The 119,828-nt window shown below is 50.9% G+C and overlaps 2 protein-coding genes across 4 annotated transcripts; one reads left to right on the forward strand and one right to left on the reverse strand.

The window, feature by feature from the left end:
* Window positions 1-28,445: 28,445 nt before the first annotated feature.
* On the forward strand, window positions 28,446-48,664 carry LOC139230067 (interferon regulatory factor 3-like). Of its 2 annotated transcripts, none has more exons than XM_070861856.1 (9): window positions 28,446-28,743; window positions 30,057-30,222; window positions 30,468-30,639; window positions 34,179-34,279; window positions 35,934-35,988; window positions 37,405-37,650; window positions 40,904-41,272; window positions 43,058-43,179; window positions 46,474-48,664. In XM_070861856.1, the coding sequence occupies exons 2-9, from the start codon at window positions 30,058-30,060 to the stop codon at window positions 46,624-46,626; spliced, it is 1,383 nt and encodes a 460-aa protein (XP_070717957.1). In that variant the 5' UTR covers window positions 28,446-28,743; window position 30,057; the 3' UTR covers window positions 46,627-48,664. The 2 variants fall into 2 exon arrangements, with proteins under 2 accessions (XP_070717957.1, XP_070717958.1); XM_070861857.1 differs by having other exon boundaries at window positions 35,937-35,988.
* A 3,726-nt stretch (window positions 48,665-52,390) lies between these two features.
* On the reverse strand, window positions 52,391-108,526 carry scaf1 (SR-related CTD-associated factor 1). Of its 2 annotated transcripts, XM_070861858.1 has the most exons (12): window positions 108,408-108,526; window positions 97,972-98,089; window positions 89,161-89,282; window positions 86,679-86,754; window positions 86,029-86,156; window positions 84,642-84,778; window positions 81,995-82,131; window positions 74,566-78,597; window positions 69,116-69,189; window positions 67,058-67,297; window positions 55,828-55,956; window positions 52,391-53,082 (listed from the first exon to the last, which is right to left on the reverse strand). In XM_070861858.1, the coding sequence occupies exons 2-12, from the start codon at window positions 98,063-98,065 to the stop codon at window positions 52,909-52,911; spliced, it is 5,343 nt and encodes a 1,780-aa protein (XP_070717959.1). In that variant the 5' UTR covers window positions 98,066-98,089; window positions 108,408-108,526; the 3' UTR covers window positions 52,391-52,908. The 2 variants fall into 2 exon arrangements, with proteins under 2 accessions (XP_070717959.1, XP_070717960.1); XM_070861859.1 differs by lacking the exon at window positions 97,972-98,089.
* Between the last annotated feature and the right edge of the window lie 11,302 nt (window positions 108,527-119,828).

Consider the following 119,828-nt stretch of genomic DNA (forward strand, 5'->3'; position numbering starts at 1 on the left):
CCTGAGACTGTGTGACCCCTGGTTTTAGACTCCCCAGCCCGGGGGAAACACCCTCCCTGCATCTATCCTGTCACACCCTGTAAGAATTCTATATGCTTCAATGAGATCACCTCTCATTCTTCTAAACTCTAGAGAATATTGGCCTAGTCTGCTCAATCTCTCCTCATAGGACAATCCCCCCATCCCGGGAATCAGTCTGGTGAACCTTCGTTACACTCCCTCAATGGCAAGTATGTCCTTCCTTGGGTTCAGCTGCGATAACCACCCCCCCCTCCACACCCACCCCTCCCCACCCCCCGCCCCATGGCGGTTGAGCAGTCCACTGCCATTCGTTGGGCTTCTTCACCCAGAGGGTGGTGGGGGTCTGGAACTCACTGCCTGGAAGGGTGGTGGATGCACAAACCCTCACCACATTTAAAAGGTGCTTGGATGGGCACTTGAAGTGCCGCAACCCACAGGGCTATGGACCGAGAGCTGGTAAGTGGGATTAGACTGGATAGCCGCTTGTTGGCTGGCGCAGATACGATGGTAATACTTCAGGGAATAGAATACGGCCAGGGTGATCTCCTGAACTAGTTTCGATCGCCTGGATGGTTCGTAGGTTCGGAGAGGAATTTTCCCAGATATTTTTTTTCCCCAATTGGCCTGGGTTTTTATCTAGTTTTTGCCCCTCCCAGGAGATCACATGACTCCAGTTGGGGTGGAGTGTAGAATGTTTCGGTGCAAGGGGTGTCGCAGTAGTGTGGGGCGGACTGGTTGGGTGGGTGCTCTTTGCCTTTCCGCCATTGTTCATTGTTCGTAGGTTTATATGTAACCTTCAGGGCTGCTGACCGAGGGCCGTGCGGCTCTTTGTCGGCCGGCACGGACACGATGGGCCGGAATGGCCTCCTTCTGCGCTGTAAGTTTCTATGTCTCTATGTTTCTATTATCGGTGCTCGCACAGGCGAAGAGATCACAGCATCACAGCCATCTCTCCCCAGGAATTCAGGCGAGGGAACTAGCAAAATAAAAGCTTGAGCTTTGCAGGCTTATTGCTCACAATGAGGAATGAAAAGGCTTGTGTTTCTCAAGGTCAGCGTCAGGTAATCACAATGTCAGTAATGACCTTCCTGCGTGGAATGCAGCTAAACTATGTGGGAGGGTTGTATATTATGATTGAGGACACAGACGGATCGGACTTTCTCAGATCTGCCTGGCTCGGGTCCAATGGTCCCGATTATCCCTGGTATTCTCGGTAACTACTTATAGGATCAGCTTCAGCCGTTTATTCATCCATCATTGATGAGGGATGGGTTCAAACTCAGCCCGTGTATTCGAGCTTTTTCCGCCAATGAGACTCCAGGTTCAGTGCGCATGTTGTGAGGGGACACACTGAGTCAGAGGGGCGTGGGCTCAAGTCCCACCACTCCAGACACTTGAGCATAAAAATCTAGGCTGACACTCCCAGTGCAGTACTGAGGGAGCGCCGCACTGTTGGAGGGGCAGTACTGAGGGAGCGCCGCACTGTCGGAGGGGCAGTATTGAGGGAGTGCCGCACTGTCGGAGGAGCAGTACTGAGGGAGCGCCGCACTGTCGGAGGGGCAGTATTGAGGGAGTGCCGCACTGATGGAGGGGCAGTACTGAGGGAATGTCACACTGTCGGAGGGGCAGTACTGAGGGAGTGCCGCACTGTCGGAGGGGCAGTACTGAGGGAGCACCGTACTGTGCTGTTGGAGGGGCAGTACTGAGGGAGCACCGTACTGCGCTGTTGGAGGGGCAGTACTGAGGGAGCGCCGCACTGTCGGAGGGGCAGTGCTGAGGGAGCGCCGCACTGTCGGAGGGACAGTGCTGAGGGAGCACCGCACTGTCGGAGGGGCTGTGCTGAGGGAGCGCCACACTGTTGGAGGGGCAGTATTGAGGGAGCGCCGCACTGTCGGAGGGGTAGTATTGAGGGAGTGCTGCACTGGCGGAGGGGCAGTACTGAGGGAGCGCCGCACTGGCGGAGGGGCAGTACTGAGGGAGTGCCACACTGTCAGAGGGGCAGTATTGAGGGAGTGCGGCACTGTTGGAGAGGCAGTACTGAGGGAATGTCGCACTGTCGGAGGGGCAGTACTGAGGGAATACTGCACTGTCGGTGGGGCAGTACTGAGGAAGTGCCGCACTGTCGGAGGGGCACTACTGAGGGAGCGCCACACTGTCGGAGGGGCAGTACTGAGGGAATGCCGCACTGTCGGAGGGGCAGTACTGAGGGAGTGCCGCATTGTCGGAGGGGCAGTACTGAGGGAGCACCGTACTGCGCTGTTGGAGGGGCAGTACTGAGGGAGTGCCGCACTGTCGGAGGGACAGTACTGAGGGAGCGCCGCACTGTCGGAGGGGCAGTGCTGAGGGATCGTCGCACTGTCGGGGGGGCAGTACTGAGGGAGAGCCGCACTGTCAGATGGGAAATACTGAGAGAGTGCTGCACTGTCAGAGGGGCAGTGCTGATGGACCGCTGCATTGTTGGGGGGGGGCAGTTCTGAGGGAGAGCCGCACTGACGGAGGTGCCGTCTTTCATGACCATTGTGGAGAGACCATAGCTTAGCCCACTATTGCCCTGAATTGTGACCGCAACTTCAAGCCCCTCAACTGAATCGCCATGGGAGCGGGCGGGTTCCCAGGCCAGCCTTGCAAATTCGAACAGGAGGCTAGAGAGCAAGATTGAGAGCAGTTTGTTACCTCTGGCCTCCCCATTCTACCCTACATAAACTAGAGGTGATCCAAAACTTGGCTTCCCCATGTCCTAACTCGCACCAAGTCCCACTCACCCATCACCCACTGTGCTCACTGCCCCGTGTCCTAACTTGCACCAAGATCTGCTCACCCATCATCCCCTGTGCTCGCTGCCCCGTGTCCTAACTCGCACCAAGTCCCTCTCACCCATCACCCACTGTGCTCGCTGCCCCGTGTCCGAACTTGCACCGAGTCCCGCTCACCCATCACCCCCTGTGCTCACTGCCCCGTGTCCTAACTCACACCGAGTCCCGCTCACCCATCACCCCCTGTGCTCGCTGCCCTGTGTCCTAACTCGCACCGAGTCCCGCTCACCCATCACCCCCTGTGCTCGCTGATCTACATTGTCTTGCGGTTAAGCAACACCTCGATTTCAAAATTCTCATCCTTATTTTCAAATCCCTCCATGGCCCTCGCCCCTCCCTATCTCTGTAATCTCCTCCAGCCCCACAACCCCCCAAGATGTCTGCGCTCCTCTAATTCTGCCCTCTTGAGCATCCCTGATTATAATCGCTCCACCATCGGTGGCCATGCCTTCTGTTGCCGGGGCCCCAAGCTCTGGAACTCCCTCCCTAAACCTCTCCGCCTCTCTACCTCTCTTTTCTCCTTCAAGACGCTCCTTAAAACCAACCTCTGTGACCAAGCTTTCCTGCGCTAATTTCTACTTATGCAGCTCGGTGTCAAATTTTTATCGCATAACGCTCCTGTGATGCGCTTTGGGACGTTTCACTACGTTAAAGGCGCTATATAAATACAAGTTGTTGAACAAGGTTGTACGATAAGGAGTCTAGTGTGCTGTACCTCGAAGGAGGGGGGAGAACGGAGAGAGGATATCAACAAAATAGGTGAAAAAATGAAAATCAAATATATGTGCGGAAAATATTTGAAAAATGCACAAATGACAGAGCCTAATCTTCCAGTCTGTAGACAAACACAAGAGGACATTATTGTAATAAATGCCAGGACAATAAAGGCTTATGTGCTCAGTGATAAGTTCTGGTTATTGTTGTCTCTGGGCTGTTATTCTGCTTATACGGGTTATTGTGGGAATTCCGGAGCTCAGGGTCCGAGCAATTGGAGGCACGGCCACCAATGGTGGAACGATGGAAATCGGCGATACACAACTCAAAGGTTTGTAGGGCTGGAGGAGGTTACAGAGATAGAATCACAGAACGGTTACAGCACGGAAGGAGGCCATTCGGCCCGTCGAGCCCGTGCTGACTTTCAGCCAGTCCCACTCCCCCGCCCTTACCCCGTAGCCCTGTAAATTATTTTCCTGCAGACACTTACCCAACTCCCTTTTGAAAGTCACGATTGAGTCTGCCTCCACCACCCTCTCAGGCAGCGCATTCCAGATCCTAACCACTCGCTGCGTAAAAACGTTTTTCCTCATGTCGCCTTTGGTTCTTCTGCCAATCGCCTTAAATCTGTGTCCCTCTGGTTCTCGACCTTCCACCAGTGGGAACAGTTTCTCTCTCTATCTACTCTGTCCAGACCCCACATGATTTTGAACACCTCGATCAAATCTCCTCTCAACCTTCTCTGCTCCAAGGAGAACAACCCCAGCTTCTCCAGTCTATCCACGTCACTGAAGTCCCTCATCCCTGGATAGGGAGGGGCGATGAAATGGGGAGACATCTCTCAATGTCTCTCTGCCTCTGGCAGATGGTCGCATCAAAGTGATCATTTTGTCCCATAGAAACATAGAAAATAGAAGCAGTTGTAGGCCATTCGGCCCTTCGAGTCTGCACCGCCATTCAATATGATCATGGCTGATCCTCTATCTCAACACCATATTCCCGTTTTTTCCCCTTACCCCTTGGTGCCTTTTGTTTCTAGAAATCTATCTGTCTCCTCTTAAATATATTCAGTGACTTGGCCTCCACAGTCTTCTGTGGTAGAGAATTCCACAGGTTCGCCACCCTCTGAGTGAAAAAAATTCTCTTCATCTCGGTCCTAAATTTCCTACCCCTTATCCTGAGACTGTGTGACCCCTTGTTCTAGACTTCCCAGCCCCGGGGGAAACATCCTCCCCACATCCAGTCTGTCCAACCCCGTCAGAATTTTATACGTTTCAATGAGATACCCTCTCATTCTTCTAAACTCTAGTGAATACAGGCCTAGTCGACCCAATCTCTCCTCATACGACAGTCCTGCCATCCCAGGAATCAGTCTGGTGAACCTTCGCTGCACTCCCTCTATGGCAAGTATATCCTTTCTTAGGTAAGGAGACCAAAACTGCACACAATACTCCAGCTGTGGTCTCATCAAGGCCCTGTATAACTGTAGTAAGACATCCTTGCTCCTGTACTCAAATCCTCTTGCAATGAAGGCCAACATACCATTTGCCTTCCTATCTGCTTGCTGCACCGGCATGGTTTGCTTTCACTGACTGGTGTACAAGGACACCCAGGTCCCTCTGTACATTGACACTTCCCAAGCCATCACCATTTAAATAGTACTTTGTCCTTATGTTTTTCCTACCAAAGTGGATAACTTCACATTTATCCACATTGTACTGCATCTGCCATGTGTTTGCCCACTCACTCAACCGATCTAAATCGCCTTGCAGTGTCTTTGCATCCTCCTCACAACTCACGATCCTAGTTTTGTGTCATCAGCAAACTTAGAAATATTACGTTTGGTTCCCTCATCCAAATCATTTATATATATTGTGAATAGCTGGGGCCCCAGCACTGATCCCTGTGGTACCTCACCCCGCCCACCTCTCTCCTGACACCCGGGCAGATTGCATTCTCTCCCCGCTCTCTGTGCAGACTGGGATTCCCTGGACAAAGAATTGGAAGGCGATTCTGTTGAGGGTATCTTTAGTTTCCACGGTAACTCATGGTGTCAAAGCATCTTGAGCAAGAGGCAGCATTCAGCTGGAGAAACTCGTCATGTAAGCTGAAGTAAGAGTTTTAGGTGTCGCTTGGATTACACCATCTGCCAGAGGGAGAGGGACAGGCAGAGATGTCTCCCCATTTCTTCACCCCTCTCTGTGTCTGCAACCTCCTCCAGCCCTACAACCCTCTGCATGCCTCCAATTCTGGCCTTTTGTGCATCCCCCAATTTTAATCGCTCCACCATTGCCGGCTGTTCCTTCACCTGCCCCAAGCCCTGGAACTTACCCCCTAAACCTCTCTGCCTCTCTCTCCTCCTTTAGGACGCTCCTTAAAACCTACCTCTTTGACCGAGCTTTTGGTTACTTGTCCTAATATCTCTTATGTTTGTTTGATAACACTCCTGTGATGCGCCTTTCACTACATTGAAATAGCATTGGCGGCAGTCGGGAGCAGCGTCGAGGAGGTCCGTTGGTGAGGCCTATAAAAGGCACAGCAGGGAGTCCGGGGCCCAGCGTCGGCGAGAGGTACGTGGAGAGGCGTCGGGAGTTCGTTGGTGAGGCCTATAAAAGGCACAGCAGGGAGTCCGGGGCCCAGCATCGAGGAGGTCCGTTGGTGAGGCCTATAAAAGGTGTGACTTGTGCAGCTACAGGGAGAAGGCAAAAAAGAAGTAGAAAGAAACAGAAAGGGGACGTCACAGCCAAGGAGGTAAGTGATTGGCTGGTGATTGGTGAGTAGCTTTTCTTTTTTCTCTTCTATAACAGTGAGTAAACTTTAGCATTGTTGTTGCTTATCTAAGGGTTAAGTCATGGCAGGAGAGCTCGGTCACGTGTTATGCTCCTCCTGTACCATGTGGGAACTCAGGGACGACTCCAGTGTTCCTGACGACTACGTGTGCGGGAAGTGTATCCGCCTCCAGCTCCTGACGGACCGCGTTGCGGAGTTGGAGCTGAGGGTGGATTCACTCTGGAGCATCCACGATGCTGAGAATGACGTGAGTAGCACGTGCAGCGAGTTGGTCGTACCGCAGGGAAAGGGTCCACAGCCAGATAGGGAATGGAAGACCAACAGGAAGAGCAGTGCAAGGAAGGTAGTGCAGGAGTCCCCTGTGGTCATCCCCCTGCAAAACAGATACACTGCTTTGGGTACTGTTGGGGGGGATGACTCATCAGGGGAGGGCAGCAGCAGCCAAGTTCATGGCACCGTGGCTGGCTCTGTTGCACAGGAGGGCAGGAAAAAGAGTGGGAGAGCGATAGTGATAGGGGATTCAATGGTGAGGCGAATAGATAGGCGTTTCTGCAGCCGCAACCGAGACTCCAGGATGGTATGTTGCCTCCCTGGTGCAAGGGTCAAGGATGTCTCGGAGCGGGTGCAGGACATTCCAAAAAGGAAGGGAGAACAGCCAGTTGTCGTGGTGCACATTGGTACCAACGACATAGGTAAAAAAAAGGGATGAGGTCCTACGAAACGAATTTAAGGAGCTGGGAGCTAAATTAAAAAGTAGGACCTCAAAAGTAGTAATTTCGGGATTGCTACCAGTGCCACGTGCTAGTCAGAGTAGGAATCGCAGGATAGCACAGATGAATACGTGGCTTGAGCAATAGTGCAGCAGGGAGGGATTCAAATTCCTGGGGCATTGGAACCGGTTCTGGGGGAGGTGGGACCAGTACAAACCGGACGGTCTGCACCTGGGCAGGAACGGAACCAATGTCCTAGGGGGAGTGTTTGCTAGTGCTGTTGGGGAGGAGTTAAACTAATATGGCAGGGGGATGGGAACCAATGCAGGGAGACAGAGGGAAACAAAAAGGAGGCAAAAGCAAAAGACAGAAAGGAGATGAGGAAAAGTGGAGGGCAGAGAAACCCAAGGCAAAGAACAAAAAGGGCCACTGTACAGCAAAATTCTAAAAGGACAAAGGGTGTTAAAAAAACAAGCCTGAAGGCTTTGTGTCTTAATGCAAGGAGTATCCGTAATAAGGTGGATGAATCAACTGTGCAAATAGATGTTAACAAATATGATGTGATTGGGATTACAGAGATGTGGCTCCAGGATGATCAGGGCTGGGAACTCAACATCCAGGGGTATTCAACATTCAGGAAGGATAGAATAAAAGGAAAAGGAGGTGGGGTAGCATTGCTGGTTAAGGAGGAGATTAATGCAATAGTTAGGAAGGACATTAGCTTGGATGATGTGGAATCTATATGGGTAGAGCTGCAGAACACCAAAGGGCAAAAAACATTAGTGGGGGTTGTGTACAGACCTCCAAACAGTAGTAGTGATGTTGGGGAGGGCATCAAACAGGAAATTAGGGATGCATGCAATAAAGGTGCAGCAGTTATAATGGGTGACTTTAATATGCACATAGATTGGGCTAACCAAACTGGAAGCAATACGGTGGAGGAGGATTTCCTGGAGTGCATAAGGGATGGTTTTCTAGACCAATATGTCGAGGAACCAACTAGGGGGGAGGCCATCTTAGACTGGATGTTGTGTAATGAGAGAGGATTAATTAGCAATCTCGTTGTGCGAGGCCCCTTGGGGAAGAGTGACCATAATATGGTGGAATTCTGCATTAGGATGGAGAATGAAACAGTTAATTCAGAGACCATGGTCCAGAACTTAAAGAAGGCTAACTTTGAAGGTATGAGGCGTGAATTGGCTAGGATAGATTGGCGAATGATACTTAAGGGGTTGACTGTGGATGGGCAATGGCAGACATTTGGAGACCGCATGGATGAACTACAACAATTGTACATTCCTGTCTGGCGTAAGAATAAAAAAGAGAAGGTGGCTCAACCGTGGCTATCAAGGGAAATTAAAGCCAAGGAAGCGGCATACAAATTGGCCAGAAATAGCAGCGAACCCGGGGACTGGGAGAAATTTAGAACTCAGCAGAGGAGGACAAAGGGTTTGATTAGGGCAGGGAAAATGGAGTACGAGAAGAAGCTTGCAGGGAACATTACGACGGATTGCAAAAGTTTCTATAGATATGTAAAGAGAAAAAGGTTAGTAAAGACAAACGTAGGTCCCCTGCAGTCAGAATCAGGGGAAGTCATAACGGAGAACAAAGAAATGGTGGACCAATTGAACAAGTACTTTGGTTCAGTATTCACTAAGGAGGACACAAACAACCTTCCGGATATAAAAGTGGTCAGAGGGTCTAGTAAGGAGGAGGAACTGAGGGAAATCCTTATTAGTCGGGAAATTGTGTTGGGGAAATTGATGGGATTGAAGGCCGATAAATCCCCAGGGCCTGATGGACTGCATCCCAGAGTACTTAAGGAGGTGGCCTTGGAAATAGCGGATGCATTGACAGTCATTTTTCAACATTCCATTGACTCTGGATCAGTTCCTATCAAGTGGAGGGTAGTCAATGTAACCCCACTTTTTAAAAAAGGAATGAGAGAGAAAACAGGGAATTATAGACCGGTCAGCCTGACCTCAGTAGTGGGTAAAATGATGGAATCAATTATTAAGGATGTCATAGCAGTGCATTTGGAAAGAGGTGACATGATAGGTCTAAGTCAGCATGGATTTGTGAAAGGGAAATCATGCTTGACAAATCTTCTGGAATTTTTTGAGGATGTTTCCAGTAGAGTGGACAAGGGAGAACCAGTTGATGTGGTATATTTGAACTTTCAGAAGGCGTTCGACAAGGTCCCACACAAGAGATTAATGTGCAAAGTTAAAGCACATGGGATTGGGGGTAGTGTGCTGACGTGGATTGAGAACTGGTTGTCAGACAGGAAGCAAAGAGTAGGAGTAAATGAGGACTTTTCAGAATGGTAGGCAGTGACTAGTGGGGTACCGCAAGGTTCTGTGCTGGGGCCCCAGCTGTTTACACTGTACATTAATGATTTAGACGTGGGGATTAAATGTAGTATCTCCAAATTTGCGGATGACACTAAGTTGGGTGGCAGTGTGAGCTGTGAGGAGGATGCTATGAGGCTGCAGAGCGACTTGGACAGGTTAGGTGAGTGGACAAATGCATGGCAGATGAAGTATAATGTGGATAAATGTGAGGTTATCCACTTTGGTGGTAAAAACAGAGAGACAGACTATTATCTGAATGGTGACAGATTAGGAAAAGGGGAGGTGCAACGAGACCTGGATATCATGATACATCAGTCATTGAAGGTTAGCATGCAGGTACAGCAGGCGGTTAAGAAAGCAAATGGCATGTTGGCCTTCATAGCGAGGGGATTTGAGTACAGGGGCAGGGAGGTGTTGCTACAGTTGTACAGGGCCTTGGTGAGGCCACACCTGGAGTATTGTGTACAGTTTTGGTCTCCTAACCTGAGGAAGGACATTCTTGCTATTGAGGGAGTGCAGCGAAGGTTCACCAGACTGATTCCCGGGATGGTGGGACTGACCTATCAAGAAAGACTGGATCAACTGGGCTTGTATTCACTGGAGTTCAGAAGAATGAGAGGGGACCTCATAGAAACATTTAAAATTCTGACGGGATTGGACAGGTTAGATGCAGGAAGAATGTTCCCGATGTTGGGGAAGTCCAGAACCAGGGGACACAGTCTAAGGATAAGGGGTAAGCCATTTAGGACCGAGATGAGGAGAAACTTCTTCACCCAGGTGAACCTGTGGAATTCTCTACCACAGAAAGTTGTTGAGGCCAATTCACTAAATATATTCAAAAAGGAGTTAGATGAAGTCCTTACTACTAGGGGGATCAATGGTATGGCGAGAAAGCAGGAATGGGGTACTGAAGTTGCATGTTCAGCCATGAATTCATTGAATGGCGGTGCAGGCTCGAAGGGCCGAATGGCCTAGTCCTGCACCTATTTTCTATGTTTCTATGTTTCTATGAACTGAGAGACACCAGTCAGTGTACAGATATCTCCCTGAGGGAGAGAGGGACTGAAAGACACCAGTCAGTGTACAGATATCTCCCTGAGGGAGAGGGACTGAGAAACACCAATCAGTGTACAGATATCTCCCTGTGGGAGAGGGATCGAGAGACACCAGCCAGTGTACAGATATCTCCCTGAGGGAGAAGGGACTGAGAGACACCAGTCAGTGTACAGATATCGCCCTGAGGGAGAGGGACTGAGAGACACCAGTCATTGTACAGATATGTCCCTGAGAGAGAGGGGACTGAGAGACACCAGTCAGTGTACAGATATCTCCCTGAGGGAGAGGGACTGAGAGACACCAGTCAGTGTACAGATATCGCCCTGATAGAGAGAGAGGAACTGAGAGACACCAGTCAGTGTACAGATATCTCCCTGAGGGAGAGGGACTGAGAGACACCAGTCAGTGTACAGATATCTCCCTAAGGGAGAGAGGGACTGAGAGACACCAGTCAGTGTACAGATATCTGCCTGAGAGAGAGGGACTGAGAGACACCAGTCAGTGTACAGATATCTCCCTGAGGGAAAGAGGGACTGAGAGACACCAGTCAGTGTACAGATATCTTCCTGAGGGAGAGGGGACTGAGAGACACCACTCAGTGTACAGATATCTCCCTGAGGAAGAGGGATCGAGAGACACCAGTCAGTGTACAGATATCTCCCTGAGGGAGAGGGGACTGAGAGACACCAGTCAGTGTACAGATATCTCCCTAAGGGAGAGAGGGACTGAGAGACACCAGTCAGTGTACAGATATTTCCCTGAGAGAGAGGGGACTGAGAGACACCAGTCAGTGTACAGATATCTCCCTGAGGGAGAGAGAGACTGAGAGACACCAGTCAGTGTACAGATATCTCCCTCAGGGAGAGGGACTGAGAGATACCAGTTAGTGTACAGATATCTCCCTGAGGGAAAGAGGGACTGAGAGACACCAGTCAGTGTACAGATATCTCCCTGAGGGAGAGGGACTGAGAGACACCAATCAATGTACAGATATCTCCCTATGGGAGAGGGATCGAGAGACACCAGTCAGTGTACAGATATCTCCCTGAGGGAGAGGGGACTGAGAGACACCAGTCAGTGTACAGAAGCTCCCTGAGGGAGAGGGGACTGAGAGACACCAGTCAGTGTACAGTAATCTCCCTGAGGTAGAGGGGACTGAGAGACACCAGTCAGTGTACAGATATCTCCCTGAGGGAGAGGGATCGAGAGACTCCATTCAGTGTACAGATATCTCCCTGAGGGAGAGGGATCGAGAGACACCAGTCAGTGTACAGATATCTCCCTGAGGGAGAGGGACTGAGAGACACCAGTCAGTATACAGATATCTCCCTGAGGGAAAGAGGGACTGAGAGACAGCAGTCAGTGTACAGATATCTCCCTGAGGGAGAGAGGACTGAGAGACACCAGTCAGTGTACAGAAGCTCCCTGAGGGAGAGGGGACTGAGAGACACCAGTCAGTGTACAGATATCTCCCTGAGGGAGAGGGACTGAGAGACACCAGTCAGTGTACAGTAATCTCCCTGAGGTAGAGGGGACTGAGAGACACCAGTCAGTGTACAGATATCTCCCTGAGGGAGAGGGATCGAGAGACTCCATTCAGTGTACAGATATCTCCCTGAGGGAGAGGGATCGAGAGACACCAGTCAGTGTACAGATATCTCCCTCAGGGAGAGGGACTGAGAGACACCAGTCAGTATACAGATATCTCCCTGAGGGAAAGAGGGACTGAGAGACACCAGTCAGTGTACAGATATCTCCCTGAGGGAGAGGGGACTGAGAGACACCAGTCATTGTACAGATATGTCCCTGAGAGAGAGGGGACTGAGAGACACCAGTCAGTGTACAGATATCTCCCTGAGGGAGAGGGACTGAGAGACACCAGTCAGTGTACAGATATCGCCCTGAGAGAGAGAGAGGAACTGAGAGACACCAGTCAGTGTACAGATATCTCCCTGAGGGAGAGGGACTGAGAGACACCAGTCAGTGTACAGATATCTCCCTAAGGGAGAGAGGGACTGAGAGACACCAGTCAGTGTACAGAAGCTCCCTGAGGGAGAGGGGACTGAGAGACTCCAGTCAGTGTACAGATATCTCCCTGAGGGAGAGGGACTGAGAGACACCATTCAATGTACAGATATCTCCCTGAGGGAGAGGGGACTGAGAGACACCAGTCAGTGTACAGATATCTTCCTGAGGGAGAGGGATCGAGAGACACCAGTCAGTATACAGATATCTCCCTGAGGGAGAGCGGACTGAGACACACCAGTCAGTGTACAGATATCTCCCTGAGGGAGAGAGGGACTGAGAGACACCAGTCAGTGTACAGATATCTCCCTCAGGGAGAGGGACTGAGGGACACCATTCAATGTACAGATATCTCCCTGAGGGAGAGAGGGACTGAGAGACACCAGTCAGTGTACAGAAGCTCCCTGAGGGAGAGGGGACTGAGAGACTCCAGTCAGTGTACAGATATCTCCCTGAGGGAGAGGGACTGAGAGACACCATTCAATGTACAGATATCTCCCTGAGGGAGAGGGGACTGAGAGACACCAGTCAGTGTACAGATATCTTCCTGAGGGAGAGGGATCGAGAGACACCAGTCAGTATACAGATATCTCCCTGAGGGAGAGCGGACTGAGACACACCAGTCAGTGTACAGATATCTCCCTGAGGGAGAGAGGGACTGAGAGACACCAGTCAGTGTACAGATATCTCCCTCAGGGAGAGGGACTGAGGGACACCAGTCAGTGTACAGATATCTCCCTGAGGGAGAGGGACTGAGACACACCAGTCAGTGTACAGATATCTCCCTGAGGGAGAGCGGACTGAGACACACCAGTCAGTGTACAGATATCTCCCTGAGGGAGAGGGGACTGAGAGACACCAGTCAGTGTACAGATATCTCCCTGAGGGAGAGGGGACTGAGAGACACCAGTCAGTGTACAGATATCTCCCTGAGGGAGAAGGACTGAGAGACACCAGTCAGTGTACAGATATCTCCCTGAGGGAGAGGGGACTGAGAGACACCAGTCAGTGTACAGATATCTCCCTGAGGGAGAGGGACTGAGAGACACCGGTCAGTGCATTCAGCAAACTGGCAGTCCCGTATCGGGCACTTTGAGCACACTGCAATAGTCCTGTGCTCGGGTGAGCAGAGGGAGTTAGGGTTTGGGGGGGAGGGGTGGGAGCAGGAAAATCGTCCCGTTCATATCAAATGAAACGAGAAGGGAACAGACAGAGCGGCACCAGGACTTTGCTGAATGCAGGAAATATGTAGAGATACAAGGGTTTGCAAGATCTGTCCGCCGTGTCTGATCTCTGGAACACCAAGAACCCAAACAGGAGAACCAAGCTAATTTTTCATTTTTCAGAATTGATTCATGTAAACAATGATAAACGTGGTCAAACAGTCCAAACAGTTCCTGTCTGCGGGAATCAAGTTCGCCAAGCCGCACTGACTCGGCGAATGAGTGCAATAACAGATCAAGGCTCACGACTGGCGGGGTTGGGAGAGCCACGGAGCGTTTAGTGATTTGATAAGTTGAAGTACTGAATTTACACAGGTCTGTGGTAATCAAAGGTAATCAATGGAGGGAAATCGGGGGATGGTCACAAGGCATTTCTGTTGCCTGGGCCCCAAGCTCTGGAACTCCCTCCCTCAACTTCTCCGCCTCTCGCTCTACCTCCTTTAAAACACTCCTTAAAACTTACCTCTTTGACCAAGCTTTTGGTCACCTGTCCTAATATCTCTCTATGTGGCTCAGTGTGAAATTTTTGTCTGATCACACTCCCATGAAGCGCCTTGGGACGTTTTATTACGTTAAAGGCGCTATATAAATGTAGGTAGTAGGTGGAGCGCACACAGCGGGAGTATAAAAGCAGAGAAGTCCTGCTACAACTGTACAGGGTATTGGTGAGACCACACCTGGAGCACTGCGTACAGTTTTGGTCTCCGTATTTAAGCAGGGATATATTTGCATTGGAGGCTGTTCAGAGAAGGTTCACGAGATTGATTCCTGAGATGAAGGGGTTGTCTTATGAGCAAAGGTTGAGCAGGTTGGGCCTATACTTGTTGGAGTTTAGAAGAATGAGAGGTGATCTTATTGAAACATATGAGGGGGCCTGACAGGGTAGATGTAGAGAGGATGTTTTCCCTCGTGGGGAAATCTAGAACTAGGGGGTATAGTTTCAGAATGAGGGGCCGCCCATTTAAAACTGAGATGAGGAGGAATTTCTTCTCTCAGAGGGTTGTAAATCTGTGGAATTCTCTGCCCCAGAGAGCTGTGGAGGCTGGGACATTGAATATATTTAAGGTAGAGATAGAAAGATCTTTGAGCGATAAGGGAGTCAAGGGTTATGGGGAACGAGCAGGGAAGTGGAGCTGAGGCCAAGATCAGATCAGCCATGATCTTATTGAATGGCGGAGCAGGCTCGAGGGTCCAAATGGCCGACTCCTGCTCCTATTTCTTATGTTCTTATAAGGGATGGGTGAGTGGAGGAGTGATTGTGCATCCTGCCAGATTAGGCCCCTCCAGAAACCTGAACTAGCTAGGCCTCAACGAAATAATTTGGTCAAGTTTAGTCAAGCTAAAATATAGCTTGCCTCGGTGTTCCACTGGGTGTGTCCACCGTCAGGTGTTGTGCTGAGCCACACAGGAGAGGAAAGCCCGAGGTTTGATAGCTCCGTGTTGAGCCAGCTGATCTTAGTGGGTGCAGCAACAAAGGGGTGGGTGGGGGGGGGGGAACCCTACAATCTGTCACACCGCCTTACCTGAGATGAGGAAAAACCAGCCAGGGTTCCTGCTCCCGAACACCACAGTAACCAGAGCAAGGAGAAGGTGAGGTTTCTCTGTGATCCCTCTCACCCCATAATATCATCATCATCATAGGCAGTCCCTCGAAGCGAGGATGACTTGCTTCCACGCCAAAAAGGGATGAGTTCACAGGTGTTTCAATGAAGGACCTAATATTCCGGATCCCGAACTACATCCTGAAGGTTGGAAGATGCCTGTGGGTGGATTTTTTTAACGTGGGGTGGCCGTTGCACACCAGCCACCACACGGGGCTTGACAGAGCTAGGTCTTGGTCCAGTGGCAAGGGTTGACCAAGATGACTGGAGACCAGCTCTGCTGCACGGACCTAGTGCGCTCACATATCGCACAGTGTGGGCTGGGCCCGTGCTGCCCCTGGGCCCTCGCCTCTCCTGGGCCCCGATCACGCCCCTCTACATTCTCTCGTCGCTCCTTCGCCCCGACCTCCCCGCTCCTGCTGTACCTGCCCCACGCTCCAATCAGCGACCTGGACCTTGATGATGTCACTCTTCGCTGCCGTCGCCCTCCTGCACCAGCTCGCGCTGTACCTTGCCGTGGTCTCCCAGGGCCTCCACTCTGCTCCTTTTTATGGTCCCGACCTGCCGCTGGTGTTCTCACCCATAACAATTAGTCTGCAACTTGCATTGACTAGGCTCACGCACAGGAGGGACGGCCATTTAGATGAGGTACCTGTGGAACCTTGGAGTACCAGTGCCCCGGGCCACCATATTTTTCTGGCTGCCGACTCTCGGGTCGGGCTCGAAGATGGCGGCACTAGCGCGCTCCGGGGCTGCCATCGCACTCCGACTTGGGTGGTGGGCTGCAGGTACGGTCCCACGCTGCCCTGGGGTCCCAATGGAGGCCGTCAGAGGCCGTGCAGAGCGCGCAGCGGCCCCGCCCCTTTAAGCGAAGGGGGAGGGGCATTGAAGCGCGTCAGTGCCACGTGGAGTATCCGCGTGCTGCTCGACTCCCGTCCCAGGAGCATCCCGGTCACTGCCCCCGCCCCCCCCCAACGGAAGAACGCGGGAGATTGCACCCCGGTTCCTCTCAGGGGTGGTAAGGGCAATTTCGCGTCGGGGGCGGGGGGAGGGGGGTAGCGGGGGGGGGGCGGGACTCCCACGCCGGGCGCTAACAGACCAGCTCCCCCCCCCTCCCCCCCAAGAAGGGGCACGGGGCAATCCCGCCCGGTGTCTCTCCCACCCTGCTCAGGGAGTGAGCCCGTGCCTTCCTGGTGCTATTCCCCTATCGGAGTCAGAAGGTGCAGGCTGAGAATCCCACTGCCGCCCTGATAAAGTGCTACATCCCCACCGACACCTGGGAGTCCCTGGCTAAAGACCGCCCTAAGTGGAGGAAGGCCATCCGGGAGGGCGCTGAGCACCTCGAGTCTCGTCGCCGAGAGCGTGCAGAAACCAAGCGCAGGCAGCGAAAGGAGCGTGCGGCAAACCAGTCCCACCCACCCCTTCCCTCAACCACTGTCTGTCCCACCTGTGACAGAGACTGTAATTCCCGTATTGGACTGTTCAGCCACCTGAGAACTCACTTTTGGAGTGGAAGCAAGTCTTCCTCGATTCCGAGCGACTGCCCATGACGATGAGGCAATCCCAGCGAGTGGCGACTGGAATATGGTCTCCCAAGTCCTGGATTGAGATCCAGAGCAGGAATTCGCATCTGAATGGAGTGGCCACTGGCTCAGGGGTAGCATTGCTGCCTAGATGTCACAGGGCGAAGGGTTTGAGCCCCACCCTGGTGGTGTGCCATGCACCCTAAGAGGCGTGTGGCATGCTTCCATTCGCGCTCTTGGGGCGCTAAAACTGAATATCGCGGTTGGAGGCGGTAAGCATTGCCCGCCGCGAAACTTAGTCTTAAACCGGGCTGTAAGGAATTTCCAGGCCACGCTGTGGTACTGAGGCAACACCAGGAAGGCAATGGGCAAGGACCACAGCTCCTCTTCCCCCAGTACGTGTGAGGCTCGAGGTAGGGTCCGCCCCCGGGGCAGGACACCAGCGATTATTCCGACGACTTCTCTGAGTGAATGAGTTCTGTTTAAATTCACTGCTTCCACCCCACGAGCCCTGGTTCCAGCCTCACGTTTTAATTTGAAGTAATCTGCATCATTTAACATTTTAGTCACCTTGAGGAGATCCACCTAATCTGCTTTGTACGGCTTAAGCTTCTGTAACAGTTCTCCGTTGCTCCACCCATTCCCTTAGCAAGTGGGATGCCAAGGTTGTGTTTTGAAAGGCGATAGATTGTAACCGGAAAGACTAGAAGAGCTGAGCTCGTTTCTCCCAGAGAGGTGACCCAACACAGGTCTTCAAGATTATGAAAGGGTTATTTTCGTTAGACGTAGAGAAAGATGTTTTCGCTTGTGGGCGAGACCAAAACTACAACAACAACTTGTATTTATATAGTGCCTGTAACGTAGTGAAACATCCCAGGGCGCTTCACAGGAGTGCCATATGACAAAAAAAATTAATTTGACATCGAGCCAGGTAAGAAGAAATTAGGGCCGGTGACCAACAGTTTGGTCAAAGAGGTCGGTTTTAAGGAGCGTCTTGAAGGAGGAACGAGAGGTAGAGAGGTGAAGAGGTTTAGGGAGGGAGTTCCAGAGCTTAGGGCCCAGGCAACGGAAGGCACGGCCACCGATGGTGGAGCGATTATAATCAGGGACTGAGATGAGGAGAAATTTCTTCACTCAGAGGGTGATGAATCTTGGGAATTCTCTGCCCCAGAGGGCTGTGGAGGCTCAGTCATTGAGTATATTCAAGACAGAGAGCCATAGATTTTTGGACACTAAGGGAATCAAAGGTTTTGGGAATAGGGCGGGAAAGTGTTGAGGTCGAAGATCAGCCGTGATCTCACTGAATGGTGGAGCAGGCTCGAGGGGCCGAATGGCCGACTCCTGCTCCTAATTCTTATGTTCTTATGTTCTAAGAGCAGAATGTTTGTACGTTGAGAGGGAGAGAGCAGGTACACTTTAGCCCACCACCCAATGGAAGTAGACCCCACCTGATTGCCTCGATGGCTTGGACCCTTCAAGATCTTAAAACTTTCTTCAAAATCGATTTTTAAAATTCTTTCCTGGGATGTGGGCGTTGCTGGCAAGGCCGACATTTATTGCCCATCCCTAATTGCCCTTGAGAAGGTTATGGTGAGCCGTGTTGCAGCAAGAGTCAGTGACCTCTGTGGATAAGGGAGAAGATTGGAGGGAAGGGGAGGAAATAAACAAACTGAAAGAGATTTAAAAATCTAATGTACAGGAATGTGAGGTGATTCAATGAATTTACGTTCCTTCTTCCAGGTAAACACCTTACTGATAAGGGACATCTGGTGTTAACGAGACAAGGGTTGGGTCTGGTTCTCGACCCACATTGTTTTGTGATTAAATAGCTTGAGGGAGGGGCCTCCGGTCTCATTCACTGAATGTTGTCGACAATAGACAGATTCGAAGTGTGTGAGTCTTGGCTGTGGAACATACAACATATGGCGCTCCCTCAGTACTGTCCCTCCGACAGTGCGGCGCTCCCTCAGTACTGCCCCTCTGACAGTGCGGCGCTCCCTCAGTACTGCACCTCTGACAGTGCGGCGCTCCCTCAGTACTGTCCCTCCGACAGTGCAGCGCTCCCTCAGTACTGTCCCTCCGACAGTGCGGCGCTCCCTCAGTACTGTCCCTCCGACAGTGCAGCGCTCCCTCAGTACTGCCCCTCCGACAGTGCGGCGCTCCCTCAGTACTGTCCCTCCGACAGTGCAGCGCTCCCTCAGTACTGCCCCTCCGACAGTGCAGCGCTCCCTCAGTACTGCCCCTCCGACAGTGCGGCGCTCACTCAGTACGGTACCTCTGACAGTGCGGTGCTCCCTCAGCACTGCCCCTCCGACAGTGCGACGATCCCTCAGTACTGCCCCTCCGACAGTGCGGCGCTCCCTCAGTACTGTCCCTCCGACAGTGCAGCGCTCCCTCAGTACTGTCCCTCCGACAGTGCAGCGCTCCCTCAGTACTGTCCCTCCGACAGTGCAGCGCTCCCTCAGTACTGCCCCTCCGACAGTGCGGCGCTCACTCAGTACGGTACCTCTGACAGTGCGGCACTCCCTCAGTACTGTCCCTCCGACAGTGCAGCGCTCCCTCAGTACTGCCCCTCCGACAGTGCGGCGCTCACTCAGTACGGTACCTCTGACAGTGCGGCACTCCCTCAGTACTGCCCCTCCGACAGTGCGGCACTCCCTCAGCACTGCACCTCTGACAGTGCAGCGCTCCCTCAGTACTGCCCCTCCGACAGTGCAGCGCTCCCTCAGTACTGCCCCTCCGACAGTGCGGCGCTCCCTCAGTACTGCCCCTCCGACAGTGCGGCGCTCCCTCAGTACTGCCCCTCCGACAGTGCGGCGCTCCCTCAGTACTGCCCCTCTGACAGTGCGGTGCTCCCTTAGCACTGCCCTTCCAACAGTGCGGCACTCCCTCAGCACTGCCCCTCTGACAGTGCAGTGCCCCTCAGTACTGCCCCTCCGACAGTGCGACGATCCCTCAGTACTGTCCCTCTGACAGTGCGGCGCTCCCTCAGTACTCCCTCAGTACTTCCACGGCTGACACCTATGCTCTTGAGCGGCTGCCTGACCAGGTGAGAAGCCTGATGCTCCCCATGGTCGAATAACCGCTCACATATATAATGAGAGCCTGGGTAAAATCCTGGAAGGAACTGGTTCCTCTGGAACCTTATCCCCTGAGTGGAGACAACATCTTTGGGATGGGAAGGTCGAGGCTGGAAATTTGGACTCGGTTCAGTTAAAGACGAGTTTGGTGGTGGAACCCTGAGCCTGGCTCTGTGTGTGTGGATCCCCAGCATTCCTCACATTCCTCACAATGACACGAGCATGCAGAGAAACCGTGGTGTCTATTTGCGTCAGTGTGTATATAGACCCCTTGCTGTCTGCATCAGTCCTGTGCCAAGTGACAATGCAGCTCCCTCTCCTTTATCCCTTGTCACTGCCATTCTCTACCCCCCACCCTGCCATTTTACGCTGGGATGTGCTGTAGGGGCTCTGCAATTGATCTGACAGTCACCAGGCTAGGCAGGGGCTGAATCACAGACATTCACTGCACGGAACGAGGCCATTTCAGCCCATCGTATCCGTGCCGGCCAGGGCTGCTCCTCCTGATTATTATCCAGCAATCTCTACGTGTGCGTGTGCATGTGTTAACCAGCGTGCATGTGTGCACCTGCGTGTGTTTGCACATGAGTGTGAGCATGCATGCTTGTATATCTGTATGTGCGCTTGTGTGTGTGAGTGCGTGTGTGTGCGTGTGAGTGTGTGAGAGTGTGTGACTGTGAGTGTGGATGTGTGTGTGAGTGTGTGTGTGTCTGTGAGTGTGTATGTGTGTGTGAGTGTGTGTCTGTGAGTGTGTGTGTCTGTGAGTGTGTGTGTGTATGTGTGAGTACATGTGTGAGTGCATGTGTGTGAGTGTGTGTGTGTGAATGTGTGTGTGTGTCCGTGTATGAGTGTGAGTGTGTGTCTGAGTGTGTGGTGTGTGTGTGTGAGTGCATGTGTGAGTGTGTGTGAGTGTGTGTGCGTGTGTGTGTGTGTGTGTGAGTGCGTGTGTGAGTGCATGTGTGTTGTGTGAGTGTGTGTGTGTGAGTATGTGTGTGTGAGTGTGTGTGAGTGTGTGTGAGAGTGTGTGTGTGAGTGTGTGTGTGAGTGTGTGTGAGTGTGTGTGAGAGTGTGTGTGAGAGTGTGTGTGAGAGTGTGTGAGAGTGTGTGTGTGAGTGTGTGTGTGAGAGTGTGTGTGAGAGTGTGTGTGAGTGTGTGAGAGTGTGTGTGCGCAGATTAGCTGAGAACAGAGCCTGGGCTCACCTGGGTTGAGGCACCATCTCCTGTGGAATTGTATTTTCAGGAGAGGTGAAATAAGGGCAGAAAACCCTCAATGTTATCGGGTTCCTATTTCTTTGAGATTCTTGGCATACAGCTCAAGGATTAGCTCATACACAACAGCTCCCTAGATCTATTACTGGACGGAACCTAAAGCACAGAGGAGAAAGCCAGCACAAGTTGCCTCTCTAAATGTGTACTACAAGGGCTCCTGCTGGTCACTGGCTGACGGGCATGGCAAAATGAAGTGAGGATTTCATGCTCTGCTATAATGATAGGGTTAAGAAGGGGTCTTGGGGCTCAAATGAACTAACGGACTGTTTGCAGTGGTCAGTTTTTAGATCGCTTAAAAGGCAGTTGAGAATAACATGTTGACTTTGCAATAACTGTCATGTATTTAACTGTCATTGAACCCATGTATAAACTGACCTAAGTTGTACACCGTGAGAACACTGACCACTAGTTGGTGAACTTGTGGGAGACACTCCTAACCTGGTCTTTCAGGTATAAAAGGGGAAGCTCCACCCACTTCATCACTTCAGTGCTGGAATAAAGGTTACTGGTCACAGAGTGACCTTCTCTCAAGTATGGGCCTCGTGTGCATTTATACTGTATAGTGAGGACATATTATTGGCGACGTGAAACTGGGATTTAAACCACGTGAGCATGGCCACTAGCAGCACAGATGAGAGGTACTGTATTGGGGATGATTGGGACGATTTTATTGAGAGACTACAGCAAAGTTTTGTCACCAAGGAATGGCTGGGACAGGATTCGGCCGACAAACGCAGGGCTCATCTCCTGACGGTTTGTGGATCCAGGACGTACTCCCTGATGAAGGACCTTCTAGCGCCAGAGAAGCCGGCGGACAGGACTTTTGAAGAGCTCAGTAAGTTGATCGGGGAACACTTTAAACCGGCGAGCAGCATGCACATGGTGAGACACCGGTTTTACACGCACCGGCGGCGAGAAGGGCAAAGCGTTCCAGACTTCGTGGCAGACCTCCGGCGACTGGCTATGTAAGTTCCCAGATACATGCAGAGCGGAGATGCTGCGAGACTTTTTTATTGAGGGCATCGGGCACGCTGGGGTTTTCAGGAAACTGATTGAGACCAAAGACTTGACCCTGGAAACGGCGGCTTTGATGGCCCAGACATTTATCTCAGGGGAGAAAGAGACCAGAATGATGTTTGACAAAAATCTTGGTTTAAATGCAGCAAATGGACAGGGAGTCAACATTGTTAACGCGGCACACAGTTCTCCAGGCAGACAGGGACAATCGGACATGCCCCAGCATGTAGTCGAACCCAAAGGGGGAATTCAACAGAGACAATGGCTAGCTGAACAGCGATTCATGCCATCGCAAGGGACAATGCGGTCAGTAACAGGGCCATCAACACCTGTCAATGGTGCGTTTAAGGACAGTTACAGAGACAGTCAGAGACGATTGACTGGTAATGGGCCTTTTGTTTCCAACAACGGCTCATGTTGGAGGTGTAGAGGCAAACACACAGCCAGAGCTTGCAGGTATCAGCAATATACCTGCAGAAATTGCAACGTCAGTGGTCACTTGGCGCGTATGTGCAGGAAGCCTGCAGCCAGGTTGATGTACGAGGAGGACGGGCCCGATGTAAGCCCTATGAGGCCAAATGGACACTGGGGGAAATCGCTGGAAGCTGAAGTTCAGTGAGTTCATGTGGAGCACGTATACAGTTCATACACCAGGACGCCACCGATAATAATGAAAGTGCTCCTCAATGGCATCCCAGTATTAATGGAGCTAGACACAGGGGCCAGCCAGTCCCTGATGAGTAACAAACAGTTCGACAAGTTGTGGGCGTCCAAGGCCAGGAGGCCGAAATTATTGCCAATTGACGCACAGCTATGGACTTACACAAAGCAGATCATTCCGGTGCTAGGCAGCGCCATGGTAGTCGTGATCCACAAAGATTCGGAGAACAGGTTGCCACTCTGGATTGTCCCGGGGGACGGTCACGCACTGCCGGGGAGGAGTTGGCTTGCTGTCATGAACTGGAAATGGGGCAATTTCTTCTGTGGAGCGAATATCATGCTCACAGGTCCTGGACAAATTTGACTCACTATTTCAGCCCGGCATCGGCACTTTCATGGGGGCCAAGGTAGTGATTCACATAAACCCGGACGCCAGGCCAGTACACCACAAGGCCAGAGCGGTGCCGTACATGATGCGGGAAAAGATAGAAGGCGTATTGGACCGCCTGCTGAGGGAAGGCATCATCTCGCCAGTCGAATTCAGTGACTGGGCGAGCCCGATTGTGCCGGTGCTCAAGGCGGATGGGTCGGTCAGGATACGTGGTGATTACAAGGCCACCATCAATCGGGTGTCACTCCAAGACAGGTACCCGCTACCGAGAGCGGAGGACCTCTTTGCGACGCTATCCGGTGGCAAACTTTTTTCAAAATTGGACCTGACCTCAGCTTACATGATCCAGGAGCTGGCGAGTGAGTCGAAGAAGCTGATCACCATCACGACACACAAGGGGTTGTTTGAGTACAACAGATGTCCATTCGGGATTCGCTCGGCCGCCGCGATCTTCCAACGAAATATGGAAAGCCTCCTCAAGTCGATTCCAGGGACGGTGGTTTTTCAAGACGACATCCTCATCACGGGTTGTGATACTGAAGAACACCTCCGCAACCTGGAAGAGGTGCTATGCAGACTGGACCGGGTAGGTCTGCGACTGAAAAAGGCGAAGTGCTTCTTTCTAGCTCCAGAATTCCTGGGGATGAGGGTAGCAGCAGACAGGATCAGACTTACTACGTCCAGAGAGCACCCAGACCCCGTAACACGACGGAACTGCATTCGTTCCTCGGGCTCCTGAACTATTTTGGTAACTTTCTTCCCAAATTGAGCACGCTGCTAGAGCCGCTACATGTGCTCCCATGCAAAGGTCACAAATGGGTCTGGGGGGACAGCCAGGAAAGGGCTTTTGATGGAGCACGTAATTTGTTATGCTCCAACAATCTGTTAACGCTATATGATCCATGTAAGAAACTTGTTTTAACGTGCGACGCGTTGTCCTATGGTGTCGGGTGTGTGTTGCAGCATGTCAATGCCAAGGGTCAGTTACAGCCGGTAGCTTATGCCTCCAGGAGTCTGTCCCAGGCAGAACGGGGCTACAGGATGGTAGAAAAGGAAGCACTTGCATGTGTATATGCTGTAAAAAAAAATGCACCAGTACCTGTTCGGCAGGAAATTTGAGCTGGAGACAGATCACAAACCCCTAACGGCCCTTTTGGCTGACAACAAGGCCATAAATGCCCGCATACAGAGGTGGGCACTCACGTTAGTCGCCTATGACTATACAATTCGGCACAGACTGGGCACTGAAAACTGCGCCGATGCACTCAGCAGGCTCCCACTAGCCACCACTGAGGGGGCAACCGAGCATGGTGCTGAGATGGTCATGGCTGTTGAAGCATTCGAAAGCGAAGGCTCACCCGTGACAGCCCGTCAGATCAAAGTCTGGACAAATAGAGACCCACTACTGTCTTTAGTCAAGAAATGTGTCCTCAATGGGGACTGGGCAGCCACGTAAGGGGCATGCCCTGAGGAATTCAAACCATTTCACGGGCGCAAGGATGATCTCTCGATTCAGGCCGATTGCCTACTATGGGGAAACCGCGTAGTCATGCCCCAGATGGGCAGAGAGGTGTTCATCAGAGAACGCCACAATGAGCACCTGGGCATTGTCACGATGAAGGCAATTGCCAGGTCACACATTTGGTGGCCAGGGATAGATGCAGACCTGGAACTTTGTGTTCGCAGGTGCAACACGTGCGCCCAGCTGGGCAATGTGCCCAGGGAAGCCCCCCTTAGCCCCTGGTCCTGGCCCACCAAACCATGGTCACGTATCCATGTGGACTACGCAGGTCCTTTCATGGGAAAAATGTTTTTGGTTGTAGTAGACGCCTCCTCCAAATGGATCGAGTGTGACATCCTCAATTCAAGCACATCCTCTGCCACGGTAGAAAGTCTACGGGCAATGTTCGCCGCCCATGGTCTACCAGACGTCTTGGTCAGCGACAATGGCCCATGCTTTAAAGCATTGAATTCCAAGACTTCATGGCAGGCAATGGAATTAACCATGTCAGAACGGCACCGTTCAAGCCGGCCTCAAACGGCCAGGCAGAACGAGCAGTGCAGATAATCAAACAGGAGATGCTCAGATTCCAAGGGGTTCCCTACAAAGCCGCTTATCACGTCTCCTGTTGGCCAATAGATCCCGACCACACTCGCTCACAGGGGTTCCACCCGCAGAGCTGCTAATGAAAAGGACACTCAAAACCAGGTTATCCCTCATACACCCCACCATGAAAGAAATTGTTGAGAGCAGGCGTCAGTCATAATGTGACTACCATGACAGGAATGCGAGGGCGCGATGTATTGATGTCAATAACCCTGTCTTTGTTCTCAACTACGTTGCAGGGCCTAAATGGCACGCAGGCACTGTGATTGCCAAAGAAGGGAATAAGATTCTGGTAGTTAAACTTACCAGTGGACAAATCTGCTGCAAACATGTGGATAAAACAAAAAGGAGGTTCAGCAACCCCATAGAAGAAACAGAGGAAGAACACGATGTAGACTTCACTACTCCACAGGTGACCGCACACCAGAACCAAGTGGAAGAGAGCCCAGTCACTGTGGGCAGTCCGGACAGGCCTGAGGCACCACAAACAGCAGACACTCAGGCCAGCGGCCAACAACCGGAGCCCCAACTCAAGCGCTCTACAAGGGAGCGTAAACCACCAGAGAGACTTAACCTGTGATCCCAATAAGACTTTGGGGGGAGGTGATGTCATGTATTCAACTATCATTGTAACCCAGGTATAAACTGACCTAAGTTGTACACTGTGAGAACATTGACCAACACAAGAACATAAGAATTAGGAACAGGAGTAGGCCATCTAGCCCCTCGAGCCTGCTCCGCCACTCAACAAGATCATGGCTGATCTGGCCGTGGACTCAGCTCCACTTACCCGCCCGCTCCCCATAACCCTTAATTCCCTTATTGGTTAAAAATCTATCTATCTGTGACTTGAATACATTCAATGAGCTAGCCTCAACTGCTTCCTAGGGCAGAGAATACCACAGATTCACAACCCTCTGGGAGAAGAAATTCCTTCTCAACTCGGTTTTAAATTGGCTCCCCCGTATTTTGAGGCTGTGCCCCCTAGTTCTAGTCTCCCCGACCAGTGGAAACAACCTCTCTGTCTCTATCTTGTCTATCCCTTTCATGATTTTAAATGTTTCTATAAGATCACCCCTCATCCTTCTGAACTCCAACGAGTAAAGACCCAGTCTACTCAATCCATCATCATAAGGTAACCCCCTCATCTCCGGAATCAGCCTAGTGAATCGTCTCTGTACCCCCTCCAAAGCTAGTATATCCTTCCTTAAGTAAGGTGACCAAAACTGCACGCAGTACTCCAGGTGCGGCCTCACCAATACCATGTACAGTTGCAGCAGGACCTCCCTGCTTTTGTACTCCATCCCTCTCGCAATGAAGGCCAACATTCCATTCGCCTTCCTGATTACCTGCTGCACCTGAAAACTAACTTTTTGCGATTCATGCACAAGGACCCCCAGGTCCCTCTGCACCGCAGCATGTTGTAATTTCTCCCCATTCAAATAATATTCCCTTTTACTGTTTTTTTTTCCAAGGTGGATGACCTCACATTTTCCGACATTGTATTCCATCTGCCAAACCTTAGCCCATTCGCTTAACCTATCTAAATCTCTTTGCAACCTCTCTGTGTCCTCTACACAACCCGCTTTCCCACTAATCTTTGTGTCATCTGCAAATTTTGTTACACTACACTTTGTCCCCTCTTCCAGGTCATCTATGTATATTATAAACAGTTGTGGTCACAGCACCGATCCCTGTGGCACACCACTAACCACTGATTTCCAACCCGAAAAGGACCCATTTATCCCGACTCTCTGCTTTCTGTTAGCCAGCCAATTCTCGATCCATGCTAATACATTTCCTCTGACTCCGCGTACCTTTATCTTCTGCAGTAACCTTTTGTGTGGCACCTTATCGAATGCCTTTTGGAAATCTAAATACACCACATCCATCGGTACACCTCTATCCACCATGCTCGTTATATCCTCAAAGAATTCCAGTAAACATGATTTCCCTTTCCTGAATCCATGCTGCGTCTGCTTGATTGCACTATTCCTATTGGCCCCAGGACACCAGGGATAACGCCCCTGCTCTTCTTCGAAATAGAGAGAGCAGACGGGGCCTCAGTTTAACGTCTCATCTGAGAGGCAGCCCCTCCAACAATCCAGCACTCCCTCAGTACTGCCCCTCTGACAGTGCGGCACTCCCTCAGTTCTGCCCCTCCGACAGTGCGGTACTCCCTCAGTACTGCCCCTCCGACAGTGCGGCACTCCCTCAGTACTGACCCCATGACAGTGCAGTGCTCCCTCAGTAATGCCCCTCCGACAGTGCGGCACTCCCTCAGTACTGACCCTGGACAGTGCGGCACTCCCTCAGAACTGCCCCTCCGACAGTGCAGCGCTCCCTCAGTACGGCGCTCCCTCAGTACTGCCCCTCCGACAGTGCGGCGCTCCCTCAGCACTGCCCCTCCGACAGTGCGGCGCTCCCTCAGCACTGCACTGGGAGTGCCAGCCTAGATTTTTATGCTCAGGTCCCTGGAGTGGGATTTGAACCCACAACCTTCTGACTCAGAGGTGAGTGTGCTGCCCACTGAGCCACAGCTGGCACACTACTCACACAGTTACCGAGGTAACGTCATGTCCCCCAGACTGCACTGCAGATCAATATATCACACGTAACATCAGTTCTGTGGATAGACTGGAGGGGCTGGGGTTGTTGTCCTTGGAGCAGAGAAGGTTGAGAGGAGAGTTGATCGAGGTGTTCAAAATCATGAGGGGTCTGGACAGAGTAGACAGAGAGAGACTGTTCCCATTGGCCGAACGAGTGGGAACAGATTTAAGGTGATTGGTTAAAGAATCTGAGGCGACAATCGGAAAATCTTTTTGACGCAGGGAGTGGTTAGGATCTGGAATGCGTTGCCTGAGACGGTCGTGGATACAGACTCAACAGTCGCCTTGGATAAATACTTGAAGGAGAAGAAAATGGCAGGGAGATGGGGAAAGAGTGGGGGGGGGGAAGTGGAGATTGGCTGGTTGTTCTTCAAAAGAGCCGACGCTGACTCGATGGGCTGAATGGCCTCCTTCGGTGCTGTACCGGTCTATGATTCTATGATTGATAACGCACAAGCCCTGGGTCCAAGATGCTGTGTGCCCGGAAACAGCCACAACTTCAAATTGATTTGCTTTGTGGGGAAAATGTCCCTTTAAGTACTTGAAGAGAGAGAGAGAGACAGAGAGAGAAAACCGGGAAATGATGTCAGAGGGGGAGGAACAGCCCAGGTCTCTTGCGGAGGGAATTACCAGATAGAAAGTAAAACAGGCCTGTAGCTGGGGTGCGGGGGGAGAAAATTCGACTCGTTTCTCTCTCTCAACAGCTTTGAGGGAGTGTTGAAATCTTCGAGCCGCGCTTTCGAGCCCCAAAACAGGGCGAGATTGGGAACACACTGCAAGGTACTGATACTTTGATTTCCTTCTCTGGGCAGTACAGTCTCTTAAAGAGGCCACAGGCATGCATTTCTTGTGGCTTTGTAAGAATCAAGTCTGTTACTAAAGGGGCAGGGGGATGCAGGATAGGATTAAAAGAAGAAAAAAAAGACCTGCATCTATCTAGCGCCTAGTCATTGAAGGTTGGCATGCAGGCGGTTAAGAAAGCAAATGGCATGTTGGCTTTCATAGCGAGGGGATTTGAGTACAGGGGCAGGGAGGTGTTGCTACAGTTGTACAGGGCCTTGGTGAGGCCACACCTGGAGTATTGTGTACAGTTTTGGTCTCCTAACCTGAGGAAGGACATTCTTGCTATTGAGGGAGTGCAGCGAAGGTTTACCAGACTGATTCCCGGGATGGTGGGAGTGACCTATCAAGAAAGACTGGATCAACTGGGCTTGTATTCACTGGAGTTCAGAAGAATGAGAGGGGACCTCATAGAAACGTTTAAAATTCTGACAGGTTTAGACAGGTTAGATGCAGGAAGAATGTTCCCAATGTTGGGGAAGTCCAGAACCAGGGGTCACAGTCTAAGGATAAGGGGTAAGCCATTTAGGACCGAGATGAGGAGAAACTTCTTCACCCAGAGAGTGGTGAACCTGTGGAATTCTCTCCCACAGAAAGTAGTTGAGGCCAATTCACTAAATATATTCAAAAGGGAGTTGGATGAAGTCCTTACTACTAGGGGGATCAAGGGGTATGGCGAGAAAGCAGGAATGGGGTACTGAAGTTTCATGTTCAGCCATGAACTCATTGAATGGCGGTGCAGGCTAGAAGGGCTGAATGGCCTACTCCTGCACCTATTTTCTATGTTTCTATGTTTCTATCACGAGCACTGGACGTCCCAAAGCACCAGAAATTCATCTCCCGTTGTGGCGCAAAGGCGTGCGGTGTTGTATTGGTCACCGTTCTACGCAGCCGAATTTCTGTTTCTTTCAGCTCCGATAGAAAAATTGTCAGAGAACGTGAGTTCGAACCACGCCACGGCAATTCGAGAATCAATTTTTAAAAAAATCTGCAAATAAAAATTTGGGGTCAGTAAATGTGACCTCGAGGCTGTGGGATTGTCGTAAACTGGTTCATCAGCGTTCCTTTAGGGAAAGAAATCTCTCCATCTCACCTTGCGTTTGCTTGCCCCTGTGTTTCGTTCTCACTCTCTTCATACCTCCTTTTCTTGCTCTTTTTTCCCCCGTCTGCTCCTGTCCGCTCCGCGCCCCCAATCCTCTCGGTCCTCAGTTCCTCGGGCAGTTCCTACTTTTCTTTTGCCTTGTTCCCAACAGGATGGCTTCCCAGAAACCTTTGCTGTGCCCATGGCTGGTCGAGCAGATAAACAGCAGCCGGTACCCCGGCCTCTGTTGGCTGAACCCAGAGAGAACACGGTTCAGGATCCCTTGGAAACACGGTCTGAGGCAGAACATTTCTACCAACGACACCAAGATATTTGAGGTAGCGTCAATTTACTATTTATCCAAAATGTTTAGGACTTATTTTTCTAAAGATTCATGTTGGGCTGTAATATTACTTTCCTGCTTTAAAAGAAAATTGGATCCATTGATTCAGCGGGGTAAGGGTTACTGTGTAACTGTACAGAGTTCCCGTTTATTCAGCGGGCTAAGGATCACTGACTGTGTAACTGTACAGAGCTGTGTGTTCAGTAGGGTTAGGGTTAATACACTTTGCCTATTCCGCAGGCTTGGGCAATAGCGACTGGCCGGCACCGACCCGGGACTGATTCTCCAGATCCTTCCATATGGAAGAGAAACTTTCGAAATGCTTTGAATAGAAAGAAGAATTTCCGCCGAATGGGAGATAATCGGAATAGCTCTGAGGACCCTCACCTGATCTACGAGATCCAGAGCGGCGGTGAGTAAGGTGGATAGCAGTCACTGCGCTCCCTCACTGCCGCACCAGTTTCGGGATGTGGGCATCGCTGGCGAAGCCGGCTTTTATTGCCTATCCATAATCGCCGCTTGGGAAGGTGGTGGTGAGCCGCCTTCTTAAACCGCTGCAGTCCCTCCATCATAAGGTTAGAAGTGGGGATGTTCGCTAATGACTGCACCATTCGCAACTCCTCAGATAATGGAGCAGTTCACGACTGCATGCAGCAAGACCGGAACAACATTCAGGCTTGGGCTGATAAGTGGCAACATCCAAGGGTATTCAACATTTAGGAAGGATAGACAGAAAGGAAAAGGAGGCGGGGTGGCGTTGCTGGTTAAATAGGAAATTAATGCAAGTGTAAGGAAGGACATTAGCCTGGATGATGTGGAATCGGTATGGGTGGAGCTGCGGAATACCAAAGGGCAGAAAACGCTAGTGGGAGTTGTGTACAGGCCACCAAACAGTAGTAGTGAGGTTGGGGACTGCATCAAACAAGAAATTAGGGATGTGAGCAATAAAGGTACAGCAGTGATCATGGGCAACTTTAATCTACATATAGATTGGGCTAACCAAACTGGTAGCAATGCGGTGGTGGAGGATTTCCTGGAGTGTATTAGGGATGGTTTTCTAGACCAATATGTCGAGGAACCAACTAGAGAGCTGGCCATCCTAGACTTGGTGATGTGTAATGAGAAAGGACTAATTAGCAATCTTGTTGTGCAAGGCCCCTTGGGGAAGAGTGACCATAATATGGTAGAATTCTTTATTAAGATGGGGAGTGACACAGTTAATTCAGAAACTAGGGTCCTGAACTTAAGGAAAGGTAACTTTGATGGTATGAGGTGTGAATTGGCTAGAATAGACTGGCGAATGATACTTAAAGGGTTGACGGTGGATAGGCAATGGCAAACATTTAAAGGTCACATGGATGAACTTCAGCAATTGTATATCCCTATCTGGAGTAAAAATAAATTGGGGAAGGTGGCTCAACCGTGGCTAACAAGGGAAATTAAGGATATTGTTAAATCCAAGGAAGAGGCATATAAATTGGCCAGAAAAAGCAGCAAACCTGAGGACTGGGAGAAATTTAGAATTCAGCAGAGGGGGGGGGACAAAGTGCTTAATTAAGAGGGGGAAAATAGAGTATGAGAAGAAGCTTGCCGGGAATATAAAAACTGACTGCAAAAGCTTCTATAGATATGTGAAGAGAAAAAGATTAGTGAAGACAAACGTAGGTCCCTTGCAGTTGGATTCAGGTGAATTTATAATGGGGAACAAAGAAATGGCAGACCAATTGAACAAATACTTTGGTTCTGTCTTCACAAAGGAAGACACAAATAACCTTCCGGAAGTACTAGGCAACCGAGGGTCTAGTGAGAAGGAGGAACTGAAGGATATCCTTATCAGGCGGGAAATTGTGTTCGGGAAATTGATGGGATTGAAGGCCGATAAATCCCCGGGGTCTAATAGTCTGCATCCCAGAGTACTTAAGGAAGTCGCCCTAGAAATAGTGGATGCATTGGTGATCATTTTTCAACAGTCTATCAACTCTGGGTCAGTTCCTAAGGACTGGAGGGTAGCTAATGTAACACCACTTTTTAAAAAGGGAGGGAGAGAGAAAACGGGTAATCATAGACCGGTTAGCCTGACATCAGTAGTGGGGAAAATGTTGGAATCAATTATTAAGAATAAAATAGCAGCGCATTTGGAAAGCAGTGACAGGATGGGTCAGCATGGATTTATGAAAGGGAAATCATGCTTGACAAATCTTCTGAAATTTTTTGAGGTTGTAACTCGCAGAGTGGACAAGGGAGAACCAGTGGATGTGATGTATTTGGACTTTTAAAAGGCTTTTGACAAGGGCCCAACAAGAGATTGGTGTGCAAAATCAAAGCGCATGGTATTGGGGGTAATGTACTGACGTGGATAGAGAACTGGTTGGCAGACAGGACGCAGAGAGTCGGGATAAGCGGGTCCTTTTCAGAATGGCGGGCAGTGACTAGTGGAGTGCCGCAGGGCTCAGTGCTGGGACCCCAGCTCTTTACAATATACATCAATGATTTGGATGAAGGAATTGAGTGTAATATCTCCAAGTTTGCAGATGACACTAAACTGGGTGGTGGTGTGAGCTGTGAGGGGGACGCTAAGAGGCTGCAGGGTGATTTGGACAGGTTAGGTGAGTGGGCAAATGCATGACAGATGCAGTATAATGTGGATAAATGAGGTTATCCACTTTGGGGGCAAAAACGCGAAGATGGAATATTATCTGAATGGCGGCAGATTAGGAAAAGGGGAGGTGCAACGAGACCTGGATGTCATGGTTCATCAGTCATTGAAAGTTGGCATAAGGTACAGCAGGTGGTGAAGAAGGTAAATGGCATGTTGGCCTTCATAGCTAGGGGATTTGAGTATAGGAGCAGGGAGGTCTTCCTGCAGTTGTACAGGGCCTTGGTGAGGCCTCATCTGGAATATTGTGTTCAGTTTTGGTCTCCTAATCTGAGGAAGGATGTTCTTGTTATTGAGGGAGTGCAGTGAAGGTTCACCAGACTGATTCCCAGGATGGCTGGACTGACATATGAGGAGAGACTGGATGAACTGGGCCTTTATTCACTGGAGTTTAGAAGGACAAGAGGGGATCTCATAGAAACATAAAATTCTGACGGGACGGGACAGGTTAGATGCAGGTAGAATGTTCCCGATGTTGGGGAAGTCCAGAACCAGGGGACACAGTCTTAGGATAAGGTGTAGGCCATTTAGGACTGAGATGAGGAGAAACTTCTTCACTCAGAGAATTGTTAACCTGTGGAATACCCTGCTGCAGAGAGTTGTTGATGCCAGTTCATTGGATATAGTCAAGAGGGAGTTAGATGTGGCCCTTACGGCTAAAGTGATCAAGGGGGTATGGAGAGAAAGCAGGAAAGAGGTACTGAGGGAATGATCAGCCATGATCTTATTGAATGGTGTTGCAGGCTCGAAGGGCCGAATGGCCTACTCTTGCACCTATTTTCTATGTTTCTATGTAAGTAACATTCGCACCACACAAGTGCCAGGCATTGACCATCTCCAACCAGCGAGAGTCTAACCACCGTCCCTTGACATTCAACGGCATTACCATCACCGAATCCCCCACCTTCACCATCCTGGGGGTCACCATTGACCAGAAACTTAACTGGACCAGCCACATAAATACTGTGGCCACAAGAGCGGGTCAGAGGCTGGGTATTCTGCGGCGAGTGTCTCACCTCCTGACTCCCCAAAGCCTTCCCACCATCTACACGGCACAAGTCAGGAGTGTGATGGAACACTCTCCACTTGCCTGGATGAGCGCAGCTCCAACAACACTCGAGAAGCTCGACACCATCCAGGACAAAGCAGTCTCTTGGGAAGAAGTCAATTTGAAAGTGTAAATGCCACGAGCACGGTGCAAACCTGCGCCTTTATTGAAAATGTTTTACCGCCGCTTGCCAAGCTATAAAGTTAAGTTTGCCTCATTGGTGCTTTAACGGTGTTTTTCTCTGAAGGCCAGGAGCCCGGTGTGAGCAGCGATGAGGAGAGTGTGGACATCAGCCCAGCGACAGACATCAGCTCCGTGGGAATCCTCACGCTCACACCTCCAAACCCGGTACAGCGAGCCCACGTTACCCATCACAGGCGTCATGTCACACGGTCGGGTTTGTGGACAGGGAATGTCAGCGTTAGTTTTATAACACAATATTTACAGCCCAGGAACAGGCCATTGGACCCCACCGCTCCGTGCCGGGGTTTATGCCCCACCGCTCCGTGCCGGGGTTTATGCCCCACCGCTCCGTGCCGGGGTTTATGCTCCACACCAGCCCCCTCCCACCCCTCTCCATCTCACCCCATCACCATATCCTTCTATTCCTTTCTCCCTCCTGTGTTTATCCAGCCGCCCCTTAAATGCGTCTATGCTTGCAATGTATTTGCTTCATGGGTTCTTTGCTGAAGAATTCATGGCAACACATTGCTATTAAGAACGAGTTGGTTTATTAGCAAAAGGTTTAACAATCACACTACACATTCTCACCACTCTCTGGGTGAAGAGCTTTCTCCTGAATTCCCGATTGGATTCATGAGTGACTATTGAGAAGACTAGGCCTATATTCTCCAGAGTTTAGAAGAATGAGAGGTGATCTCAGTGAAACATGTAAAATTCTTACAGGGCTCGACAGGGTAGATGCTGGGAGGATGTTTCCCCCCGGCCTGGGGAGTCTAGAACCAGGGGTCACAGTCTCAGGATAAGGGGTCGGCCATTTAGGACTGAGATGAGGAGAAATTTCTTCACTCAGAGGGTGGTGAATCTTTGGAATTCTCTGCCCCAGAGGGCTGTGGAGGCTCAATTGTTGAGTATATTCAAGGCTGAGATCGATAGATTTTTGGACTCTCGGGGAATCGAGGGACATGGGGATCGGGCGGGAAAGTGGAGTTGAGGTGGAAGATCAGCCATGATCTCATTGAATGGCGGAGCAGGCTCGAGGGGCCGAATGGCCGACTCCTGCTCCTAATTCTTATGTTTGATCTTATATTGATGGCCCCTCATCTCTCCTGTAAGTGGAAACATCTTCTCTAGTTCTGCCCGACCGAACCCCTTCATCGTTTTAAAGACTTTATTCGTCCAACCCCTCAGACCTTCTCTTTTCTGGAGGAGAGCTCCAGCCTGTTCAGCCTCTCCTGACGGTGTAGATCATAAAATGTCATGGGCCCCAGCCCTGGCCACTGGACTCCCTTCCCCTTCCCGAGTGGGATGTGGGTTTGAGATTGTAGCGGGTGGTCGTGAAGAAGAAAATTGCCGGTGAAATCTGAGCCGTGTTTCATAACAAGAACATAAGAAGATACGAAATAGGAGCAGGAGTTGGCCATTCGGCCCCTCGAGCCTGCTCCGCCATTCAATAAGATCATGGCTGATCCGATCATGGACTCAGCTCCACTTCCCCGCCCGCTCCCCATAACCCCTTATCCCCTTATCGTTTAAGAAACTGTCTATTTCTGTCTTAAATGTATTCAATGTCCCGGCTTCCACAGCTCTCTGGGGCAGCGAATTCCACAGATTTACAACCCTCTGAGAGAAGAAATTCCTCCTCATCTCAGTTTTAAATGGGCGCCCCCTTATTCTAAGATCGTGCCCTCTAGTTCTAGTCTCCCCCATCAGTGGAAACATCCTCTCTGCATCCACCTTGTCAAGCCCCCTCATAATCTTATACATTTCATCTCGGGTCCCTGTAGTTTGGTCAGTGGAATAATCTTTCTCCATCTTCCAGCAGATATCTCTGGAAACCAGCTTGAGCGACTTGATGATACGGGACCAACCCTCAGGTACCTAGATTTTGGTTTTGCTCCGCTCCCGTTTTAGGCCATTCGACTATGAGAGCATCACAGCCCAGCTCGGGCCTGTCCTCACAACACGCGCACACACCCCCCCCAAGAAGGAGTGGCTCGCTAATGGATTTTTCCCTTTCTACCCCAGGGGGTACTGAGGCAAGACCCAAGCCGCCCTCCCCCCTCCCACCAACTAAGTCACAAGCCAGGAATGCTAGCATCCAGCCTAGGACCTTTCTGGCCTCTGAGGCTCCATACTGCAGTGGGCAGGCAGTAACGGCAAGGGGATATCTGTCCCATTCCTCAGCAATACTGATCTGCCCTTCCTTCATTCCTGAGGGATGCCCTTTTGCCTTTCTCTCTGTGTGTTCAGCGTAGATCAGTAGCTAGCACTTTCACCTCTGAGTCAGAAGGTCATGGGTTCACAGTCCCCACTCTAGAGACTTTGAGCCCAAATCTTGGCTGACACTCCCAGTGGTAGATGAAGAGGATTGTGAGCATGGAGGTATCATGTATTGGCTTCCTGGGTTCATTGCTTAAGCATTCACAGCAACACATTGCTATTAAGAACTAGTTGGTTTATTAGCAAAGGTTTAACAATCACACTACACATTACCAGTTCATCCACCAGGCTCACAACCACCTGCCCCATCGTGGATCCCCCGAACCCAACTGGCTGGGGTTTTATTGAGTCTTGTGAACATCACGTGACTGGCTAAGCCACTCCCAACTCAACAACTCAACAGCTATTGTTGTTGCATTTGTAAATCAAATGCCCTCTTATTAAGGGGCACTAAAACCGACAATTTAAACAAATTAAACTTTACACTTTAAACGGTCAAATTAAAATTTGGTTGCTGGGGGTGATGATGCACTCCAGTCCCTCCGGCGCCCACCTCTCGCGGAAGGCCGCGAGCGTACCGGTGGACACTGCATGCTCCAGCTCCAGGGACACCCTGGCCCGGATGTAACCGCGGAAGAGAGGCAGGCAGTCGGGCTGAACGACCCCCTCGACCGCCCGCTGCCTGGACCGGCTGATGGCCCCCCTTGGCCAGGCCCAGGAGCAGTCCCACGAGGAGGCTCTTCCGACCTGCCCGCTCCCCTCCGCACAGGGTGCCCAAAGATCAGGAGCGTGGGACTGAAGTGCAGCCAGAATTTGAGGAGCAGCCCCTTCAGATATTGGAAGAGGGGCTGCAACCTCACACATTCAACATAGACATGGAACACGGACTCCTCTAGACGGCAGAAAATGTAGGCGGCCTGGGAGTCCGTGAACCGACTTAAAAACTTATTGCACGGGACTGTCCCGTGCAACACCCTCCAGGCCAAGTCCCCAATATCAACAGCTCTACAAACCCGGCAGCACGTGGAACAATCTCGCGAATCGATCTAACGTGTTCTCTCTCATTTTAGGGGACGGTGAGCAATTGTTTCTGTTGGAGAGGGACCTGGCCTTCAATCATCCCGGCTACTCTCCAGACCACGCTCTGCTCCTGACCGACCTGAGCCCGGTGAATCCAGCCCCCGAGCTGCCCCTCGAAGTGAGTGCATGCGGTGCTTGCGCGATGCCGCCCCAGGCCGAAGAGCCCATCGCCGCCATCCTGAACGTTGGCCAGTTCCAAGAGCAGATGAGGGGCTTCTTTCCGAACCGAGAACTCGGTGAGTGCCAGGCTTCTGATCCTTTTTTTTGCCGCACTGCCCGCCCGCCGGGTGCATGAACCCGCGCCCGGCCCCAGTCTGTGGGTTCTGAGCCGGTCACACCCTTCGGGTGCTGGATTGTGAATGCTGCCATTTCATCCAATATTTGTGCGACTCGGGAAAACAAAACTCTGTCGCTGGGCCTCAGGCAGTGCTTGATTGCCCGTAAGGGCCATCGGGACATCTTGAGGTTGTGAAAGGCGCTATTGAAATGCAAGTCCTTTGGTGTACAGCAGGAAAAAGAGAGGCAACAGCCCAGAATCCCAGCTTCACCAACACCTCACAGCTTCGGAACATGGGAACAGGAGGAGGCCATTCAGCCCCTCAAGTGAGATCGTGGCTGATCTGTGATCTAACTCCACATACCCACCTTTGGCCCATAACCCTCAATACCTTTGGTTAGCAAAAAGCTATCAATCTCAGATTTAAAATTAACAATTGACCCCCCAGCATCGATTGCCATTTTGCGGGAGAGAGTTCCAAACTTCTATCGCCCTGTGTGTGTAGAAGTGTTTCCTAATTTCACTCCTGAAGTTTAGACTCTGCCCCTAGTCCTAGACTCCCCAACCAGCGGGAATAGTCTCTCGTCCTATCTACCCTATCAGTTCGCCTGAATATCCTGAAAACTTCGATCAGATCGCTCCCTTAACCATCTAAATTTCAGGGAGTACAGCCCTAGTGTGTGTGATCTCTCCTCGTAATTTAATACTTGGGGAGGGATTTTCGGCGTTGATGGTTTCGGGGCGGTAATGGCGGCGGGGCGGGAAAGTTAGCGCCCGGGAACAGTTTGCGCCGCGGTCGGTAACATTGGGCGGCTCGGCCCTGAGTCAGTGGGCGCAGCGCTAAGGGAGGCGTTGTACACCTCTCTCGTGGGGCATTACCATGGGAAACTCCCGAGCTAAAGATCCGGGCCGGGAGCGCTCCCAGAGACACCGGGGAGGGAGGAGGGAAAACTAATAAAAATACCACAAAAACATTCCCAAAATGTCACCACAACACAAATCGCAACAAAATTTGAAAGACAATAAGAGCATAAGAACATAAGAATTAGGAACAGGAGTAGGCCATCGAGCCCCTCGAGCCTGCTCCGACATTCAACAAGATCATGGCTGATCTGGCCGTGGACTCAGCTCCACTTACCCGCCCGCTCCCCGTAACCCTTAATTCCCTTATTGGTTAAAAATCTATCTATCTGTGACTTGAATACATTCAATGAGCTAGCCTCAACTGCTTCCTTGGGCAGAGAATTCCACAGATTCACAACCTTCTGGGAAAAGAAATTCCTTCTCAACTCGGTTTTAAATTGGCTCCCCCGTATTTTGAGGCTGTGCCCCCTAGTTCTAGTCTCCCCGACCAGTGGAAACAACCTCTCTGCCTCTATCTTGTCTATCCCTTTCATTATTTTAAATGTTTCTATAAGATCACCCCTCATCCTTCTGAACTCCAACGAGTAAAGACCCAGTCTACTCAATCTATCATCATAAGGTAACCCCCTCATCTCCGGAATCAGCCTAGTGAATCGTCTCTGTACCCCCTCCAAAGCTAGTATATCCTTCCTTAAGTAAGGTGACCAAAACTGCACACAGTACTCCAGGTGCGGCCTCACCAATACCCTGTACAGTTGCAGCAGGACCTCCCTGCTTTTGTACTCCATCCCTCTCGCAATGAAGGCCAACGTTCCATTCTCCTTCCTGATTACCTGCTGCACCTTTCTTCTGCAGTAACCTTTTGTGTGCCACCTTATCGAATGCCTTTTGAAAATCTAAATACACCACATCCATCGGTACACCTCGATCCACCAATTGCACTTAGCTCAGGAGCCCATTACACCCCTCTCCGGTGTCGGGATGGTGGGACCGCCCTGATTCGGCCAGTGAGGGGCGCGCTGCGGGGCGGACAGGTCGGGCAGGAGTCAAAACTCGCGCCGGTGTCGCGACCAGGGGGCGTTGCAGGCACCGGGCGCATAGCTCTTCCGGGCGGTGCTGCTCCGCGCCGCCGCTAAACCGGACCCGATGATCGCCGCGGGGCGCTGGAGGCTGACCGCCCAGCCAGAACACCTCACCCCCGCCATTGCCGCCGCTCCCGGGGGGGGGCGAAAAATGGAGCGGGAAAACCTCCCAAATCCGCCCCTTGGAGTCTGGTTCTCATTCTGCTAGGCTGGCCATGAATTGGGTTCGGGCAAGACTCCTTGAGGGTCATAGGTGAAGGGGCGCGCAGGGGTAAATAAGCCCTGAGCTGTGTTATGAGTAAACACTGTTCCCGATGTTGGGGTCAATGGGGGCGAAAACTAGGCCTTGAAATGGGGTAAATTGATTTGAGTGATGCAATGATGGAAACAGAAAATAGGTGCAGGAGTAGGCCATTCGGCCCTTCGAGCCTGCACCACCATTCAATATGATCATGGCTGATCATGCAACTTCAGTACCCCATTCCTGCTTTCTCTCCATACCCGTTGATCCCTTTAGCTGTAAGGGCCACATCTAACTCCCTTTTGAATATATCTAACAAACTGGCCTCAACAACTTTCTGTGGTAGAGAATTCCACAGGTTTACCACTCTCTGAGTGAAGAAGTTTCTCCTCATCTCGGACTTAAATGGCTTACCCCTTATCCTTAGATTGTGACCTCTGGTTCTGGACTTCCCCAACATCGGGAACATTCTTCCTGCATCTAACCAGTCCAATCCCGTCAGAATTTTATATGTTTCTATGAGATCCCCTCTCATTCTTCTAAATTCCAGTGAATATAAGCCTAGTCGATCCAGTCTTTCTTCATATGTCAGTCCTGCCATCCCGGGAATCAGTCTGGTGAACCTTCGCTGCACTCCCTCAACAGCAAGAACGTCCTTCCTCAGATTAGGAGACCAAAACTGAACACAATATTGCAGGTGAGGCCTCACCAAGGCCCTGTACAACTGCAGTAAGACCTCCCTGCTCCTATACTCAAATCCCCTCGCTATGAAGGCCAACATTTGCCTTCTTCACCGCCTGCTGTACCTGCATGCCAACTTTCAACGACTGATGTACCATGACACCCAGGTCTCGTTGCATTCACATAGAGTGTTTCACGACTGCTGAAGTACTTTTGTAGTGCAGTCACTGTTGTAATGTGAGAAACGCGACAGCCAATTGGTGCACAGCAAGCTCCCACAGAATCTCTGTTAATATGCTGAGCGCACGGGGGAACTATTCACACCAACGCTTGTGTCTCCACAGAAACCCAGTTTGAAGTGACGGTTTACTATCGCGGCAGGAAGGTGCAGGAGCACATCGTGACCAACACCAATGGCTTCCGGCTTTCCTACGACTCGGAATCCTCCTTCCCGTACCTGGAGGACCTGCGGTTCCCAGGTGTGCGCTCGACCTTGGTTAGCGACCTCCAGCAGATCTGCTACACGGAGAAACTGCTGGGGCGGGTGGGCCAGGGGCTGACCCTGGAGGTGCACGGCGGCGCCTTCTTGGCCCAGAGACACGGCAGCTGCAAGGCCTTCTGGTCGATGTCGCCAAGCCCGGACGGCCGCGAACCCCAGCCGATATCCAGCAAGGAGCACACCGTCCTCTACGACCTGTCCCAGTTCAAGCATGGTGAGTGACGGAGGGGCTGGAAAAGCACCATCTTGCCATTCCAGAAATATCTGGCACATCTCTGCTGTGGGACCTAGCGGGTCGCACTCTCGCTCGCCTCTGGGTCAGAAGGTGGTGGGTTCGAGTCCATGCTCCAGGGACTTTGTGCACTGTCGGAGAGGCAGTACTGAGGGAGCGCCGCACTGTCGGAGGGGCAGTACTGAGGGAGCGCCGCACTGTCGGAGGGGCAGTACTGAGGGAGCGCCGCACTGTCGGAGAGGCAGTACTGAGGGAGCGCCGCACTGTCGGAGGGGCAGTACTGAGGGAGCGCCGTACTGCGCTGTCGGAGGGGCAGTACTGAGGGAGCGCCGCACTGCGCTGTCGGAGGGACAGTACTGAGGGAGTGCCGCACTATCGGAGGGGGAGTACTGAGGGAGCGCCGCACTGTCGGAGTGGCAGTACTGAAGGAACGCTGTACTGCGCTGTCGGAGGGGCAGTACTGAGGGAGTGCCGCACTATCGGAGGGGGAGTACTGAGGGAGCGCCGCACTGTCGGAGGGGCAGTACTGAGGGAGCGCCGCACTATCGGAGGGGGAGTACTGAGGGAGCGCTGCACTGTCGGAGTGGCAGTACTGAGGGAGTGCCGCACTGTCGGAGGTGCTGTCTTTTGGATGAGATGTTAAACCGAGGTCCCGTCTGCTCTCTCAGGTGGACGTAAAAGATCCCATGGCACTATTTCGTAGAAGAACAGGGGAGTTCTCCCCGGTGTCCTGGGGCCAATATTTATCCCTCAAGCAACATAACAAAAACAGATTATCCGGTCATTATCACATTGCTGTGTGTGGGAGCTTGCTGTGCGTAAGATGGCTGCACGTTTCCCACATTACAACAGTGACTGCACTGCAAAAAGTACTTCATTGGCTGTAAAGCGCTTTGAGATGCCCGGTGGTTGTGAAAGGCGCTATAGAAATGTAAAATGTCTTTTTTGCATCCGTCACGCTTCAGAGGGTCCCAGTTCAAGATGTGAAGTAAGAAACGAGCACAATTGGGTCTGAGTGGCCTTGGACTTAAGGAGCCCAATGGCCAGGGCCTTGAGGGTGGGGTTTGGGCACCCTGAGCATCTTGGGGGAGCCAGCCGCCGGTATAACTCCCGTCAGCTCGAGTGCTGTTTGTTCACCACCATCATCAGAGGCGGTCCCTCGGATCGAGGATGACTTGCTCCCACGCCAAAAAGGGATGCGTTCCCAGGTGTTTCAATGAAGGACCTGATATTCCAGATCCCGAACTACATCCTGAAGGGTGGAAGATGCCTGTGGGTGGATTTTTTTAACGTGGGGTGACCGTTGCACACCAGCCACCACACGGGGCTTGACAGAGCGAGGTCTTGGTCCAGGGGCAAGGGTTAACCAGGACGACTGGAGACCAGCTCTGCTGCACGGACCCAGTGTACACACATAGCGCACAGTGTGGGCTGGGCCCCTGCTGCCCCTGGGCCCTCGCCTCTCCTGGGCCCCGATCACGTCCCTCTACATTCTCTCGCCGCTCCTTCGCCCCGACCTCGCCGCTCCTGCTGTACCTGCCCACGCTCCAATCACCGACCTGGACCTTGATGCCGTCACCCTCCTGCACCAGCTCGCGCTGTACCTTGCCGTGGTACACCGCCACGGTGCTCCTGGGGTCGCCGCTCACCGCTCCTTGTTTCCGCAGCGATGGATATTACGGGTTGCCTGTCCCCCCCAACCCCGGCCCCGCAGTGAGATCGCTGTGTTGTCAGAGTACGGTAAACAGTCTAAACCTTCCTTCGCAGAATTGGACGCCTTCATGAACACCAGAGGGGGCTCCCCCCAGTACTCCATGTGGCTGTGCTTCGGGGAGCTTTGGCCGGACCCTGACCGCAAGGCCTGGGGGAAGAAGCTCATTATGGTGCAGGTGAGTTAACCTGTGGTGGGGTCACGGAGAGGGCACGGACTCACCCCTGGATGGTGGGGCGATTAAAAGTGGGGGATACGCAAGAGCCCAGAATTCGAGGAGGGGTGTAGGGCTGGAGGAGGTTACAGAGATAGGGAGGGTGCAGGGGCTGGAGGAGGTTATGGAGAGAGGGAGCGTGCATGGGCTGGAGGAGGTTACAGAGATAGGGTTGTAGGGGCTGGAGGGAGTTACAGAGAGAGGGAAGGGTGCGGGACTGGAGGAGGTTAGAGAGAGGGAGGGTGCAGGGGCTGGAGGAGGTTACAGAGAGAGGGAGGATGCATGGGCTGGAGGAGGTTAGAGAGAGAGGGAGTGGTGTAGGGGTTGGAGGAGGTTACAGAGATCTTGGAGGGGTGTAATGGCTGGAGGAGGTTACAGAGGGAGGGAGGGGTGTAGGGGCTAGAGGAAGTTACAGAGATAGGAAGGCTTGTCACGTTGGAGGAGGTTTCTGAGATAGGGAGGGTTATGGGGCTGGAAGTGGTTACAGAGAGAGGGAGGGTGTAGGGGCTGGAGGAGATTACAGAGAGAGGGAGGTTGCAGGGGCTGGAGGAGGTTACAGAGAGAGGGAAGTTGCAGGGGCTGGAGGAGGTTATAGAGATAGGGAGGGGTGTAGGGGCTGGAGTAGGTTACTGAGAGAGGGAGGGGTGTAGGGCTGGAGGAGGTTACAGAGATAGGGAGGGGTGTCGGGCTGGAGGAGGTTACAGAGATAGGGAGGGGTGTAGGGCTGGAGGTGGTTACAGTGATAGGGAGGGGTGTCGGGCTGGAGGAGGTTACAGAGACAGGGAGGAGTGTCGGGCTGGAGGAGGTTACAGAGATAGGGAGGGGTGTCGGGCTGGAGGAAGTTACAGAGATAGGGAGGGGTGTCGGGCTGGAGGAAGTTACAGAGATAGGGAGGGGTGTCGGGCTGGAGGAGGTTACAGAGATAGGGAGGGGTGTCGGGCTGGAGGAGGTTACAGAGATAGGGAGGGGTGTCGGGCTGGAGGAAGTTACAGAGATAGGGAGGGGTGTCGGGCTGGAGGAGGTTACAGAGATAGGGAGGGGTGTCGGGCTGGAGGAGGTTACAGAGATAGGGAGGGGTGTTGGGCTGGAGGAAGTTACAGAGATAGGGAGGGGTGTCGGGCTGGAGGAGGTTACAGAGATAGGGAGGGGTGTAGGGCTGGAGGTGGTTACAGTGATAGGGAGGGGTGTAGGGCTGGAGGTGGTTACAGTGATAGGGAGGAGTGTCGGGCTGGAGGAGGTTAGAGAGATAGGGAGGGTTGTCGGGCTGGAGGAGGTTACAGAGATAGCTTTCCTGCCTTTGCCCCATATCTATCGATACCCTTACCCCACAAAAATGGGAACGCGATGTGATGTGAGAGAGGTGTGATGAAGCCCTTTCTAAATGCGAACGGTGATTATGAGAGCTATAATCTGTAAATTAGTGTATATATTACCCACATTAACCGTGAGAGATTGAGTGGACTAGGCCTATGTTCTCGAGAGTTTAGAAGAATGATATTATTGAAACATTAAGTTCGGAGGGGGCTTGACAGGGTAGATACTGAGAGGTTGTTTCCCCGGGCTGGGGAGTCGCTCTCAGTCTCAGGATAAGGGGTTGTCCATTTAGGACTGAGATGAGGTGAAATTTCTTCTCATCTCAGTCCTAAATAGTTGTCTCCTTATCCTGAGACTGTGCACCCCCCCCCCCCCCCCCCCAGTTCTAGACTCTCAAGCCAGAGGGAACAACCCGTCAGCATCTACCCTGTCAATCTCCCTCTGAATCTTACACGATTCAATGAGATCACCTTTCATTCTTCTAAACCGCAGAGAGTATAGGCCCAATCTACTCAATCTTACATGCAATTATATAGGGCCCTAGTGAGACCACACCTGGAGTATTGTGCACAATTTTGGTCTCAATGCCTAAGGAAGGATATACTTGCCATAGAGGGAGTGCAACGAAGGTTCACCAGATTGATTCCTGGGATGGGAGGATTGTCCTACGAGGAGAGATTGAGCAGATACTCTGGAGTTTAGAAGAATGAGAGGTGATCTCATTGAAACATAGAAAATTCTGACAGGGTAGATGCAGGGAGGATGTTTCCCCCCGGGCTGGGGAGTCTAGAACCAGGGCTCACAGTCTCAGGATAAGGGGTCGGCCATTTAGGACTGAGATGAGAAGAAACTTCTTCACTCAGAGGGTGGTGAATCTTTGGAATTCTCTGCCCCAGAGAACTGTGGAGGCTCAGTCTTTGAGTATATTGAAGGCTGAGATCGATAGATTTTTGGATATTAAGGGAATCAAGGGATCTGGGGACAGTGCAGGAAAGTGGAGTTGAGGTCGAAGATCAGCCGTGATCTCATTGAATGGCGGAGCGGGCTCAAGGGGCCGAATAACACATTGCTATTAAGAACTAGTTGGTTTATTAGCAAAGGTTTAACAATCACACTACACATTACCAGTTCATCCACCAAGCTCACAACCACCTGCCCCATCGTGGATCCCCCGAACCCAACTGGCCGGGGTTTTAATGAGTCTTGTGAACATCACGTGACTGGCTAAGCCACTCCCAACTCAACAGCTCGACCAACCAGTGAGCATACTCACAGGTGCATACGTTACAATATCCTTCTATTCCCTTCTCCCTCACGTGTTTATCCAGCTTCCCCTTAACTGCATCGATACTATTCGCCTCAACCCCTCCCTGTGACAGCGAGTTCCACATTCTCACCGCTCTCTGGGTAAAGAAGTTCCTCCTGAATTCCCGATTGGATTTATTCGTGACTACTGAGTAGACCCGGCCGATATTCTCTAGAGTTTAGAACAATGAGAGGTGATCTCATTGAAACATACAACATTCTTACAGGGCTTGACAGGGTAGATGCAGGGAGGATGTTTCCCCCCGGGCTGGGGAGTCTAGAACCAGGGGTCACAGTCTCAGGATAAGGGGTCGGCCATTTAGGACTGAGATGAGGAGAAACTTCTTCACTCAGAGGGTGGTGAATCTTTGGAATTCTCTGCCCCAGAGGGCTGTGGAGGCTCAGTCGTTGAGTATATTCAAGGCTGAGATCGATAGATTTTTGGATATTAAAGGAATCGAGGGATATAGGGAGAGTGCAGGAAAGTGGTGTTGAGGTCGAAGGTCAGCCATGATCTCACTGAATGCCGGAGCAGGCTCGAGGGGCCGAATGCTGACTCCTGCTCCTCGTTTTGTCGGCAGCTTCCTCGGTCTCCTGTGCTAATGGATTCTTCCTTTCTCCCCCCCCCCCTTTGTTCAGGTGACGCCCGTAACCTTCAAATTATTACATGAATTGGCGCATGGAACGGGGGCTTCCTCGCTGCAGAGTGACGAAGTCAACCTCCAGTTCTCCGACCCCCTCTCCACCTCCAGCTTCTTGGCCATACTGGAGGAATACATGGACATTGACTAGCCAGGCAGCGTCTACTGCACCCTCGTTCCCGGCCTGTCGACAGTCACCCTTGCCGAGTCGGTGGGTGCCGAGGGAGCAGTCATATCCGGATGGGTAATCCAGAGGACGGGAGTTCAGATTCCACTATGCCTGGGGGTGGGGTGAGGGGGGAGGTGAGAATTTCAATTCAATTTTTTTTTAAATCGGGAAATAAAATAATCTGGGAGCAGTAAAGGTGGCCGTGAATCTGCCGGATTATCGGCGAAGACCCAACCGGTTCACACCGATGTCTCTTTTGGAAAGGAAAGCTGTTGCCTGTCCCCGGTCTGGGCCGACGTGTGACTCCAGTCCCCACACCCACCTCGTTAACTCTTACCTGCCCGCTGATGCGGTCCACCGAGCCCCTCAGTTGTATCAAAGCACCACACAGCGGTTCAAGAGGAAGGCTCGCTACCCCCTTCCCGAGAGCAACTAGGAATGGATGGGCAAGAAATGCTGGCCTTGCCCAGCGACGCCCGACATCCCGAGAACGAATATATAAAATGAACACCCCTTAACAATTGATGTAAACAAAAAAGGAAAAATAAAAACAGGAAAGCTGAGACGGGAACATGTCAGCGTCTGTGGAGGGAGAGCGCGCGGATTGGTCAACATGGGCACGAAGAGACCCCCTCTCCCCGCCCCGGAAATGCCAACGTGTATTAAACATCGACGATGTCCGTGACACACCCGCCTCGCCGTGAATTGGCCTTTGGCTCACCGCGTGTCGACAGGTGAAGATGCAAACCTGACCGATTTTTGAACCACAGGGGGAAGTGAAGGGTTTATGGGGAGCGGGCGGGGAAGTGGAGCTGAGTCCGTGATCAGATCAGCCGCTATCTTATTGAATGGCGGAGCAGGCTCGAGGGGCCGAATGGCCGGCTCCTGCTCCTATCTCTTGCGTTTGGATTCTGAGCCGTGGGTGGGATGATGCTCTCTTCTGCCTGTCTGGAGAGAGAGACCAACCCTGCTCCTACGACTCTGTCCAGGACACTGTGAATCCGGCTCGGTTAACGATACAGTTCACCGCCTGCGCGGTTATTTGCCGCTGCTGATTCTGTGCTGCAGCGTAACAAGGACAGTGAAGCTGGAAGGGAATTAGCCGCCTGGCCTCCTGCTAGAGCTGCCTTCCGCGAACCTTTTAGTTACGTGTTTGACCCGTGAGCGGTTAATCATATAGAATCACAGAAATTTACAGCACGGAAGGAGGCCATTTCGGCCCATCGTGTCCGTGCCGGCCGACAAAGAGCTACCCAGCCTAATCCCACTTTCCAGCTCTCGGTCCGTAGCCCTGTGGGTTACGGCACTTCAGGTGCACATCCAGGTACTTTTTAAATGTGGTGAGGGTTTCTGCCTCTACCACCCTTTCAGGCTGTGAGTTCCAGACCCCCACCACCCTCTGGGTGAAGACATTTCCCCTCAAATCCCTTCTACCAATTACTTTAAATCTGCCCCCTGGTTGTTGACCCCTCTGCTAAGGGAAACAGGTCTGTCCTATCCACCCTATCTAGGCCCCTCAATATTATACACCTCAAAAAAGGTCTCCCCTTAGCCTCTTCTGTTCCAAAGAAAACCAGCTCAGCCTGTCCAATCTTTGCTCAGTGATGTCGGTATTGCAGCTCCGAACACAGACCAGCCAGCTGTGAGAACAGCTCTGCTGTTGGTACCCGACTGCGTTCATTCATCGATCGCGCACCTGTCAAACTGAGGCTTGGGCTGCTGTTGGTCAATGCTGAATATTGAAAGGAGTCTCGCACTGGTTCTGCACGAGTTAGCTCAAATGTTTAGATTTGGTAATTTAATTGTACGTTAAAAAAGTTTTCACATTACTGTATACTAATCCAAATGTTGAAATTTTTGTTTGGAGAGTGTGCTCGTCCCGTTAGTATCACACTAGATCCTCGAATTTGGATTGGGAACATCCTCACGTGTTGTAAAAGCACCGGGTGCGGGAGCAATGCCACGGGGTGGCCTGCCAATAAAAGCTTTTGATATTTGCTCTTCTGATCTGACTGATCCCTTCCCCCACTCCCGGAATGTGCGCACATAAATCCAGGCCGACACTCCCAGTGCAGTACTGAGCGCCGCACTGTGGGAGGGGCGGTACTGAGGGAGCGCCACACTGTCGGAGGGGCAGTACTGAGGGAGTGTCGCACTGTGGGAGGGGCAGTACTGAGGGAGTGCTGCACTGTCGGAGGGGCAGTACTGAGGGAGTGCTGCACTGTCGGAGGGGCAGTACTGAGGGAGTGCTGCACTGTCGGAGGGGCAGTACTGAGGGAGTGCTGCACTGTCGGAGGGGCAGTACTGAGGGAGCGCCGCACTGTGGGAGGGGCGGTACCGAGGGAGCGCCACACTGTCGGAGGGGCGGTGCTGAGGGAGTGCCACACTGTCGGAGGGGCGGTGCTGAGGGAGTGCCACACTGTCGGAGGGGCGGTACTGAGGGAGCGCCACACTGTCAGAGGGGCAGTGCTGAGGGAGCGTCACACTGTCGGAGGGGCGGTGCTGAGGGAGCGCCACACTGTCGGAGGGGCAGTACTGAGGGAGCGCCACACTGTCGGAGGGGCGGTGCTGAGGGAGTGCCACACTGTCGGAGGGGCCGTGCTGAGGGAGCGCCGCACTGTCGGAGGGGCGGTGCTGAGGGAGTGCCACACTGTCGGAGGGGCAGTACTGAGGGAGCGCCACACTGTCGGAGGGGCGGTTCTGAGGGAGTGCCGCACTGTCGGAGGGGCAGCATGGAGGGAACGCTGCACTGTCAGAGGTGCCATCTTGTGGATGAGACATTAATGCAAGGCTCCTTCTGCTCTCTCATGTGGATGTAAAAGATCCCACAGTCACTATTCCGAAGAAGAGCAGGGGAGTTATCCCCAGTGTCCTCACCGAACATCAGTAAAAAAAAACAGATTATCTGGTCATTATCACATCGCTGTGTGTGGGAGCTTGCTGTGCACAAATTGGCTGCTGCGTTTCCCACATTACAACAGTGACTGCACTCCAAAAGTACTTCATTGGCTGTAAAGCGCTTTGAGACGTCCGGTGGTTGTGAAAGGTGCTATATAAATGCAAGTCTTTTAGCAATCAGAAGTCGATCAACACCATCCCCTCTTTCTGCTCCTCCCACAATAGCCCAGTGACACAATAGCCCGTATTTGGCCTAACTGGCAAAAAATAACCAAACTCAAAGAGGGGGGCAGAAGCAGGAACTTAAAAAAATATATACCGTCTCATGCCTCAGTCTGTGTTTTGTTTTTAAAAAAAAAGAGAGGAGCACTTCTGTTCTGTAACAATCTCTTTTTATTTGTACAATATTCTCAACAACAGGCAGGTATATACAATATTAGCACGGCTGGCGGAGCTCGAGGGCTTTTGCCATAACCTGCCCTTTCCCTGCCCCCCAGCGAGGGCAGCCCCAATATCACTTCAAATCCAGGGGAAGGGTGGGGTGGGGGGGGGGGGAAGGATCTCTATACCATCAGGATTTATTTTTCCTCTTGGACAGCGATGCAAACTTTTAAAATGATTGCGTTCAGTTTCTTTTATTCGTGCGACGCGATCGAGAACAGTCACTTTTGAGGGAATCGAGGGGGTTTTTTTTTTTTTGCATCTGGCCGCTCCTTCACAGACCCTTCGTTACGGTGCTCGGTTGAGCCAATCAGAATCATTACTGCTTGCCCCTTCCCCCCCCCCCCCATCCCTGGCCGGGGTTTTATTGAGTGGCAGTACCGTGATTTCCGAGGCTGCCCACTGCGTTGGCGCAAGTACGGAGGGCGGACACATTAGGAAGAATAAAAGTTAAAACTCGGAATACACTCCATCTCCTCAGCAAATCCCAACATCACCCTGCTCTCCGTTTCAACTGTGCTAATATCGTTAATAGTTATTATTTTTCTCTTCAGGGTGGAGGTGCAGAAACACTAGGGCAGGCCCCTCAACTGCGAATATAAACAGCCCGAATAAATTAGTTGTTTTACAAAACAATTTGTCCAATTTTCTTGAGGCAGTGAGCTCATTTGTTTTTTTTGAATAAAAAATTGTTTCAGGTAATGAGATACTATAATTTCGCAAGAGGGCCCCCATTTGCCTCTTTTTAAATGCGTACTTCTTTATCTAGTATTTAAAATGGCCAGCGAAACCCCGAAATATCAATATATATATACTCCTTGGGTCAATAAAGCCCAGCTTGGCTCCATAGACACACACACACACACACACACACACACACACTGAGTCATCCATCAACTAGCTTTCAGCACATACTTTCAGATCCATTCCGAGATACAGAACACACCAAACAACGTTCAGACAAGCGCTTTGCTCCCATTCAGCACTGGGATATGTGGCACCAAGCAACGCTCTCATCACACGGAATCTCTCATCCCTCCCTCCCTTTCCCCGTCCCCAATTCCATGACCTCATCGCCACCCCCTTGAAATTACAGTACGTACAAGACACAGCCCCAGTTTAAAATCTTAAACCACCCCCCACCCCCGCCCCACCTATCACATTGCCAACAGCGGCGCAAAAAACAGGTGACACAGACAAGACAACTGTATTCCTTTTTTTTTAAACTTCCGAGCTAGCGACTCTTCCTGTGCAGAAACTAAAGCAAATGTACAGTGACAAAGGGAGGCAGATGTGGCTTTCCGGGGCGTGCAACCAGACTGCCATACCTCAGGAAAGTGGCCCGAGTTAATCCTGCATCCTGTAACATGATTGGCAGCAGATTTTGGGGGGGGGGGGGGGGGGGCGGTGTGGGTGAAGCTGTGCGGGGGGGGGGGGGAAAGGAGTGGTGAATGTGCGAGGAGGGGGGGGGTTGGGGAGTTGTGCAGGGGGGGGGGGGGGGGGTGGAGGTTAAACTGCAGGGGCGTCTACATGGTTACTGATTAAAAGCACTAGAATTAAAAGCCGAGGACAAACCCTGGCCTAGATTTCTCTCCCCCCCGCCCCCCCCCCCCCCACCCAAGATAGGAGAGGGGAGGGTCTCACTGCTTCCTGATTGCCCCAAGCTTACAATATAATATGTGGGTTCAAAATTTAAAACTTTTTTTTTCTTTTGTTGGAAAAATAAATAATTGCCAGAAACAATTAAAAGGCATGACGAACTTCACGAGAGTGTGTGTGCGCGCGCTTCCCCACCCCCCCCACCCACACCCCCAGTTCTCTATTGCGGGGTTAGGCTCGTAGTTAATGGGTGCAAAACTCGTCGGAGAGAGTCTAACTGAGTACGTCTCCCAGTCTCTTCCGCCTTGTGCCTTGCGATTTGCGCTCACAAATGGTTCTGGGAGAGAGACGGTGGGGGGGAGGGCTGGAGGTGGGGTATAACCAGGGGGATGTGTGCGATTAGGAGGTCCCGTGACACAGTAAAACACTTCTCTTCGCCTGACCCTGGAGCCAACACCAACTTTTACGACAGTGATTGCAGTGGGTGTCGAGTGTTTCGCCCCCCTGATGCCTCAAGGGGCTGTCAAACTCCAGTATTAAGTGGATGACTAAAAGTAACATTGATATAAAAAGGAGAAAGCACCCCAAAGACTGCAGTCTTGGGACACTGGCCACCAGTAAAATCCCTATCCCTTCCCTCATTAAAATGCACAAATGGAAATACTCACTCTCCTCTGCCCCTTTTCCAATATTGAACTATATATATATTTATATATATATATATATATATATATAAATATATATATATCATTTTTTTTTTAAAGAGTAAAGAATAGCGTAGACATAGACAGGACAAATAGTTCCTCTCTGATAAATTGCCTTCTCACAGAATGGCTGACCATTTATTTCTGTTTAAAAGACAGTGCAACTGCATAAAATTCACTGACCTTCAAAAAACGTCACGTGTGAAGAAAATGGAGGTGGGGAGGGAGGGAGGGAGGGAGGAGGAGAAAACAGAAAAATGAACAGGACACAAGAGGAAACGAGAAAGCTTGCCAGTGGCTCCTATCTTATATACAGCGATCAGGAGGAACAGTAAAGATTTTTAAAGTTTTTTTTTTACTTTCCAAGAATATTCTGTCCCTCCCTCCCTCCCTTCCCCACCCCTCAGCATTTCATTAAAAGTGTCCCAAGTTTCTTACATCTAATTCAGGATCATCAGGCACTGCCACAATGAGATAAAACCCGGGAACGTCAGAATAACTTCTAAAGTTTTCCTTTTTTAAAAAAAAGTCTTCACACACTTATTAAAATGAAAAAAAAAAGAGGTGCACAAAAAAATTTACTGAATTCCGGTAAATAATAAAAACTGTCTCTCGTTCCCGTTTACGTCTGTGCTGACGCTTTTCCGTGTTTTTCTAACTTCCCGGCCTCCTTGCCGTTGCTCTGGCGACCTCCTTCCTTGCTGTGCCTCCGTGAGTACTTGTACTTCTCCACATAGGCTCTCACCAGGTTGGCCACTTTCACGGGGTTGATTTCGCCACTTTTACTGTGGCAAATCTGGAGTGGGGGGGGGGGGGAGAAAAGAGAGAGACAGAGACGTGAGTTTGAGTCAGGGATGGTGCGCAGCGCATCGGGGTTTCGGGGGGGGGGGGGGGCCAAGGTGCCCTGTGCTTCTGCTTTTCCTGTTCCCCCCCCATTCAGAGTGTCAGCTGTGGCTCAGTGGGCAGCACTCTCGCCTCAGAGTCAGAAGGTTGTGGGTTCAAGTCCCACTCCAGGGGCTTGAGCTCACAAATCTAGACTGACACTCCCAGTATAGTGCCGAGGGAGCGCCGCACTGTCGGAGGGGCCGTGCTGAGGGAGCGCCGCACTGTCGGAGGGGCAGTGCTGAGGGAGCGCTGTGCCGCACTGTCGGAGGGGCAGTGCTGAGGGAGCGCCGCACTGTCGGAGGGGCAGTGCTGAGGGAGCGCCGCACTGTCGGAGGGGCAGTGCTGAGGGAGCGCCGCACTGTCGGAGGGGCAGTGCTGAGGGAGCGCCGCACCGTCGGAGGGGCAGTGCTGAGGGAGCGCCGCACTGTCGGAGGGGCAGTGCTGAGGGAGCGCCGCACTGTCGGAGGGGCAGTGCTGAGGGAGCGCCGCACTGTCGGAGGGGCAGTACTGAGGGAGCGCCGCACTGTCGGAGGGGCAGTGCTGAGGGAGCGCCGCACTGTCGGAGGGGCAGTGCTGAGGGAGCGCCGCACCGTCGGAGGGGCAGTGCTGAGGGAGCGCCGCACTGTCGGAGGGGCAGTGCTGAGGGAGCGCCGCACTGTCGGAGGGGCAGTGCTGAGGGAGCGCCGCACTGTCGGAGGGGCAGTACTGAGGGAGCGCCGCACTGTCGGAGGGGCAGTGCTGAGGGAGCGCCGCACCGTCGGAGGGGCCGTCTTTCGGATGAGACGTTAAACCGAGGGCCCGTCTGCTCTCTCAGGTGGATGTAAAAGATCCCAGGGGCACTATTTCGAAGAAGAGCAGGGGAGTTCTCCCCGGTGTCCTGGGGCCAATATTTATCCCTCAATGAATGTTACAAAAACAGATGATCTGGTTATTATCACATTGCTGTGTGTGTGGGAGCTTGCTGTGTGCACATGGGCTGCTGCATTTCCCACATTACAGCAGTGACTACACTCCAAAAAGTACTTCATTGGCTGTAAAGCGCTTTGGATCGTCCTGAGATCGTGAAAGGCGCTATAGAAATGCAAATCCTTTTTTCTGGAGTCCGAGGAGCTGTACCCCTGCAACAGGCAGCACCTTAGGAGCGGCGTGGAGTAAACAGTGAGAGCAAGAAGTAGAAACTAGCGCCGGACTAAGCAACTACTTCAATTCCAGTACTTAAAACTGAGGGAGAGAGAATAAAAGGTGGGTAAGTACTGGCTGCAACTGGGGGAGGCTGTTATGTCTCACACCAGTCTGCTTCGTTCTGCAAACAACACGCCAGCAGTCATCGTGTGAAAGATGGGATTATAAAAACAGAGGAGAATGCTGGGAATCTCAGCGGGTCAGGCAGCATCTGTGGAGAGAAACAGAGTTAACGTTTCGGGTCAGTGACCAGTCGTCAGAACTGGAACTGTTCGAGATGCAAGCGATTGTTCAGGAAGTGCAGGAGCCACTGGAAGGCGGAGGGGAGGGAAGGAACAAAAGGGAAGGTCTGTGATCGGGTGGAAGGCAGGAGAGATTAGAGAGACAAAAGGGATGCTGGGCAAAAATGAGATGGTAATGGGACAAATTAGGAAACAAAACTTGGGGTTAAGGGGAGCGGGCGGGGAAGTGGAGTTGAGACCAAGATCAGATCAGCCATGATCTTATTGAATGGCGGAGCAGGCTCGAGGGGCCGAATGGCCGACACCTGCTCCTATTTCTTATGTTCTTAAAAGGTGAGTCTAGATGGGGTGTGATTGGTGGAATCATCAAGAATACAGCCCTTGACAACAACAACGGCTTTAATTGATATAGCACCTTTAACGTAGTCGAACGTCCCACAGCGCTTCACAGCGGTATTATAAGACAAAACAAATAAATTTGACCCCGAACCACACAAGAAATTAGCGTAGGTGACCAAAAGCTTGGTCAACGAGGTAGGTTTTAAGGAGTGTCTTGAAGGAGGAGGGAGCTCCAGAGCTTGGGGCCCAAGCAGCTGAAGGCACGGTCACCAATGGTTGAGCGATGAAAATCAGTGTTCAAGAGGGCAGGGGGAGTGGGACTAGCTGAGGTGCTCTTGCAGAGAGCCAGCATGGGCTCGATGGGCCGAATGGCCTCCTTCTGTGCAGTAGCCACTTTATGGTGTTCGATAAATGCCAGTATAAGCGTTGCTGTAAAAGACCAGCGTAGAGTACTTGCGGGCAGATGAAAGAAAAATAGAATTTGCTCAATAAATGTATCGGCGGAAATTGTGGGGTACTGAAGTTGCATGATCAGCCATGATCATATTGAATGGCGGTGCAGGCTCAAAGGGCCGAATGGCCTGCTCCTCAACCTATTTTCTATGTTTCTATCACCAGCTGCCATGAGGGGAAAAAAAAGCGAGAGGCGGGTTTGTAAAAAAAACCGACGTGGGCAGGGTTACGGACTGAAATTGTTGAACTCGATGTTGAGCCCAGAAAGCTGTAAAGTGCCTAAACGAAAGATGAGGTGCTGTTCCTCGAGCTTGCGTTGAGCTTTCTTGGAACAGTGCAAGAGGCCGAGGACGGAGAGATCGGAGTGGGAGTGGAGTGGGGAGGGGAATTAGGTGACCGGAAGCTCAGGGGTCACGGACAGAAGGACGGGAAGCGCTCACCTTATGTACAGCCTTGCGGAGAATGTCTTTGTAATCGTCCTTGTTGATCTCTTTACTCTGGTAGAACGGTTTGATGGCCAGCTTTACCTCCTCCACCGCTCGCTCCTGTGTGTGAAGCTTCTTCAGGTACTGTGAGAGCAGAGGAGCAACAGAATCAGTCCCCGGCCCTCTCGCCATCGAGTTCCTGCAATGAGCACAGGACTCCTTTCTAACCCAATATGCAAGAAGCCCAGTAAGGGACGATTCGCTAATGGGGAATGAGCCAGAGCAGAGAAGTAAAAGTAGGGGAACATCTAGGCAATAGTGATCATAATATAATACGCTGTAACCATAATAACTGAGAAAAAAAAATTAAGAGGGAACATTGGTACTCATCCCATCTCTTAGTACATCATCACAGGCAGTTCCTCAGAATCCAGGAAGACTTGCTTCCACTCCTAAAGTGAGTCCTTTGGTGACGAGAGCCACAGGCTCTGTCACAGGTGGGACAGACATTCATTGGGGGTGGGTGGGGGGACTTATTTGCTGAACGCTCCTTCTGCTGCTTGCGCCTGATCTCTTCACGCTCGCGGCGTTGAGATTCGAAGAGCTCACCGCCCTCCCGGATACATTTTCTCCACCTCGGGCAGTCTTCGGCCAGGGGCTCCCAGGTGCCAGTGGTGATGTCGCACTTTACCAGGGAGGCTTTGAGGGTGTCCTTGTAACGTTGCCGCTGCCCACCTTTGGCTCATTTGCCGTGAAGGAGCTCCGCATAGCTCTGCTTAGGGAGCCTCGTATCTGGCTTGCGAACTATGTGGCCTGCCCAGCGAAGCTGATCGAGTGTGGTCAATGATTCTATGCTGGGGCTGTTAGCCTGGGTGAGGACACTGATGTTGTTGTCACTGTCCTCCCAGGGGATTTGCAGGATCTTGCGGAGACATCGTTGATGATATACCTCCAATGACTTGAGGTGTCTTCTGTACATCGTCCATGCCTCTGATCCATACAGGAGGGCGGGTATTACCACAGCCCTGTAGACCATGAGCTTGGTGGTAGATTTGAGGACCTGGTCTTCGAACACTCTTTTCCTCAGGCGGCCAAAGGCTGCGCTGGAGGCGATGGTGAATCTCCGCATCAATGTCGGCCTTTGTTGATAAAAGGCTCCCGAGGTATGGGAAGTGGTCCACTTAGTATAACCTCGTATCCTCAACGGCTGGGCTCCCCCAACCAGCTCGAGCCTATTTGACCGCAGAGTGCATCACAGCCTAGCCCCGCCCTCACCCGACATCTACTTTACAGCAGTGCTCACTGGCGAACGATCGGGGGGTGGAGGGACATTGGTTATATATTTTTTTTAAAACATTCCTCAGCCGAAAGTTCCATCTAAAAAATAAATTGTTGGGAGGGGGAAAGGAGAGGCAAAAAACTTAGGCCAGTTATCCTGTGGGAAAGAGAAGTGGGGGGGGGGGTTGTGATCTCATTGAAATATGTAACATTCTTACAGGGACTGACAGGGTAGATACTGAGCTGGGGGGTCTAGAACCAGGGGTCACAGTCTCAGGATAAGGGGTTAGCCATTTAGGACTGAGATGAGGAGAAATTACCTCACTCAGAGGGTGGTGAATCTTTGGATTTCTCTGCCCCAGAGGGCTGTGGATACTGAATCTCTGAATATATTCAAGACAGCCATCGACAGATTTTTGGATATTAAGGGAATCAAGGGATATGGGGATACTGCGGGAAAGTGGAGTTGAGGTCGAAGATCAGCCATGATCTTATTGAATGGCGGAGCAGGTTCGAGGGGCCGACTCCTGCTTCTTATGGGGTAGAAACATAGAAAATAGGTGCAGGAGTAGGCCATTCGGCCCTTCGAGCCTGCACCATCATTCAATAAGATCATAAGAACATAAGAATTAGGAACAGGAGTAGGCCATCTAGCCCCTCGAGCCTGCTCCGCCATTCAATAAGATCATGGCTGATCTGGCCGTGGACTCAGCTCCACTTACCCGCCCTCTCCCCATAACCCTTAATTCCCTTATTGCTTAAAAATCTATCTATCTTTGACTTGAAAACATTCAATGAGCTAGCCTCAACTGCTTCCTTGGGCAGAGAATTCCACAGATTCACAACCCTCTGGGAGAAGAAATTCCTTCTCAACTCGGTTTTAAATTGGCTCCTCCGTATTTTGAGGCTGTGCCCCCTAGTTCTAGTCTCCCCGACCAGTGGAAACAACCTCTCTGCCTCTATCTTGTCTATCCCTTTCATGATTTTAAATGTTTCTATAAGATCACCCCTCATCCTTCTGAACTCCAAGGAGTAAAGACCCAGTCTACTCAATCTATCATCATAAGGTAACCCCCTCATCTCCGGAATCAGCCTAGTGAATCGTCTCTGTACCCCCTCCAAAGCTAGTATATCCTTCCTTAAGTAAGGTGACCAAAACTGCACGCAGTACTCCAGGTGCGGCCTCACCAATACCCTGTACAGTTGCAGCAGGACCTCCCTGCTTTTGTACTCCATCCCTCTCGCAATGAAGGCCAACATTCCATTTGCCTTCCTGATTACCTGCTGCACCTGCAAACTAACCTTTTGGGATTCATGCACAAGGACCCCCAGGTCCCTCTGCACCTCAGCACCAAAAAGAGTTTCATGCACAAGGACCCCCAGGTCCCTCTGCACCTCAGCATGTTGTACTTTCTCCCCATTCAAATAATATTCCCTTTTACTGTTTTTTTCCCCCAAGGTGGATGACCTCACACTTTCCGACATTGTATTCCATCTGCCAAACCTTAGCCCATTCGCTTAACCTATCCAAATCTCCTTGCAGTCTCTGAGTCCTCTACACAACCCGCTTTCCCACTAATCTTAGTGTCATCTGCAAATTTTGTTGCACTACACTCTGTCCCCTCTTCTAGGTCATCTATGTATATTGTAAACAGTTGTGGTCCCAGTACTGATCCCTGTGGCACACCAATAACCACTGATTTCCGACCGGAAAAGGACCCATTTATCCCGACTCTCTGCTTTCTGTTCGCCAGCCAATTCTCTATCCATGCGAATACATTTCCTCTGACTCCGCGTACCTTTATCTTCTGCAGTAACCTTTTGTGTGGCACCTTATCGAATGCCTTTTGGAAATCTAAATACACCACATCCAGCGGTACACCTCTATCCACCATGCTCGTTATATCCTCAAAGAATTCCAGTAAGTTAGTTAAACATGATTTCCCTTTCATGAATCCATGCTGCGTCTGCTTGATTGCACTATTCCTATCTAGATGTCCCGCTATTTCTTCCTTAATGATAGTTTCAAGCATTTTCCCCACTACAGATGTTAAACTAACCGGCCTATAGTTACCTGCCTTTTGCCTGCCCCCTTTTTTTAAACAGAGGCGTTACATTAGCTGCTCTCCAATCCGCTGGTACCTCCCCAGAGTCCAGAGAATTTTGGTAGATTATAACAAATGCATCTGCTATAACTTCCGCCATCTCTTTTAATACCGAGATGCATTTCATCAGGACCAGGGGACTTGTCTACCTTCAGTCCCATTAGTCTGTCCAGCACTACCTCTCTAGTGATAGTGATCATCTCAAGGTCCTCCCTTCCCACATTCCCATGACCAGCAATTTTTAGCATGGTTTTTGTGTCTTCCACTGTGAAGACGGAAGCAAAATAATTGTTTAAGGTCTCAGCCATCTCCACATTTCCCATTATTAAATCCCCCTTTTCATCTTCTAAGGGACCAACATTTACTTTAGTCACTTTTCCGTTTTATATGTCTGTAAAAGCTTTTACTATCTGTTTTTATGTTTTGCGCAAGTTTACCTTCGTAATCTATCTTCCCTTTCTTTATTGCTTTTTTAGTCATTCTTTGCTGTTGCTTAAAATTTTCCCAATCCTCTAGTTTCCCACTAACCTTGGCCACCTTATATGCATTGGTCTTTGATTTGATATTTTCCTTTATTTCCTTAGTTAATCACGGCTGGTTATCTCTTCTCTTGCCGCCCTTCTTTTTCACTGGAATATATTTTTGTTGCGCATTATGAAAGAGCTCCTTAAAAGTCCTCCACTGTTCCTCAATTGTGCCACCGTTTAGTCCTCGTTTCCAGTCTACTTTAGCCAATTCTGCCCTCATCCCACTGTAGTCCCCTTTGTTTAAGCATAGTACGCTTGTTTCTGACACAACTTCCTCATCCTCAATCTGTATTACAAATTCAACCATATTGTGATCACTCATTCCGAGATCTTTTACTAGGAGATCGTTTATTTTTCCTGTCTCATTACACAGGACCAGATCTAAGATAGCTTGCTCCCTTGTAGGCTCTGTTACATACTGTTCTAAGAAACAATCCCGTATGCATTCTATAAATTACTCCTCCAGGCTACCCCCTGCGATTTGATTTGACCAATCGATATGTAGGTTAAAATCCCCCATAACTACTGCCGTTCCTTTTTCACATGCCTCCATTATTCCCTTGATTATTGCTCGCCCCACCATGAAGTTATTATTTGGGGGCCTATAAACTACGCCGACCAGTGACTTTTTCCCCTTACTATCTCTAATCTCCACCCACAATGATTCAACATTTTGTTCATTAGAGCCAATATCATCCCTCACAACTGCCCTGATATCATAGAAACATAGAAAATAGGTGCAGGAGTAGGCCATTCGGCCCTTATAGCCTTTATTAACAGAGCTACCCCACCTCCTTTCCCTTCTTGTCTATCTTTCTGAATCGTCAGATACCCCTGTATGTTTAATTCCCAGTCTTGGCCACCTTGCAACCATGTTTCTGTAATGGCCACCAAATCATACCCATTTGTAATGATTTGTGCCGTCAACTCATTTACTTTATTTCTAATGCTGCGTGCATTTAGGTAGTGTTTTCATCCTAGTTTTTAAACCATGATTTTTAGTTTTTACCCCTCCTGCAGCCCTTTTATATTCAGTGGCCCTTTTTGTTTCTTGCCTTTGGTTTCTCTGCCCTCCACTTTTACTCATCTCTTTTCTGTCTTTTGTTTTTGTCTCCTTTTTGTTTCCCTCTGTCTCCCTGTATTGGTTCCCATCCCCCTGCCATATTAGTTTAACTCCTCCCCAACAGCACTAGCAAACACTCCCCCTAGGACATTGGTTCCGTTCCTGCCCAAGTGCAGACCGTCCGGTTTGTACTGGTCCCACCTCCCCCAGAACCTGTTCCAATGCCCCACAAATTTGAATCACTCCCTGCTGCACCACTGCTCAAGCCACGTATTCATCTGTGCTATCCTGCGATTCCTACTCTGACTAGCACGTGGCACTGGTAGCAATCCCGAGATTACTACTTTTGAGGTCCTACTTTTTAATTTAACTCCTAGCTCCTTAAATTCGTCTCGTAGGACCTTATCCCTTTTTTTTTACCTATGTCGTTGATACCAATGTGCACCACGACAACTGGCTGTTCTCCCTCCCTTTTTAGAATGTCCTGCACTCGCTCGGAGACATCCTTGACCCTTGCACCAGGGAGGTAACATACCATCCTGGAGTATCGATTGCGTCCGCAGAAACGCCTATCTATTCCCCTTATGATTGATTCCCCTATCACTATCGCTCTCCCACTCTTTTTTAAGCCCTCCTGTACAACAGAGCCAGCCACGGTGCCATGAACTTGGCTGCTGTTGCTCTCCCCTGAGTCATCTCCCTCAACAGCACTCAAAACAGTGTATCTGTTTTGCAGGGGGATGACCAGATGGGACCCCTGCACTACCTTCTTTGTACTACTCTTCCTGCTGGTCTTCCATTCCCTAGCTGGCTGTGGATCCTTCTCCTGCGGTAAGACCAACTCACTACACGTGCCACTTATGTCATTCTCAGCATCGTGGATGCTCCAGAGTGAATCCACCCTCAGCTCCAATTCCGCAACGCGGTCCATCAGGAGATGGAGGCGGATACACTTCTTACACACTTAGTCGTCCGGGACACCGGAAGCGTCCCCGAGTTCCCACATGGTACAGGAGGAGCATAACACGTGACCGAGCTCTCCTGCCATGCCTTAACCCTTAGATACCCTTAAATTGGTAATAACAATGTTACAGTTTACTTACTGATATAAAAATAAAAAGAAAAGCTACTCACCAATCACCAGCCAATCACTTACCACATTGGCTGTGACATCACCTTTTGATTCCTTTCTACTTCTTTTTTGCTTTCTCTCCTGCTGTAGCTGCACCGGTACGCCTTTTATAGGCCGCTCCGACACTGCTCCCGCCTCTCACCATCTGTCGCTGCCTGTGGAACACCCGCTGGGCCTTTTATAGGCCGCTCCGACACTGCTCCCGCCTCTCACCATCTGCCGCTGCCTGTGGAACACCCGCTGGGCCTTTTATAGGCCGCTCCGACACTGCTCCCGCCTCTCACCATCTGTCGCTGCCTGTGGAACACCCGCTGGGCCTTTTATAGGCCGCTCCGACACTGCTCCCGCCTCTCACCATCTGTCGCTGCCTGTGGAACACCCGCTGGGCCTTTTATAGGCCGCTCCGACACTGCTCCCGCCTCTCACCATCTGCCGCTGCCTGTGGAACACCCGCTGGGCCTTTTATAGGCTGCTCCGACACTGCTCCCGCCTCTCACCAACTGCCGCTGCCTGTGGAACACCCGCTGGGCCTTTTATAGGCCGCTCCGACACTGCTCCCGCCTCTCACCATCTGTCGCTGCCTGTGGAACACCCGCTGGGCCTTTTATAGGCCGCTCCGACACTGCTCCCGCCTCTCACCATCTGCCGCTGCCTGTGGAACACCCGCTGGGCCTTTTATAGGCCGCTCCGACACTGCTCCCGCCTCTCACCATCTGTCGCTGCCTGTGGAACACCCGCTGGGCCTTTTATCGGTCGCTCCGACACTGCTCCCGCCTCTCACCAACTGCCGCTGCCTGTGGAACACCCGCTGGGCCTTTTATAGGCCGCTCCGACACTGCTCCCGCCTCTCACCGACTGCCGCTGCCTGTGGAACACCCGCTGGGCCTTTTATAGGCCGCTCCGACACTGCTCCCGCCTCTCACCGACTGCCACTGCCTGTGGAACACCCGCTGGGCCTTTTATAGGCCGCTCCGACACTGCTCCCGCCTCTCACCGACTGCCACTGCCTGTGGAACACCCGCTGGGCCTTTTATAGGCCGCTCCGACACTGCTCCCGCCTCTCACCGACTGCCGCTGCCTGTGGAACACCCGCTGGGCCTTTTATAGGCCGCTCCGACACTGCTCCCGCCTCTCACCGACTGCCGCTGACTCTCGAGCTCCCGCTGGGCCTTTAGAGGCCGCTCCGACGCTGCTCCCACCTCTCGCCAAATGGCTGATCATTCCCTCAGTACCCCTTTCCTGCTTTCTCTCCATACCCCTTGATCTTATTAGCTGTAAGGGCCATATCTAAGGCCCTCTTGAATATATTCAATGAACTGGCATCAACAACTCTCTGCGGCAGGGAATTCCACAGGTTAACAACTCCCTGACTGAAGAAGTTTCTCCTCATCTCAAGTCCTAAATGGCCTATCCCTTATCCTAAGATTATGTCCCCTGGTTCTGGACTTCCACAACATCAGGAACATTCTTCCCGCATCTAACCTGTCCAGTCCTGTCAGAATCTTAGACGTTTGTATGAGATCCCCTCTCATCCTTCTAAACTCCAGTGAATAGAAGGCCCAGTTGATCCAGTCTCTCCTCATTTGACAGTCCAGCCATCCCTGGAATCAGTCTGGTGAACCTTCGCTGCACTCCCTCAATAGCAAGAACGTCCTTCCTCAGATTAGGAGACCAAAACTGAACACAATATTCTAGGTAAGGATTCACTAAGGCCCTGTACAACTGCAGTAAGATCTCCCTGCTCCTATACTCAAATCCCCTAGCTATGAAGGCCAACATACCATTTGCCTTCTTCACCACCTGTTGTACCTGCATGCCAACTTTCAATGACTGATGAACCTTGACACCCAGATCTCATTGCACCTCCCCTTTTCCTAATCTGCCGCCATTCAGATAATATTCTGCCTTCATGTTTTTGCAAACAAAATGGATAACCTCACATTTATCCACATAATACTGCATCTGCCATGCATTTGCCCACTCACCTATCCTATCCAAGTCATCCTGCAGCCTCTTAGCGTCCTCCTCACAGCTCACACGCCACCCATTTTACTGTCATCTGCAAACTTGGAGATATTACACTTAATTCCCTCATCTAAATCGTTAATGAATATTGTAAAGAGCTGGGGTCCCAGCACTGAACCCTGCGGCACTCCACTAGTCATTGCCTGCCATTCTGAAAAGGACCCGTTTATCCCGACACTCTGCTTCCTGTCTGCCAACCAGTTCTCTATCCACGTCAGTACATTACCCCCAATACCATGCGCTTTGATTTTGCACACCAATCTCGTGTGGGACCTTGTCAAAAGCCTTTTGAAAGTCCAAATACACCACATCCACTGGTTCTCCCTTGTCCACTCTGCTAGTTACATTCTCAAAAAATTCCAGAAGATTCGTCAAGCATGATTTCCCTTTCATAAATCCATGCTGACTTGGACCGATCCTGTCACTGCTTTCCAAATGCGCTGCTATTTCATCCTTAATTATTGATTCCAACATTTTCCCCACTACTGATGTCAGGCTAACCAGTCTATAATTATCCGTTTTCTCTCTCCCTCCCTTTTTAAAAAGTGGTGTTACATTAGCTACCCTCCAGTCCTTAGGAACTGATCCAGAGTCAATAGACTGTTGGAAAATGATCACCAATGCATCCACTATTTCTATGGCCACTTCCTTAAGTACTCTGGGATGCAGACTATCAGGCCCCGGGAATTTATCGGCCTTCAACCCCGTCAATTTCCCTAACACAATTTCCCGCCTAATAAGGATATCCTTCAGTTCCTCCTTCTCACTAGACCCATTGTCCCCTAGTACATTCGGAAGGTTATTTGTGTCTTCCTTCGTGAAGACAGAACCTAAGTATTTGTTAAATTGGTCTGCCATTTCTTTGTTCCCCATTATAAATTCACCTGAATCCAACTGCAAGGGACCTACGTTTGTCTTCACTAATCTTTTTCTCTTCACATATTTATAGAAGCTTTTGCAATCAGTTTTTATGTTCCCTGCAAGTTTCCTCTCGTATTCTATTTTCCCCCTCTTAATTAAACCCTTAGTCCTCCTCTGTTGAATTCTAAATTTCTCCCAGTCCTCAGGTTTGTTGCTTTTTCTGGCCAATTTATATGCCTCTTCCTTGATTTTAACACTATCCTTAATTTCCCTTGTTAGCCATGGTTGAGCCACCTTCCCCATTTTATTTTTACTCCAGACAGGGATGTACAATTGCTGAAATTCATCCATGTGATCTTTAAATGGTTGCTGCTTAACCACCATCAACCCTTTAAGTATCCTTTGCCAGTCTATTCTAGCTAATTCACGCCTCATACCGTTGAAGTTACCTTTAAGTTCAGGATCCTAGTTTCCGAATTAACTGTGTCACTCTCCATCTTAATAAAGAATTCTACCATATTATGGTCACTTTTCCCCAAGGGGCCTCGCACAACAAGATTGCTAATTAGTCCCTTCTCATTACACATCACCCAGTCTAGAATGGCCAGCTCACTTGTTGGTTCGACATATTGGTCTAGAAAACCATCCCTAATACACTCCAGGGAATCCTCCTCCACCGCATTGCTACCAGTTAGGTTAGCCCAATCAATATGTAGATTAAAGTCGCCCTGATAACTGCTGTACCTTTATTGCACACATCCTTTATTTCTTATTTGATGCTGTCCCCAACCTCACTACTACTGTTTGGTGGTCTGTACACAACTCTCACTAGTGTTTTCTGCCCTTTGGTATTCCGCAGCTCCACCCATACTGATTCTACATCGTCCAGGCTAATGTCTCTCCTTAATATTGTGTTAATTTCCTCTTTAACCAGCAACGCCACCCCGCCTCCTTTTCCTCTCTGCCTATTCTTCCTAAATGTTGAATACCCCTGGATGTTGAGTTCCCAGCCTTGGTCAGCCTGGAGCCATGTGTCCGTGATGCCAATTACATCATACCAATTAACTGCTGTCCGCGCAGTTAATTCGTCCATTTTATTCAGAATACTCCTCGCATTGAGGCAGAGAGCCTTCAGGCTCGTTTTTTTAGAATTTTGCTGAAATGTGGCCCTTTTTGTTTTTTGCCTTGGGTTGCTCTGCCCTCCACTTTTACTGTTCTCCTTTCTATCTTTTGCTTCTGCCTCCATTTCCCTCTTTCTCCCTGCATAGGTTCCCATCCTCCTGCCATGTTAGTTTAACTCCTCCCCAACAGCACTAGCAAACACTCCCCCTAGTACATTGGTTTCGGTCCTGCCCAGGTGCAGACTGTCCGGTCTTGTTTGTACTGGTCCCGCCTCCCCCAGAACCAGTTCCAATGTCCCAGGAATTTGAATCCCTCCATTTTGCACCACTCCTCAAGCCACGTATTCATCTGAGCTATCCTGCGATTCCTACTCTGACTAGCACGTGGCACTGGTAGCAATCCTGAGATTCCTACTTTTGCGGTTCTACTTCTGCGTTGAAAATATTGTGTGTGTTGAGTGGAGGATGGAGGAAGGGGTTTAGTTCAGTGTGTCTGGTGATGCCTCAAGTGCAATGGTGGACTCTCACAGCTTGCTCGGGGATGAGCGTCCCAGGGTTTGTCCTGAAATTGGCCGCAACTCTATTTGTTCATGTGCGAGTCCCCTGGGGAGCTGGCAGTGCTAGGAGTTGAGGGTATGAGGTTGTACTAAGAGATGGGATGAGCACCAATGTCCCCTCTTAATTTTTCTTCTCAATTATGATGTTACAGCGTATTATATTATGGTTACTACTGCCTAGATGTTCCCCTACTTTTACTTCTCTCATCTGTTCTGGATCATTCCACATTATTAAATCCAATAGAGAATTGTTCCTTGTTGGGCTTCTTGCCTATTGGGTTAGAAAGGAGCCCTGTACACATCGTAGGAACCCTTATCCCCTTCACCAACCTCTTCTGTTGAATTAATATCGGGCTGCGCAGCCCGTTCAAATTTCTGCGCACGCGCGGTTTTTCAATTTGAAAGCTGGTGAGCCGGCTATGCGTAGCTTAACGGGAACATCAATGAGCGCCAACAGAGTCTTTCCTCTCCCTTCTTTTCGTACGCTTGTATCAAAAACTTAACAAAAAGGGTGACTCTTCCAGTGCGCGGAGCGCTTCGCTGGGACACCCCCTCCCCCCCGCCCGAGAGGCTCACCCGGTCGCTGTCCATGTTGCCGTCGGAGCTGGTGGGGCCTTCCGTCCTGGTGGTCTCGACGCTCTCCAACATGCTGTACAGCTTCCCGGAGGAGGTGGCCGGCGGCTGGCCGACCGATCCAGACAGTGAGGGCAGTCCCGCTGCGCAGCCTAGGCGGAGAAACTTGGGCTGGCTGGCGGGGAGGTGGGCAGAGAGACTGGTCGTCATCGCTGGTGCGGCGGGCTTAGTCTGACTGAGAATCTGTGGAGTGAAGACATCAGTTATCCAGTTTTGGTGCACTTGATTCACCTTTCTTCGACACGAGAAACCACGGATTGCGCAGAAACGTAGAAAATTGGAGCAGTAGTAGGCCATTCGACAGCATCACAATTGTCACGAGACACATTTCATAGAATCGTGCAGCATAGAAGGATCCAATTTGTTCTACTCACCCCTGCACACATCAATACAGAAACTAAAATTCTACATAAATTGTTTAATTATTCGTTCATGAAATGTGACAAACCCAGCATTTATTGCCCATCCCTAATTGCCTTCGAGAAGGTGGTGGTGAGCCGCCTTCATGAACCACTGTAGTCTTTCTTGTAGTGGTTTGGTACAACTGAGTGTCTCGCTGGGCTATTCCAGAGGGCAGTTAAGAGTCAACCACATTGCTGTGGATCTGGAGATCTGGGTGTCATGGTACATCAGTCATTGAAGGCTGGCATGCAGATACAGCAGGCAGTTAAGAAAGCAAATGGCATGTTGGCCTTCATAGCGAGGGGATTGGAGTACAGGGGCAGGGAGGTGTTACTACAGTTGTACAGGGCCTTGGTGATGCCACACCTGGAGTATTGTGTAGTTTTGATCTCCTAACTTGAGAAAGGACATTCTTTCTATTGAGGGAATGCAGCGAAGGTTCACCAGACTGATTCCCGGGATGGCGGGACTGACATATCAAGAAAGATTGGATCAACTGGGCTTGTATTCACTGGAGTTCAGAAGAATGAGAGGGGACCTCATAGAAACGTTTAAAATTCTGACGGGTTTAGACAGGTTAGATGCAGGAAGAATGTTCCCAATGTTGGGGAAGTCCAGAACCAGGGGTCACAGTCTAAGGATAAGGGATAAGCCATTTAGGACCGAGATGAGGAGAAACTTCTTCACCCAGAGTGGTGAACCTGTGGAATTCTCTACCACAGAAAGTTGATGAGGCCAATTCACTAAATATATTCAAAAAGGAATTAGATGAAGCCCTTACTACTAGGGGGATCAAGGGGTATGGCAAGAAAGCAGGAATGGGGTACTGAAGTTGCATGTTCAGCCATGAACTCATTGAATGGCGGTGCAGGCTCGAAGGGCCGAATGGCCTACTCCTGCACCTATTTTCTATGTTTCTATGTTATAGGCCAGACCGGGTAAGGATGGCAGATTTCCTTCCCTAAAGGACAGTAGTGAACCAGATGGGTTTTTACGACAACCCGGTAGTTTCATGGTCACCATTACTGACACTGGCTTTTAAATTCCAGATTTATTTCATTAATTGAATTTAAATTCTCCAGTTGCCGTGGTGGGATTTGAACTCACGTCTCCGGATCTTTAGTCCTGGCCTCTGGATGACTGGTCCAGTAACAGAACCACTATACTGCCTTACCCAGAGACAAGTTAACATGCTTTAAAGTTGCACAACTAGATTTCGTGAGCTGCTCCAAATACGTCACCTTCTGTGGCTTCAACCACCACCATCACCAGCAACTAGACCTGCAATTACTGATGGGTCCATTGTGGCAGAAACCACTGTACGTAAAAGCATCAAGAGGAAAATATATAACCTCCCCCCCCTCCCCCCAAGCTTACTCAACCTCAGAGGTGAATGATGTGCGCACGTGCGTGGTGCGTGCCTGTCTGTGTGTGCGCGCGTCTGAGTGGGCGTGCACGCTTGCGTGCGCGTGTACGCTTACATGTACATGTATGCGTGTGCGCTTGCATGTGCACGTAAATGTTGCTCTATCAGACGGACTACAAAATCAACTTGGAGGCAAATATCTTCGAGTAGCGAGTTGGTATGGGCTACGGTACCTGAGTAATTGCTTGAATCGAATCCTGGGCCTTGGCTCGGTTCGCTTCCTCCATCTTGAACAGCAGTGCAGTAACTTCAAATCAAAACACAAGGGAAATGCTCAGTATTATATCCGAAGGCACAAGCACTGGTCCCAGTACTCAATAACCAGCAGGCTTACTGATGCACACACAGGCTGCGGCAAACATAGAACTGTAGCAAGAAACCTTCAGGGGGGCCAATCAAGTTAGACTATGCCAACAGCTACAGGGCTGTAGGCAAAGAGCTGGGGGGGAGGGGGGCAAAGAGTGGGACTAATTGGATCGCTCCACTAAAGGGCTGGCACAGGCACGATGGCCGAATGGCCTCCTTCTGTGCTGTGTCGTTCTATGATTGTATGAAGAGCCTTTGGGATTTTGGTGCCATTACTGAACTGTGTGAATGACCTTTCAGGAAGCTCGGTCTAATGTGCCTGTGGGGCTCCAAGTTCAGTAGTAGGCTGTACCAATGTCTGCTTTAGGAGACCGAGGGCCAATTCTACAGCGCCGAGATGCTTGGGCCAGTATCAGACGATGGCAATGCCTCTTTGGAAAGCCGATCTCTCTATTCAGCATTTCTGGGGCCGAGATAAAGAGTGGATATCTCCCTTAGAGAGACCAATAACCAGGGGGCATAGATTTAAAGTAATGGGGAGAAGGATTAGAGGAGTTGAGAACCTGTTTCCATCTAGAGGGTGGTGGGGGTCTGGAACTCACTGCCTGAAAGGGTGGTAGAGGCAGAAACCCTCACCACAGTTAAAAAGTACTTGGATGTGCACCTGAAGTGCCGTAACCTACAGGGCTACGGACCGAGAGCTGGAAAGTGGGATTAGGCTGGGTAGCTCTTTGTCGGCCGGCACGGACTCGATAGGCCAAAATGGCCTCTTTCCGTGCTGTAAATTTCTATGATTCTGTGATTTATCAAGGGTTTCAATGCTGATAGCTTCAATTAACGCAGCAACACCTTGCGCTGAATTAAAATGTTGTTAAGACTACGTTATTTTAAATGTAACAATTTGGCGAGGGGGTCGGAATTATAAAAGTGAAAATGGGCGGGGGGGGGGGGCACGCAAATGCTTGTTGTTCCGTTCGGAGTGCTGGGTTTTGGGCACAGCCCTACCATCTTTGCCACCCTCCTCCCCCTATACTCGAGTTCCCAGCGGGGAGGCACTGTGCAGGGAGGTGCCAAATGGAGTACCTCTTGCTCAAAAAGGAATTGGATACATAAATCGGAGGGAACAAAATCACAGGGCTACGGTGAAAGAGCAGGGGGGGCCAATTGGATTGCTCTACCAAAGAGCCAGCACAGGCACGATGGGCCGAATGGCTTCCTTCTGTGCTATACCGTTCTAAGATTCTATGAAAATGAAGTAAAGGAATACGGTACACGCATTTTCTTGGGGGAGGGAAGAGACACTGCAGTGGGCGGGCGATGGAAATGGGCCACTCAAATTGGACATTCCCTACAAGCAATACAAGCTCTGCCCCACACACATTTCTTGACATTTCAAAATCGGGCTTCTTATTGGTGTGCAGCTCTCTCACACACACACACCAAGATGCTTCCCTCCTTTGACCTCGGCCTTGAATCAGATCATAGAATCGGAACAGCTCAGGAGGCCACTCGGCCCACTGTGTCTGCGTCAGCTCCTTAAAAGAACGATCCAATTAGTCCCCCTCCTCTGCTATGGATTCTTACAATAGAAGGGGCACACCATTTTAGAGGGGAGTGTTAAACTGAATTGAATTGTCCATCTCAGGAACTATGTCGAGTGACCCTCAAAAGCAAAAGTTGACGTCAAAATCCAACCCGACGTGGGATGCTATTAGTGATTTGCAGCATGGTCTTCAGGGTAATGAAATTACCCATGAGGTAACCAGTTGACAAGCTCTCAAAAGACAAAGGGGAACGGGCTTTGCTTCTGGGCAGAGTTCTACCTGACCAGGTACCGATGGAGTCACTCAGCACAGGTCAGAACGTTCAACAGATATTGGCCTAGGCTTAGACATGTGCCTCCCATGACAGAAAGTTGACGGGACTCCCATCTATGACTTCTTGACCCAAGTGTCCATTGCTCGAGCCTTTTTACATAGGGACAGGAGGCCGCCATTTAGCCCCTCAAGCCTATTCCGCCATTCAATGAGATCATGGCTGATCTGTGACCCAACTCCATATATCCACCTTTGCCCCATATCCCTTAATACCTTTGATTAACAAAAATGTATCAATCTCAAGATTTAAAAATTAATAATTGGCCTAGCGTCAATTGCCGTTTGCGGAAGAGAGTTCCAAACTTCTACCACGCTTTGCACGTGGAACTATTTCCTAAGTTCACTCCTGACTCGAACCAAGTCCTGCTCACCCATCGCCCCTGTGTTCACTGGCCTACACTGGCTCCCGGTTAAGCAATACCTTGACTTTAAAATTCTCATCCTTATTTTCAAATCCCTCCATGGCCTCGCCCCTCCCTAATCTCTGTAATCCCCTCCAATCCCACAACTTAGCACCACCCCCTCCCACCCAAGATCTCTGCGCTCCTCTAATTCTGGCCTCTTGAGCATCCCTGATTTTAATCGCTCCACCATTGGTGGTCGTGCCTTCAGCTGCCTGGGCCCCAAGCTCTGGAACTCCCTCCCTAAACCTCTCCGCATCTCTCCCCTCCTTTCAGGCGCTCCTTAAAACCTACCTCTTTGACCAAGCTTTTGGTCACGTGCCCTAAATACTCATGTGGCTCGGTGTCAAATGTTGTTTTATAACGCTCCTGTGAAGCGCTCCAACCAGTGCAAATAGTTTCTCTCTATCTACCCTGTCAGTTTTCTTTAATATCTTGAAAACTTCAATCAAATTGCTCCTTAACCTTTTAAATTCCAGGGAATACAACCCTAGTTTGTGTAATCCCTCCTCGTAACTTAACCCTTGGGAGCGCAGGTTAACATAGGCAGCATGGCTTTCATTGATTTTTGTTGCCATTCAAAACAGATGCTTAGGAGACAACTTGTATGCAAACAGGAAGCAGGTTCCTGGTGCTTTCCTCCTTTCTGCAAAGAGGCAGCAATATTACATATTGCCTGAAGCCCCTGCAACGGCTGTGGGCAAACACATCTCTGCAGCGTAGTCCTCGGCCATGTCAACCACCAAGGTCTCAGTTTCGACCTGGTCCAAGTTGACCGATCTCAGCAGGAGGGACTGTAGGAATAGAATCATAGAAGTTTACAGCACGGGAAGGAGGCCATTTCGGCCCATCGTGTCCGCGCTGGCCGGCAAAGAACCATCCGGCCCAATTCCACTTTCCAGCTCTCGGTCCGTAGCCCTGTAGGTTACGGCACTTCAGGTGCACAACTAAGTACTTTTTAAATGTGGTGAGGGTTTCTGCCTCTACCACCCTTTCAGGCAGTGAGTTCCAGACCCCCACCACCCTCTGGGTGAAGAAATTTCCCCTCAAATCCCCTCTGAAGCTCCTACCAATTACATTAAATCTATGTCCCCTGGTTGTTGACCCCTCTAAGGGAAACAGGTCCTTAATATCCACTTGATCTAGGCCCGTCAGGAGTGTTATGACTTGCTTTATTGGCCAGTGCTGGTGACAGAGGATGGGGAAAATTAGCCCCACTCCTCTCTTTTCCCAAGCACGATCGGGACTGGGTTAGAGAAAGTGCTGGCACTCCCCCTAGAAGGACCTACAGCATGCCACTTAGCGGAGTCCTGACTTTGACTGTTTAGTCTCAACCCAGCCCGAAATAGCACCTTGAGCAGCGGGCGGTGAGGTGAATCTTAAAAGCACTTCCTCTTCCGAGTGCTGGATTCAATTCCAATATCAGACAGACAGTAAAACCAGGGAGGTGCGTACACCAATCTCGGCCGAAGCAGGATAATCCACAAGTGGGGTTTAGCTCAGTACTGAGAGATATAGAAACATAGAAAATAGGTGCAGTAGTAGGCCATTCGGCCCTTCAAGCCTGCACCACCATTCAATGAGTTCATGGCTGAACATGCAACATCAGTACCCCATTCCTGCTTTCTCGCCATACCCCTTGATCCCCCAGGTAGCAAGGACGACATCTAACTCCTTTTTGAATATATTTAGTGAATTGGTCTCAACAACTTTCTGTGGTAGAGAATTCCACAAGTTCACCACTCTCTGGGTGAAGAAGTTTCCCATCAGGGTCCTAAATGGCTTACTCCTTATCCTTAGACTGTGACCCCTGGTTCTGGACTTCCCCAACATTCTTCCTGCATCTAACCTGTCTAAACCCGTCAGAATTTTAAAAGTTTCTATGAGATCCCCTGTCATTCTTCTGAACTCCAGTGAATACAAGCCCAGTTGATCCAGTCTTTCTTGATATGTCAGTCCCGCCATCCCGGGAATCAGTCTGGCAAACCTTCGCTGCACTCCCTCAATAGCAAGAATGTCCTTCCTCAAGTTAGGAGACCAAAACTGTACACAATACTCCAGGTGTGGCCTCACCAAGGCCCTGTACAACTGTAGCAACACCTCCCTGCCCCTGTACTCAAATCAAAAGCCTACTGCACCTGGTATTCCCAGGCGGTCTCCCATTCAAGTACTAACCAGACCTGCCTCTGCTTAGCTTCTGAGATCAGACAAGATTGGACGTTTTCAGACTAGTGTGGCCGTACAACAGCAACTTGTGTTTATATAGCGCCTTTAAATGGAGGTTTTCAAGACGGAGAGGTTTTGATAAGAGTAAGTAGAAACTAACTATTCCCTCTGACAAGTGGATCAATAACCAGAGGTCACTCATTCAAAATCACTGGCAAAAGATCTAGATGGGAGTTGAGAAGACATTTTTTTTTTTAAACTCAGTTGTCGGGGTCTAGAGCACTGTACCTGAAAAGGTGCTAGAATCAGCTTCCATAAATCATTTTAAAACGGTGGACAGGTAGCTGAGGATGAGGAACTTACAGGGTTACGGACAAAAAACGAGGGTGTGGGACTGCTCTTTCATCGAGGCAGCACTGGCACAATGGGCCAAAGGGCCTCCTTCTGTGCTGTAGGTTTCTACGATTAACGTAGTGAAATGTCCCAAGGCGCTACACAGGAGTATTACGAGATTAAAAATTTGACACCAAGCCGCACAGGTAGAAATTTGCGTCGGTGACCAAAAGCTTGGTCAAAAGGGGTTGGTTTGAAGGAGTATCTTGGAAGGAGGAATGAGTCAGAGAGGTTTAGGCAGGGAGTTCCAGAGCTTGGGGCCCAAGGCAACAGAAGGCAGGGCCACCGATGGTGGAGCGATTATAATCAGGGATGCTCAGGAGGGCAGAATTAGAGAGGCGCAGACATCTCGGGGAGTTGTGGGGCTGGAGGAGATTACAGAGATAGGGAGGGGGGGGGGGGAGGCGAGGCCATGAAGGATGGGCAAGGAACGATCTTAATTATGCTTCCTCACTAAGACCATGCCAAGACGTGACTTACGTGCTAACATTCCTCCTCCAGTTTGGAGGTCCCATGCCAAAGGTTTGCTGGCCGCCCTGGGCTTGTCGCCGTTGACCTTCGAGGTGTCACTGTGCTCGTGGTAGTCCTTCTGCTGCTGCGGAGGGGGCAGGGGAGGGGGCTGGTGCTGCGGGGGCTCCTTTGGCACGAAGGCCGCCTCGAGGGGCTGGGCGGCCCCCTCCGAGATCTGCGAGAGGGGGGACAGGCCCTGCTCGGCCGTGTCCTTGGCCGGGCTCGGGAGGGTGCCCTTGTCGTCGGACTTCTCCGACGAGGACCACGACAGCTCTTCCTTGAGCCGGAAGGGGCTGGAGTCCTTGCTGCTGCTGCTGCCGCCGCCGCTATCTGACGTCGCCTTCTTCGGCACGGCTTTCGGCTTGGCCTCCTTCTTCTTCTTCCCGGAGCCCTTGGCCTTGCCGCCGGCTGCCTTGGCCTTCTTGGCGGCGGACCGCGGCTTGGCGGCGGCCTTTGGCTTCGGCGGCCGCGAGGGGGCGCCCTTGCTGTCGGCCGAGCTGTCGGCTCGATGCCGGCCGGGCTTCGGGTCGTGGCCCTTGTCCTCGGTCTTCATGAACGGGGACCGGCTCTCTCGGTCGCGGCTGAACTTCACGCCGATCAAGCCCCCGCCTTTCCCGCGCTCGTCCTTCATGGAGGCCACGCAGCTCACCCCGTCCCGGATCAGAACAGCCACCTTGGACTGGAGCTTAACTTTCCTCGGCACCTGCTGCTTGCTCTCCTTGGGCACCGACTTGATTTTCTTGCCGGACTGGCTGCCCACCAGGTGCTCCTTCCCCTTCTTCTCCGGTTTCAGGCTCTCCGCCCCCGTCGCCCCCTTCTGCCCATCAGCCAACTTTTTCCTCCGCTTCTCCTTGCTGGACTTCTCATCCAGGTGAGCACGCTTCCGGTCCTTGATTTTGACCAGCTTTGAGCCAGATTCTCCGGCTCGATGGCTCCTCTCGTGGCCGCTTCTCCTCTCGACCTTACTCCCTTGCCCCTTCCCAGCCACCCTTCCCTCCTGCATGTCCCCAGGATCCATGTCGGAGAAGCTGTTCTCGAAACCCAACTCGTCCGAGTCGTACATTGCTTCCCTGCTTGGGGACAGGGCTGCCACCTCCAGTGAATCTTCCTGGTCTTCCAGAGCCTCCCCTGGGTTCACGGTAATGGTCCTGGTGATAGAGCGAGCTTTGATCAATATGTCGTCATCATTCAGGTCTTGGATGGAAGGGGGAACCACGATTCTGCTGTCACGCCTTGCTTTTGCAGCCTTTTCATGCTTCTTTTCGCTCACCGTGTTCCTCTCTCGGCTTCGGTCCTTCTCCTTCTCGTTCCGTTCTTTCGACCGCCTGGGGGAAGGGCTGTGGGCTCTCTTCTCCCTCTGCGACCGCTCCTTGGACCGGGACCGCGAATGGTGCCGCCGCTTGGCTGCCTCCAGCTCCCGGTGCTTCTCCTTCTTGCGCCTTTCCTTCCGCGACTTGCTGCTGGAGCGGGAGCGCCGGAACGAGCCGCTTTCCCGGGACTGCGGCGCGCGGCTTTTCCAGCGCTCGGCCGAGGCCCTCATCGACCCGATGGCGGAGATGCTGGTGCTGATGGAGGGCGACCACGACCGAGATCGCCGGTGCTCTCTGGAGTGGGTCCGGGACCGCGACACCTTGTGGCGGGACCGCGAGCTCGACCTGCGGCGCTCCCAGGACCGGGAGCGGGAGCGGGATTTCTTGCGGTGGATCCGCAATCGGGTCCGGGACGTGGAGCGCTTGTGCTCCCGCGACTGGGAGCGCTTGCGCTCCTTCGACCGCGCCTTCTTGTGCTCCCGCTTGTGTTTCTTGCGGCTGCGGGAGCTGGACTCCGAGTGCGAGCCCGACTGGCCCTTGGACTCCGCCGGCGAGCGGGACGGCTTGGCGTACTTCTCCTTCTGCTGGTTGGTCACCTTCCTCCGGTGCTCAAGCTTCTTGCGGCCGCCGTCCACCGGGTTCTCGCCCAGGTCGATCTGCAGCGCCCCTTCGTCGGAGTCCGCGTGCAGGGAGATGAAGTCATCGCCTTCCACCCCCCGCAGGCGCTCGAAGATCCGGCCCCGGCTGCGGAAGGTCCGGGCCGGGCTGAAGTTCTCCTCGTCCTGCTGCACGATCTCACCTTCCTCGATCTCCGAGTCCTCGTACTTGTGGGCGTCCTCGGGCCATTTGGAGACGTTCACCGTGAAGACCAGGTTGTCCTTGCGCTCGACGGTGCGGTGGGACTTGTGGTGATAGCGGGAGGCGGAGGCGGATTTGCTCTTGTGCTCCGCCTTGCCGTGCGCCTTGCCTTCCGATTTATCCTTGCGGACGGCTTCGGCCCGCGAGCGCTGCCGCGACGCGGACTTGGACGCCGCCCGGCTGCTCGAACCCGCCTTGGGCGCCGGCCGGCTTTGGGACTCCAGAGCTGCCGCTGGAGCAGAGGCGGTCCTTTCGGCGTCCTTCTGGAGCCTGAGCGCGCTTTGCAAATCCAAGGCCGGCTCTCGCTTGGCTGATTGCGCGGGTGCAGCGCCGGTCTTGGCTTCCAGATCCAGCTCCTTCCCTCGCTCGCTTGTCCACAGGTCCCCCTCCTGCGTGGAGCGGAGCAAGAATTCTTTCGGAGTCGATTTCAACGCTTCGGTCTCCACTGGTACCTTCGGATCGGGGCTCGGCATCGAGCTATAATCCATCCCAGCCGGTGACAATACCGGCTCCTCCTCTTCAAACACCGCATCGCCGCTTCCCCCTCTCGCCACTTCATTCTGGGACTGCAGATCATTTTCCGACCCAATAGATTCAGTGTCCGGTTGAGAGATCGAGTCGAGCTGGACATCGGTCTGGAGCTTAGCGTCGTTGTCGAATTCGGTTTCGAGGGCGGAGCTGAATCCTTGTGCGAAACTCGCCTGGGACTCGGGCTCCAGGTCTCTGTACTCGGGAGAGCTGTAGAGATCCGGCTCGAGACGGGACTTGGCCGCGTCCCCAAGGTCAATCTGCAGCTCCACGTCGGACGAGACGCAGGTGGTCGACTCCGGCGACAGGTCTTCCTCGTACTCGGGGCTCAAACACTCCTCGTCCTCGGTGAGCCCCGCGTCGCTGACGATTTTCAGCTCGCCCTCCGAGTCGTCCCCGACCGGGCTGAAGTTGTTGGAGCTCGCCACAGAACCCGTGGGATCGAAGGGGTCATATTTCTCCTCGTCCTCCTCCTGCTCCTCCTCCGCCTCTTCCTCCTCCTCGTCCAATTCAGTCCGCTCTTTCGGAGAGAAGACACCGCCTAGCTCTCCGTTGACGTTCTCCTCGTCCGTCGGACTGAATGGGTCATAGGCGTCGGGCCCCAATCGACCGTCAGGGCAGGTGAACCGATTCTGCTGACAAGGGACCGAGCTGGATTCAGCCTTCTCTGAACATGTTTGAGACATGCTGGACGAACTCGGTTGGTTCCCTGAATTGGAGCATCCACCTCCATTCAACGGCCTTTGTTGGCCATTTGAGATGCCGCTCCCATTGCCGAGGACCAGGCCCCAATTGGCTCCTTCAGAGGCCGGTGCGTCACCCACAAGTCTTTTTAAGGGAGAATCTGCCGAGGGTATGTGACCTGTGCCGGGGGTCTCAAGCCCGCTGCCTCTCTGAGACAGACAGCTCAGCTCTACGTCCAACGGATCCAGCCATCTCTTCATTGCCAAGTCCCTATCGGGGGAGAAAACTGCTGCCTTGAAGTCTTTAGTCACTGGCTGGCCACTCATCTCTGTCCTTATATCTGGGTGTCTCGTTCGCAAGTCCTCCAAAGTCTCACTTCCCTCCACGTTCCTCAGCAGCCCTCGTCTCAAACAGTCCAAAGACGCAGGCGACAAAACGTATGAATCCACCAAGCTCAACCCATCGCTTGTCTTCTTAATGCCACGGGACTCCAGCGATTGGCTGCCATTGTCTCTTACGCTGGACAGTCCACCACTGCATAAGCAGTCCCTGTAAGGTAAAGCTTCCCGTAAGATGCTGTGAAATGGTACCCTCTGTGATGGAGGTGGGAGACCAGCGGACACTGCAAGGAGAGAAACAGACAATTTAAAACCAAGTCCCAAATAACTCGCGGGAAGTCACATCTTTACTTGTATCCCACCCCCCTCCCTCCAATTCTCTGCTGAAGAGACCGATTTCTGCTGGTTTGCAAAAGCAGGGCCGCAGGATATGGTCCAGCACCTTACCCAAGTGCTTATCCTGCCCATGACCCCAAGACAGTGAACACTGGCAAGTTTTTTAAATCATTAAAGAGCATAAAAAGACAGACTTGCATTTATATAGCGTCTTTCACAACCACCAGACGTCTCAAAATGCTAAGCCAATGAAGTACCTTTTGGAGTGTAGTCACTGTTGTAACGTGGGAACCGTGGCAGACAATTTGCGCACAGCAAGCTCCCACACACAGCAATGTGATAATGACCGAATCTGTTTTTTTTTTTGTTATGTTCAGTGAGGGATAAATATTGGCCCCAAGACACCGGGGATAACTCCCCTGCTCTTCTTCGAAATAGTGCCATGGGATCTTTTACGCCTCATCCGACAGACGGCACCTCAGTGCAGCGCTCCCTCAGTACTGCCCCTCCGACAGTGCGGCGCTTCCTCAGTACTGCCCCTCCGACAGTGCGGCGCTCCCTCAGTACTGCCCCTCCGACAGTGCGGCGCTCCCTCAGTACTGCCCCTCCGACAGTGCGGCGCTCCCTCAGTACTGCCCCTCCGACAGTGCGGCGCTCCCTCAGTACTGCCCCTCCGACAGTGCGGCGCTCCCTCAGCACTGCCCCTCCGACAGTGCGGCGCTCCCTCAGCACTGCCCCTCCGACAGTGCGGCGCTCCCTCAGCACTGCCCCTCCGACAGTGCGGCGCTCCCTCAGCACTGCCCCTCCGACAGTGCGGCGCTCCCTCAGTACTGCCCCTCCGACAGTGCGGCGCTCCCTCAGCACTGCCCCTCCGACAGTGCGGCGCTCCCTCAGCACTGCCCCTCCGACAGTGCGGCGCTCCCTCAGCACTGCCCCTCCGACAGTGCGGCGCTCCCTCAGCACTGCCCCTCCGACAGTGCGGCGCTCCCTCAGCACTGCCCCTCCGACAGTGCGGCGCTCCCTCAGCACTGCCCCTCCGACAGTGCGGAGCTCCCTCAGTACTGCCCCTCCGACAGTGCGGAGCTCCCTCAGTACTGCCCCTCCGACAGTGCGGCGCTCCCTCAGTACTGTCCCTCCGACAGTGCGGAGCTCCCTCAGTACTGCCCCTCCGACAGTGCGCCGCTCCCTCAGCACTGCCCCTCCGACAGTGCGGCGCTCCCTCAGTACTGCCCCTCCGACACTGCGGCCCTCTCTCAGTACTGCCCCTCCGACAGTGCGGCACTCCCTCAGCACTGCACTGGGAGTGTCAGCCTAGATTTGTGTGCTCAAGTTCCTGGAGTGGGACTTGAACCTACAACCTTCTGACTCGGAGGGGAGAGTACTGCCCACTGAGCCACAGCAGATGGCACACACTTTCCCGCTGGAGTTACTCGACAGCAATCCTTCCCAGCCCAAGGGCGATGAAACGATCTGAAACCCGCTGACCACACACATTGGGTGAAATCAGACAACTCGGTGTAGACCGGCAACTGGACAGAAGTATTTCCTGCACTGTATGGCTTAACATTAGAGGAGGTGCTTACTTCTGTTATACAATTATAAAACAACAGCTTGTATTTATATATCATCTTTAATGTAGTCCCAAAGTACTTCACAGGAGTATTATGTGATAAAAATTTGACACCGAGCTGCACAAGTAGAAATTAGCGCAGATGCTTGGTCAAAGAGGTAAGTTTTAAGCAGCGTCTTGAAGGAGGGGAGAGAGGCAGAGAGGTTTAGGGAGGGAGTTCCAGAGCTTCGGGCCCAGGCAACAGAAGGCACGGCCACCGATGGTGGAGCGATTATAATCAGGGATGGTCAGGAGGGCAGAATTAGAGGTCGGGTGGTTGTGGGGCAGGAGGAGATTACAGAGATAGGGAGGGGCGAGGGCCATGGAGGGATTTGAAAATAAGAACAAGGATTTTGAAATCGAGGCGTTGCTTAACCGGGAGCCGATGTAGGTCAGCGAGCACAGGGGGCTGATGGGTGAGCAGGACTTGGTGCGAGTGAGGACAGGGGCAGCCAAGTTTTGGATCACCTCGAGTTTACGTAGGCCAGCCAGGAGTACACTGGAATAGTCAAGTCTAGAGGTAACAAAGGCATGGATGAGGGCTTCAGCAGTGGATGAGCTGAGGCAGGGGTGGAGACGGGTGATGTTAGAGGTGGAAGTAGGCGGTCTTAGTTATGCTACAGATATGTGGTCGAAAGTTGATTTCAGGGTCAAGTATGACACCAAGGTTGCGAAGAGTGTGGTTCAGCCTCAAACAGAAGGGGATTACCGCCACCACAGTGACCATTTGCATAGCTGGAGCATGTACTTAAGCAGAGTCCATGTAAACGTTAAGGCACAGAAACTAGAGTGCTTTTTACACGCACTCTGCTGAGCTTATTTATTTACATAGCATGTAAACATAATATTAACAGATTACACTGTGCAATAGTTAAACCCAGGCCCCATCTGCTCTCAGGTGGACGCAAAAGATTCCATGGCACTATTTCGAAGAAGTGTCGGGGTTAGTTATCCCCGGTGTCCTGGGCCAATTTTTATCCCTCAATCAACATCATTTTAAAAAAAAAACAGATGATCTGGTCATTATCACAGTGCTGCTTGTGGAAGCTTGCTGTGTGCAAATTGTCTGCCGCGTTTCCTATCTTACAACAGCGACGACATTTCAAAAAGTGCTTCGTTGGCTGTACAGCGCTTGGGATGTCCGATGGTCGTGAAAGGCGCTATAGAAATGCACATCTTTCTTTAAGTTTCTTAAACGATAAGGGGATAAGGGGTTATGGGGAGCGGGCGGGGAAGTGGAGCTGAGTCCATGATCAGATCAGCCATGATCTTATTGAATGGCGGAGCAGGCTCGAGGGGCCGAATGGCCGACTCCTGCTCCTAACTCTTATGTTCTTAATAGTAAGAGGTGAGTCATGACACAGAGGCGAATCTAGCTTTTCCTTAAAGGCTATAAGTACATGAGGGAGAAAGGAATAGAAGGATATGGTGATGGGGTGAGATGGAGAGGCTGGTGTGGAGCATAAACCCCGGCACCAGTTGGACCGAATGGCCTGCGACTGTGCTGTGAATTGTGTGAGGTGCAGCTCTGAACAACTCGTCCTGCCCATATACAGTGGAGTGAGTGATTCACTCAACGCCCAACAGCTACATTCACGCCTCGCTAGCCAGTGACTGGTGTAAGGCACCTTTACAGCTCTACCCGAAAAACGATAGTGCACCACCTCAGAGTAACACAACCTGATTACTTCAGGGGGGAGGGAAAGAGTGGAGAGGAAGGAGGAACATTTCCCCACCTGACTTTTTGTATCTCCAGGCCCGATCTTTCTTCAAAGCAAACCCCGGGTGACGGACGACGCGGATGCCAAGGCTGGAGAGGCCGCCCTCCTGCAGGTCGGTCACTGCCTCGGTGTTTTCCGGCTCCAACCTGCCACTGGGAGACACACACCGACACTGGACGTTAAACACAACGCACTGAACCCCGACTGGAGCTGACACCCTCCCCGCCCCAACCGCGCAGAAACAAGTGCCGCCAACCCAACGAATCGAATTCGCCCGCAGACAAGGCGCTCGCCTTTTCCAAATGGTGGCACGGATTGAGGCATCGCCCAACGCAGAGCTGGGCCAGAGGCTGAACATAAGAACATAAGAAATAGGAGCAGGAGTCGGCCATCTGGCCCCTCGAGCCTGCTCCGCCATTCAGTAAGATCATGGCTGATCGGATCCTGGCTCCCCATAACCCTCGACTCGATTATTGTTCAAAAATCTGTCTATCTCCACCTTCAATATACTCAATGACCCAGCCTCCACAGCTCTCTGGGGCAGAGAATTCCACAGATTCACCACCCTCTGAGAAGAAATTCCTTATCTCCGTCTTAAACAGGTGACCCCTTATTCTGAAAGTTCTAAATTCCCCCACGAGTGGAAACATCCTCTCTGCATCTACCCTGTCACGTTGAAGGTTGTTACATAGAAACAGGAGGAGGCCATTCAGCCCCTCGAGCCTGTTCCACCATTCAATTAGATTGTGGCTGATCTGTATCTTAACTCCATCTAGCTGCCTTGGTTCCGTAACACTCAATACTCTTGTTTAACAACAATGGATCTGTCCAAGTTTTGACATTTTTAATTGACCCCCAGATTTTTGCGGTGGGGGGATTGGGGGGGAAGTTCTAGATTTCCACTACCCTTTGTGCTTCCTGATTTCATCCCCGAACGGCCTGGCTCTAATTTTAAGGTTATTTCCCCTTGTTCTGCACTCCCCCTACCCAATCAACTCCTTTAACCATCTGTATTGTTAGTGACATTTTCCCATTTCTCACACCAGCCAATCCAAAGGTCTTTGAGTGAAATAGACAGTCTCTGTGCTGAAGAGCAGTTTTTGTGTTCAAATTCCTCCATGGCCTCAGCCCTCCCAATCTCTGTAACCTCTTCCAGCCCTACACCCCTCCCTATCTCTGTAACCCCCTCCCCTCCAGCCCTACACCCCTCCCTATCTCTGTAACCTCCTCCAGCCCTGCAACCCTCCGAGATCTCTGCGCTCCTCCAATTCTGGCCTCTTGCGTATCCCCAATTTCCATCTCTCCACCATTGGCGACCTGCCTTCAGCTGCCTGGACCCTAAGCTCTGGAATTTCCCCCCTTGCCATCTCACTCCTCTTCCTTAAAAAGCCGCTTAAAATCCCACCTCCATCTGTCCGAATACCTTATGTGGTTCAGTGTCAAATTTTGTTTGATAACGCTCCTTGAAGCGCCTTGGGACATTTTATTACGTTAAAAGTGCTATATAAATACAAGTTGTTGTTGTGGGGTCATGCCCATTAGGAACTGGATCGAGGCCAAACTTATTTACATTGCAATGAAAGGCCAATAGCTAACGCACAGCACCGACCAGGTCCCAGAAATGATAGGTCAGTACCTGCACCAGCTAGACAGAAAGAAATAATCCCTCCCTCTATTTGGGACTTCACTGGCCAGCAAGGTTCCTCCAGAGTATCTGCCGTGGCTCAGTGGGCAGCACTCTCGCCTTGGAGTCAGGAGGTTGTGGGTTCAAGTTCCCACTCCAGAGACTTGAGCACAAAATCAACCCTGACACTCCCGGTGCAGTGCTGAGGGAGTGCTTCTCTCTTTCATGATATAGGTTGAGGGATATCAGAATTGGCAGCTGTGTCTTTGGGAAGAGACGTTAAACCGAGTTGGCCCTCCCGGGGGGACGTGAAAGATCCCGTGGCCACTAGGCAGCTGAGGACACAGCTGCCAATACTGATATCCCTCAATCATGAAAGAGAGAAGATCTGGTCATTTATCATATTGCTGTTTGTGGGAGTTTGCTGTTCCCTGTTTCAAACAAAACTGGCTGCCGTGTTTCCTACAATACAACAGCGACTGCACTTCAGAAAGGGCTTCATCGGCTGTAAAACGCTTTGGGATGTCTTGAAATTGTGAAAGGCGCTATACAAACACAAGTTCTTTCTTTCCTCTTTAAAAGACTTACATTTATATAGCGCCTTTCACGACCACCGGACGTCTCAAAGCGCTTTACAGCCAAAGAGGTACTTTTTGGAGTGTGCTCACTGTTGTAATGTGGGGAACGCGGCAGCCAATTTGTGCACAGCAAGCTCCCACACACAGCAATGTGATAATGACCCAGATAATCTGTTTTTTTATGTTATGTTGATTGAGGGATAGATATTGGCCCCCGACCTGCGAGAGAACAGTTCCGCAGGTCGGGCTATAAAAGAGTTGGAGCGGCAGGCCCTGGAACATCGTGCCCCGCCCCCCCCCCCCGACCTGCGAGAACTCCCCTGCTCTTCTGCGAAATAGTGCCGTGGGGTCTTGTGCGTCCACTTGAGAGTAGCGGGACAAGATTGCGTGAGGGAGGGAGCGGGCGATCAGGCAGCAGCACGGAACTTAACAGTAGAGACAGAACATTTTTTATCCTTACAAATATGAGGCCCCCAGATCGGCAAGGTGCTGGGGCTCTGGATTCAGCCGTGCTCGGAGGGTAGCTCCGTATGTGGACCCAATGTGTTGCAGCGCACTGGTGAGGTGGGTCAGCAAGACAGATACCACTTCCTTCTCCTTCAAAAGGAAAACAAAACACATTAAAGAGCACAGGAGGTCAATCCATGGAACGAGCTCACTGGACAGTGGAAGCATTCAAGCACAAGTGAGATAGATTTCCTTCGGGGAATAACATTTTGGGATCCAGTATCTGAGTCATTTGAGATGTGATGTGTGGCAAGTGTCGTATATCAGAAATAGGAGCAGGAGTCGGCCATTCGGCCCCTCGAGCCTGCTCCGCCATTCAATAAGATCATGGCTGATCTCCAGCTTCAACTCCCTGGGGCATGGCGAGACCACACCTGGAGTACTGTGCACAGTTCCGGTCTCCTTACCTAAGGAAGGATATAGATGCCATAGAGGGAGTGCAAAGAAAGTTCACCAGACTGATTCCTGGGATGGGGGGGATTGTCCTATGAGGAGAGATTGAGCAGACGAGGCCGATATTCTCTAGAGTTTAGAAGAATGAGAGGTGATCTCATTGAAACATACAACATTCTTACAGGGCTCGACAGGGTAGATGCAGGGAGGGTGTTTCCCCCCGGGCTGGGGAGTCTAGAACCAGGGGTCACACAGTCTCAGGACAAGGGGTTGGCCACTTAGGACTGAGATGAGGAGAAACTTCTTCACTCAGAGGGTGGTGAATCTTTGGAATTCTCTGCCCCAGAGGGCTGTGGAGGCTCAGTTGTTGAGTATATTCAAGACAGAGATCGATAGATTGTTGGATATTAAGGGAATCGAGGGATATGGGGATTGGGCGGGAAAGTGGAGTTGAGGTCAATGATCAGCCGTGATTTTATTAAATGGCAGAGCAGGCTCGAGGGGCCGAATGGCCGACTCCTGCTTCTAATTTTTATACTCTTTATGTAACTCCATTTTCCCGCCCGATCCCCATATCACTTGATTCCAAAAATCTATCGATCTCTGCCTTGAATAGCACAGCCCTCTGGGTAGAGAATTCCAAAGATGCGTGTTTGGGAGGAACAGGGGACTGTGGACCTCTGGTTTCCTCAAAGTTCTCCCTCACTGGGGGTTTTCCTCGCCTCGTGTCCGGGTCTGCTGTAGTCTCATTGACGGAGATCGAGCACTGTGATTGGCCAACAACGCCATTATCGTTGGATCGTGTGACGGCCAGGATGGGGGCAAGGTGAACTAGACGGACCTGGGTCTATTTACGTGCAGCTAACCCTATGTGCCGAGGCGGTGACGTGAGAAGTGGATTCGACCAACTCTAACTAATCATCAGGTGGTCAGTTCTGAAATCTTACCGGGTTGCCATTTCCAGCTGTACCATGAAGACTGGCCACTGCAATCTCTGGAGAGCTCCCCGTGATGGCATTTGATCCCACTGGTGTGCACGCCTTCCTTCTTCTCATCTGTTTCTGCTTCCTGGAGTCTGTGGAGGGGGAGGAAGGGCCACAAATAGAATCAGAGTCATACAGCACAGAAAGAGGCCATTCAGCCCACTGTGTCTGTGCTGGCTCTTTGAAAGAGCTACCGGTTAGTCCCAGTTCTCCACCCCGCTCCCCCAACCCCTTCCTCCACCACACTCTTTTCCCATAGCTTGGCATTTTTTCCTTTTTAAAATATAGAGATTCAATTCAACCCCATTTGTCCAACCTTTCCACGAGCAACGTCATAGGAGATCCAGCAAAGTGGCATTGCAGTAGCCAACGTTCTCGCCAACTCGCGCTGCTGTGCAGTCCCTCACAGGCCGCTCATCGGCTTTTAAAACGGGTGATTCCACTCATGCACGGAAATTTGAATGGGCCGCAGAGTCATTTAAATGGACCGCGCATGAAGTAAAAGATTAGAGGGAACATTGAGAATAACCCCCCCCCGCAAGCCGATCGTGGGTGGGAATTTTCCCGGCACTAGTGCTCATTTGCGTGATTTGAAAAGTGAGAGTGACACGTACCTCGCTGACATGTCTTCCCGCAGTCGGTCAGCTGTCGAGTGGCCACATTCATACCTCGTAAGTGCTGCAGGGCGTTCTGGGGAATAAATCAGAGTTTTCGGTGAGCGCTGACTGCACAACCCAGCAGACGACATTCTGCCACACTGTGTGTGTGTGTGTGTGTGTGTGTGTGTGTACACGTGTGTTAGTTGTGGCTCAATGGCAGCACTCTCGCTTCCGACCCGCTCCGTGACACACAGCCTTATAGGATTAGTTACTTCAAACTATGGCAACGCTACCGTGATTGATATCTTTGCCCCTGTAAGTGGGGTTTGCTACTGTGATTGGCGGGGGGGGGGGACAATAGGTCAGCACATGCAGCGAATGTTTGTGGCGGAGGTGTGGCAAGAGATCGTGGCGGAGGTGCGGCAAATGCGGGTACGGGGCCCAGAAGAGGCGAGGGCTCAGGGGCAGCACGGGCCAGCCCACACTGCGATGTGTGCGCGCGCACTCGGTCTGTGCAGCAGAGCAGGTCTCCAGTCGCCCTGGTTTACCCTTGCCACTCGATAAAGGCCGAGCCCGTGTGGTGGCTGATGTGCAACGGTCACCACACGGCAAAAAAATCCACGCACAGGCACCTTCCACCCCTTCAATTGGAGTTCAGCACTGAAATATCGGGTCCTTCATTGAAGCATCTGTGAACCCATATGGAAGCAAGTCATCCTCGTTCGAGGGACCACCTATGATGATGATAACCTGTGGAACTCTCTACCGCAGAGAGTTGTTGAGGCCAGTTCGTTAGATATATTCAAGAGGGAGTTAGATGTGGCCCTTACGGCTAAGGGGATCAAGGGGTATGGAGAGAAAGCAGGAAAGGGGTACTGAGGTGAATGATCAGCCATGATCTTATTGAATGGTGGTGCAAGCTTGAAGGGCCGAATGGCCTGCTCCTGCACCTATTTTCTATGATGATGATACAAGATATGTTAGTTACTGACTATACGGTCAGGTGTCAGCTGTGGCTTAGTGGGTAGCACTCACCCGAGTCAGAAAGTTGAGGGTTCAAGTCCAATTATAGAGACTTGAGCTCAAAATCTAGTGGATGAGAAAACCGCTATGGCACTATTCCGAAGAAGAGTTCTCTGTGTCCTGGGTGTTAATTTATCCCTCAATTTACAGCTAACACAGATTATCTGGCCATTATCACATTGCTGTGTGTAGGAGCTTGCTGTGCGCAAATTGGCTGCCGCGTTTCCCACATTACAACAGTGACTACACTTCAAAAGATACTGCCACTTCTCTTCCAGGTATACCCATCTTGAAGAAGTTCTGCTCTTCCCTCAGACAGGATTTCCTTTTACCTTGTTACAGATGCTGCCTGACCTGCTGAGATTTCCAGCGTTTTCAATTTTTATTTCAAAAAATACTTAATTGGCCGTAAAGTGTATTGGGCCGTCACGAGGGGGAGCAGGTTCCACAAACAGCAGTGTGATAATGACCAGATAGGCTGTTTCAGTGATGTTAATTGGGGGATAAATATTGGCCGGGACACTGGGGGGAGGGGGAGGCAGTGGGAGGACCTCCCAAGCTGCTTTTTTGAAATACAGGCAACTCTCGATTATCCGGGTCCCTCGGGGATTGGGCTATGCCGGGTAAACGATTTCTCCGTTGGAGAGAGTTGCCATTATAAAGTTAAAACTTCAATGAATAAATACTGTGCAATCAGCTACAAACAGTATGGACATTACCAGCATGCATGCAGGTGATCTCGAGGAGGAGATTTTCTCATAGAAACTAGGTGCAGGAGTAGGCCATTCGGCCCTTCGAGCCTGCACCACCATTCAATGAGATCATGGCTGATCATTCCCTCAGTATCCCTTTCCTGCTTTCTCTCCATACCCCTTAATCCCTTTAGCCATAAGGGCCACATTTAACTCCCTCCTGAATATATCCAATGAACTGGCCTCAACAACTCTCTGTGGTAGAGAATTACACAGATTAACAACTCTGAGTGAAGAAATTTCTCCGCATCTCAGTCCTAAATGGCTTAACCCCTTATCCTTAAGACTGTGTCCCCTGGTTCTGGACTTCCCCAACATCGGGAACATTCTTCCTCAGGGTTCCGGAGCGCGATGCCTTCCCGGGCCGAAAGAACTCCGACGTCAGCGGCGGCCGCGAGAGACAGCGGCTGCAGCAGCGCGCACACACATGGAATTTTAAATGCCGTTACAATGGTTTCCCGTTGCATCCGTGTGCAGATAATCGAGAGTTGCCTGTAGTGTCATAGCGGCTGAGTCAAACTTTATCTCCGCCTGGGCTGCGAATGGATAAGCACGCGCAAACCAGAGAGCGAATCTTAGAGCTGCGGTTCGCTGGCGCAGCGTAGACTGATCGACTGCGGGAGACCCTTCCCTCACCCCTCACCCCTCACACACCCCCCCCCCCCCCCCCCCGAGATCTGTCCCCGCCCCAGCCACATGACATATACGGCGCTCGATGTTACCTTCACTTGCTGTGCGCACGGCGAGATGCTGCAGTTAGCCTGCGTCGAAGCGTTGCACTCGGCCCGTTTGCCGTGCACACTCCGCCCCAGTGGCTGGAGGATCAGCCGGACCTGGTCAGCACCTGCAACACATGGAAACAAAGCCCTGGGTTAAAATAGTAGGGCCCGACGTGGCCAATAATCAACTATGAAAACAGACCTCCCCTATTCTTCATCTTCATTCAGAGCAGTCAACGATTTAAAGTAATTAGAGGGAATTTGAGGGGCAACCCCCCCATTCGACGTACAGCACTCCCCCCAAGATTGGGGGGAGTCACTGGTCATGCCATCAGGAGTGGGTGCTCTGACTGATAATTAAATTTCCCGCTCTTTCCTCATCCCTCCCTAAGCAGCGCGTGCAGAGGGGAGCCTTACTGAGATCTAACGCAGAGCTCCTGGAGGGTATTTTTTCCATTTCAAATTGATCAGAATCCTTTGCTGGATCTTTTTAAGGCCTGCCTCGTGTAACTGGCTTTCCCGCGTACATCTCCATGAACCTTTCTCAGTCCCTTTATCTTGGAGTGGATAGGACGGACCTGTTTCCCTTAGCAGAGGGATCAACAACCAGGGGGGCATAGATTTAAAATAATTGGTAGGTTTAGATTTGAGGGGAAATTTCTTCACCCAGAGGGTGGTGGGGGTCTGGAACTCACTGCCTGAAAGGGTGGTAGAGGCAGAAACCCTCACCACATTTAAAAAATACCTGGATGTGCACCTGAAGTGCCGTAACCTGCAGGGCTACGGACCGAGAGCTGGAAAGTGGGATTAGGCCGGGTAGCTCTTTGTTGGCCGGCGCGGACACGATGGGCCGAATGGCCTCCTTCCGTGCTGTAAACTTTTATCATTCTAAGGAGAAACTGGTGGTAAGCGGAGGAAGATAGTTCAAGCAAAAACGGTTTGGGACAATTTTTTCAAGAGGTTGAAGGTTAGAAAAGATATGTTAGATTAGGTGGAAGCAGTGGGAAAAAGGGGAAAAGTCAGGTGTTAAAAGTAGTATAAGAGGGAATATTACTTGGAATGTACAGCCCAGAAACAGGCCACTGGGCCCCACCGCTCCGTGTCGGTGTTTATGCTCCACACCAGCCCCCTCCCATCCTTCTCCATCTCACCCCATCACCAGATCCTTCTACTCCTTTGTATCCCATGTGTTTATCCAGCTTCTCTATAAATGCATTTGCGCTATTCGCTTCAATTACAACCTTGTGGCAGCGAGTTCCACATTCCAACCACTCTTTGGGTAAAGAGGTTTCTCCTGAATTCCCCATTGGATTTATAGGTGACTGTCTTATATTGATGGCCCCTAGTCTGGACTTCCCCATAAATAGAAACATCTTCTCTACATCCATCCTATTGAATCCGATGATAATCTTAAAGGCCTCTGTTATGTCACCTTGGCTGCCCGTGCTGGCAAACACCTATGCCGCGAATACGTAGTCTCCAGAGAATACAACCGCTATACCAGCAAAGACATGCCGACCTGAACAACCTACCGCCAACCCGTCTCAAATCTAGGCGGCCATTTTGGACCGTCGCCAAAGCCCCTCAGCGATCTCCCCTCAGCCTCGGTGACCGATGGAAGAACTGCGACATACGGAATGGATTCCTTATCGAGGAGCCCACAGCACATCCCGAAGGATCAAACCTTCCTCGCAAACAGTGGACAACCATCGACCGCCTCAGAACCGGTCACGGTCGGTGCTGCCACCTTCTCCATCGGTGGAAGATTAAAGCCTCCCCACCACGCGACTGTGGAGCTCCGGGTTAGACCCTGGAGAACATCACTGAGCACTGCCCTCTGAGGGAATCACAGGCAGCCCACAGGATATCCTCGCTGTTACACCGGAAGCTTTAGAAACATAGAAAATAGGTGCAGGAGGAGGTCATTCGGCCCTTTGAGCCTGCATCACCATTCAATATGATCATGGCTGATCATACAGCTTCAATACCCCATTCCTGCTTTCTCTCCATAACCCTTGATCCCTTTAGCCGTAAGGGCCACATCCAACTCCCTTTTGAATATATCTAACGAACTGGCCTCAACAACTTTCTGTGGTAGAGAATTCCACAGGTTCACAACTCTGAGTGAAGAAGTTTAGCCTGGATATATTACTTAGATATTGACACAAGAACATAAGAAATAGGAGCAGGAGTTGGCCATTTGGCCCCTCGAGCCTGCTCCGCCATTCAATAAGATCATGGCTGATCTAATCTTGGGCTCAGCTCCACTTCCCTGCCCGCTCCCCATAACCCTCAACTCCTCTATCATTCAAAAATCTTTCTATCGCCGCCTTAAATATATTCAATGACCCAGCCTCCACAGCTCTCTGGGGCAGAGAATTTCACAGATTTACAACCCTCAGAAGAAATTCCTCCCCATCTCAGTTTCAAACAGGCAGCCTCTTATTCTGAGACTATGCCCCCTAGTTCTAGCTTTCCCATGTGGAAATATCCTCTCTGCATCCACCTTGTCGAGCCCCCTCATTATCTTATATGATTCAATAAGAACACCTCTCATTCTTCTAAACTCCAATGTGTATAGGCCCAACCTACCTTTATAAGTCAACCCCCTCATCTCCAGAATTAAACTAGTGAACCTTCTCTGAATTGCCTCCAAAGGAACAATATCCCTCCTTAAATACGGCGACCAAAACTGTATGCAGTACTCTAGGTGTGGCCTCACCAATACCCTGTACAGCTGTAGCAGGACTTCTCTGCTTTTATACTCTATCCCCCTTGCCTTCCTGATTACTTGCTGCATACTAATTGTTTGTGTTTCATGCACAAGGATCCCCAGGTCCCTCTGTACTGCAGCGCTTTGCAATTTTTCTCCATTTAAATTATAATTTGCTTTTCTATTTTTTCTGCCAAAGTGGATAACCTCACATTTTCCCACATTATACTCCATCTGCCAAATTTTTGCCCACTCACTGAGCCTGCAGATTGACATTTGCTTTGCTACTACCAAGAACAAAAGAAATAGGAGCAGGAGTCGGCCATTCGGCCCCTCGAGCCTGCTCCACCATTCAATAAGATCATGGCTGATCTGATCTTGGCCTCAACTCCACTTCACTGCCCGCTCCCCATAATCCTTGACTCCCCTATAGTTCAAACATCTGTCCATCTCCACCTTAAATATATTCAATGACCCAGCCTCCACAGCTCTCTGGGGCAGAGAATTCCACAGGTTCACGACCGTCAGAGAAGAAATTCCTTCTCATCTCCATTTTAAATGGGCGGCCCTTTATTCTGAAACTATGTCCTCTAGTTCTAGATTCCCCCACGAGGGGAAACATCCTCTCTGCATCTACCCTGTCAGGCCCCCTCAGAATGTTATATCTTTCAATAAGATCACCTCTCATTCTTCTAAAGTCCAATGAGTATAGGCCCAACCTGCTCAACCTTTCTCGCCTTGGCTTCTTCGGCAGCACCTCCCAAACCTGCAACCTCTACCGCCGAGAAGGACAAGGGCAGCAGGCGCATGGGAACACCACCACCTCCACGTTCCCCTCCCAGTCACACACCATCCCGACTTGGAAATATATCGGCCGTTCCTTTCATCGTCGCTGGGTCACAATCCTGGAACTCCCTCCCTAACAGCACTGTGGGAGCACCTTCACCACACGGACTGCAGCGGTTCAAGGTGGCGGCTCACCACCACCTTCTCAAGGGGCAATAGGGATGGGCAATAAATGCCGGCCTTGCCAGCGATGCCCACATCCTGTGAATTAATGAATTACAGAGGAGTGAGGATGGAACAGTTCCTGGAGGCTAGCTCATGCAGCTCACAGCAGCTGTCTCACAAAACACCATTAACAGATGCCTCATACTAGGCTCCTGGTCTGCTCTCTCAGCCTTGCAATCAGATTGAAGGGACGGGAGACAAAGTAAGCACAGTTCAAATGGGATTACACAGCAAGAGGCTCGTTGGCACGATCGGAGTTTTTAAAAAAAGCCTTTTTAGTGGGCTCAATAAGGCAAGAGACGTTAATGCTGGGCAAAACAACACTTTCAGCACCCCAGGTCCTTGTTAGCATGGTTAGATGCCCTCTACTCTACCCCAACTTCAGAGGACTGCTCCAGAACAGTGTGGCAGGTCTCGATATCAACTCACTGGTCCGCCAGTGAAGCACCGTGGGATATTTTACCACATTAAGGGCACTATACAAATACAAGTTATTGCGGTTTTTCCGAGTGTGACTGACTTTTCTATCGAGACCCCGAGGTGAGGCTTATAGGACAGAACAGAACCGAACCAACTACTTGTATCTCTAAATCACCTTTAACATCGTAAAACATCCCAAGGCGCTTCCATAGGAGCGATTATCGAATAGAATTTGACACCGAGCCACAAGGAGATATTAGGTCAGAGAGGTAGGTTTCAAGGAGCATCTTAAAAGGGAGAGAGAAGGTAGGTTTCAAGGAGCATCTTAAAAGAGAGAGAGAGAGAGAGAGAGAGAGAGAGAGAGAGAAAAAGAGAGAGAGAGAAAGAGAGAGAGAGAGAGAGAGAGAGAAAGAAAGAGAGAGAGAGAGAGAGAGAGAGAGAGAGGCGGAGAGGTTTAGGGAGGAAATTCCGGAGCTTGGGGCCCAAGCAGCTGAAGGCACGGCCACCAATGGTGGAGCGATTCAAATCAGTGGATGCTCAAGAGGCCAGAATTGGAAGAGGGCTGGGATAGGAGGGTTGTTGGAGGGCCGGCGGAGATTGCAGAGGTAGGGAGGGGGCGAGGCCATGGAGGGATTTGAAAAGAAGGATGAGAAATTTAGAATCGAGGTGTTGGGTTAACTGGGAGCCAACGTAGGTCAGATTGTAAAAGTCAGTGGAGGGAAAATTGCGGTCGGAGGCTGCCTTTGGACAAACGCCTCCGACCCAAAATATTTTAATGAAAATACCTGTTGGTCAGAGGCACCTTCGGTTGCGGTTGGGGAGAGGACGTCCCTGTACTTACGGAAATGCTGGAGTCACGTGGGCCTAGACCACCAAACACACTGCACTATTCTCGTTGATAAAAATGGGAACTCTGTTTGCGCGAGTTCCCATTACTATCAATGAGAAAACCCTCCTAAAACACCCAAACACAGCATCATAAATAAAAAAAAACATCTCATATTTAAAATTAATTGAAATGAAATATTTTAGAAGAAAAAATTGGCGGGGGGGGGGGAATTTTTTTTAATGTGTTTTAATAGGGTTAAAAATAAGCTTACCTCAATTGACAGGGTTTTAAACGTTAAAATGAATGATTAAATTTAATTTTTCTATGTTTTAAAAGTGTTACACTGGTAAAAGCTATGTGCCTGTGTTTACCAGGGGTAAAAGTTTGAAGGACATTCACTGGGCATGAGTTGGGCAAATAGCCCAAGCTCTCCGGTGCGGATGTCCTTCCCCCGGGGATGAAGAGAATCTGTCAAGAGAAATCTTGACAGATCGGAAAAGCCGTTTTTTTGTGGCACATTGCGGCCCGAAAACAGACTTTTGCGAAGCCGGCATTTTTGGCCCACCGAGTCATTACAGCACAGGAGGAGGCCATTCAGCCCATCGAGTCCATGCCGTCTCCCTGGAGCAATCCAGTCAGTCCCATTCCCCCGCTCTATCCCCGTAGCCCTGCAAGTTTATTTCCCTCAAGGGCCTATCCATTTTCCTTTTGAAATCATTGATCGTCTCCACTTCATTACCATTCGCTGCGTAAAAAAGCTCTTCCTCACATCCGCAGTGCTCCCTCAGCACTGCCCCTCCGACAGTGCGGCGCTCCCTCAGTTCCGCCCCTCCGACAGTGCGGCGCTCCCTCAGCGCTGCCCCTCCGACAGTGCGGCGCTCCCTCAGCGCTGCCCCTCCGACAGTGCGGCACTTCCTCAGCGCTGCCCCTCCGACAGTGCGGCGCTCCCTCAGCGCTGCCCCTCCGACAGTGCGGCGCTCCCTCAGCGCTGCCCCTCCGACAGTGCGGCGCTCCCTCAGCGCTGTACAGGAAGTGCCAGCCTAGATTTGTGTGCTCAAATCCGTGGAGTGGGACTTGTACCCACAACCTTCTGACTCAGAGGCGAGCATGCTGCCCACTAAGCCACGGCTGACACTGTGGAGTCTATGTGAAAGGCACTATTAAAATGCAAGTCTTTCTTTCATACATGACTATATGGAGCCATGGCAAGTCCCAGTGATGTTGTGCTGCACACAATGTATGGCTAGCGGACATGATTCTTGCCTCTTTCCTAAGCAAGGCACCAGTCTGGTTTATGCTTATTTTCAGTGTGTTCTTGCTAAGCAAGAATCCTGCAGGTTCTGCCATGCCCATCAGCAAGTGACGAGCAGGAGCCCTTGTAGTACACATTGAGAGAGGCAACTTGTGCTGGCTTTCTCCTCTGTCTGCTTTGGGTTCCGTCCAGTAATAGATCTGGGGAGCTGTTGTGTATGAGCTAATCCTTGAGCTGCGCGCCAAGAATCTCAAGGAAATAGGAACCCGATAACATTGAGGGTTTTCGGCCCTTACTTCCACCTCTCCTGAAAATACAATTCCACGGGAGACGGTGCGTCGCCCCTGGTGAGCCCAGGCTTGTCCTCAGCTGGAGTGGGGACTTGAACCCATAACCTTCTGACTCTGAGGCGACAGTGCTACTGACTGAGCCACTGGCTGACGCTATAAAAACATGAGCTTCGCGAAAGCAAAACCGATGAAGAAGAGGAGGTGGGTTCTCCAGTCTGGCCAGCGAGGCCAAGAAGGACCAATGGTGGAGCCAAAGGAGGTGGCAGCAGTTGGTTGGACTGGTGAGAGGCGGGTGCCAGCTTAAGGAGCGTTTTGTGCTATGGGCCAACGCCTACTGGAAACTGGATCACAAGAACATAAGAAATAGGAGCAGGAGTCGGCCATTTGGCTCCTCGAGCCTGCTCCGCCATTTAATAAGATTATGGCCGATCTGATCATGGACTCAGCTCCACTTCCCCGCCCGTTCCCCATAACCCATTACTCCCTTATCGCTCAAAAATCTGTCTATCTCTGCCTTAAATATATTCAAAAGGTGGGCAGAGGAAACGTTACAAGGACACCCTCAAAGCCTCCTTGATAAAGTGCAACATCCCCACTGACACCTGGGAGTCCCTGGCCACAGACCGCCCAAAGTGGAGGAAGTGCATCCGGGAGGGTGCTGAGCACCTCGGGTCTCGTCGCCGAGAGCATGCAGAAACCAAGCGCAGACAGCGGAAGGAGCGTGCGGCAAACCAGTCCCACCCACCCTTTCCTTCAACCCACTGTCTGTCCCACCTGTGACAGGGATTGAGGTTCTCGTATTGGACTGTTCAGCCGCCTAAGGACTCAGTTTAAGAGTGGATGCAAGTCTTCCTCGATTCCAAGGGATTGCCTATGATGATGATGAAATATATTCAATGACCAGCCTCCACAGCTCTCTGGGGCAGAGAATTCTACAGATTTACAACACTCAAGAAATTCTTCCTCATCTCAGTTTTAAATGGGCGACCCTTTATTCTGAGACTATGTCCCCTAGTTTTGGTTTCCCCTGTGAGTGGAAATATCCTCTGTGCATCCACCTTGTCGAGCCCCCTCATTATATGTTTCAGTAAGATCGCCTCTCATTCTTCTGAACTCCAATGTGAATAGGCCCAACTTATCCTCAGAAGTCAAGATCAAGAGGACCCAACACATTTCACTCAAGAAACTGGCAGCCAACAAACTCAGGAGATTCCATCCCATCCCATCGGTCTGGCCCGGATTTCGACCCAGGCCCAACAAACGTCCAAATTACTCCAGGCACCAGTCACTGTGCCGTACCAATAAGACACACACTGACCATCCAGTGACCAAACACCGACCACCATGGGGTCCAAAACCAGTACGGCACAACCACCATGGAATATTTCGCTACTGGCCTGCCCGATAGAGAAAAAAAACTTTACTCTCTCTAAATTCGGGGCAGGAATACCAGCCAACGTTCCTTAGGTTAGAAAGGACTTTTTCCACGCAAAGGGCAACGGCAATCTGGAACTCTATCCTATCCTATCCTACCTGCCCCCCCCCCCCCCAAAAAAAAAAGGTGTTGAGGCTGGAGGGGTTCAATTGAAAATTTCACAACTGAGGTTGGTAAGATTTTTGTTGGGCAAGGGTATTAAGCATTATGGAACCAAGGTGGGTAGATGGGAGTTAAGGTACAGATCAGCCACAATCTGATTGAATGGTGGGACAGGCTCGAGGGGCTGAAAGGACTACCCCTATGTCCTCATCCTCCCCATCCATGGGCAACTAGCTTGCTGATACCAATACATTTCAGACTCCTTTCCCTCCCACACCCCCTCGATCTTATGTATTTTTTCTCTGATTTCCGTGGCAGCTGGTAATTATCCCGCCATTCACACCCTATCTAGACTCATCTTTTTCTAACTTCTGCCATTACCAGCTCAAGTCGGCCCATCATCCCTTTGGTCTCAAATCTCTCCTGCCTTCCACCCTATCACAGACCTTCCCTCCCCTCCCCCTTTTCAGTGCTCCTTAAGAATCTGTTCATGGCGAACATTCGTCGGTTCTGACGACGGGTCACTGACCCGAAACGCTAACCCTGTTTTCTCTCTCCACAGATGCTGCCTGACCCGCTGAGGTTTCCAGCATTTTCTGCTGTTATCGCTGACACTAATTGTCTAAACCCCAGGCGCGCGAGGAATTCCCCACTCAGATAAGCTGCCGGGGGGGGGGGGGGTGGGGAATAACCGTTTTGGGCGGAATTAGCACCTCCAGGAGGGCTGGGCAGGAATCAAATGAAGAGATTGCTTTGCGGTACCTCTGTCCCGGTGCGATTCAGCGCACTGATCCAATCCCGACTCATCCCCCGGGGTCTCATTCTGCTCCGGATCCTGGTTTTCATCATCTTCCATAATTCCGGATCAGGAGAGGAACCGCTACAGAAACGAGACAACTGGTAAGTAAGCGGCTGGAAAGGATGAAGTGCTGATTAATAAGGACAAGAAAGAGTGCTGTACAGTGTCACCTAAAAAAGTATTATTCTGCTGCTAAGGACCGGCCAGGGCTCGGATCAATCACAGTTTCATTGCTGTTTGGAATCGGCAGATTGGAAAATTCAGACTGCAGCTCAGCACTTGAAGAATTATTTGCACCCCACCATCGGTGGCCGTGCCTTCAGCTGTCCCAAGCTCTGGAATTCCCTCCCTAAACCTCTCCACCTCTCCCTCCTCCTTCAAACCGACCTCTTTGACCAAGCTTTTGGCCGCCTGTCCTAATATCTCCTTATGCGGCTCAGAGTCACATTTTGTTTGGTAAACGTTCCCGTGAAGCACCTTGGCATATTTTGCTACGTTAAAGTTGGTGCTGCTAACGTTTAAAAAAAAAGCATGATTATCAGACCTCCATTGGCATTGCTCATGAGACAGAGGATATGCTAAAATTGTGACATCTAAAGTGTGACGGCAAATTGTAACAGGAAGTGCGATGCTTAAAAGTAAGAGCACACTATACCCAAGATTCTAATGCATCACTGAGATCTGGTATATTACATAACATAAGAATTAGGAGCAGGAGTCGGCCATTCGGCCCCTCGAGCCTGCTCCGCCATTCAATGAGATCATGGCTGATCTTCGACCTCAACTCCACTTTCCTGCCAGATCCCCATGTCTCTCGATTCCCCTAGAGTGCAAAAGTCTATCGATCTCAGCCTTGAATATACTCAAAGACTGAGCCTCCACAGCCCTCTGGGGCAGAGAATTCCAAAGATTCACAACCCTCTGTGAAGAAATTTCTCATCTCAGTCCCAAATGGCCGACCCCTTATCCTGAGACTGTGACCCCTGGTTCTAGACACTCCAGCCCGGGGGAAACATCCTCCTTGCATCTACCCTGTCAAGCCCCCTCTCCACTGGAGGGGAAAAAGAGATAGTAGAAGTTTATTGTACTGAGGCGCTAACATGTTTTTTGTGTTTTACTGAGAATTTGATGCCTCAAATGGCTCCCACCCCTCATCACCACCGGTCCCTCACCCTGTTGTTCAATAGCTCAAGCTGCTCTCTCCACACTCAATCCAATTTTACGTGGACAGAAATCGCAAAAAAGCTGTACTGCTGGTTCTTTTGCATTATTCAGTCATGGGAAAATTTCACTCAGCGGTCATGCTCTTCACTGAAATCCTGCAGCAACATTGTTTACCCATCGATAAATGGGGAGGGGGGGGGAGCAAGCAGTTATACTTGGAATCACAGAAAGTTACAGCACAGAAGGAGGCCATTTCGGCCCATCGTGTCCGCGCCGGCCGACAAAGAGCTACCCAGCCTAATCCCACTTTCCAGCTCCCGGTCCATAATCTCAGCCATGATCCCACTGAATGGCGGGGCAGGCTCAAGGGGCCAAATGGCCTACTCCTGCTCCTAATTCTTATAACATGATGCGGCACTTCAGGTGCACATCCAAGTACTTTTTAAATGTGGTGAGGGTTTCTGCCTCTACCACCCTTTCAGGCAGTGAGTTCCAGACCCCCACCACCCTCTGGGTGAAGAAATTTCCCCTCAAATCCCCTCTAAACCTCCTACCAATTACTTTAAAGTTACGCCCCCTGGTTGTTGACCCCTCTGTTAAGGGAAATAGGTCCGTCCTATCCACTCCAAGATAAAGGTACTGAGAAACGTTCATGGAGATGTATGCGGTAAAGAACTTTATGCAAAACCAGTTACATGAGGCAAGCCTTAAAAAGATCCCACAAAAGATTCTGGTCAATTTGAAATGAAATAAAAACTCTAAGTAGTTCTGCATTAGATCTCAGTAGGGCTCCCGCTGCACCTGCTGCTTATGGAGGGGTGAGAAAAGGAGGGAAACATTTAATATCAGTCAGAGCACCCACTCCTGATGGCGTGCCCAGTGACCCCTCCTCTCCGCGCCCCCCCCCCCTCCCCCCTCCCACCTTGGTAAAAGCGCCATGCTTGGGCTGGGGCGGTTGTCCTACGAGGAGAGATTGAGCAGACTAGGCCTATATTCTCTGGAGTTTAGAAGAATGAGGTGATCTCATTGAAACATACAAAATCCTTACAAGCTTGACAGGGTAGATGCAGGGAGGGTGTTTCCCCCGGGCTGGGGAGTCTAGAACCAGGGGTCACAGTCTCAGGATAAGGGGTTGGCCATTGAGGACTGAGATGAGGAGGAATTTCTTCACTCAGAGGGTGGTGAATCTTTGGAATTCTCTGCCCCAGAGGGCTGTGGAGGCTCAGTCCTTGAGTATATTCAAGGCCGAGATTGATAAGATTTTTGGATATTAAGGGAATCAAGGGATTTGGGGACAGTGCAGGAAAGTGGAGTTGAGGTCGAAGATCAGCCGTGATCTCATTGAATGGCGGAGCAAGCTCGAGGGGCCGAATGGCCGACTCCTGCTCCTAATTCTTAGAACGTGATCGGGCCGCGTCTGTGATGCCGTCAGCAGTGGAATAAACCGCCAACACTCGGTGTCTGGGTCCACACCGGCAGGAATGGTCACTTGGGTGAGGTGCCACAGAACCACAGCTCATTACCAGCCAAGACCCAGCAACATGCAATGGGTCAAGTCGACTTGAAAGGGCACACACTTTGAGAAATTGGAACAATCTGGCTGGTTAGGGGCTGAGAGACATCACTTGGTTGCGGCGAAGGCACTCAATTTAGTTGATTATGGTTGGACGATGAATTCACTCTCTTCTTCTGTTTATCTTGAGAAAACCCAACATCACCTTGCTTTTACATGGCACCTTTGATGTAGCAAAACATCCCAAGGTGCTTCACAGGAGCTTTATCATTTGATTCCGAGCCGCATAAGGAGATATGAGGGCACATGACCAAAAGGTTGGTCAAAGGTTTTAAGGAGTGTCTTATAGGAGAGAGGCGGCGAGGTTTAGGGAGAGAGTTCCAGAGCTTGGGTCCCAGGCAACTGAAAGCATGGCCACCAATGGTGGAGTGATTAAGATCGGGGATACTCAAGTGGACAGAACTGGAGGAGCGCAGAGATCTCGGGGGGTGGGGGTTGTGGGGCTGGAGGAGGTTATAGAGATAGGGAGGGGGAAGGGCCATGGATGAATTTGAAAACAAGGGTGGGAATTTTAAAATTGAGACGTTGCTTAACCAAGACCCATAGTGCAGAACACCATCAAAGGTTGGGAGGAGCAGGAGAAAAGATGGGGGTGAATCAGGAAGAAGAGTTTTTGGAGAAGCCTGTTGGTTTTTGGCAGTAGGGAAAACTGAAGGGGGAGGGAAAGGGCCCCAGGGTCCAGAGTTTTTATGGAAGAATGAGTTAGCGAGTTGGAGATAGTACAACGAGTCTCCATTTCAAACCTCAATCGCTGCGATGATTAGAAAGAAAGCTTCTTTATTTTATGTACAAGGCACTCTGTCTATATTCTCTGGGTTACGAGAACAGCAGATTTGATCACCGTCTCGGCCAACAGTGCCTTAGAAAGGAGTCAATCTTCTCCCCTCCTCTGCTGAAGGCAGTTGGAGGGTAAAGAAAGAAAGACTTGCATTTATATTGCGCCTTTCACGACCACCAGACATCTCAAAGTGCTTTACGGCTAATGAAGTACTTTTGGAGTGTAGTCACTGTTGTAATGTGGGAAACGCGGCAGCCAATTTGCGCACAGCAAGCTCCCACAAACAGCAATGTGATAATGACCCAGATAATCTGTTTTACTGCTGTTGATTGAAGGATAAATATTGGCCACAGCACACCGGGGAGAACTCCCCTGCTCCTCTTGGAAATAGTGCACTGGGATCTTTTACGTCCACCTTGGAGGGCAGACGAGGCCTCGGTTTAACCAACATCTCATCCGAAAGACGGCACCTCTGACAGTGCGGCGCTCCCTCAGCATTGCACTGAAGTGTCGGCCTAGGTTTTTGTGCTCAAGTCCCTGGAGTGAGACTTGGACCCACAACCTTCTGACTCAAGAGGCGAGAGTGCTGCCCCACTGAGCCACGGCTGACACTGGGCGTCAGTTATATAGTTCAATAGCTGCCGTCTGCCCCACTGGTCGTCTAGCCCGAGTATCTTTTTATTTTACTGATGAGCCAGGATCAGAGGGGTCCACACTGCATCCCCCGCAGCGACATGCTGACAAGCTCTCCAATCAGGCCCGCGATGCTCAGGCAACTCAGTCCAATTTGTGCTGATGTATCTGACTCGCTGGTTGGTCGCTGTTCGAATTTGGTGGGACTGGATGTTTGGGAAGGGCCATTCTTAGCACCATTGCTCAACTGGTGAACAGATCCTAAATGAGAACATCAAGATCATTAGTATCAGCAACCTGAAAGGAGGATTACATTTTATATGAGAGAGAAAAAAAAAAGACTTGACTCGATTTCATAATTCTCATCCTTGTTTTCAAATCCCTCCGTGGCCCTCGTCCCTCCCTATCTCTGTAATTGCCTCCAGCTCCAGCCCCGCCAGTGTATAATCGCTCCACCATCGGTGGCCGTGTCTTCTGTTGCCTGGGCCCCAAGCTCTGGAACTCCCTTCCTAAACCTCTCTACCTCCCTCTCCTCCTTCAAGACGCTCCTTAAAACCGACCTCTCTGACCAAGCTTTTGGTCACCTGCCCTAATTTCTCCTCATGTGGCTCGGTGTCAAATTTTTAAATCGTATAACATCCGCGTGAAGCGCCCTGGGACATTAAAGGCGCTATATAAACGCAAGTTGTTGTTATATAGCTCCTTTCACAAACTCAGGATATCCCAAAGTGCTTCACAACCAATGAAATACTTCTACACTGTTGTAACTGGCCAATCGCGGCCTTTCTCCAACGATCAACTAACTCAGCACAGACTAGCTGGGTGGGGGAAGAGAGATCAAACGCTGGAACCTCTTGGTTTGTGCAGCTAGACCAAAGACATTTTTTCTCTGGCTCTGCAGGTTGCTTGGGTTGTTCATTGGAATATTTGTTCCAAAATCCTGGTAAAACCAGACATTCCTGGTTGGTGAGGGACAGGCTGCCTCTAATTGCATGGCAAATGATCTGCCACCATTTGATGAGTTTGGGCCGTTCCCAGACTTGTGCCTCCAAACTACAGACACTGTCGCTCCTCCACCCTCACAGATTCCCTTCCCTGGCATGGGAACAGGAGGAGGCCATTCATCCCCCGAGCCTGTTCAGCCATGATCTGATTGAATGGTGGATCTGCGACCTAACTCCACACACCTGACTTTGCCCCATATCCCTTCATACCTTTGGTTAACAAAAATCTACCAATCTCAGATTTAAAATGAATTGATGGCGCATCAATTGCTGTTTGCAGAAGAAAGTTCCAAATTTCTACCGCCCTGTGTGTGTCGAAGTGTTTCCTAATTTCACTCCTGAAAGGTCTGGCTCTAATGTTTAGACTCTGCCCCTAGTCCTAGGCTCCCCAACCAGCGGGAATAGTCTCTCTCTATCTATTCTCTCTGTTCGCTTAATATCCTGCACATTGAGAACAACATGGGGTTTTAGGACAATCCACCAGCTTTCAAGGTCAACCAGCCCACAAATGACCAGATTTATTCAATTTAATTTCAGAATTTGCCAGGGCAAGGTTTGAACTCTCAATTTCCAGGTTGCTAGTCCAGTTTCATAACCATTACAGTACAGGTTGGACCTCTCCGGTCCGGCACCCTCGGGACCTGACCGATGCCAGAACAGAGAATTTTCCGAACCACGGGAGGTCACGCTTACCAGTAACGCTCGACGGCGCCCGGGCTCCGGTGTGCGCGCATGCTGGCAGCCTGTGGGCTGCTCCCTCAGCCAATCGCCGCACACACTCACTGACTGACAGCCGCTCCGGCCAATCGCTGCACACACTCACTGACTGACAGCCACTCCAGCCAATCAAAACTTTAAAAAAATAAACCTTCCTCTCCCTCACGCCCAACTAATGCCGAACCACGGATGTTTCCGGACCAGAGAGGTCCTTCCTATACCGTTAGACACACTCCCACTTCCAATCGCTGTCCAGTGAACCCGACTGGAAAGGGTGCGTATCGGAAGAAGACAGGATTGGGCTGGCCATCCGATATTCATAGAACAGCACAGCAGGAGGGCATTCGACCCATCGAGTCTGTGCCGGCTCTTTTGAAGAGCATTCCAGTTAGTCTCCATTTCATCTTTCATCACATCCCAGCAATTTTTTCCACCTTCAAGTATTTATCCAATTCCTCTTTTGAAGGCTACTATTGAATCTGTTCCCATCATCCTAACAGGCAGCACGCTCCAAATCCTAACCACTGTGCAGCGTGACATGTGAAAAATGGCGAGTTGGGAGGTGACCTGCGAGAGAAAGAAACAATCCTGCTGATCGCCCGGTGAGCAGTGCAGCCTCCCATCAGCTAACAACACAGCAACATAGAAACATAAACATAGAAAATAGGTGCAGGAGTAGGCCATGCGGCCCTTCGAGCCTGCACCGCCATTCAATAAGATCCTGGCTGATAATTCCCTCAGTACCCCTTTCCTGCTTTCTCTCCATACCCCTTGCTCCCCTTAGCCGTAAGGGCCATATCTAACTCCCTCTTGAATATATCCAGTGAACTGGCATCAACAACTCTCTGCGGCAGGGAATTCCACAGGTTAACAACTCTCTGAGTGAAGAAGTTTCTCCTCATCAGTCCTAAATGGCCTACCCCTTATCCTAAGACTGTGTCCCCGGTTCTGGACTTCCCCAACATCGGGAACATTCTACCCGCATCTAACCTGTCCAGTCCCGTCAGAATCTTATACGTTTCTATGAGATCCCCTCTCATCCTTCTAAACTCCAGTGAATAAAGGCCCAGTTGATCCAGTCTCTCCTCATATGTCAGTCCAGCCATTCCAGGAATCAGTCTGGTGAACCTTCGCTGCACTCCCTCAATAGCAAGAATGTCCTTCCTCAGATTGGGAGACCAAAACTGAACACAATATTCCAGGTGAGGCCTCACCAAGGCCCTGTACAACTGCAGTAAGACCTCCCTGCTCCTATACTCAAATCCCTTAGCTATGAAGGCCAACATAACCATTTGCCTTCTTTACCGCCTGCTGTACCTGCATGCTAACTTTCAATGACTGATGAACCATGACAGCCAGATCTCGTTGCACCTCCCCTTTTCCTAATCTACCGCTATTCAGATAATATTCTGCCTTCATGTTTTTGCCCCCAAAATGGATAACCTCACATTTATCCACATTATACTGCATGTGTCATGCATTTGCCCACTTACTTAACCTGTCCAAGCAACCCTGCAGCCTCTTAGCGTCCTCCTCACAGCTCACATAGCCACCCAGCTTAGTGTCATCTGCAAACTTGGAGATATTACACTCAATTCCTTCACCTAAATCGTTAATGCAAATTATAAAGAGTTGGGGTCCCAGCACTGAGCCCTGCGGCACTCCATTAGTCACTGCCTGCCATTCTGAAAAGGACCCGTTTATCCCGACTCTCTGCTTCCTGTCTGCCAACCAATTCTCTATCCACGTCAATACATTACCCCCAATACCATGTGCTTTGATTTTGCACACTAATCTCTTGCAACATAGCTATTGGTCATGCAACGGACAGCAGAGAAGAAACACTTGTATTTATATAGCGCCTTTCACGACCACCGGGCATCTCACAGCACTTTACAGCCAATGAAGTACTTTTGAAGTGTAGTCACTGTGGTAATGTGGGAAATGCGGCAGCCAACCAGCAAGCTGCCACACACAGCAATGTGATAATGACCAGATAATCTGTTTTTTTATGATGTTGATTGAGGGATAAATATTGGCCAGGACACCGGGGATAACTCCTCTGCTCTTCTTCAAAATAATGATCTTTTACGTCCACCCAAGGGGGCAGAGGGGGCCTCAGTTTTAACGCCTCATCCGGAAGACGGCACCTCCGACAGTGCAGCACTCCCTCAGTGCAGCGCTCCCTCATGACTACACTTCCGACAGTGCGGCGCTCCTTCAGTACTGCCCCTCCGACAGTGCGGCACTCCCTCAGTACTGCCCCTCCGACAGTGCGGCACTCCTTCAGTATTGCCCCTCCGACAGTGCGGCACTCCCTCAGTACTGCCCCTCCCACAGTGCGGCGCTCCCTCAGTACTGCACTGAGTGTGTCAGACTAGATTTTTGTGCTCAAGTCTCTGGAGTGGGACTCGTACCCACAACCTTCTGACTCAAAGGCGATTGTGCTACCCACTGAGCCACAGCTGACACTGGAAGGGAGACTATGCGAATAAAAACGGATCGCTATGTGCAACAGGAGAGAAGTCCAAAATCACCCAAGCTGCGCCTGCAAGAGTCAAGCACCTGGAGCGGTACAGAAGCTGTGATGGTACCTTTCAATCACTTACTCTTTAAGGACAATAATTCAGCTCACTGGCCTTTCGCCTCTGGGACCTGGGTTCCAATCTAGCTCAGATTAATACCATCAAAAAACGATGGCTGTAACAATCCTTAACAAAATGGGTTTTGGTTGGGCTCAACCCGGATCTGGCCCCATGGCACAATACTGCCCGCCGAATGGTACTATCAGTATAGCCACTACGGGAAATACCATACAGTAAAGGAGAGTTTTGGGCCGAGGCGCTTGGTTGGGGCAAAAAAGATTTACTCTGCATCTAACTGCGCTGGGGGTGCTTGATGCCGACGCTGGGTGCCTGAAATAGAAAAATGATCTATTTCCTCGGCCTGACATGCCTCTCCATGACAAGCAGAAAATGCACAAAAAGAAAGGAAAACGATCAAAACTACACTTTAGATCTGGAGTCAGCATCAGTGATCAGCTCATCCAGATACATTTCAAATGAAGTACAAAGTTACTGTAGAAGCAATCAAGCTACCCTACATTTAATACTTTTGACACATTGATGTAAAATCTCACTGACCAAGGGCGTCTGATAATTCACAATTTTCCAAAAGAAACGTGGCTTTAAAAACTCTAAAATAAAATTGTTCTGGAATTAAATGTGTCTCAAAAACAAAAGCAAAGTTGACAACTTTCCGGAGAGGGTGGCAGATACCATCAGGTTTGTTTGAGTGGCTCTGCTCACCAGGCAACGTAAGCCTCTTAGCGTTACGGTGGGGAGGGAGGGATCTTACAGTAAGTGGGGGCGTGGGGAGGTACCCATTTTTCCAAAAGTTGGATCTCGATGATTATGGTTCACTAATCATCGGTAGGGGGGGGGGGCGGAAGGAAGAAACAGCAAGGAGAAATTAGAATCATAGAATGGCTACAGCACAGAAAGATGCCATTCGGCCAAGACACCTGGGAGAACTCCCGTTCTCTTCTTCGAAATAGTGGCCATGGGATCTTTTACGTCCACTCGAGTGGACAGACGGTTTACTAACTTATCTGAAAGACGGCACCTCCGACAGTGCAGCGGAGACTCCCTCAGTACTGCACTAAAGGGTCATCCTAACTTCCTTGCTTTTGTACTCTATTCCTCTACTAATGAAGCCCAGATAAAAAGCAGAAATTAGCAGCAGTGGCCATGATATAAAACGTGCTGGAGTGCTGTGGGCTGCAATACTGACTCCCGCACCGAAATGTCCAATAATTCCCAGGTGCCCAATGATGGCCAGGGATGTTCAGTAATACCCAAAGATACTCAATAATGCCCAGAAAGAGCCAATAATGCCCAGTGCTAATCAATAATGCCCAATAATGCCCAGAGATTGTCAATAATGCCCAGACAGAGCCAATAATGCCCAGAGATTGTCAATAATGCCCAGAGATTGTCAATAATGCCCAGAGATTGTCAATAATGCCCAGACAGAGCCAATAATGCCCAGACAGAGCCAATAATGCCCAGAGATTGTCAATAATGCCCAGACAGAGCCAATAATGCCCAGACAGAGACAATAATGCCCAATAATGCCCAGAGAGCCAATAATGCCCAGAGAGAGCCAATAATGCCCAGAGAGAGCCAATAATGCCCAGAGATTGCCAATAATGCCCAGAGAGAGCCAATAGTGCCCAGAGAGAGCCAATAATGCCCAGAGATTGCCAATAATGCCCAGAGAGAGCCAATAATGCCCAGAGAGAGCCAATAATGCCCAGAGATTGCCAATAATGCCCAGAGAGAGCCAATAGTGCCCAGAGAGAGCCAATAATGCCCAGAGATTGCCAATAATGCTCAGAGAGAGCCAGCAATGTCCTGGTGCTCTGCTCCCACTGTGATTAATAGATTCGCAATCCATTGCAGTCAAAACTCAAAATGCCCCCAAGCCCCCAAGCCCCAGCAGTTTTTGCACAAGTGGGTGCCATATTACCTTACAGGCGGATTTCAGGCCTTATTCCCTGCGCTGCTCGCCCTTCAGGGGCTTTTTTTCCTCTTGCAAACACCCAGCTGAACAATGGAGCAGCCACCATCTTACCACAATGCACTGTCGGCGCTCCTCCCCCCGCCCCCCCCTTCCCCCCGGCCAGCGCGCAGGCGCGGGCCGCCGCCGGACAAGCCGGGAGTTGTAGTCCGCACGCCCCGGCCGCCGCCACGCAAGCGGAGGGCGCGGGCATGGGCGGCGGGACTACAGCTCCCAGGGTGCGCGGCGCGGCGCGGGGGCTGGCGGGTAAGCCGGCTCCAGCGGTGGAGCCGAGCGGAAGCGGGGCAGAGGGCGGAGATTGCCGAACGTTGGCGGAGATTGCCGAAGCGGGGGAAAGGGGGCGGGGCCGGGCTCGCCGAAGCCTGACGGAAATCCACGAAGCCCTTGGGCTCTGTTTCTTAAAGAGGCAGGCACACTCAATCTGAAAGGCTTGCATTTATATAGCGCCTTTCACGACCCAATGAAGTATTTTTGCCAATGTTTGCCACTGTTGCCAATGAAGTACTTTTGGAGTGTAGTCACTGTTGTAATGTGGGAAATGCGGCAGCCAATTTGTGCACAGCAAGCTCCCACACACAGCAATGTGATAATGACCGGATAATCTGTTTTAGTGATGTTGATTGAGGGATAAATATTGGCCCCAGGACACAACTACCTCAGTTAGGACAGTCATCTCCAGTGACCCGATCAGCTCCTCGATTCACCGAACCTGAGCTGAGTTGGAAGAAACCTGTGGGACTCCCACGTCTTTTCCCCTTCTTGGGCTGGAGGCCAGAGAATTAGAGAAAAGGAGTTCATAAGGGGGAAGTATTTGTTATATTGATTGAGGGATAAATATCAGCCAGGACACCAGGGATAACTCCCCCACTCTACTTTGAAATAGAGCCATGAGATCTTTTACATCCACCTAAGAGAGCAGACATCTCAGTTTAACATCTCATCCAAACAGCACCACCAACAGTGCAGCACTCCCTCCATACTGCACTGGGAGTGTCAGCCTAGATTTATGTGCTCAAGTCCCTGGAGTGGGACACCTCAAAGTGCTTTACAGCCAATGAAGTACTTTTGGAGTGCAACTACTGTTGTAATATGGGAAACACAGCAGCCAATTTGCACACACAACAATGTGATAATGAGTAGATAATCTGTTTTATGGTATGTTGGGAGTGGGGCTTGAACCAACAACCTTCATGACTCAAAGGCACATGTGCTGCCTATTGAGCCACAGCTGATACCGGCTAGATACAGGAATTTTTTTTAAACCCAAGAAACTTCCAACTTGGAAACAGGCGCAACCAGCCATGCTGGGATCTATACTCAATGCAAACAATAGTTCTAATCCAATGAGCCAGCTTTGTTTCCAAATGGCATTCTTACCCTTTCCTTCAACATCTATTGAGCCTATTCTTAAATGTTGACTTGATCGCTGCTTTGATCACTAAGTCTGGTAATCCATTCCACAGCCTCGCAACCCTCGGTGTAAAAAAAGATGCCTCCCTACTGCCTCTCCTAAGTTGCTTACAAGTTGTGGCTCAGTGGGTCGCACCCTCGCCTCTGAGTCAAAAAATTGTGGGTTCGTGTCCCACTCTGTGGACGTGAGCACAAAATCTAGGCTGACGCTCCCAGCACAGTACGATTGGAGGTGCTGTCTTTCAGATGAGATGTTGAACCGAGGCCCTGTCTGCTCTCTCAGGTGGATGTAAAAGATCCCACGGGCACTATTTGAAGAAGAGCAGGGGAGTTCTCCCTGGGGCCAATATTTATCCCTCAACCAATCATCACCAACAACAGATGATGATCTGATCATTTTCCCCTTGCTGTTTGCGGGAGCTTGCTGTGCACCTCATCTGAAAGGCAGCACCTCTGACAGTGCAGCACTCCTTCAGTACTGACCCTCTGACAGCACTTGCTCAGCACTGCACTGGGGAATGTCAGCCTAGATTTTTGTGCTCAAGTTGCTGGAGTGGGATAACCTTCTGACTCAAAGGTAAAAGAACTGCCCTTGAGCTACAGCTGACACATAGTAGGAGACCTTTGTACACCGCGTTTCCTACAGTACTGTCATGTATCTTACATTATTATATATAACTGTATCCCAACATGCTATACATGACTGTAATAAGATATGACCTGTAACCACCAGCATACCTTACCACCAGGGGGGTATATAAGGACAGGTCTCAGGCAAGTGCAGCATTCCAGAGCTGTGAAATAAAGGTGCAGGTCCAGAGTGACCTTGACTTCACTACATGCCTCGTGTGAATCTGTACTGAGGGGGCAGGACTTTACAGTGGCGACGGGTTACGGGATTACAGAATCCACAGAATGGCGAACAACGGATCAGATGAAAAGTACAATGCGGGAGACAATTGGGAGGACTTTATAGAAAGGCTCCAGCAAAGCTTTGTAACCAAAGACTGGTTAGGCAACGATAAGGCAGACAAGAGAAGAGCCCATCTCTTGACCAGCTGTGGCTCGAAACATATGCTTTAAGGAAGGATCTGTTGGCACCCGAGAAACCAGCAAGCAAGTCGTTTGAAGAATTGAGCACACTGGTAAGAGACCACCTGAAGCCAGTGAGCAGCCTACACATGGCTAGACACAGGTTCTACAACTACAGACGCTGTGTGGGCCAGAGCATACCCGACTTCGTGGCGGAACTTCGGAGGTTGGCTAGTTTATGTGAGTTCTCCGATGAACTGAGGAGAGAAATGCTGAGAGACTTTTTCGTTGAAGGAATAGGCCATGCAGGCATATTCCGAAAGCTGATAGAGACCAAGAACCTGATCTTAGAGGCAGTAGCACTGGTTGCACAGACATTCTTGGTAGGGGAAGAAGAAACGAGGTTGATTTACAATGCAGGTACAACAACTAATGAAATATTGGAACAAGAAGTTCACAGCACTAAACAAGCTGCTACCCCCACACACAGACAAAACCGGGAGAACAGGCTCTCGACAGCAGGCAGAAGCCATCAAGGGCCACAGGAACGGCCGTTCACACCTCATCAACCCACAATGTGAGCAATCAACTACAAACTGAGAGAAGCTCAAGAGAGATCAGCCAGACGCAGCTCATTCTTTGGGAACACTTTGAACAATGGAACAGGTCTGTGCTGGAGGTGTGGGGGTGGGCACTCATCAAGGGAATGTCGATTTCAGCAGGCTGTTTGCAGAAATTGTGAATATACAGGGCATTTGGCCCGCATGTACAAAAAAACGGCAGCTCGGCTGGTATATGAATTGGATGGGTCGGAAAGCGGAAAGCAGAAGATGGTGGGGACAGTACCCGGGACACGGGTGTACAGCGGGTCAACACGATCAATGGCCGCTGCTCCTATAACAGGACACCTCCTATAATAATGAGGGTCCTACTCAATGGGATATCTGTCAACATGGAGCTGGATATGGGAGCGAGTCAATCTCTCATGGGCACTCAACAATTTGAACAACTGTGGCCGCATAAAAGAGACAGACCAAAACTCACGAGGGTCGACATCAAACTAAGGACCTCTACCAAAGAAATCGTACCAGTCCTTGGCAGCGCCATGCTCTCTGTCACACACAAAGGGACAGTGAACCGACTTCCCCTGTGGATTGTGCCCGGAGACCCCCCAGCACTGCTGGGGAGAAGCTGGCTGGCAAAACTAAACTGGAAATGGGATGATGTCCATGCCATGTCATTAGAGGAACGGACCTCCTGCTCAACAGTTATAAAGCGATTTGAACATCTCTTTCAGCCAGGTGTGGGCACTTTCAAAGGGGCCAAAGTCAAAATCTACATCACACAGGATGCTAGACCGGTCCATCACAAGGCCAGAGCTGTACCCTATGTGATGAGGGAAAAGATTGAACACGAACTAGACAGGCTTCTGTGGGAAGGCATTATATCACCTGTGGAATTTAGCGACTGGGCAAGTCCCATCGTTCCAGTCATGAAGCCTGATGGATCCGTACGAATCTGTGGGGACTACAAATCTACCATAAACAGAGTCTCCCTACAGGACCAGTACCCGCTGCCCAGAGCAGAGGACTTATTTGCCACATTGGCTGGAGGTAAACTTTTCTCAAAATTAGACCTCACATCTGCGTATATGACGCAAGAATTGACCGAGGAATCCAAGCTACTCACCACCATCGACACACATCGAGGCCTTTTCATGTACAATCGATGCCCATTCGGCATCAGGTCGGCAGCTGCCATATTCCAGCGCAACATGGAGAGTCTGCTCAAGTCCATCCCGGGGACGGTTGTATTTCAAGACGACATACTTATCACGGGCAGGGACACCGACTCCCATCTCCGTAATTTGGAGGAAGTACTAAAGCGGTTGGATCGGGTAGGCCTACGAGTCAAGAAATCCAAGTGCCTGTTTCTCGCACCCGAGGTTGAATTTTTGGGCAGAAGGATTGCCGCTGATGGAATCCGCCCAACAGAGTCCAAAACAGAAGCAATTCGCCTGGCACCCTGGCCCCGGAATGTCTCAGAACTGTGCGTCTTTCTCGGGCTACTCAATTACTTTGGGAACTTTATGCAGAACTTAAGCACGCTGCTGGAGCCTCTCCTACTCAGAAAGGGGTGCGATTAGTTTTGGGGTGACGCCCAGGAACGCGCCTTCAATAAGGCATGCAAATTTCTGTGTTCCAACAGTGTTTTGACTTTCTTTGACCCAGGTAAAAAGCTAGTTCTCACATGCGATGCGTCAGCATATGGGGTCGGGTGCATTTTGCAACATGTCAATAGTGCGGGCAAATTACAACCCATAGCTTATGCCTCCAGGTCACTTTCGCGGGCGGAGCGCGGGTACGGAATAGTGGAGAAGGAGGCGCTCGCGTGCGTGTACGGTATCAAAAAGATGCACCAATACCTTTTCGGGGCCAAGTTCGCGTTAGAAACCGACCACAAGCCCCTCACATCCCTCCTATCCGAGAGCAAGGCAATAAACGCCAACGCCTCGGCGCGAATTCAACGGTGGGCACTCATGCTGGCATCCTACAACTATACCATAAGGCACAGACCAGGCACAGACAACTGTACCAACGCGCTCAGCAGGCTACCCCTGGCGACCACAGAAGGGTCTGACGAACAGGACTGTGAGATAGTCATGGCAATCAATGCCCTTAAGTCCATAGGTTCGCCCATGACGGCTCGCCATATCAGAGCCTGGACGGCCAGCGACCCCACGTTATCCTCAGTAAAAAGATGTGTCCTAACCGGTGACTGGGCAGAGGCTCACGATGCCTGCCCCGAGGAATTAAAACCCTTTCACAGGCGCATGCATGAGCTATCACTACAAGCAGACTGCCTGATGTGTGGCAGCCGAGTAGTCATGCCTCTGAGAGGCAGAGAGGCATTTGTCCGGGAGCTCCACCACGAGCACCCGGGGATCGTTCTCATGAAGGCCATAGCCAGATCCCATGTCTGGTGGCCTGGTATTGACGCGGACTTGGAGCTCTGCGTCCGAAGATGCACCATTTGTGCCCAACTCAGCAATGCCCCCAGGGAGGCTCCACTGAGCCCCTGGCCCTGGCCTACCAAACTGTGGTCGCGGGTGCACGTAGACTATGCGGGCCCATTCATGGGCAAAATGTTCCTCGTAGTTGTAGATGCATTTTCAAAGTGGATCGAATGCACCATTTCAAACTCGAGCACAACCTCCACCACTGTGGAGAGCCTCGCAACCATGTTTGCAATGCACGGAATCTCTGACATATTGGTCAGTGACAATGGTCCGTGCTTCACCAGCGCAAAATTCCAAGACTTTATAATTGACCGCGGCGTAAATCACATCAAGACGGCACCGTTCAAGCTGGCCTCCAATGGCCAGGCGGAGAGAGCAGTGCAAATCATTAAACAAAGCATGCTTAAAATCCAAGGTCCCACGCTGCAGGGTCGCCTGTCGCGACTGCTGCTGGCATACAGATCTCGTCCGCACTCACTGACTGGGATCCCCCCCGCGCAACTGTTGATGAAAAGGACTTTAAAAACAAGGCTCTCATTAATCCTCCCAGACATGCACGAAATCATTGAGGCAAAGCGCCGTAAGCTGACTGAGTACCATGACAGAAATTCGAGGGGGAGATGGAATGAGATAGGGGACAAAGTGTTTATACTAAACTATGGCAGGGGTCCCAAATGACTTGCGGGGACAGTAACAGGCAAGGAAGGAAACAGGCTACTGGTAGTACAAATAGACAATGGCAAAACCTGCCGGAGGCATGTAGACCAAGTCAAAAGAAGATTTACCAACAACACTGCGGAACCAGGGGCAGACTACAATGTGGAACTCGCACCACACCTGGTGGACAGACAAAGGAAACAACCTGAGGAAAGGGCAATCCCAACAGACAGCCCAGGCGAGTCAACAACAATCACACCCAAAGAAAAACAGACACCAAGGCAAACAACTGAACCACAACTCAGATGCTCCATGCGAGAGCGTAGACCACCTGAGAGACTGAACCTATAAAGACATTAAGACCTTGGGGGAGGGTGATGTCATGTATCTTACATTATTATATATAACTGTATCCTAACATGCTATACATGACTGTAATAAGATATGACCTGTAACCACCAGCATACCTTGCCACCAGGGGTGCACTTGCAAGAGACAGGTATATAAGGACAGGTCTCAGGCAAGTGCAGCATTCCTGAGCTGTGAAATAAAGGTGCAGGTCCAGAGTGACCTTGACTTCACTACATGCCTCGTGTGAATCTGTACTGAGGGGACAGGACTTTACAATTATAACAGTGATTACGCTTCAAAAAGTACTTCATTGGCTGTAAAGCGCATTGAGACATCTTGAAGCCATGAAAGGCGCTATAGAAATGCAATCTTTCTTTCTTGATTGACTGACTGAAAGACACTAGTAAGTGTACAAATATCTCCGGTACCTGCAGGACTGAGGGAGCGCTGCACTGTCGGAGGTGCTGTTGTTCGGATGAGACGTTAAACCGAGGCCTCGTCTGCTCTCTCTGGCAGATGTAAAAGATCCCACGGCCACTATTTTGAAGAAGAGCAGGGGTGTTATCCCCGGTGTCCTGGGGCCAATATTTATCCTTCAATCAACATAACAAAACAGATTATCTGGTCATTATCACAGTGCTGTGTGTGGGAGCTTGCTGTGCGCAAATTGGCTGCTGTGTTTTCCACATTACAACAGTGACTGCACTCCAAAAGTACTTCATTGGCTGTAAAGCACTTTGAGACGTCCGGTGTTCATGAAAGGCGCTATATAAATGTAAGTATTTCTTTCTTTATGGCATGGAGCAATTGAATGTAAAAATGTCCCTTTTGGATACTACAGGTAGTTGCTTTGCACTGACTGCTGTTTGAAACTCTCCTATAATAAAGCTTCATTTACAACTCCTCCTTGTTTACTGGGGCCAAAAATGTTGCCAGAGGGTTTCGCTGTTCAGCAGCGCAGTACCACATCGTTCTTGCAGGGGGCGCTGGCGCAGTGGAGTCCATCAGCACTCCCACTAGGGATTCAATGGTACTGCAACTTCAAAAGCCACAATTGAGGCTGCACTTGACACCAAAACTGTGCTGTCCATGTGAATCCCTTCCACTGTGCGTCACTGTTGCAGTTATAGCAGTTTCCTTCGCTCCACCATTGGTGGCTGTGCCTTCAGCTGCCGAGGCCCTAATCTCTGGAATTCCCTCCCACAGTGTCAGTTGTGGCTCAGTGGGTAGCCCAGCTGGAGATTTGGGTGTCCCTTGTGCAAGACACACAGAAAGCTAGCATGCAGGTACAGCAAGCAATATGGAAGGCAAATGGCCTGTTGGCCTTTATTGCAAGGGGATTGGAGTATAAGAGTAAGGAAATCTTGCTACAATTGTACAGGGCCTTGGTGAGACCACACCTGGAGCACTGTGCACAGTTTGGGTCTCCTTATCTGAGGAAGGATATACCTGCCTTGGAGGCGGTGCAACGAAGGTTCACTCGATTGATTCCTGGGATGAGAGGGCTGTCTTATTGTCATATATTCGACTGTCATTGTAACCCATGTATAAACTGATCTAAGTTGTACACCGTGAGAACACTGGCCACTAGGTGGTGAACTTGTGGGAGACACTCCTAACCTGGACTTTCAGGTAGAAAAAGGGAAGCTCCACCCATCTTCTCCACTTCAAGGTTGGCAAATGAAGGTTACTGGTCACAGAGTGACCTTCTCTCTAGTATGGGCCTCGTGTGCATTTGTACTTTGTAGTAAGGACGTATTACTTATGATGAGAGATTGTGTAGAATGGGCCTATAGTCTCTGGAGTTTGGAAGAATGAGAGGTGATCGCATTGAAACGTACAAGATTCTGAGGGGGTTTGGCAGAGTAGATGCAGGGAGGATGTTTCCCCCGGGCTGGGGAGTCTAGAACCAGGGGTCACAGTCTCAGGATAAGGGGTCGGTCATTTAAGACAGAGATGAGGAGAAATTTCTTCGCTCAGAGGGTGTTGAATCTTTGGAATTCTCTGCCCCAGAGGGCTGTGGAGGCTGGGTCTCTGAATATATTCAAGAGATCGATAGATTTTTGGAGTCTAGGGGAATCAAGGGATCGGGCGGGAAAGTGGAGTTGAGGTCGAAGATCAGCCATGATCTTATTGAATGGCGGAGCAGGCTCGAGGGGCCGAATGGCCGACTCCTGCTCCTAATACTTATGTTCTGATGAGAGGAGACAGTCTCCTTATAATGCTCTGGATTCAGGCTGCATCTTGACAGCACATTCATATGACACAAATCTTTAGTGTCAGTGCGAAGTGGAAATTGCTTCACACCCATGCTAAACTTGCAGTGTTAGTCCCAACTCCGTCTGTAATGAATCATCTGTGAAAATTAGAGGGAGTATGGCAATTAAAAATTCCCACATTCTTCAAATGAATTCCGGTGAGCAAATCCCACAATCTTCTTCCTAATCCCACATAAATGTTGACTATTAGCTTGGTGATATGGTGATTTTGGGAGCAGCATCTTGAATTTTATCCACAGTTTCAAAAATCAAATGCACTCGGACTCCTCCTTCAGCTCAGTCTTCATAGGCGGTCCCTCGAATGAGGATGACTTGTTTTCACACCAAAAGGGAGGAGTTCACAGATGTTTCAGCGAAGGAGCCGATGTTCCAGTCCTGATTTCCAGGGGTGGAAGATGCCTGTGGGTGGATTTTTTTAACGTGGGGTGACCGTTGCACACCAGCCACCACACGGGCTTGACAGAGCTAGGCCTTGGTCCAGTGGCAAGGGTTAACCAGGACGACTGGAGACCAGCTCTGCTGCACGGACGCAGTGTTCAGCCCAGTGCAGCGGTACTGAATCACACAGAGTTGGCAGTGTCCACTGTGGCTCAGTGGGCAGCACTCTCTCGCCTCGGAGTCAGAAGGTTGTGGGTTCAAGTCCCATTCCAGAGACTTGTGCACAAAAATCTAGACTGACACTCCCAGTGCAGAGCTGAGGGAGCGCCGCACTGTCATCTTTCTGGATGAGATGTTAAACTGAGGCCCCCTCTGCTCTCTCAGGTGGATGTAAAAGATCCCATAGTGCCATTTCAAAGAAGAGCAGGGGAATTCTTTCTGGTGTCCAGGGGCCACTATTCATCCCTCAGTTAAAAAGAACTGGCTAGCTGGGTCATTATCACAGTGCTGTTTGTGGGAGCTTGCTGTGTGCAAATTTGTTGCTGCTTTTCCCACATTATAACAGTGACTACACTTCTAAAAGTGCTTCTTCATTGGCTGTAAAACGCTTTGGGACATCCTGAGGTTGTGAAAGGTGCTATATAAATGCAAGTCTTTCTTTCTTTTTGCAATTCCAGACCAGTGCTGAGATAGCCACAGTTGCAGTGATACAATTGAGCTCCACGCTCCCTGAGTCACAATCAAAAACATCTTACATCTGTACAGATCCTTTAACGGAGTAAAACGTCCCCCGGCACTTCACAGCAGCGAGTATCAAACGAAATTTGACACCGAGCTAACATAGGGTGATATTAGGGCAGCTTGGTCAAAGGGTATGTTTTAAGAACGTCTTAAAGGAGGAGAGAGAGAAGGAGAGGTTTAGGGAGGGAGTTCCAGAATTTAGGGCCCAGGCAGCTGAAGGCACAGCCACCGATGGTGGAGCGATTAAAATCGGGGGACGGGCAAGAGGCCAGAATTGGAGGAGCTCAGAGATCTCGGAGGGGTGTAGGGGCTGGAGGATGTTACAGAGATAAAGAGAGGTGTAGGGCTGGAGGATGTTACAGAGATAGGGAGGGTGGTCGGGCTGGAGGAGGTTACAGAGATAGGGATGGGTGTAGGGGCTGGAGGAGGTTACAGAGATAGGGAGCGGTGTAGGGGGCTGGAGGTGGTTACAGAGATAGGGAGGGGTGTAGGGGCTGGAGGAGGTTACAGAGATAGGGAGGGATGTAGAACTGGAGGAGGTCATAGAGATAGGGAGAGATGTAGGGCTGGAGGAGGTTACAAAAATAGGGAGTGGTGTAGGGGCTGGGGGAGGTTACAAAGATAGGGAGAGTTGTAGGGGCTGGAGGAGGTTACAGAGATAGGGAGGGGTGTAGAACTGGAGGAGGTCATAGAGATAGGGAGAGATGTAGGGCTGGAGGAGGTTACAAAAATAGGGAGTGGTGTAGGGGCTGGGGGAGGTTACAGAGATAGGGAGGGGGTGTAGGGGCTGGAGGAGATTACAGAGAGAGGGAGGGGTGTAGGGACTGGAGGGGGTTACAGAGATAGGGAGGGGTGTAGAGGCTGGAGGGGGCTACAGACATAGGAAGGGTTGTAGGGGCTGGAGGAGGTTACAGAGATAGGGAGGGGTGTAGGGGCTGGAGGAGGTTACAGAGATAGGGAGGGTGTAGGACTGGAGGAGGTTACAGAGATAGGGAGAGGTGTAGGGGGCTGGAGGAGGTTACAGAAATAGGGAGGGGTGTAGGGGCTGGAGGAGATTACAGAGATAGGGAGGGGGTGTAGGACTGGAGTAAGTTACAGAGATAGGGAGGGTGGTCGGGCTGGAGGAGGTTACAGAGATAGGGAGGGGTGTAGGGGCTGAAGGTGGTTACAGAGATAGGGATCGGTGCAAGGGCTGGAGGAGGTTACGGAGATAGGGAGGGGTGTAGGGGCTGGAGGAGGTTACAGAGATAGGGATCGGTGTAGGGGCTGGAGGAGGTTACAGAGATAGGGAGAGGTGTAGGGGGCTGGAGGAGGTTACAGAAATAGGGAGGGGTGTAGGGGCTGGAGGAGATTACAGAAATAGGGATGCGTGTAGGGCTGGAGGGGGTTACAGAGATAGGGAGGGATGTAGAACTGGAGGAGGTCATAGAGATAGGGAGAGGTCTAGGGCTTGAGGAGGTTACTAAAATAGGGAGGGGCGTAGGGGCTGGAGGAGGTTACAGA

Source organism: Pristiophorus japonicus, chromosome 19 (assembly GCF_044704955.1).
Source record: "Pristiophorus japonicus isolate sPriJap1 chromosome 19, sPriJap1.hap1, whole genome shotgun sequence".
NCBI classification, from domain to species: Eukaryota; Metazoa; Chordata; class Chondrichthyes; family Pristiophoridae; genus Pristiophorus; species Pristiophorus japonicus.

Coding starts and splice junctions, on each gene's coding strand:
- scaf1 (XM_070861858.1), bottom strand. CDS start 98,065: ATGGAAGATGATGAAAACCAGGATCCGGAGCAGAATGAGACCCCGGGG. Junction 89,283..97,971: donor TGAATCGCACCGGGACAGAG/GTACCGCAAAGC, acceptor CATGTGTTGCAG/GTGCTGACCAGGTCCGGCTG. Junction 86,755..89,160: donor CGTGCGCACAGCAAGTGAAG/GTAACATCGAGC, acceptor TTTATTCCCCAG/AACGCCCTGCAGCACTTACG.
- LOC139230067 (XM_070861856.1), top strand. CDS start 30,058: ATGGCTTCCCAGAAACCTTTGCTGTGCCCATGGCTGGTCGAGCAGATA. Junction 30,640..34,178: donor CTACGAGATCCAGAGCGGCG/GTGAGTAAGGTG, acceptor TTTTCTCTGAAG/GCCAGGAGCCCGGTGTGAGC. Junction 43,180..46,473: donor AGAAGCTCATTATGGTGCAG/GTGAGTTAACCT, acceptor CCCTTTGTTCAG/GTGACGCCCGTAACCTTCAA.